General features: G+C 33.4%; 2 protein-coding genes across 7 annotated transcripts; both read left to right on the plus strand.

The window, feature by feature from the left end:
• The first annotated feature begins 12,806 nt into the window (after positions 1–12,806).
• On the plus strand, positions 12,807–31,976 carry LOC143222134 (ELAV-like protein 1). Of its 4 annotated transcripts, none has more exons than XM_076448153.1 (2): positions 12,807–12,956; positions 30,254–31,976. In XM_076448153.1, exon 2 carries the CDS (start codon positions 30,368–30,370, stop codon positions 31,310–31,312), a length of 945 nt encoding a protein of 314 aa, XP_076304268.1. In that variant the 5' UTR covers positions 12,807–12,956; positions 30,254–30,367; the 3' UTR covers positions 31,313–31,976. The 4 variants fall into 4 exon arrangements, with proteins under 4 accessions (XP_076304268.1, XP_076304269.1, XP_076304266.1 ...); XM_076448154.1 differs by having other exon boundaries at positions 12,810–12,956; positions 30,310–31,976; XM_076448151.1 differs by lacking the exon at positions 12,807–12,956 and adding an exon at positions 17,700–17,827 and having other exon boundaries at positions 30,310–31,976.
• An 18,690-nt stretch (positions 31,977–50,666) lies between these two features.
• Positions 50,667–117,176, plus strand: LOC143222136 (helicase ARIP4-like). 3 transcript variants are annotated; one of them, XM_076448157.1, is made up of 22 exons: positions 50,667–50,790; positions 56,361–56,500; positions 62,312–62,999; positions 64,524–64,915; positions 66,126–66,391; positions 67,408–67,524; positions 68,778–69,006; positions 71,533–71,685; positions 73,769–73,883; positions 80,579–80,806; positions 82,755–82,920; positions 85,695–85,824; positions 86,297–86,442; positions 92,088–92,310; positions 93,456–93,634; positions 95,490–95,610; positions 96,748–96,923; positions 97,549–97,727; positions 99,616–99,803; positions 102,922–103,131; positions 105,089–105,150; positions 110,365–117,176. In XM_076448157.1, the coding sequence occupies exons 2-22, from the start codon at positions 56,398–56,400 to the stop codon at positions 112,285–112,287; spliced, it is 5,994 nt and encodes a 1,997-aa protein (XP_076304272.1). In that variant the 5' UTR covers positions 50,667–50,790; positions 56,361–56,397; the 3' UTR covers positions 112,288–117,176. The 3 variants fall into 3 exon arrangements, with proteins under 3 accessions (XP_076304272.1, XP_076304270.1, XP_076304273.1); XM_076448155.1 differs by lacking the exon at positions 50,667–50,790 and adding an exon at positions 50,802–51,161; XM_076448158.1 differs by lacking the exon at positions 50,667–50,790 and adding an exon at positions 50,802–51,161 and having other exon boundaries at positions 86,297–86,433.
• The last annotated feature ends 2,994 nt before the right edge of the window (positions 117,177–120,170 follow it).

Below are 120,170 nucleotides of genomic sequence, written 5' to 3' on the forward strand. Positions count from 1 at the left end.
ATTTTGTAACTGAACAAACTGTTGCTTGTTTTTGAGTAACATCACAGTAATAATTATCATTAGATTAAATTCTGTATCCCCATGTTAAGCTGTATCTTTGCATTTTATTCAGCAAAAACATTTCTTAAACGATATGAAGATGGTCTCTGGTGGATCAGCGGTACATTTAGAGACTCACCGCACCACAATAATCAAAGCGTTGGAAGATATTTTAATATGTTTGTTTGTTGTTAAGCGTAAAGCTACAGAACGTACTATTTGTACTCTGCTCATCATGATTATGTAACCCCACGTTTTAGCGTTATAAGTTTACAGACTTACCGATATATATCGGGAAATAGAATGAAATCAAATGTAAAGTATCAGTAGTTTTAATTTTTAAATCATCCTTAAATATTAGCCTCCTAGTGGGACAGTTGTAAGTGTACGATTTACAATGATAACATCCGTGGTAAACACAGCAGGTAGTCCAAAGTGGATTTTTATAAAAACAAACAAACAATTTATTATAACAAAGAAAAGTTTAGAATCTTAAAAAGATCTTGATGCCGTACAACGAGATAATACGAGACTTAACAAATGTATGTTGTACGTATCTCGCTCACTAACGGACCGCAAATAAATTACAACTACATTGAAATGGATTCCTGAAGAGAAGTAAAACATTTCACTGGAAAAAAAAAAAATCTTGTCAAAGAGAATAGTTGCACCTGATGGAAAGGGTTTTTAAGTATAACTGGTGTCAAAAAATGTTTGGCAGAACAATAATAATATCACTATCATTGGTTAGATATATGAAATATTGTATTTAGTTTCACAAACATGTTATCGTGCTTGTCAGGAAATGGACGGTGACTAAGTGAGATAGAAAGTCAATAAATTCGATTGCAAAGTAACTTGAAGCTGTGAACTCATATGTATGATATGAGCATTTCGAATTGGAAGGATTTTACCAATCTAAATAAATAGTTCTCGCATCTCTCTATACGTATACATATACAGAGAATGAATTAATTAAATTAGTGTTCCTGTAAAGGCTACTAATAATTATATATTAAATGCTGTAACTAATTAATAGTCTGAATTTTTACAATGTTTTGAACAAGATGCAGAAAAAAAAAACGTATATATACATACATATATATAAGTCCTCTACTTCACTTTCATACGTCGTTGTTCATGTTTAGAGTTCAAAATATATTTATTTTTGGGCCCGGCATGGCCAAGCGTGTTAAGGCGTGCGACTCGTAATCAGAGGGTCGCGGGTTCGCATCCCTGTCGCGCCAAACATGCTTGCCCTTTCAGCCGTTGGGGGCGTTATAATTGTACGGTCAATCCCACTATTCTGTTGGTAAATGAGCCCAAGAGTTGGTGGTGGGTGGTGATGACTAGCTGCCTTCCCTCTAGTCTTACACTGCTAAATTAGGGACGGCTAGCACAGATAGTCCTCGAGTAGATTTGTGCGAAATTCAAAAACAAACAAAATATTTATTTGTTTAAAAGATAAACTTCACGCTACCACAGTTTAAGAATTATGAATCCATAGTTTGCAATGCCACCCTTGTATTGTATCGCTCTCTGGTGGCGATATTTTTATTTCATAGTTTGATTAAATTTGTATGTTATAACATAAAAGATTATTGAAGAATTCATTTCATAATATTACTAAATAATTTGAAAACAACTGCATGTGAGCAATAAAAACAACACAGGTCGTTGATAAAAATGTGCTGAGCGATATATTTTGTAAAGTTATACAAAAAATAATAACTTATAAGGCTAAAATGCAGTCAGTCAATGTAAACAGATATAATGTAATTAGACTTGTACCTACGTTCATTAAATTAAGAACTTTCACGTGTTTATATTAGGATCACACATTAAGATAAGCAGTATAGTTAGTTAGATTATCTTTTCAGAAGAGAATGGAGGTAAATAACCAAGTAACTGAATGTAAAGTTTAATCGAGGATTTTATTTACTATTTAAGTAATATTATTACCATGCAGTAGTAATCGGTTGTTGTTGTTTTTTAAACAGAGACAGCCAGTAATCCATGTTAGAACTTAAAACGGTTAACATTCTGATTTAAATGATCGTTATGTGAACAATATAACCTAAGCCAGTGGAACGTGTTTTTCTTTAAATCAGGTTTTATTTATATATAATTGTCTAAATATTGGCAGTACCCTAGAAGGTCAACGGCAAGACTAGAGGGTTATAACAATAAAAACCGAGTTTAACACTCCTGATAAGCACAATTCTGGTGGTCCATCACGAAGCTTCGAGCTTAATAACAATATAAAGGAAAAACAGTGGTAACACAGTGTTACTATTTTTTCATCGAAAAGAAATTACCGTTGAACGAGTTGGTTCTGTTCATCATTGAGCCTTGAACTTTAACAATTATCGTTTTGTTTGCGTTCTTGTGTACAAAGTAATACGTCGGTCAAATTAGGTTTAAGTGAAATCTGTCAAACCAAAATCTACCTCTGCTATTGATCAGAAAAAAGTGGTGAGCTATGTGGTCGTATATTCAACTTCTTCGGTAATTCATAACAGCACTGCTTCAGTGTTATATATATCTCTGTTTCAGACGTTCATAAAATTAAAATAAAATTTAGTCTTTAATTAGAAAGTCTGAATACAGTTAACTTCTTACGATTGTTTGTTTGTTGTATAGTAAAGGTAAATCTGCTATGTCCACCACGATAATCGAACTTAAAGCAGTTCCAACTGTGCTGTCAAGTAACCAGCTAAAGTAATTACTTTAGCTACACGAGGGCTATCTGCGCTATTCGTCCTTAATTTAGCAGTGTAAGACTAGAGGGAAGGCAGCAAGTCATTACCACCCACCACCAACTCTTGAGATACTCTTTTACCAACGAATAGAGAGATTGACCATAAAACTGTAACGTCCCCAAGGTTGAAAGGACGAGCATGTTCGGTGCAACGGGGATTCGAACCCGCGCCCCTCACATTACGAGTAGAACGCCTTAACTACCAGGTTATGCCGAGCCCTGATTAAAATAGCTTTGTAATTTTAAGAAAATGAAATTTTAAAACCGAATATGTTCAAATTATTTTCTGACACAACTCAATCAATAACAAAAGAGTAAAACTATACTGCTGTTACATTTTCATCCATTAAAACAAAAATATTAACTAGTAAGTCGTTTGCAATAACAATAAAAATAAGTTTATGTGTGAGATACAGTTCTATACAATTGCTTCTTTTTATTAGATTTCACACAAAGCTTCACGAGAGCTATCTACGCTAGCCGTTCCAAATCTTGAAGTGATAGATTAAAATGTAGGAAGCCAGTAAGCACCACCTACTGCTAACCTTGAGTTACTCTTTTACCAACGAATAATGGTATTGACCGTCACATTATTATTCCACCACTGCTGAAAAAGCGAGCATGTTGGTTGAAGAGATTGCTAGTTGAATGCCCCAATTACTTTCTTCGCAAATGTAACCTATCATGCACCTGTGGTTACCAATTAAACTCCTTTAGTTTGGGCTAAGCATTCCCTAATAATTAGCACACCAAACTGTGAACCCGGAGGTCCAAAGTTCGCGCCCCGTTATTGCAAAACCTCACTCTGGTGTCCTGAGAGCATTATAGGAGTAACGGTCAAATCGCACACTATGATTGTAGTAGCTTAGAAGTTTGGCAGTGGGTGCTGTTGACATGTTGCCTTTCACTTAGTCTATTTGAAAATTATAAGCAGTTGGTTTGAATAGCACTTTTGTGGCTTTGTACAGGTATTTGTTTGTTTGTTTTTAATTTCGCGCAAAGCTACATGAGAGCTATCTACGCTAGCCGTTCCTCCTTTAGCAGTGTAGAAGTGTTCTCTATGTTATGTTTAACTGATTAGTTAGTTTTATTTTTTTCCCCCAATGGGACAGAAGTATTTGTTGCTTCCCACTGCTAGAAACCGGGTTTCGATACCAATGGTGAGCAGAGTACGGATAGCTCATTGTATAGCGTTGTGCTTAATTTCAAATAATCAATCAATCAGTTTTATATTAGTTATTAAGGGTAATTTGTTATGGCTGTATTGTTTTATATACATTTAGTGCATTCTGTATGATTTTATGGCGTTAGTTTTCAGTTTTATCCAGAATTCCAATTTTCGTTTAATTTACAAGGATCATGTTATAAACAGAACTTTGTTTAAAAATAATACTTAAGTTGAATGGAAGGCCATCGGTGTAGAAAACTGAAGTCTCGCGTTACAGCAACTTTTCCTGATAAATTTTCTAATATATCTGTAGATGTATAGTGTCTGAAGTGATAGACCAGAAGGAAGGCAACTAGTCAACACCACCCACCACCAACTCTTTGGATACTCTTTTACCAACGAATAGCGGGATTGACCATAACTTATAACGCCCTCACGGCTGAAAGAGCGAACATGTTTGGTGTGACGAAGATTCAAACCCGCGACTCACAAATTACGAGTCGAGTGCCTTAACCACCTGGCCATGCCAGGCCATTAAAAGATTGTAGGTCAGGAATTGAGAAATGGGCAGAGAAGCCAGTGTACGTGATCGTTCCAAAAGAGTAACTCATTGGTAAGTGCTATCAAAGATGTAGACGTATTTTATTCCTTCAGTCTTAAGAAAATTAGCACCAAAAGACTGTTTAAGTTTAAAAAGACCTCTACAAATAACTTTAACTGTTCTTGCAAGAACTTACTCAAAATCAAAATCTTATTACAATCGTCCTCCACTGTGACAGCATTAAGTGTTCGGATTTACAACGCTAAAATCAGACGTTCGATTCCTTTCAGTAGACACAGTAGATAGCCCTATGTGGCTTTGCTGTGAGAAAAACACTTATTACAATCACTTCTTGCTGCATCTCCAAAGTCATGGTCAATTACTAATAGACCATCCCTAATTTGATTTTTCATATCTAAGATCTAGAAATGTGGAAGTATTTAGTTCTTTAGTTTTGTAGATTATATTCGTCTTGTCTTGACCAAATTCCTGTAGTTTACACGACCGCTCTTTACTTAGGTTTGCCATAGTGACCCGAGGAACACTTTCTCTTGAATCACGTAACGTTCCTATGTATCATCTTAACTCGGCATAGCCTATTTCATATAAGGGTACTTCTCTATTATTTCATAGAATCTGTTAGTTTGTTACGCATTTTTATACAGCTTTACAAAACAGATAATGTAGTACTGCATATCAATGCGTTCATATTTCCATCTGGTGGTTTTGGTATTAAATGTGAATTACGGAGGTCAGTTGCACATGTACTTCAAAATGACCACCAATGCTGTCGCAGATAGTACAAAATCTTTCATTTTAGTTTCCTTGTGTCTTACACTTACTTTTCTGTTTTTAACAGGACTAGTTTTCTTTAATTTATATATTTTTTGTGAGTCTTTAGTAGACTATGGTTGTTAATTTTGTTCGCATATGATTTGCTCCCTGTAGCATCGTTTTTACTTTGTACGGATTCAGTTCCAGATATTTCACCCAACTGGTCTATATTAACATTAAGAGGCATTTCTTTAAGCTAATGGAACAGGAAGATATTTTCCTTTATATTTTTGTATCCAGCACCTATGTCCTTTCTTTTACATGTTCATGGCATTTTAAAGGTCGTGTTCTATTTTCACAAGCAACACAAAATGTTCCTGTGGTGTTCTTAAAGGATTCTGTCTGAGGACAACCTATCAATTGTAATCCGTAAACATATCTAACAACTAGTTCTGTCCCCACACATTCAGATAAATACTAGTATAACTTTTGAGTATAAATCAGTTTTTATGCTTGGATATTTACTTCTTCAATGATGATCTACTATTTGTTTGTTTTTGAATTTCGCGCAAAGCTACACGAGGACTATCTGTGCTAGCCGTACCTAATTTAGCAGTGTAAAACATGAAGGAAGACAGCTAATTATCACCGTCAACTCTTGAGCTACTCCTTTACCAACAATTACTGAGATTGACAGTCGCATTATAACGCTCCCGCGGCTGAAAGGGTGAGAATGTTTTGGTGTTACAGGGATTCGAACCTACGACCCTTTAAATTACGAGTCGTGTGCCTTAACCACCTGGCCATGCTGTGACTGAGAAAGTAAGACCAACTGAAAGAATAAACAAAAGCAGTGATTAATGATAATTATATGAAATTTAGTTTTGTTGAAGATCTATGAACGAAAACTTTCAAATCTATGTTAACGTATATATATAAGTAAAATGTGCCACAGAAGGAAAAATAAGCTCATTACATCATCTGAGTGTTCAAGAAAATTTTGAATAACTGATAAGAGATATGCGGTCCAAATTTAGTTCTTAATGGGATTAAAAACAAAAGGAATGTCTTCTAATTTGACACGCACATTTAATTTCTGGCATCTTTATTCTGCATTTTAGTAGTGAAATAGTGTTATAAGGCACTTAGTATCAGATGCATTTATCCCCATGTTAATAATGGTTTAACATCATTCTATACTTTGCTTAGAAATGTTTAGTTAATTCTAAAAAGCTGTATCTGTAATTAGACAAGCTAATTTTGTAATATTGAAGTCAAAAGCACATTAGTTCCCCTCATAATAAACAAGTGTCACTATGAGAGTTCACTGTCTAAAAATATTTGTATACTCAGTGAGCATCAATATCAAGTTTAGTACTATTAACTCAAGGTGCAAGGGTTTTGTTTTTTTCTTTATTGTTTCACTAAGATGGGATACCACCAACTTATTATAATTCAACATGTATTTGATTGGCTTCAGAACAAATTTAAACTTATAAGGCAGTACTGTACAGTGGCGTATTTAAGATTGTGTGGGCCTAGGGGCTGATAATTTTTGTGGGCCCTACATTCCATGTGAGTTTACATATAATAAAATTATCGATGAGCCATGGGGCTTAGTCCCCTCTAGTCCTTACCAAAATATGCCACTGGTTTTGTAGCATTCAGAAAAAATTGCTTTAACTTTGAAAAAATTGGAAACTTGCTTCTAAAGTCCTATTTTCTTTTTGAGTTTTTTATTCTTTCTAGCAACCATCACTGTAGTATTTTAATAGTAGGTTGGTGGTAAGTTTACAGTGTTGGATTCTTTAAGATCAACGGATCGCATTGCTCGTTGTACAGTCTGGTTATTTGTTTATTTTTATATTTCAGTTTAAGTTAATACGTCTTCATTCAATTTGATGTATTTCTTTTTGTTTAAAATTAATTTAATGTTGCCTTTTCATTAATTTATCTTACAGTAAAATTATCTATTCGGGTTTTTATGCAATTTTATTTCTTTTAAGTACTTTTATTCGTTAAATTTTACTTTTTGCATCTATATTTATCTTTCGTTAAAGTGTATATTTGTTTGAACTATACTTTCCTCCTGTGGATTAGGTCCTAAAATATCTTGTTATAGTGGAGATCAGGTAACTATCTGCTTCACATTCAACCCAGTATATCGGACTCGTTTGAATACTGATCCAAAATCAAACTTTGTAGCGCTAATATTTCAAAAAAAATTTGCTTTTGTCCTAATGTATGTCATTCCTAAAGACTAAGAAAGTTCCTTAGTGTTGTTGTGACACAATTCTTTCTGTGTATGTTCTTTTAAATTACGAAGTGATAATAATTCAATGACTATTCCACGTAATGAGATAAACTTAATTTATATTCTTCTTTATACGTTTAAATAACCTAAACCACTTTCAAACTGTTCTAAATTGTTTAGGCCTTATTTACAAATTATGTTATACCTCTCTAACAGCGCTAACAAGAATAATGTACAATCAAATATATATGCAAAAACGGCTCGTTTGGGTTGAGAAAATATTTTACATAGAAGAGCGAACAACGTTTCGACCTTCTTCGGTCATCGTCACAATCAACCTACTTGTACAAAGTATCACGATGCCATTGTTTTATCTCAACTAACTATATGTTGTATACTTATGATTTACTCTCGTTTCAGATATTTCTATGACTAACTTAAGCTTAACGTCATAATAAATCAGAAGTTTATCACTTATTTGAAAAAAGAAGTTAACTGGGATTTATCTCATTTCAAGTACTCGGACAGGGAAAAGTGCACCGGCAAAACAGACATTCAGAAGCAGCTCCGTCCTGCTCGAGTCCGGAAACGCTGCTACCTCTCGCTCTACCGGCTGAATACCCCTGCCATCGGCTTTCGAGGGCCCACCGGTTTTGCTCTAAGCGGTTTCAGCTTTCAAAGATCATCTTCAAAATACTTTTAAAACTCACACTGATCCAGATATGGATACATATTTCTACAATAAAGTCACTAATCACATATTAAACAATAAACATCAATTTGAACAAATTTTTCCAATAAACATAACTGATACAAATACAAGTTCCGACACAGATTATGCAAGCACGTTACTAACAAATGAAATATCCCTTCAAGAACTACTCGAAGCAATAAAAAACAAAGCTCCAGGTGAAGATGAAATACAAGCTATCCTTTTAAAAAAAGGGCACTCCGAAATTGTTTGACCACCTAAATTCACTTTTTAACCTATCTCTATCCTCAGGATACATCCCAGTTTCTTGGAAGCTTGCAAATATATTAATGTTACATAAGGAAGGAAAGCCAGCAAACAAACCTAATAGCTACCGACCAATCAGCCTGACCAGCTGTGTAGGCAAAATTCTTGAAAGAATAATCAGTAATAGGCTCTCTACATTCCTGGAGATAACATCAAAATTACCAAAAGAACAAAACGGATTCAGGAAATTTAGACAAACGACAGACCACCTAATCAGATTAACCGAAAACATAATGGATAGCTTCAATAAAAAAGAATGTACTGTCGCTTGCTTCCTTGATATCGAGAAAGCATTCGACACTGTATGGCACGATGGTCTAAGGTTCCGAATGAATGAAATGGAACTACCGTGAGGAATTATTCGCTGGTTATCTAACTTTTTGGAAAATAGAAAATGTAGAATAAATGTTGCAGGAACATTTTCTGAATACTTTACTCCTGAAGCTGGTGTCCCTCAGGGAGGGGTGGTTAGCCCTATACTCTTCATCATGTATATAAACAATATGCCACTGAGGGATCCGAATCATGGATTCTCTTCACAGTTCGCAGATGATGTGGCAGTCTGGAAAAGTGCCGCAACACCCACGATAGCAGCCGCAACTAAATAGAATAAGTGAATACTGTCAAAAATATATAATAAAAATAAACACAGCAAAAACACAACTCGTAGTCTTTACGAAATTGACAAAACACAAAACAAAACAGCCAGAATTATATATGAATTGCACACTACTCCAGATTGCCCCATCGGCAAAATTTTTAGGTCTGACCTATTATTCAAAACTAACTTGGATCAATCATGTGAACGAAATTGAAAATAAAGTCTGGCGAAGAACTAACTATACTAGGAGTCTAACTGGTAAACACAGTGGAGCATCTACAGATAACATACTAAAAATCTATAAAACATATATTAGACCTGTAATAGATTATGCAGCTCCAGCATGGATAACTGTAAGCAATAAAATAATTAAAACCAAACTACAAACAGTCCAAAACACGCTCCTCACAACTGCATACAGAGTTCCAGGAACTATATCATCTCAATTTATTCACAAATACTCGAACATACCAACCATACCAGATAGACTCCTACATAATACAATAATGTACTTTAATAAGAATTGGATGAAAAACGAATTACTATGCGAACTAGACAGGTACTTCATACATAATGAAGCTAGTCCTAAATATCTCTCCCCAGTTAACTCATATTTTAAATATAAAAATAAACAAAATATATATATATTAAATAATAAAATAATAATAATAAAAAATAATAAAAATATACATACATATATATATATGTATTAAACAATTAAAAAAAATGCCACCAACAAACTTGACATTCTGTTGATAGAATAAAATAATCACTATATATGAGCCACAATACATGGACATTGCCCTGAAAAGGATCAAAATAATATTCAGTTCTACAAATATAAATACCAATCCGTCAAGAACATAAGTACGGCGAGGAGGAAGAGGTCATAGAGAACCTGACCCTCCAGGGTATGAACTTTTCTTACCCAAACACCGACAGACATTCACATCTCATTTCAACTTCAAAAATTAGACACATATTTGAGATCAATATCTTGCTAGGAAAAAAATCACGATGATCGCCAAAGCAATAAAAAATAATTCAATACAGGAAAGAATCTGAAACATTGTTTACATTAATCAAGAATTTAAACACTAGAAATATATTTTACAGCAAATTATAGTGCTTGCTTTACCAAAGCAGCAGACCCCCGCTAGTATAGCGATATGTCTCCGGATTTACAACGCTAAAATCAGGGGTTCGATTCCCCTCAGTGGGCTCAGCGGATAGCCCGATGTGGCTTTGCTATATGAAAACACACACACACACACACACACACACCAAAGCAGCTTCATTATTCTGTACGAAGATTTTAACACACACATTTCAAACCGTTAATTGACTTCCATTTCACTTGGATATCCTGTTTTACAGTTTAGCTATTAGAAAGGAATCAGAGTGCTTGTATATTTGAAAACAGCTTGATACTTTTGTTCGTTTGTTTGTTTTTTTAATTTAGCAGAAAGCGCTACACGAGAACTATCTGCACTAACCATCCATAATTTAGCAGTGTAAGACTAGAAGGAAGGCATCTATTCATCGCCATCCATCACCAACCTTTGGGCTACCCTTTTACCAAAGAATAGTGAGATTAACCGTCACACTATAACGCTCTCACGGGCGAGAGGACGAGCATGTTTAGTGTGAAGGGGATTCGAACCTACGGCCCTAAGGTTACGAGTCGAGTGCCTTAACCACTTGGTCATGCCGGGCTGATTGATACGATTTTGTGAGAAAAGTCCCCAGCCACCTAATTCATTATGTATGGTATTATTAGAGATATAGAAAAATAGCCCAAATCCTTTCTGACACTAAACATTACCATTGACAGAATAGTGGAAGCCATTGTTCCGAACTTTTCTATTTTCGCACATGGCCAGCACGCTAGACATCTCTTCAAGAGTTGCAAAGCGAACTGACTAATGAATAGACCAGGTGCTACGGTTAACTATTACTGATCTTATACCCACAAAGCCGGAGAGATTAGTTTTAGAGGAATTAAGTTTTTTGTACATTCTATTTGTTTGAAACTTTTAACTTTGTAACGAACACTGTAATAAAACTTAAATAATAATAAAAACAAACATTTATGTTCTAAATTACACTTAAAGTTAGTTACAATATCTACATACCAAACGAAATAATACCAAAAATACTAAACTTGCTGTGAGTAACGATTTTAACACCAGGAATGGCTAAAAGTAATGATGCAATTATAAAATTATTATACAGTTTTGTAACATTAGTGAACGATTGTAACATTAAAATTTAAGCTCTTGTTATATTGTATTAATTCATACCCTGTGTTTGTGAATTTTGACTTCATTTGTTGTCCACAATTCCTCTCATTTTGGAGTTAGCAGGACTTAACAAGAGGATTCAAAATGGCCCGTGTTGTCATAATTTCTAATGCGTAATACTATATGAAAGAAGTGCTAAAATGCGCCCGAAAGGTCATCTGGACATGATGCGAACGAAATAGTATGTTTTTAAAGTCGCTGAGACTCGGCATGGCCAGATGTTTAGGCCCTCGACTCACGATCTGAGGGTTGCGTGGTCGAATCTCCGTCACACTAGACATGTTCGCCCTTTCAGCCTTGGGGGCGTTATAAGTAATGGTCAATCCACTATTCGTTGGTAAAAGAGTAGCCCAAGAATTGGCGGTGGGTGGTGGTGATTAGTTGCCTTCTCTCAAGTCTTACACTTCTAAATTATGAACGGCTAGCGCAGATAGCCCTCTTGTAACCTTGCGCGAAATTAAAAAACAAACAGAGTCGCTGATGACGCACATGGCATTGGATTTTGCCTTATAGCCTCCCCTCTTCTCAGGATTCCAGAGTATCATATTTAGGTTTGGCTTGGTTTTTGGAATTTCGCACAAAGCTACTCGAGGACTATCTGTGCTAGCCGTCCCTAATTTTGCAGTGTAAGACTAGAGGGAAGGCAGCTAGTCATCACCACCCACCGCCAACTTTTGGGCTACCCTTTTACCAACGAATAGTGGGATTGAGCGTAAAATTATAACGCCCCCACGGCTGGGAGGGCGAGCATGTTTGGCGCGACGCGGGCGCGAACCCGCGACCCTCGGATTACGAGTCGCACGCCTTACGCGCTTGGCCATGCCAGGCCTATCATATTTAGAACTGCGGCCATACACCCTCTGACAAGACTATTAGATTAAACGAGGAACAAATGTTTGAGTACTATCGGGTAGGCAGGTGTCTTAGCGAGGTGCGTCTTTAGCTAAATAGGAGTAATTAGAAATTTGGACAATACACTGAGGCATCTGTTGATCATAATAGGGTTTTAACCCAGCAGCATAGTATGGATATTTATGTACAAGCTATGAAACCATACTTAAAAAAACACTTTGCCCAATTGAATCATGAATTTCCAAAGATAAAGCGATAACTAAACTATTGTATTATGAGGAACAATATAATTAACATTTGCGAGGCTATCTATTGGTATTATTAGTTCTTATCTATGAGATTTCAAAGTAAAAAGATACTACCCACAAGCTAGTTTGTAGAGAAAAGAAACCATAAGCAATTGCTTATGAAGTTTCTCATCACATTCTGTATATGTGCACATATATACAGATATATACGTATATATATACATATCAATTGTAAATCAAAGTGGTTTCACTTCAAGATTAATATGTGTAAGAAAACATAGAGTAAGAAAGGAATTGAGTTTTCTTGTGTATATATAAACACATATATTTGAATTATATGACGTCATTCCCATTTCACTTTAAGGGTTGCTGAACTTGCAGTCTGGGCTTAGTAATTGTAAGTTCTATTAATTATTACAAATTGTTGTATAATTTGAATTACTCGGTACGACTGAGGTGTTACAGCTTTCTTTGCATAATCACAACTTACGTATATAATGAAGCTTAAACTAAGCGCATATCATTCGTTCATTTAAGAAAGTTGGGCTTAAGTTTAATGTTAACTTAACCCTAACCTATTCTGTTAGTGTTATAACTCGTATTGTATGCAAGTATATAATGACTTATTAAGTCAGTTTTTTGTTAATTTATTCAAAGTTATTGTTTAGTTTAGTAATAAGGATTTATTAAAAAAAAAAGCTAGAAAGAGTGAAATAACGTGTTTGTGTGTTGAAAATGTAAAGCATTTAATGAATTGGACAGGCATGATCGTGATAGACCAAGGACAATGTTCGTCAAAAGTTATGTTAATTTTAACTGAGTTACTGAATTATAATCATTTCATCACATTTTGAAAATAACACATAAAACTTATCAATATGGTCACATTTTACAGTACTGCCTACTGGATTGAACTGTAGAAACTAGAAACACGTGTGTGCTGAGAAACCAATAAATCAACTTTTAAATGGCATGTGATGACAATTAGTCATTTGTTTTTTAATTTTTTTAGGTATAATTAAATGGGAGTCCTATTTGTGTTAATAACTTAGCAACTTAAAGATATTAAATATTTTTAGATTGTTAGTTGTCGGTGTCTAGTAAATTCTAACTAGCTCAGTTGAAAAGAGCGTTGGGCAACCAACATTTTTTTTGAGCAAATAAATAATATTGAATATTAATATGTTGTAAACATTATCAAACTGATCAGGATTTTTTAAAGGACTGAGTTGATTTTGAATCCACAAAAAGAAGACAGATCTCTACAAACATATAAGTATAATTGATTAGAAAATAATGTTATAGATTAAAATCATTTAAGAGTTGTTATATAATACAATGAAGTAATGTTGTTATTTACAGATTTCCCAATATAGTGATTTTATTATGTAACATTTAATTTAGATATATAGATAAATAAAGTATATCATACAGAAAATGTTAATCATAATAACTTGTGACATAGGAGTTCTGGAACAAGAGTTGTGTTTTTCTTTTCTACATTGATGCTAATGATATAAAACAAAAACAAAATCAGTCCTCTGGATATTTGGCTATTGCATACCAGCATATTTTGCTCCAGAATCTTTATTTTGATTCACAATTCCATGAATGGAGTGCATTTGTGTCATTTTAATTTTTTTCAAGCAGTTTATAAAAGTTAAAAATGAAATAATAGATTTAGTTTTGAGTCTTAATAATTACTCTATTCTGTCACATTTGTATAAAATATTACCTTCCAGGTGCAGTTTCAAAATTAAGATAAATTTTTGATTTCATATATTATTAACTTTAGGCTCCTTATAGCCACTCCCTCCCTTCTCAGGTTTTCAGAGCAATGTGGATAGAATTGTGGCCATACACTCTCTAGTAAATAATTTGTTACAGTTATTTTTAACTTTCATAGCAATCAAGTATTCCAATCCCACAAGAAGCTTACAATGCTGATGTGAGTTATAGGTCATTAAGCATTAAATCTTTAACTAAATGCACATTTAGGAATTTTCTGCAACATTTAAACAAAGTATAGAGAGTGCTGAAATAATGTTATGCAAAAAAATTCAAAACAGTTTACCTCACAATGAAATAAAAAATCTTGAGAAATATATTAAAATCAACTGCTTGTTGCTGTTTCCTTTTGCTGAGTTACAAAGTGTTTAATTTGTAACAAGGCACACAATGGGTAAAAAGTGTACAGATAATGCTGAGGAATAGAGCAATTTCTACAAAAGGATTTTCAGCATGTAAAACTATCTAATAAAATCAAAACACTTTTATTCTGTTGGTTATAAACATGTCTATCAAATAAAGACACATGGTTTAGTGAACTGCTTTCAAAAGTATGGAGAGAAGGAAAGAGCTTCTTTGGTGGGTTTAACAAAAATTATTAATATTTCAACAAATTAAGAAGATAGAAGGTTTGAATTTTATATTTTTGCTTGTCGTCATGTGTAGTTTGTGTTACTAATTGGTTGGACACTGAAAGATATGTTATCAAAGATATTAGATCTGCAACAGTACAATTCTGAATGAAGATGCACAATGTGGCACAGAGAAGTAAATAATTTTTTTAAATACAGTGGAACACCTCTAAAGCAGCCACCTTTGGGACTGAGACAAACTGGCCTGATTAGAGGGGTTCCACTGTACATAATTAGGGATTGTGTAAACAAAAAAAGGAACTGTGATTGAATGACTGCATTCAAGGGGTGACTGAATCTGAGGGGTGGCTGCTTAGAGGGTTCCACTGTATTTCCTTTTGAAATTAACATGTTGAAAGTTAGATAACATAAAAAATTTGACTTGCAAGGTGTTTTGATACAAAGTTGCATTTATAATAGCATTGTTCATTAAATTTTAAATGTAATTCTGTAAAACATTATGACTCATGCTTTTTTAACCCAAGTGAATTTTGTTGGGTTAGACTGAATTTGAAAATTTGTTGCATTGTTACTGTTCATATTGACATGTCTGGTCATACTCTGTCTTATGACCATGCATCTTTATAGGCCTGCAGTGAGTTTCTGTTTTCCAGTGCCATTAAGTATGAGAATTGTTTCTATCTTTGAAATTCAAAATCCCTGGTCTTAACACATTTTCAAGATCTATATGTATTTACAGTTTTATATTTAATTTTGAAATAACCAAATGTCATTAAATATAGTATCAATATTGTAGAGTTACACTATAATTTACAAAACTTAGTTACTAAGCTGTATTTGGGTTTATGTTAAAAATATGAAATTTTGAGTTCGCTGAAGCTCCAACTTACCTTTTCAACTCCAAGCTTTAAAAAAATGAGTTTTGTGCCTGAATAATTCCATCACACTGAGAAAGCCACCAGGGGAACATTCTGAGGTTTTTTGGTTATTCATGTGTTGTCAACAAAAGTAAATGCATGTAAGCATATCTTTCCAAAAATTGAAAGAGGTGAATGGGGACCACCGAGTTTGATTCAGTACACAAAGCAGTATCTCAGCAAATAGAAAAGATAAGGGGTTCTTATCTTGTTGACTACTTTGTCAAGCTTAGCAATTTGAGTTTCTGATTTGTGAGAAGCTATATACTTAGTTTTTTGACATCACAAACATCGAATTTTAAACAGTGCTGCTTTTGACATTCCATGTGACTCATTGAAATTTATATTTAGATGTGTTATTTTAATAGTTATTTTTAAACTAAGAAATTAACTCGTATATAATGTTGAAGTTTGAATTATAATTACAATTTGATACCAAACTTAGTAGCATTAATTCATGAATTAGTGATTTGATAAATTTTGAATGAGAGTTAACAAATGGGATGATATATCCCATTGACCCATGTGGATGGGATTAAAATGTATTAATTCTTGAGTATGGTTTCCTTGCATTGTAAATATTTGATGGAGAGTAAACATTACATATATAAAGTAGTATATACTTTACAATTTCATTATGATTTTGTGTTTGATCTGTGTATGAAATACAATATGCTCGAACATTTTCAATGATAATAGTTTGTCAATCAATTCAGTAAGATAGGAACAAATTATAGTAGCATGTTATTATCTTTCAAACATTTATCAAAATACTCATGGGTTTACAGTACAATTCTCATGTAAGTGGTATATTTAATAACTTCAGAAAACTTTGTAATAAATAAAGTAATTAGCCTTAATTTTTAATAGCAAACTGGAAACTGCTGTCCTTCACGTTAGCCTTGATTTCTTTTAAAAATTGATCTTAATACAATCTACCATATGATTATAAATCATCTCTGAGTTCCAAAGGTCTTTAAGAAACTCATTTATACCATGCTAATTATCTTAATAATACTATTAAAACATTTATTTGTTACTTTTATTGTTTGGTAAAGTTTATTTCATTTAGAAGAATTGTGTATGAATTTATATGTTTTCAGGTTTTACTTTAGGAATAAAATGTCTAGGAAGATGTTTGTCTCTTACCTGTTGCAACCAGTAAAAGATATCTTTTCACTCTGTATGTGTACTGCTCCTAACATTTGTAAGTTCATATGATGAGCAGTACAACCAAATATTATAAATACCAGTTTAAAGAGTCCAATGGTTAAAGAAATCATCCTAGCTTTAGTAATAATTCATTTTGAGTTAAATCTTGTTTTAATTCTTTCTCATTAGCTATACAGATAATTATTTAGTGTAGGTCTGTATTTAAACTCATTTATTGGTGTTTGCAATCTTCCTCCTACTTGGATATTAATATCACCTTTGTAAATGTTTATCCTGGTACATAAACATCTGTTTAATGTTCAGGTTATTATCTGTAATTATTATGTTGTATTTATTCTATTAATTTGCAGAAGAAAGAATGTGTGATTCTCAAGGCTCATTTGATACCTTATTGTTCACCATTTCTCTGGTTGTATTGTTTGCCATTGAATTACATTTTCTGTGTAATGAATCTGTTTTCAAGTCATTCAGTAGAACACTGGGTAACTAAATATATGAAATTAGTTTAATTAGTATTTTGTCTAGTTCTGAATGTTGTTAAGTAGTGGAGCTTGTGTATTTTGGTTATGTTTAACAACTAAGTAATCGTCAATATTCCCAATAAATCATATGATATTTACCATGCAGATCATTTGCCAGCAATAGGACAGAGATTAAATTATGAAATACATTAAGTTGTTCAATATGAGTTTCTCAAAATTTCCAGAACATTCTCAGGATGGATCTCTACAACAGTGGTCCTTAAACTTTTATGGATCAGGACCCATTTGTAAACATTCATGGACAGTTGCAACCCAGTAAGTAGCTTTAGTGCAAAAATACCTGGCTTACTGAATAAGTAAATAAACTGTTGTCTGTTTTCAGTCTGTTTCGAATGCTTTCTTATGCAGTATCTTACTTCCTCTCATTTAAATAGCTATTCTTTGTCAATGCTAGCCTCTGTATCTTATATAAAGTTTTTGCATGCCCAAACTTTGAGCTGTCACAAATCTTATGATCAACATGGTTCAACTGCATCTTGCATGTAAATCATCATGCAACACCCTCTGACACACGACTCCCTCTATTTCTACTGGACTAGCAATTTTAATTTGGATGTTTTTATTGTATTCTTCAGTTGTATTGCTTTATTTAAACTTAGTGTATTTTTTAAAGTAATTCTGAAGTGGAATTGTTCTTTCAATTTTTACACACAAGTTCTCAAACTTCAAGAAGACTTATTTTTTCCAAGTTTTTATATATATATTTTTATTCTCACACTGTAGTGTTTGATCATTCATTGTTAATAATGAATTCTGAAGACCAAGTTATTACTTTGGAGGTAATACCTTCTACCCACATACTTACACGGGCAGGAGTAACTTGGCTATGGAATTATCAGCTCTAATCCACCGTGAGATTGATTGTTATATGAGTCAACCTGCTTCTTCTGATGTTGCCCATATTCTTCCTTAACATGCCAAACCTGTCATGTCAATGAGCAATTTGACAGTCTTTTTTTCCCTCCACCTGATTTTGCCACGTCTTCTTATGCCATTACTGCATAATGAGCTAGGTCTAATATGGCTTTTTTAAATATGATTTCTCAGTTGTGTTCTGTTTTATCTATTTTCCTGATGTCTTATAATTCCACTCCTTTGTTACATTATACCTCTTTTAATATGTTGTGTCCCTCCCCTTCCTCAGATATTAAGTTCATGCAGTGTGTTTTGTTTCACATATGGTTGAGGTTGCTAGCATGTCATATCAGTTTGCTTCAGTCTACTAACAGGTTGAATTTTTGTTTCTTGATTCTCAACAGTTGGAAATGGTTTTGCCCATTGTTTCAGGTAAACACATCCTTTCCATTGCCTCAGGATTCTGCCACCAGTTAAAATCTGTTCAAGGTAGTATAAAATCTTCCCTCTCAACAACCTATCAAACCTGCAACTCATCCTTCTCCAGGTTTTTATTCCAGGCTGTTTATGGTGCCAAAGAAACACAAAAAAGACCTAAAAGCTGGTGGCCTGTGATTGATTGCTTCTGCATCAATCAATTTTTGGATCTCCCCTTATTTACCATAGAGTCTGTTCTCACCCTCAGATGACTTTTTCTTCAGGTTTATTGATGAACAAGGTAAATGTCAGATATGCTTATCTGCATATTCCAATACCTTGTCTGTTGAGGTGTAATTTTCAGTTTGTTCATCACAGGGTAGTTTATCAGTTTCAGTCTTTCTTCAACCCCATATATCTTTTGTTGAGTGGTCAAGGTGTTTGTCGTCCAACCTATGCATGCTTAGGGGCTGCTCTTGCTCCATTACATGGATGACTGGCTTCTGTTAGCCTGTTTCAAATGGGAGTTTGCTCATGTAACTCATCTGATGCTCCTTGAGGTAGCTTGCATGGTTTTGTTAAGTTGGATAAGCCATTGCTCATACCTATCCAATATCATGTCCACTTAGGTATCTTTTTTTCAACACTCATCTCAGTCAAGCCCAAATTTCTCCTCTTTAATTTTGTGTGATGGAACTTTCAGTTCTCCATCCCCTTACTGCACTTTCTATAACTGATTGTGAAGTTGTTATTTTTTTGGATGGGGTCTTCAGTGGAAGCCTATATTCCCTTTGGTCTTTTCAGTGGGTTCTGCACAACCTGTGAAACTTTGCGCAGGATCCGGTATAAGCTTCAATTTCCCTTCCTCCTTCCCTTGTTGATGATATACATTGGTGATTGAACAGTGCTCGTACTTTGGTGAGTGTTCTACTTCCTACTCGTATTCCAGATTTGAATATCTTCCTTCTGAAGCTGGGGGTGCTTGTGTCAGTCAGAGGAAACTTCAGGTCTATGGTCTCCATCCAGGTGACCTTACCATATCAACATCCTCAAGCTTCTGGCTATACATTATGCTTTGGATAGTTTCCTTTGTCTTGTCAGAAATTGTCTGTTTATGGTATAATCCAACAATTCTATGAATGTGGCTTATATCAGTCACCAAGTGGCAACTGTTCTCTTTACTTTTGTTGTCAAACATTGATCTCCTTTTTTGGGGGCCCACATGCTCAGTATTCATCTCCTTGTACCATTCAGTCTTATCCCAGATTGTCTTTCCCATTCTGACAAAGTTTATTTGGTGGAGTGGCCTGTCAGTCTATCATTTTACACTGGCTCTACATTCAGTAGAGTACTCTTCACCCGTATGCATTTGCCACATCCTTCAGTACCAAGCTACCTCATCTGCTTGCATTGGCTATCAATGTGTTTAGTCAGTACAGTACCAACATATACCTTTGTATATATTTTCTTATCTCTCTTCTTTCCAGGGTAATTACAATCATCCACACCACTCTAAGTCAAGTTTTTCTGTTCCACACTGGCCAGCACAACTGCTATAGTTTTTGAAGCTGCTTCAAATACAACCTGCCCCATCATTACCTCTTCCTTTTACTCTAGCTCTTCACATGCTCCATCTTCAGTTCCTCTCGGTGTGGATTCCTGTACTTGGTTAGGGGACCTCCTAGGGAAGATTCTGTTCTTTCAGTTTATCTCATCTGGGATCTAAACATCCACCCATATGTTTATCATGTGTGACAACCCATGAAGGGGAGGAGAGGATCCTGGTGGTTGAGGGGTCCAATCCTAACATACCACTTTGGCCTTGAATTCCTGTAGACGGGCAGCCTTGGGGTGGTCCCCCTTGGGTCAGTCGGCTGGCCTTCTCGGGCTAGGGTTAACCAAGTACCAGTATTGGATGTTCTCATCAGGTATTGTGGGCATTGTATCTGATGCTGTTGTTTGGGTATAGTGCTTATGAAACCCTGGCATTGCTGCAGTGTCCTTGTTTGACATTGTAGTGCATCCTCTCATAGGGCTCTATGGTGGGTGGGGTCAATGGGCACCAAAATTTCTTTTTCTTTATTATGGATACTCTAATTAAAAATCTTAATAAAATAGTGAGAAAACAGTCTATAGATAAATGACCACATCTTCAAGATTCTGAGCAGTAATACTTATCACCTGTACCACCTGTTGTACCTCATTTTCTTATATTGCATTTACTTTCAGACAAATCTTTAGGGCAGATGTCTCCCTTTTTCATTCAGAAGGGACTAGAGGGACTTGCTGGCTCTCCAAAGTCAGTAAAGAAGCTTTGATCTGGTGATATATTGGTAGAAACATCCACATCTCAACACAGTTAATTCTTCTTGCATTCAAAGGCAATTGGGGGTACACCTATTGAGGTTACACCTCATGCTACTTTGAATTAATTATGAGGAGTTATTGTTGAGAGGGATTTGAAGAACATCCCAGAGTCAGAGATTCTCATTGGTTTTTCCACCAAAGGAGTTTCTGCAATGAGGCATATATCCACTCACAAAGATGGAATTATGGTACCAACCAATGTCCTCATTCTCACATTTACATCATCACGTCTACCTGCCACCATCAAAGCAGGTTATCTTAATTGCAAGGTATGGTCATACACTCCAAACCCTTTCAGATGTGTCAGTGGTTTGATCACTCAAAGAAGCCGTGTCATGGTTCCTTGGCGTGTGCTCGTTGTGGTGGCAAGGACCATGATGCCTACAAATGTGAAACAGACCCTCATTGCATCAATTGCAATGGCTCTCACCTGCCCTACTTTTGTTCTTGCCCTAAATTGTTGGAAGAAAAAGAGGTGCAGCATTTGAAAGCGCAGCATAACATTACTTATCCTGAGGCTCGAAAATTGCTTTCCACCACCTCATCTTCGATGTGTGCTACTGCACTTCGTTTCACAATACCTATTTCTGTTCCTTACATACATTCCAACAAACCTCAAGATCCACATCCTTTGGTTCCAGGTACAGCCATTTCCTTGGATACATCTTCTCCCACCCCAAGATGCAAAACAATAATTTGTTTACATCCTTAGTCTGTGGAATCCCCTTCCAACAGCAAAGGCTTGCCCAATCGACCCAGGAAACACTTCTGAAACCTACTGATACAGTCACCTTTCAGCACTTTTCTTTGTACAAAAATGACAGACTGTGTGATGAGCGAGTGCATGGAGGGGTGGCACTGTTGATTGATCAGCATGTGCCCACTCTATCTTTGCCACTTGACACACCCTTGGAGGCCATAGCCATCTGTGTTTCCTTGTGTCATACCATCACTGTTTGTTCTCTCTACCTGTTCCCTGGAGAGACATATGATCAATCAGACCTTGATGCTCTTGTTGAACAGTTGCCACCTCCCTTTTTCATCCTGGGGGACTTTAATGGACATCATTCCCTCTGGGGATGTGCTGATATTGATAGGAGGGGTTGCTCTGTGGAACATATGCTCTCTGATCACAACCTTTTCCTTTTCATTATTGGCTCTTCTACTTATTTCCATGCACTAGTCAGTCCTTTACTGCTATTGATCATTCAATTTGCTCCCCTTCATTATTCTCCCATTTTTCATGGAGGGTTGACAATAATCTATGAGGCAGTGATACTTTTCCTGTATTCTTGAGAGAGACTGGCCATGGTCAATGCCACCCGACCCGCATGCCCCAGTGGAAGCTGGATCAGGCAAACTGGCCGTCTTTCACTGCTCTTACAGAACTTGATCTTGCCATCATCTGTAAGCCATCAATAGATGACTGTGTGGCAGCAGTAACTGACTGTATTATACAAGCAGCTGCTCAATGTATTTCTGAAACCTCAACATGTTTTACACTGTATCCTTGTCCATGGTGAAATCCTGCCTGCCACATGGCATGGAAAGCTAAAAACAGGCCTGGGATACTTTCTGTAGATATCCCATACTCTCGAACTGCATCGCTTTCCAGCAGACCCGTGCACATGCTCGGTGGATAAGATATCAAAGCCAGAAAGAATCTTGGATTAAGTTCACAACTGGCAATTCTTCTACCATCAGTTCCAAAGTTATATGGGACAAGATTCAAAAGGTCAGTGGCCAATATAATTCTGTCCCTGTCTCAATCTTGCTCTCTGATGACCAGGAAGAAGCTGATACCTGGAGCATTGCCAATACTGTAGTTGAAAGCTTTTGCTGGGAATCTAGCACTACTGCTTCTTCTTTCACCTTCTTAGCCATTAGGACTCAGGCAGAGCAATCAGAGCTGATTGTCTCTATGATTATAATCATCCCTTTACAATGGTAGAACTCAAACTGGCCCTTCATCAGTTGGACCTGATGATATACACTATGACATGCTGTACCATCTATCTCCTGCTTCTCTTGCTATTCTTCTGATTGTTTTTAACCAGATCTGGCAGGAGAATGTTTTTACTTCTGCCTGGCACCAGGCTATTGTCCTACCTTTCTCTAAGCCTGGGAAGGATCCCAAGATTACTTCAAACTACCGTCCAATTGCTTTGAGGAGCTGTCTGTGTAAGACATTACAGAGGATGGTTAATTCTGATCTTGTTTGGTCCTTCAAATCAAACAACCTTCTCTTTCCCACCCAGTGTGAGTTCAGATGACAGCGCTACACCATGGACCACCTGGTTGAACTTGAAATGTCAATCAGAGAAGCCTTTCTCAAACAACAACATCTTGTTTCAATATTCTTTGTCATTGAGAAGGCTTATGATACAACATTGGAGGTATGGCATTTTGTGAGACCTCCATATATATGAGTTATGTGGCCATTTGCCCATTTTTATTAAAAAATTTTTCATGGACAGGAGATTCCAAGTTTGTGTGTGTTTGACACTTTCCCGTTCTTTTCTACAGGAACTTGGGGTCCCTCAGGGCTGTGTTTTAAGTGTCACACTTTTTAGTATAAAGATTAATGCCATCACTGAATAACTCCCTCTCACTGTTCCAAATGGGCTATATGTCAACGACTTTCACATCTCGTGTCAGTCGTCGAACATGAGATACATTGAGCGGCAACTACAAACTGCCCTTGATCGTGTACTGAAGTGGACCACAGCGAACAGCTTTAATTTCTCTCTCTCTAAAACTGTTTGCATGTACTTTTGCCACCAATGGGGTATTCACCCTGATCCTGAAATCCCTATCGATGAAGGTTCATTGCTTGTGGTTCCTGAGACCAAGTTCTTAGGGCTTATCTTTGACCATAAGCTGACCTTTAAACTATACTTAAAGCAGCTACGGGTCAAATGCACAGGAGCACTGAACATCCTCTGTGTCCTCTCTACCACCAGTTGGGGAGCGGATAAATGTTCTATGTTAAAGATACATCATGCTCTTATTTGATCAAAACTCGACTATGGAATAATGGTCTATGGCTCTGCCAGACCCTCGGCCTTAAAGATGCTGGACTCCATTCATCATCAAGGACTACGACTCTGCACTGGGGCTTTCTGCACCTCCCCAGTTGTTCAGAGGTTATACGTAGAATCTCATAAACCTTCTTTGCACCTTTGCCGTTTGCAACTGTCTTTACTTTATTCTTCAAAACTTTGTTTCTTACCAAAGCATCCCACCTGGGGTTGTGTTTTCCTTTCTCGGTGAGCCATATTGTTTCAGAACAGATGATCTGCCATTGCTCCTTTTGGCCTTCATGTTGAGGCGCAATTGGATGAATTGGGTCTTTCCTTGAATAACATTGCTATATCCACTGGTCAGCCCATCCCACCATGGCTTCTTACAGTCCCCAATTGTGACCAATCTTTAAATCATCTGAGAAAAGTAGACACTCCTCATTAGAAATACTGTCTGCTATTTGCTGAACATCTTTCCAACCATCCTTCCATTCCTATTTATACAGATGGTTCAAAATCAGGTGACTGTGTGGGTTCCGCCATAGTTTGTTGTGGTTCGGTGGCTGTGCACAGAAACCCCTCTACAGTTTCTGTGTTCACTGCTTAATTGTACACCATTTCTCTTGCCCTGGATCACATAGAAGGTAAGCAGTATTCAAACTGCAATATTTGTATGGAGTCACTTAGTTCTTTACTAACCCTGGAATCGCTTCACATTGTTTCACACCTTGTTCTTGCCGATATTCAAAACCGACTGGCCCATTTCTCTTTAACATCTACTTCTATCCAGTCTTTCTGGATACCGGGGCTATGTTGGTATTCGTGGGAATGAGCTCGCCAACACTGCAGCTATGTCTATCTGCTCTGGCACTATCACCACTGTGTCTGTCCCATGCATGGACTTAGGGTACTGTATTCAAGACTCAGCTCCATGCCAGTTGGCAGTCGACTTGGAGTGAGCAACATGGAATCAAGCTTTTCCAAATAAAACCCTATATTGGACTTTGGCTGTCTTGCTTCCATAAGGATCAGAAAGAGGAAGTTGTTCCAGCTAGACTATGCATTGGTCACAGTTTTTTAACTCATCATTTTTTTTTCTCTGGAACTGATGCACCAGAGTGTAGTCTGTATAACACTCAGATCACAATAAGCCACGTTTTACTTTCTTGCCATCGTTACAATTCTGAATGATGGCACCATTTTAAACATGTTCTGTCCCAAGGTTTGTCCATAACATTAGACAGTGTTATTGGTGATGGTGACACTGTCCATCTTGGAAATGGTTTTAGTTTTTTAAAGGCAATTAATTTTTTAATGCTATTTAAGTTTTTTAATTTATACATTACACCTTTTTAATGTGGCTCCCTTTTAAAAACCACAATTCATCTAGTTTGATTTGAGATTAGAAACTGGCTGTAACATTAAATAACTCGGAAACCAGGACTTGAAAGGGCAACTTCAGGTGACTAACGCTGCTGTTTGAACTATCCGTTAGTCATCCTGGCAAGTTATTATTATAATTTTGCTACACGTCTTTTAAAACCTTTTTGTTACTTTCTTTTTCAAAATGGCCACAATGTCAAATAACTCGGAACCAGGACTGGAAAGGCCGAATTCAGGTGACTGACAGTGGTTTTAGTACTTACCTGTTAGTCTTCTTGGCAAGTTATGATAATTACAGTTATGCTACAAAAAGTCCTTTACAACTTGAATTACTGTAGTTTTTTTTTTTAACGTTGTAGACTAGATGTAAACATTGGTTTTATGCAACTTGTGTGTTGTTTTTTTAACTTTGTTTTGTTTTACCTTAATTTCCTTTTATGAATTTTACTAAATTTACATTTTACTGGATGTTTGATGCAGATAGACCAGCTGCTTTGTGCCATAAAACACTAAATCAACCAACCAACCATCTTTAGTTCTGGTTTTTATCCAGTCCGTGGCAAGGAGATCCAGATTGTCCCTTTGAGTCACCTTGTTTTTAGCTTGTTTTATTCTCCCTTTCTTTTTGAAGGTTTAAAATGCAAGTAGAACATTTTTCATTGTGGGTTTTTGGGTTGGGGGTTTTCTTCTGCTTGAACCATTGTTCCTCTTCTTATGGATTTTCTCACTTAAGTGTATTTTGCTGTATTATACAACTCTTTTTGTTTTTACTGGTACCAAAACATTTTTACCTCTTTTGTCCTCTCCTCATTCATTTCAGATTCCTTGTTTTCTTCAGCATGCTGCTCTTTGCATTACTTTGCTTCCATTTGAACCTTCTTCCTCATGTTTAATTTTTCACTTATTCTTGAAGACTTATTTTCTTCTCCTATTGGATTATAGATGTCATTCATTGGATTTATTTGCCATTGACATTTCACATAGCATCTATCATTTTACATGTGTTATCCTTTATCCAGATCAATGTTTTCATTCCAACTTTGGTGGTTCATTAGGAAAATTCCTGATTTCCCTTCACTTCCCATGTATATCCTTGGTTTGATTAGGATCGACTATTATGTCTCATACATGCTCTTTGTTGTTATATTGCTCACATGGTTTTCTTCCATAATGGCTGTTCCCATCTCTCCATTCCATAGTAGAAGTTCTCTGTTCATGGTCTTTCTTCTTTTGCTCTTAATCAGGTTCAGCTTATAATTCATTTGACTCATACTTCCTTGTGTTTTTCCATAATTTGTTGCAGGTTTCTTCTTGTCAGATTAGGCACCTTATCATTTTCCTGATGTCTCATTTTTGTTGTCTCTGGAAGAAGTTTTTCAGTTGAGCATGTGAAACACACCACACATGTTCATCTCTCATTATCTGCATTGGATTGCTGTTATTCATCACCAGATTATTGTCTTCTGCATGGCTATCCTTCCAACTTCCGTGAGACTGTAACTGTCTAACTTATTTTTTAATATACATATTTATTATTTTTCAGGGGCCCTCTCCACATTTTAATGTACAGATCCTGCCCTATCAGTAGTGATGCCTGACTAGCTATCCTTTAGATAGTCAAATGACTTTATAAATGTAATGACCAGGAAAAGCTCACTCATAAGATGGGATGTTCCACAAGATCAGTTGTAGGCTTTTCCTGGCAATACTGAATTTCCCTATACTTCTGCTTGTTCTGGACCTACTCACCCATTGACTTCATGGGTAAAGCAGATGGGGATAACTATTGGTATAAAGGTCAGATTGAATCAATCAGGTGTGGTCTTCCTTTCAGAATAGGGTTTTTATGGTCACCCACAACACTATCTTCTGAGATCATATTCTTCTGGGTTTTTCCATCACGTTTTATCCTTTTTTTTTTTTCCATTGAAGTAAGGGCGCCCTTACCACTTTCCAGTTCCAAACTGCTGGGGTGTTGGATCACAAGGCATCCGCTTGATTGCGATATTTGATACAAAATGAAGCCATTCAATTTAGAATAGAGCAGTGGTGTTTTGTTGGTGTAGATGATATGTCCTTCAATCTGACCCTCCGACATGGTTACTCACGTATGGATTACTGGTGTTTTTTCCTTCACTCACATGGTCTCTACTACTACTGTGTTATGGTTCTTCCTCTTGTATTATCCTTGGAAGATTTCAGTATAACATGGGTGTTAATGCATTGATGATGATTCCTGTTTGACTGGTTTGAGTGGTCTATTTCACTACAGGGAAACCTTAATTTTTTTCACTTTGCTATCATTTGTCATGTTCACAGGTAGGTAGGTGTGATATATTCTTAAATTCTGCTGAACTTGAGGTGAAAATGGTATGACCCTCTTTCCTACCCTCCCACCTGATGGTTGGGTTTTGGATTGCAGTTGATCTGCTAATGTTGCGATCTTGTCTTACCATCTCAATATGGATATCAGTTCCTTGTGACATGGTTTTGGTTTGTAGTTAACTTGTCAACAGTATGATCCTCATCCTGCACTCACACGGACATTGGTTCCTGTTGGCTGATATTTGGTTGCAATTCACTTGTTGTTTATAGTCCACTGTGCAATAGCCACTGTATACATCCTCTTCCCTCATTCACATTACGGTCATTTAAGAGATTGAGATTCAATAATAGGTAACTCAGATCCCTATTCAACCACACTTCTCTTTCCTTTGGTTTTGTTCCTCTTATTTCCTGTCCATGTCTATTTCACCTCTTTCCACATTGAATGAAAAGTAAACATGGTACAGAAGTGGCACTTATATGGATCTCTTATGTTAGAGAGTTCTTTGGTCATTTTTCAAGAATACTATTTCATTCCCTTATACTTGTCTTTCTACCTGTTCAATACATAATTCTAGTTTTCGATGTGAGAAGAGATAATGTACCCTATTAGAAGTCATAATTTTCTTCTACTGAAAATATATTTGTTATAGGTACTTATCTGTTGTCATGCTTCCTACACTCCCCCTCATTGAAAACTGGTGCTTTCATTTTTTGCCATAACTTGAAGTGATGGGTCATTGGAATTGAATAGAGGGAGTCACATGCATCAGAAGGGCATGTCACACTCCTATAAGCAGAGGGTTGTCACATAATTATTTATGAGAGAGTCAGTTGGATCATGATGACTGTGGAGTATGTGCAAGCTCAAGGCTTGTAGAATGTGAAAAATGTTTTGTATATAGAGGGTGGCACTGAACAAGAATAGCTATTTATGTGAGGGAGGTAAGCATCTATCAGAAATGCATTTTCAGTGTAAGAAAATTATAACTTCCTATATTCAGATTATCAGATTGTGGGTCATGACTCTTGGGGTAAGAAATGCTGCTTTAGAATGTTCTGGAAATGGAGACATACAATATTCTTCTTTTGTAGAAAATGTTGCATCACAGATCTGAAACAAGATGGGGTATATATTTCATTCAAGATGGTATGAACTAAATATAATCAAAAATCAAAACATTATACTGCAACATACATTGAGTTGGAATGATACAAATTTTTGGGTGAAGGGGATTATAATAGTGAGTGAAGGTGCTGTAGTCACAGCTGTTCTACCTCAATCTGTCCAGATTATAATTAGGTTGCAAATTTGTTAAGTTTTAAACTACACTTATACTTATGACCAAAATGAAGAGATATTTATAATAAATAAAGTGTCTAGTCTCTTAATTCCATGCTGGGATAAATACAAAATTTCTTCCAAATTTTAGATTATAAAACAATCCCCTGGTTTGGGTTCCATTGATGGAAGTCCTTATTCAAAAGTCATGGAATACCAAGTGCATAGCTTTTAGATTGAAAAACCCTTCTCGTCATAATACATACATTGAAAGAATGCTTTTGAATTGAATATGTCAATAAAAAAAAAGAAATCCAGTGATGATTTATTATAAAGTATATTTTATATAAATGTAAAATTGTGTATACAGATATTTTTGTTTATTTCATGTTAAATGTGTCACATGTTGTAATATGAAGTCTGTTTTTTGTTGTATCAGTTAGTTATTGTGTTTACTAATAATTTCTCTGTTTAAAATGTGTCAATATTTAGCTTAGAGCAAAGAGTAATATTGTAACAGATTAACCACCACAGAAGTTTTTTGATGTTATGTTAAGAAAGTAAATAATGGTTCTAAAAGCAAGAACCCATCAATATGCTATTAAGCCATTGGTTATTAATTCAATTTTAGAATATAACATAACTTATCCATTTAACACTGCTATCAATAGGCTATAGAGCTAAAGGTGAACATATCTGAGGACATATTATCAGCACTGGTACATTTTCCTTTTTTTAAGTTTTCTTACTGTGCAAAGTAGATATTATACTCAGTTCAAAAGAAGTTAATTTTAAGGTATTGAAATCTGTGTAAGTTAAGATTTTACTAATATACCAGTTATGCAACAGTATATGAAATAATTATTTATTCAGTTTTTGTCATAACTTAATGTTTCAGTTATTGGTTGTAAACCATTGTTTTATGTAATCAGTTACATTATCATTATTAATTATTATTGCACACTGTATAGTTTGACCTCCGCTAAATGCTTATATTATTAAAATATTTTTTCTTTGACTCTTTTGCAGCAAGTAAGGCATCTTTATGTTTTTTTTATTTTTTTTTTTATTTTTTCCTCTGCAAGTGTGTCTCCAAGAGAGAATCAACCTTGTGGAGTTTTACTCACTCAAAAGAGATCAACCATGGAAGGAGATAACCAGGAAACAAGAACCAATCTCATTATTAACTACCTACCACAAACACTGACAGATGATGAATTTCGTAGTCTTTTTCAGACCATAGGATCAATCAAAACTTGCAAAATTGTTCGTCACAAAAGTACAGGCTATAGTTATGGTTTTGGATTTGTTGACTATAACACTCCTGTAGATGCAGCAAGGGCTATCCAGACCTTGAATGGTTTTCAAATGCAGAATAAGAAAATCAAAGTTGCTTATGCTCGACCCAGTGGTGATGAAATAAAGAATGCTAATTTGTATGTTCGAGGAATTCCAGCCACTGCTACTCAAGAAGATATAGAACTAATTTTTGGTAAATATGGACAAATTATTCAGTGTCGGATCCTGAAAGATGATGTAACAAAGAAAAGTAAAGGAATTGCTTTTGTTTTGTATGATCTTCGAGAAGAAGCAGAAGAAGCAATAAATAATCTTAATGGCCAAGTTCTGCCTGGAGGAAGTATGCCACTAAACATAAAGTTTGCAGAGGACAATGCCAAAAAGGTACAAGCTACGGGCCCCACAATGATGTTGCAGCGTTTTGCATCTCCATTTCGAGGTGCATATGGAGGTGGAGGGCCCATGAGGCAAGGTGGTTTTCAAAACCGCTATCGTTACAATCCCATGATGTATGGAATGGCTTCAACAACTATTGGTGAACCAGGGTACATTCTTTTCGTTTATAACATTGGCACAGAAACAGATGAGAAGTCCTTGTGGCAACTGTTTTCAACATATGGCACTGTTCAGAAAGTAAATGTTATCAGAGAAGCAGCTACAGGTATCAGTAAAGGCTATGGCTTTGTAACAATGTTAAACTATGAAGATGCTGTTTTGGCTATTGAATCATTAAATGGGTTTCTTTATGCAGGAAAGCCATTGCAAGTATCTTTCAAAACTCAAAAGTAATAATGACTTGACAAAAAAGAATATTTTTTGCTTTCATTGTGGAAGTGCACATACACATTAAGAATGGTTTCTGGACATTTAACATGTCATTATGCAGATGTTATCTGACTTATAGACTTTAGTGTTAACAATTCAACTCATTTGTTTCAAAATGCTGTATTTAAACTATCATTGTATGGTAACAAGTTTTTCTTTTATGGAGAATTAAATTTTTTTTCTCATATTTGTTTTTCTTTTTTTTTCTGATCCTGTGAACAAATTTTTGATATCAAAAATTCAGATAACTATTTGTTAGAGCTGTAATATTTATAACTATTTTTTGTTAAGTTTGCATTTGAAATGCAACATTGCATTTTCAGTTAAAAGTTACAAAGCAAAACACTGAAACTTGTTTAATTTTTTAAATATTTCATTTGCAGAATAGATAATAATTCATGTAGTTATAACACTTAAACAGATTTTTGTTTTGTGTTATAATGTTATTATTCTGTCCAGCAGACAGAAAAATGAATAATCTGGTTGTTAATGAAACTGAATATTTTGCCAACCATGTTGAATTAGAAGATGAATTTTGTAATTGAATTTATGAAGTTGTATTTTAGGTTGAACTTTGTAATGTGTAGGAAACATTTGTTGTAAATAAATATCATGTATTATCATTCAGATACAATTTTGAAAACTAAGTGCTATACTAGAAATATTTTAAGAATTTTCTCTTGTGTTGTACAAATACAGCAGAATTTATTCAGTAAAAAGATATGTAGGGGAAATAAATAACAACCCTTAAATGGACAATGTTATGTAATGAATTTTTCTGCTACTTTTTGAGAATTTGTTCAGGATTACTGTGAGCTAAAACATCATGATTTATTAGAAATTCAGATAATTAAAAATTACATACATTTTGTAATCACACAAAGTATCTTCTTGAAGTTTTATAACTTTCAAATATTGAAATACAAAACATCTCCAGGTAATCATAATTGTGCTGTAATTAGGCTTAGAATATAGTTATATACAAAAATTTCACATGGTCAAATTAAAGATCTCAATATTTATATTGGATTACTTGAACACTAAGTCTGTATAACATCTGGAGTTTTAAATGTAAATATCCACTTACATAGTTTAAGATGAAGGCTTATTGATAAGTTTCTTCTATCAAACAGCATTGGTTGAACTTATCTTCTGTAGCATTTTCTATGTCATTTTTGATTGGAGTAGGTGAACATTTTTCATGTTTATTTAGAAACTGTATATATGTATGTATACAGTTGTATATAGATTTGTGTGTATATATATATATATATATATATATATATATATACACACACACAAAAAAAAATAATAAAGATTATAAACTTTTAAAGAATCACTACTACCTTAGGACGACAACATTGTTTCAAACATAGTATTGTTATTTTGAGATAGGCATGTATTGAATCCAGGGGTGAAAGTTTCCCAGTATTTACTAATACTGATTACTGGGAATTAATTGAGTTGTTTTTTTTGTTTTTCGTGTTTACACGTGGACTTTTGTTTTCTATATTTTTTTTAAAAACAGGTCTAATTCACCCAGCTAAGTACCTCTATATTTGTTTTGAGAATTATACCCTTGTTTGGATCCATATTTACCACCTTCCTTTGGAGGATCATTTTATGTCATTCATTAACAAACTCACAGTTCCAGAGTCTCTATCCACTGGACAGCATCACCTTTCTTCTGTTTTATGTATTCAAGTGTTGTACCTTCCAATAAGTGTTATGTGTAAATGTAAATTATATTTTCAAGATGTATTTATACTTCATTGTTGTATAATGCTTTTTTTTGTTGTTCTATATGTATCTTTTATAATTTTTTTTGCATTGTAGAGTTATAACAGTGTTTCTAAGGCTTTCATTGTTCAGTTTGTTCATTTGCATGTATGAAATTGTATTTCAGTTATGCATATTTGGACCTTTTTCTATAGCTTTTTCTTATGCAGCTTCTCAGGTAATCCTTCTGTAATACATTCCTAAAGACTTGGATGCTAACAATGGATTTTACTTATGGTAGCAAGTAAGCTAAAAAGGCGGTGAGGTGTTTCTAATATAAGAAAAGTGGTTAAAATAATGCTTGACTGTAAATATTCTGTTTACAATAATTCACTTAATTATTCTGTTATAAATTTTGAAACAGAGAGAGGTAAAAACAGCTCTTCACACATTTCATTTAAAGTTTATAGATAGCTTTGATAGGTACTGAAAGATCTTTTATTTTAAACGTACATTTCAACAAGCAATTTTCATAATTGGTTACCTAGTGGTGACAAAAGATTGTTGAAAGTTGTACATTTTCAATAAATCTTCTTCACTATCTGTTCATACCATTTCCGAACTTTTATTTTTTTAGAATGTGGATTCCTCATCATCAGATTTGAAGGTATCATTTGTTCACTACTAGTCAATTCATAGGGGGGCTTTTGTTTAGTACCAGAATAGATTATTAATTTGAGTAGCAAAGCAGACAAAAACATAAATCTCTAAATTAAAAACACTTGATACAAAAAAAATGGCATGAAAATTGTTGGAAAATTAACTTGTAAACAAGCAGGATTTTAGACGTTTTTGTTAGGCCTAAAAATTATGATTATTTTTTCAACTTGGATTTTTAACACCAGTGTAATATATTTCTGATACTAATTATAAATGATATTTTAAATGTACTAGTTTCTGACTTAGGTTCAACCTAGTTGACAAGTTCTGATGTTGAATAAAAGATCTCTTGAGCAGTGGTTTGTGACAGAAAAAGGTTAGGTCTAAAATGCTATTTTTTTACACATCTTTGTTTTGAAACCTGTAATGAATTAATCAGGAGAATATTGGGAATAAAACAGGTGCCTATAAACTAATCCATGGTCTTGATTTATTGGAAATTAAATAGTTAATTTCAAAGCTTTATCTACCATTTTCATTGATTTGATTTATTTTTTCACTTCTGCATCACCCTTTATATCATCTTGGTTCACCCAACTTGTGGATATCCAACTCCTTTTTGTTGTTATTGTTATTTTATTACTTACTTTCACATTCCTTTACCAATTGATCAATTTTATGCAGTTACATGCCATTGAATTTGTCTTCCATTACAAGAAAATTATTAAATTACAACTTAAGATCTGATATTTTGTTTTTACTTGGTATTTGAGTATCTCCTTTGGATTTTTATAAAGTACCTTGAGGTCATGACCATAACTTCTAATTGAAAAGAGTTAACCTTTTGTGACCTCATACTGCTCACCTTCCCCTGTATCTCTAAAGTTAGACCCTTTACTACTTCCACTATTTCATTTTATTTTGAAATAGAACTGGGCATTTAGTGGAATTAACCTAATCCATTAATTGAGTGTTCTAACCTGAAACTAATCTTTGTATTTTCAGCTGATTTGAGATTTGTTTTGACATTTTTTGATATGTAACTTTGGTCCTGTCACATAAATAATTGTTTTTCAGTGCTGCCCTCTATATGCAAAAAATGTTTTTTGCATGCCACGACCCCTGAACTCCCACATACTCCAAGATAATTGTGGTTCAACTGTTTCTTGCATGTAAATCATCATGCAACAACTCTCCACCACTTGGAATGTATGTGAATCCTTCTATTCAGTTCTTCTAAACTAGAACTTCTGGTTTCCATAAAAAGTCACCTTCACACGTTTTCGAACACTGCAAGTCAAATAAACACAACATAACCATAGAAAACACTCAAATACTAAATAAAGAAACAAACATAAACAAACGCAAAATTAAAGAAGCCTTACTTATACAACAACTTAAACCCAAAATAAACCAATATAAAGGAACGCCTTTATACCTATATTAATAAAATAAATAAAATTATATATTCAAACATCTAATACCGCCCTCTACATTTCGACACACAGTTACACAACCCCTTTCAAACATGTGGTCAGCTTCCGGTCAGTTACCTCTTTCTTTGTGAACCTGACGATGACCGAAGAAGGTCGAAACGTTGTTCGCTCTTCTATGTAAAAGTGTTTTCTCAGCCCAAACGAGCTGTTTTTGCATATAAAAAATAGGTCAAACTTAACAAGTGTCTCTGTTGTTTTAAGCTTACCTGTCATTCATTTTGCTGATGAGTCACAAATTAGGTTAATTATATTGTTGTTTTTTTACAAAAATACCTTCTAATATTATTTTTATTGCCAGTATATGTAGACTCAGTAATTTTACAATATAAAGACTAGTTCATTTTTGTAATTATTTATATTTTCTACTTCCCACAATTAACTTACTAACACCATAACTTTTTCACCTGGCTTTTATTTGCTCATTTCATACAGGAGTTGTCATAACATACTCATCTGTTTCTTATCCATGCAGCTTGGGTGGTTTGATTTTCTAGTTAGAGAAGTCCTTTCCATTACCTGCCTAACATTCTTGTCTTTTTCAACACCTTACTTCATCAGGCCCATTTTTCTTTTCTTTGACTGCTTCTAAGAAAACTATTAGTTATCCATGCCATTACTATTAACTATCTTACTGCTAGTGAGATTCTGTCTTTTTGGGGTATGGAAGTACTTATCTTCTTGGTTTGGCATGTAGGTTATCTCTTTGGGGGATGCTGAAACATGGAATCTTGATGTGTGTTTTTTTTTATTCACCTCTTAACTTTCTTCCTTCCCTCTCTGACAGTATGTGTTGATGATTGAACAAAGCTCACACATCATTGAGACTGATTTATCACCATTGTGTGGATTGGTTTCTCCTCCCTGATGTTTACATCCAAAGTAGGGGGCATTAGTTGTTCAGTATGAGTCTTTGGACAATGGTATACAGCCGACAGATTTCACTATGTTCATGCCATGGAACTTCCAGCAGCTCAATGTGTTTTGGTTCATTTTCTTCCACTGTCATGATTTTATTAATCATGATCCATTCCAACATTTCAGTGGGGGCACTCATTCTGATGTTTTTATGGTCTACCTTGGATCTCCCTTTTTAAACCCACACACTTGACATGTTTCCTTGTGTGTCATGTTCTGGATACTTTCAGTCTTGTTGTGGGTAGCCTTTCTTGTCCCAACACAGTTTTCCTACAGAGTGGTCTCTCAATCCTCATTAAATTTCTGTTGGTTCTTACTCAGTGGAGTACTCCTTACTGGGATGCATTTGCCTCCCTCCTTGATTCCAAATTACCTCTTTTGTTTCCAGTTTGTTATCCACTTGTCCTGTTTGTGCACTTAGGATTTGAACAAGTTTATACCTTTACTTTATTATCCTGTCCATTACCTTGCTTGGATGATTTTGTTCATCCATACCACTCTGTGTCAGGTTTTCTTATTGCTCATTCCTCTCCAGCACAGATTTTGCTTTTTCAGCTGATTCAGCTCAATTCATTCTCTATGTTCTGGATCAGTTTTCCTAACCTACATTTTGGTGACTTGCGTAGCATGTTCTCTCTTTTTATTTCCTTCCATCTCCCACTTTTTTACTCCATTGGATCCAGATGGCCTAGGTCCCACACATGCTTGTAGTTGCTTAATTGCCTTTAAAGCTTCCTTCTTTTGGTTTCCTTTCTCATAGTTTTCTTCCTAGCACAACTCCTTTGTTTGTGACTTTTCCTTCCTTCCCACCATTTGGATTTGGCTTTTGATTCAATTGCATTTTTTTCTTCCTTGTTCCACTTTCTCTGTAATTCCTGATGTCTTCACTCTGATCAGGATCCTGATCTTTTACCTGCATCTCACTCGCATTGTAAGTTGGGTTTAGTTTTTCCATTGGATACTGTGGCTACACTTTATACGTTTATCTCTCATTACCTGCCCTGGGTAGTTGTTTCTTCCTCATCAGGGTACTGTTTTCCACTTGTCGTCACTATTCACCTTTTAATGAGACCACAACTGGTTAAGTTAGTTTTTTTTTTTCAGGGCATGCCCCTTTTTTTCTTTAAGAATATCACTTATTAATGAGTGCTGCCTATTTAGGTATTCTTAAACTAGTCAAATCTTTACAGTAAGGCCATGATTTCAGTTATAACTTCCAAGCATGAAACAAAACATGTTAAGATGGGATGTTCCACAAGATTTGTTTGTACATTTTCCTCGTGATGTATATCTGCTTGTTCCGGACTGTACTAACCAATGGACTTCATAAGTTAAGCAGAAGGGAATAGCTCCCCAATCCTGCTTTTAGATTGAATAAACCAGGAGTGGTCTGCTTCTCAAAATAAGGTTTTCATTGTCACCTGTTACACTATCTCAGGTGTTCACATTCCTCTGGTCTTTCAACTGTTTTTGTCTCCATTCTTTTTTTCCAGTGTAATACATAGATTCTTATCACTTTCAAGCTGTTAGGGTGGTATATCATGAAAATATTCTCCTGAATGTGATAGTGAAATATAAAAAGTAATGAATCTATTCGATTGAGAGTAGTCCAATGGTCTTCTGGTGGTGTAGATGGCAAGATGGCTTCCAATCTGATGCTCCATCTCTTAATGGGTCCATCCAAGGGGATGTTGGAGCTTTGGAGTGAGTCATCAGAATTGTAGTTCACCTTTTTGATTGGGATCCCTTATTCTCGCTCCATATGGATGTCAGTTCCCAATGACTGGTTTTTGGATTAAGAGCATTACTAATCAACATGTATTACTGGCATCTCTGTTCACTCATTTAATTGGCCTCATGTTCTTTGCTAACATATTGTATTTTATGGTTGATGAACACACAGGTTGCTATGATTATTCCTCTTGCACTACCCCTTAAAGATTTACATATACCAAGGATGATATTGCACTGGAGGTAGTTCTTGTCTTATTGTTTTTCAGTGGGTTGTTGTACAATACAGGCATGCCTTAAGTATTCCAATCATTTATATGTCAGGTTCCTGTGTCAATAATTTATTGTCATTTTGTTTATATTTACTTTGTTCACAGATTAGCAAACATGTCTTCCTCAAGACTGCTGAACTTGAGATGAAGATAGTATAATCCTCTTTCCTACCCCTACCCAATGGCTGGGTACTGGATAGCTGTTAACTTGCCACTGGTATGATCCTCTTTCCCAACTTCACATAAATGTTAATTCCCAGTAGCTGGGTTTTGGATTCTAGTTGATTTTCTGGTGGTGTGATCCTATTTCCTATCTCCTCAAGGATGTTGGTTCCTAATAGTTGGGTCTTGGGTTGCAGTTGACTTGATACTGGTATCATCCTCCATTTATCCCCACATGAATATTGGTTCCCAATGGATGGGTTTTGGATTGCAATTGACTCACTTTGCTCAGTCTGTTGTGCCCTAGCCATTCTGAACATAGGAGCACACTCTTTTACTCTCTCTCATATTCCAAATGACTGAGATTTTGATATAACATAATTCAGATCCCTATTTAAATATTGTTCTCTCCCTTTTGGGTGTGCCCCTTTCTTTTTCTCCCCATGTTTGTAACATCTCTTTCCACACTGGATGAAGACTATATCTGGTACAGGTGTGGTGTGGTTTTCCACATAGGATCCTCTGCTACAAGGATTTCCACATTTCAGGTGCTCTTTGAACACCTTTGAAGGGTGCTTTTTCCCCTCACATTGGTCCCTTCATGTATTCAATGTGGGATTCTACCTGTATTAGTGAAAAGAGGTAATGTACTATATTGGAAGTTATGATTTTCCTTCACTGAAAATGTATTTCCTGTATGTACTTCCACTCACACTTCCTACTTTTTACTCCCCATTTAAAATTGGTGCTTCCATTTTCTACCAAAATTCAAAGTAATAGTTCAGTAGAACTGAATAAAAATAGACTGTGCATCAGGAAGGCGTGTTTCACTCCTGTTGGTGGAAGGGTGTCACATAATAATTTACATGAGAGACTCAGTTGAACCTCATTGAACATGAAGTATGAAGGAGCTCAATGCTTGTGGCATTTGAAAATTTTTGTGTATAGGTGGCAGCACTGTTTAAATATTTGAACTTTTTAATTATTTAAACATGTTTAAATGTTTATTAGGAGAATTGGATTAGCTCTTACTATATGATTCAGGTGAAAATAAAAGTATGACATTTCCTGTTGCATAATATTATGCTAAACCTTTTACGTATACTGAAGTTTGTAGTGATGGATAATTTATGAGAAGAGCCTAATTGATCTTATTTTTTTACATCAATACACACTACATGGCCAAAAATATATGGATACCCGACCATCACACCCACATGTGTTTGTTGAACATCTCATTCCAAAACCATGGGCATTAATATGGAACTGGTCCTCTCTCTGTTGCTATAATAGCCTCCACTCTTCAGGGAAGGCTTTTCACTAGATTTTGGAACATGGCTGCAAGGATTTGCTATTATTCAGCTACAAGAGTATTAGTGAGGTTGAGCGAGAAGACCTGGCTCATAATCAGCATTACATTTCATCCCAAAGGTATTCAATAGGGTTGAGGTCAGGGCTCTGTGCAGGCCAGTCAAGTTCTTCTATACCAACCTCAGTAAACCATGTCTCTGTGGACCTTGCTTTATGCACAGGGGCATTATCATGCTCAAACAAAAAAGGACCTTCCCCAAACTGTTGCCACAAAGTTGGAAACACAATTCTCTAGAATGTCATTGTATGCTGTAGCATTAAGATTTTCCTTCACTGTAACTAAAAAGCCTAGCCCAAACCATGAAAAAGAGCCCCAGACCATTATTCTTCCTCCACAAAACTTTACAGTCAGCACTATGCATTTAGGCAGGTAGCATTCTCCTGGCATCTGCCAAATTCAGATTCGTCTGTCAGACTGCCAGATAGTGAAGCATGATTCATCACTCCAGAGAATGCATTTCCACTGCTCCAGAGTACAATGGCAGTGTGCTTTACACCACTCCAGCCAATGCTTGGCATTGCACATGGTGAAGCTTCTGATGAACAGTTCATGTGCTGACATTGCTTACAGAGGCAGTTTGGAACTTGATAGTGAGTGTTGCAACTATGGTAAGATGATTTTACATGTTTCAGTACTCGGCGATCCCGTTCTGTGAATTTGCATGGCCTACTGCTTCGTAGCTGAACTGTTGTTGCTCCTAGACATTTCCACTTCACAATAACAGCACTTACAGTTGACTAGGGCAGCTCTAGCAGGGCAGAACTTTGATGAACTGACTTGTTGGAGAGGTGGCATCCTATGACAGTACCACTTTGAAAGTTGCTGAACTCTTCAGTATGATCTGTTCTACTGCCAGTGTTTGTCTATGGAGGTTACATGGCTGTATGCTCAATTTTATGCACCTGTTAGCAATTGGTGTGGCTGAAATATCCGAACCCACTAATTGGGAGTATCCACATACTTTTGGCCATGTAGTGTATTTCATAATAGTGTTACTTGTAGTTACTTCTCGAGTTCATACTCTCAAAACAGTTTATATGCCTAATATTATGGCTTTTAAAGATGTAACTGGATCCACTTTTTAAAAATCTCTTAAGTATAGATTAACTGAGTCTAATTTTAAAGAAAAAGTTTTTTGGGAAAAAGTAGTGAATCACCATATCTTCCTGACCCACTGTTTTCTTTTAAAAAGTCAACTAAAGCTCGTGTATTTTAGTACAATTTAAAACTTTGAGATGTTTCATAAAACAGACATGTTATTTGATAAAATGTGGAAATATGTTGTGAGAGTATAAGCATTTGAAATATAAAATTTTTTCATCTTTGAATTGGTGTTTTGTACATGTGTTATTCACCATGATAAGTTCTGATTTGATTTGTCTAAAATTATGAATCTTGACTCTGTATTTGATTTGCACTAATGAAGTTTTGAATTTCAGTGCATCGTATCTCATATTTGGAATTGGTAAGTGAAAATTGCACGGGGGTGGGTATCATGCACATGCTGCAGTTGTCACCATAGGTGCCAATTTGTCCTAATTGTTTTATCAGAGAAACTATTCAATATGTTCTCTTCCAGCATCCAGAATGCATTGTATCTGTGTGGTGATGGACACTATAGAAACAATGCACATCTGGTATTAGGTCCAGTGAATGAGGTGAGGAATTACAAGGAAAGTGATGTGAAATGATTCTTTTCTGAACAACATGTTTCACCAGGTTACCAGTGTGTGGAGGGTCATCATCCTGCTTGAATACCATGGTGTATGTCACATTTTTAGTTGCAACATTAGGATACCTTTGGTTGTGAACATTGCATGGCACCATGCATCATTGACTATTCAGGTCTTCAGCTCATGTATTGAAGGTTTTTCATAAAAATAGTCTTATAATGAAGTCAACCATGAAACCACACCACACTGTCACCTTAGTGTCATTGGGGTGTGTGTGAAGTGTTGCATATGATGTAACTTGGTTATGCATGTTGTCAGTTCCAGAAAGAGCAAATTAGGCTTATTAAGTACATAAGATATTGGTAGGCCACTGGCATCAACTTTCAATGTTGCTAAGAGCTACACTGCAAAGATAACATATTGCAAGGAAACATTTGAAAGGTTAACCATTCATATGGCTCTTTAGTTAACTTTTCATGTGTTTCCTTGCAAATCTAGTTATCTGGTGAAATAACTTCACTGATATGCTGTGGGCAAGGCTGATCTCAGTCATAGTTTCAGAACTATACTTTGACCAACGTAATGTAGTTAAAATGCACAAAACGTTTTTACATTTTAATTTAAATAAGGATAAAAACAGTATGCCTGCATACCTACTAACGCTGTATGAAACACATAAGTAAAACTGTAAATGCTACTTCAAAGTTTGATACATGAGATCAAACACAATGCAATACGTTGACAGAATAAATATGAAATTCCATTACATAAATTTAAAATTAAAAAGCAAAACAAAAAGTTCGATGTCAAATTACAAAACTCCCGTAAAACTATTAAATTTCATGAGTAAAACACATGAAAAACAAAAAACATGCAAGAGGTAACATTACAATTTTTAAAAACCTATCGTATTAAAATTTCTAAAGCACGAAAAACCATTCAATAAATCAGAATAAATAGCAATTTAATATACTCTTTAAATAAAAGTTGCAAACTAAAACAAATCTCTCAACATAATATTAAAAAAAGCTTCAATACTATCATACAAGACAAACTATTTTCATATCCAGTATACAATTGCAGCATAAACAACCCTTATATTAAATAGAAAGTACAGAAACAAAATAACCTATTTATTCATTGAGAAACTAAAACTCTTAAGACGAATATTTAAAAAAAAATGTTTGTTTCTTAGATGACTAGTGACTACACACATAACGGCACAGCCTTCACCAATTTTGCAACTTGTGATCAGGATTGTTTAAAGAAAGTCGCTACCATTATTATAGCAGGCCTGGCATGGCCAAGCGCGTAACGACTCGTAATCCGAGGGTCGCGGGTTCAAGCCCGCGTCGCGCTAAACATGCTCGCCCTCCCAGCCGTGGGGGTGTATAATGTGACGGTCAATCCCACTATTCGTTGGTAAAAGAGTAGCCCAAGAGTTAGCGGTGGGTGGTGATGACTAGTTGCCTTCCCTCTAGTCTTACACTGCTAAATTAGGGACGGCTAGCACAGATAGCCCTCAAGTAGCTTTGTGCGAAATTCCAAAACAAACAAGCAATTATTATAGCAAGTTTCAAGACTCTCGTGCCATATTTATTATGATTTTTAGGCTTCGGAGAAGCTCCGCAGCGGTAAATCTACGGAATTACAGAAAACTTAAAACAGGATTTCGATACAGTAGTTGGCAGAGCATAGATAGCCCATTGTGTCGCGTTCTACTTAAGATAAAAAAAACAAACAAGCAATAATGGTACAAGTGCGCTTAGACGCCAGTAAACCCTCGAAAAACGTTTCATTAAAAATTTAAACACCAAAGCGAAAGACTCTTCCTTGGGATATAAACAGTCGGGGTAATTAATTATATATTTATTTTATTCCGTTATGAATCATTTCAGTCATCAAATGCATGGGCTTAAGCCCATGGTGTCTTACTTCTAATTTAACAATTCATTATATTCTCTCAGTTACCAGATGATTTATAAAAACAAGAAGTATAAATACAAAAGTATTTTCCATTTCTATACCATGTGTATGTACAATTCACAAAAAGATAGCCCATTGTGTAACTTTGTGTTTAACTTCAAACACACTTCAGTGAAACACTTTGGAAACCTTTGAAAAAATTTGGACAAGAGAGGTTTCTGTTATCTGGAGATTAGGCTCGGCATGGCCAGGTGGGTTAAGGTGTTCGACTCGTAATCTTAGGGTCGCGGGTTCGAATCCAAGTCGCACCAAACATGCTCGCCCTTTCAGCCGTGGGAGTGTTATAATGTGACGTTCAATACCACTATTCGTTGGTAAAAGAGTAGCCCAAGAGTTGGCGATGGGTGGTGATGACTATACACCTTCCCTCTAATCTTACACTGCTAAATTAGGGACGGCTAGCGCAGATAGTTCTCATGTAGCTTTGCGCGAAATTCGAAACAAACCCAAACTAAATACGCTCCTTCTTCTAATTACCAAAATACAAAAAAAGGTAGTATCCGTAACTTCAAAGAAAATGATGACCTTCCTATAGATTATAAAAAAAGATTTTAGATCAACTCACTATAAACGAATTTTAAGTCATCATGTTAAAACTTGATCAACATTTTAAAGCGTATTCTCAATATAAAAACTTTTTTGTTTTGCTTGTTGTTTATTTTGACGTTTACAAGCAATGAACGTCCTTGTTTCTCAAGGTTGTTCAAACAGGAAAAATTTTAAGTTTAATTTTAAAATCTCATGATGATGATAAAGATTGTAAAGAAAATTTAATGAAATAGCTAAACTTTAACACAATTGACAAACATATACAGATTCAAATGAACCAAAATAAACAACTGTGGGGAAATATTTTAGAAAGATATTGCAATCAGGCAGTTTTTGGCATCTCATAACTTAGACTTACGTGGTAAAATAAAATCTTATATTCATTAGCCTGTAAACAAACTGTGGCCGTTTAGTTGGATTAGCTAAATTTGATCAATTCGTGCAATAAAATTTAAATTGTTTAACGAGGAATGTAATATACACTCAATACTACAGAAAGACTATCAGAAATGGATCAAAAATATGAAAGGCAGATGAAAAAAGTAAGTGAGAGAGGCGAAGTTCACGCATTTAATTCGTACTGTACAAAAGATGTGAGCCATTCTGAGTAAATAAGAATGATATTTCTCTATGTCGAATACAATACTTTTAAAACTGATGAGCATTTTATTGGTTTCCATCTGGTGCTGGAAACAACAGTTATCGATCTAAATACAATTTTGGCAGAAATAGAAAGCCTTGGCTTGTACATCCAAAACTATCATGGACAAGGCTATGATAATGATGCAAGTGTAAATAGTAGTGTAAAAGCAAGGATAAACTTCTGCTGGTACCGAGTACCAAAAATTATTTGAACTGCTTTCTCTTCTTTTTCAAACACAGGCCAACTTCACCCAGTTGAATACTTACCAACATTTTTTTTTTTGGATTGGTTTGTTTTGAATTTCGCCCAAAGCTACTTGAGGGCTACCTGTGCTAGCCATCCCTAATTTAGCAGTGTAAGACTAGAGGGAAGGCAGCTAATCATCACCACCCACTGCTAACTCTTGGGATACCTTTTTACCAACGACAAGTGAAATTGACCGTCACATTATAACGCCCCAACGGCTGAAAGGGCGAGTATGTTTGGTGTAACAGGAATTCGAACCCGCGACTCTCAGACGAGTCGACTGCCCTAGCCAGCTGGCCATGCTGGGCCAAGGAACTAGTGATCTTTGTTGTGGCTATAAATATTCTGTTGTTTTTGTCCGCCTTAACCACCAGGCCCCCTTTTTTAAATAATTTCACCAATGCATAAAGGTAATAACGTTTTGAATCATTCCTCAAGTTTTCTTCTGTCCCTATGGTTACTATAGTTAGAACCTGACTTTAGGAGGTGCTGCTTCATCATGTGTAAATACTTTTTTAGTTTACTTCAAAAGCCTTATACTCTTCCACTTTATTTTTAGCAGATGGTGTGTATTAAAGGGAAAAGAAAATATTACTCTAAAATAACTTTTAGAAATTAGGTAGAAGTCCCTATATATATTTTTAGAACACACTCGACGAGATCTGTTCTCAAATCCTAATTTATACTGGATTTTGTAAATACCTGAACTTTTCATGATTTTAGTTACATTTTATTATAAACAGTGTTGTGCACGTGCTCTTGTTTCTTAGATCTTTTTCCAGTTAGTCTACAATGTGATCAAACAAGTTTCTCTGCAAAAATCAAACGTTACAATGAAACTGAAAGTCCTAACAGCTATCAGTATTGATAGCTACTTTATTCAACAGATATGCAGTGACACACCAGACTAAAGTATTCAGAGCGAAATTCCGGAACAGCACATGAAGGAAAGAAAAAACCTTAGCTAAATTTGCAGAAGATTTTGAAACGTCCGATTATCTTGACCGGAAACCCAACGTGACATTATTAATTCGTTGGTACCTGACCAATTTATAGATGCCGTAACTCACCAAATAACTGAATAACAGAACAAATTAGATGAGTCACACTCTACAAACTGAGCTCAATGCGTCGCTGATTTTAATATTTATATCTAAAGTACACATCTAGATTTTAGCCGAATTTACTGTATCTTAACCTTCTTTTCTTTCTTATTAACATCTAAGTCCATTATTATTACAACACTAAGATCAGGGGTTCGATTCCCTTCTTGAACTCAGCAGATAGCCCGATGTGGCTTTGCTATAAAAAAAACACACACTAACATCTAAATTAAAATATTGAAAATATTGCTTATAACAATATATTTAGAAAGGTGGTCTCTTTTATAGGCGACAACTAAAATTGTCTTTGCCATCACATAAGTCAGTCCTATGTTAGTAGCTTGCAATTTCTAGTCAAGATTTGCTGTCAAATGGAGAGATGGGAGAAAGTGTTTCCAATTCACAGGGCTGTCATTGGCTAACCTATAGAGATGCAATTGCTTCATAACGAGTATAGTTCGGAAGCTAAACGCTGGCTCCAGAAACAGTTAAGAATTTTACTTTATTCATTGTTAAACAATTGACCATTGAATTACTTCTTAAGCATTTTCGGTTAAGTTTTAGTTGGCTTTCATTTAAATTAAAGCCCTTCCTTTATTTAAATTTTTTCAAGTTTATTTCATTCACAACTTGTAAAATTTTGCATTCTCTTTTGTCCAGTAAATTTTTATTTTTACTTTTGAATACTTTGCTGTTTCATTTCTTCAACCCATTTCAATCTACAAAGCCTTAGAAACACCTCAGTGTTCTCTGTAAGACCTGTCTATCTGCGTATTTAATAATTAGTTAATTAGTATCTAGGTTACCACAAACTGGCAAATGATAAGTATCACAGAAAACTCTTATGCAACAATAATATTTAAACAAACAATGTATGACTCATAACTCTAATTTATGTAAATATGTTCTATTTTTATCTTATACATACTATGTCTGATCAACGGTCATTTAAAACTCAAACCAAGAAGGAAGAGATTGCCGCATGTGATTAAGGTTACAAATGTGGAAATCTATATAACATTACTGTAATAGAGTATCTAGTCAGTCTAAACTAAAGCTTATAATACATTATTATTTGCAGGGGTGTAGATCCTGGGGAATGGGGGATACATCCCTCCCTTCATTTTAGGTGGGGGTATGGTGCATACAATTATCCCCCTACAGTTTGGTCTGTTGAATTGTTTATTGCATCACAGGCCTACAAATTGTGTGTTTGTTCTTGTGATTCTCGTGTTCTTACCAATTGAATTACATAATTAGGCCTAGATGTAGGTTTTTTCAGTAGCCGAAATGTGCATCTTTAATATAGGCGTGCTTCTAAGCTTTTCGATCTAAGCGATAGTTCGTAAGTATCAGTCAGTAGGCTTAAGTATACATGCAAGGCTTGCGAACACTATTACAGAATCTACCTACGTCTTGTGCGTAGTGTAAGATTAAGTAAAATTTTCATCACAACAGATTGAACAGAACATGAAATTTAAAAATATTACTCCAAAACGTAAACTCCTGTGATCTAGATCTGGCAGGCCATTTGTAACTTGTAGCTGCATCAATTTTACGTGTATATTGTGAAATTTTCCTACGCCATTTGTTCTTATGAATGTTGAGCCGGTTTCATTGTCGAACGCCTTACTCTCCTTAGCTGCCGAAGCGCTGACCATAATGTACGTTTAGTGTACATTTAACGACAGGTTCGGGCCGCTCGAATCCAGACGCGCCCAACACCAACCCCCTCCGCTCCCTTTAGTATGAGCCTCGATTTTACAACAGGGCTCATTAGACATGTGTTTGTGGCCCTCATTAATCCATGAAATTTCAGATTATCACCGCCCTCTAATAAAGTGCTAGTGCTTTATGGTAAAAGAACAATATATTCTCTTATCACAGATAGTAAAAATATTGTATTTTCTTGTATAATTAGAACACAAAAGGAGCGATTTCAACGGCCTGAAGCCTCTACTTGAATTGTATTGCTAGTTTTTGTTTAGGTGCTTTTATTTAATAGACGTGCTTATAGACATTATATCACAACGTGTTTGGCTTTTGATGAGCTTTAACAGGAACATAATATATTTGTGATTGTTTGAGTACTTTTCGAGAAACTTGCAATTACTTGTGTTGTAACAAGCACACATTATTGTCCCAGCGATGTCCAGGCGGTCAGTTGGCTCGGTAGTCACTGTGAGGTCCGCGCGTTCGACTTAAATACATTGTACAGTTCAGTCCTACTTCCATTCTGTTCTATCTCGTTCGTTGTACGTTAGAGTTTTTCAATAAAGACTGTATTTTAGCCTGTTAAGTCATCTGGGAAACACATTCCAATTATGACAAGCAAGCATCTGAAACTTTCCAATATCAGACAGTTCTGCAAGCCAGGTACTAGTACTGCAAGTGACAATGCAGATGCAAATAATCCAACATCTTCAATCAAAGGAACAGAAACTTGCTATACAGAGGAAATACCATGTTCATCAGAGGACGAGTCTGAAAATGCTTGTGCAACTATTGCACATCATGAACCACCAGATAGTTGTGAAACAAGTTTGTGCATTAATGAAAAATCTAACACTCCACAGATACAGTGTGGAAAGACATATCATCCAGACGCACAGCTAATACCACGACAGAAAGCAAAATCTCAAAATATCAACTTCCAGGGCAAGTTGTTTGATGAGTTCCCATGGTTGCACTTCGACAATCAAACTCAAAAAGTCATATGCTTTCATCGTGCCAAGGCGGACAGTAGAGGCCTTTTTACAGGGACATTGGAGAGTCCAGTGGAGTATGCCTTCATATCCACCGGTTTATGCAATTGGAAAAAGGCAAAACAGAAAGTCAACGAACATCAATCCTCCTCTCAGCACAGATTCGCTATATCTCCAGAAGGTTCACTTGATGTAACCCCATTGACTGTCCAGCTACATGATGGAAAAAAGAAGCAGCAGGAAGAATGCAAAAGAAGTCTAGCCAAAATATTCAGAAGTTTACGTTTCTTACTGCGTCAAGGTTTAGCATTACGTGAACATACTGATACGGAGGGGAACTTCTTGCAGTTAATGAAGCTCCTGGAAGAGGAAGATCCTGAGTTGATGGCCTACTTATCAAAGAAAACACATTCACATCACCCCAGGCTCAGAATGAAATAATGGAGATGTTCAGCCATCAAATACTGAGGAACATAGCACACGAAGTGTAGCAAAGTAAAATATTTGCATTAATGGTTGATGGCACTCAAGATGTTATAGGTGCCGAACAGGAAGCAATATGTGTACGATACGTAGATGAGAACCTTGTCGTCCATGAGACATTTCTTGGTTTGTACAGTGTTTCCAATACAACTGGTGAAACAATATCCTCGACTATACTTGATGTACTGACTAGACTCAATTTACTACTGTCAGGATTAAGAGCACAAACTTATGATGGAGCCGCTAACATTAGTGGTGCGTACAGTAGATGTCAAGCAAAAATAAAAGAGAAGCAACCGTCAGCTTTGTTTTTTCACTGCAGAGCACACAACGCTAATTTAATAATAAAACATGCAGTTGAAGCTTATGAATGTGTTCGAGATTCTATCCAGTGGGTACATGAACTTGGTGTCTTGTTTCAGAGGTCAGGCAAATACAAGACAATCTTTGAAAATATTCTATCGTCAGACAGCCACAACGGTCCAGTTACATACATCCGCCCACTGTGTCCAACACGCTGGTTGTGCCGCCTCTCTGCAATTACATGTGCTAATGATTACTACAGTGACATTGTTGATTCTTTGTCTGAATTAGCAAATGAAAAAGTTATTAGTAACCTTGTCAAGTATAATGGTCATCTTTTATACTGTGCAGGAATAAATTCATGTGGCAGTTAATTTGTGACACATTTGTCTTTATTCTATTAACATTTTGAAAACTGTTCACAACACCTTACTTATACAATCTTACATGGAAACCTTGAAGTATCGTGGCAACAAGATTACTCTGTGACTGCATGTTTACAGCTTTCAGGGGTCCGGCATGGCCAAGCGTGTTAAGGCGTGCGACTAGTAATCTGAGGGTCGCGGGTTCGCATCCCCATCGCGCCAAACATGCTCGCCCTTTCAGCCGTGGGGGCATTATAATGTTCGGTCAATTCCACTATTCGTTGATAAAAGAGTAGCCCAAGAGTTGGCGGTGGGTGGTGATGACTAGCTGCCTTCCCTCTAGTCTTACACTGCTAAATTAGGGACGGCTAGCGCAGATAGCTCTCGAGTAGCTTTGTGCGAAATTCCAAAACAAACAAACAGCTTTCAGGTTCACATAATCAGAGATTACCAATTTGCAAATTGAATAGTCCACATAAGTGGTTGCAAAAATCATCCCCCCATCTGGTGTAAAAAATCTATTCCCCTGATTATTTGAACTGACAATAATAAATGCAAATAAAAAGAGAAATCGTAACCTTATATTTATTGTGTTCCGAAGATTGTGTACTTTTATCCACGATTATATAATTTCCTTATTTAAAACATAATCTGTTTTGATCGACATATATATATATATATATGTTTGTATGTACATATACACACATTTATCGCGGAAAAAAAAAAGAAGATAGATTTGTGTGTAGTATTTGTAAAAAGTATGTATTTTTGTGATTAGCTTGTTGTTAATTACAAAGTAACACAATGGACTATGTGTCGTGCTAGAATTTATCTTTATTTGATAATTTATAAGATAAAACTTTTCATGAACTTGATTAAAACTGCTCAAGTTTGATAGCTTTTTATAACTTGGAAATCTATAATATTGTTAATACGCTTCACGACAACTTACGTTACATAAAAAGCAAGTTTAAACATATTTTACAATATGGTAGATTATTATAAAAGAGTCGTAAATTTATAGTTCAGATTATAAATAAATGTTAGAGACGTCTAGTGGTAAGTGAGATATGGACAACTGGGATCCTCCATGTTATTTAATTCTAACGCTTGGTTGATCGTAAATGTTAAGTAGTCTGTGAAGAAAGTTTCAAGTTATTTGACAGCATTGTTAATATTAACATGCCTTTATTTTATTTTATAAAAACGCGAGAATTGTTGCGTTTATAAAAGTACTTTTTCTCGATACTTAATATAATTAACGAAAATTAATGAAACAAATTGTCTTTGAATCTTGGATATCAAGTAATAAGCCTATTTCAACAGTTCAAGAATAACTGGTACTACTAACAAAACTCGCGTAGTGACGTGTAGGCTAAGATACTGGTACTACATTATTACTCTTAGGGTCCTATAGACAATAAAAAATGGTGAGGATATTTGTTGTTTTTTGCTGCAGATTAACCTAATATAGTAAATTGGTAATAATCTTTTTAATCTAAGCTTTAGGTAGAAGAAAAAAACAATGTTGCATGTAATTAGAAGTTAAAACTAAGAAACAACTTTTAGTATTACCCATTAGTTAATTGTGCTCAAACTTCCAAAATTCAGTTTTTAAATGCATTTTTAAGTTTGAGCTCGTTGTTTGGAAGACCATAATGTGATTTCCCCCTTGATTTCTAAATGATAAGCTAAATATTTTTAATGTTAAAGTGTTATTTTTGTGAAACTATGATTCAGAGTACTGTTAACTAATTAAGCAATAAATTAGTCAATTTCTCTGAAGTGCATACATGTAATCATAACTTTAAAATGTATAAAGACCTATTATACTTTGTCACATATTGAATTGTTATTAATTCAGTGCATAATTAATCACAAATTATCAGATGCAAACAGTAAATAGTTGTTACATGTTATAATAACAAGAAGAGTATAACTTCTGTTATTGTTTGCGAGATGTTGGAAACTATTTAGAAGTAACTTTGACATGTATTTGTAAAGTTGGGTTTTATTGTTTCCCAGCATCGTTTTAAAACAAGGTTTGCTTGCTGTACTAGTTTGTTAGAATTTGTCATTCTGGTTTATTACATTTACTGTCTTGAACATTATGTTGGATGCTTGTTAAATTAGTGTAAAAATTTAGAAATAGTTAACCAGTTAAAAGCAAAGCAGTTATAAATAATATTTCTGCCTAAAAAGTATGGCTTATGGTAGGTTTATTTTGTGGTTTTTGAATAATAAAAATAACAAAAATTCACACACCTTCAAGTTTAATTATGTAATTAATAAATAAGGAAGAACAATCTAAAATCATATCTGTAAAGTAACATTTTGTTCCATACTACCTTCCCATTGGAAGTATATCAATAAAGTTTTGGTTATTTATTGTGCTTTACCAGGTAACCTTGTACCATGTGACACCTATGTCAAGGCAAGCTAAAATTTAGTCCCAGTGAAATCTGTCAGTTTAAAACCCATAAATATGTATTCACATTGTATGGATAAATGAAATGAAAATTGTCAATAACCAGATATTAATAATAAGGTATGAGATTACCTGTGTACCTATGAAAGAAGATGAGAGATACTGTAATCACATTGGTTATAAACTTGAAATACTGTGATTGACAGGTGCATATTAGTAATAATATCCATCCATTCTGTGTGTTCTCATGATTTGATGCTTTTGCTTTGGTCATGGGTCAAAGGCCATGTAATGTTTGTTGACCAGCATTCAAAATTTTCTTGAACTACTATTTTATGAATTTATGTAAGTTTTTAATCAAATTGTAGATTATAATTCAAACTTTAATATTATATATGAGTGATTTTCTTAATTTGAAAGTAAATATTAAAATAACACATCAAACTATACATTGTAATGAGTCGCATGGTACGTTGAATGCAGCACTGTTAAAATTTAGATGTTTGTGATGTCAAAATACTAATTCTATTGTTTTGTACAAGTTAAGAACTCAAATTATTAATATTATCAAGCTAGAATATCAAATAAGAACCTCATGTATTTTTATTTTGCTGAGATATGGCATATGTACTGAATCAAACACAGAGCCCCTGCTTACTTCTATTCATTTTTGAAAATGGTTTTGTATGTCCACTTACTTCAGTATGTGGTGTGTGAATATCCAACCAATAGCTTAGAATATCCCCAGAGTAGTTTTCTCAGCCATTTTAACGTGTAAAAAGGCTACCACGTTCTTTCGATCCACAATTTCAAGGAGGTGGGTTGTGTCACAATAATCTGCTTCAAGTTTCATATTTTTTTAAATCTAAATACATCTTGGTTACTAGGATTAATAAATTATTGTGGAATTCTGTGGTATCACTATAATTGTTTATAAGTTTTTAGCTATTCAACTATATAAAACATTAAAAAAAATTGTTTGATATCCTCCATGTGTAAAATTTTAAAAGGCCTGGCAATGTATGTCCGGCAGCAATTAAATACAAAGGTTGTAGTGAAAGTATATAATTTATTGTTCCATACATTAAGAAAAATACATATATATATATATAATGCATAATAATTGAAATGTGATTGTATGTTAGAAAATACTATTCTGCTAAAACGCAACTAAAACAGGAAAGACTAAAAGTTGGTTTTAAATTACTGGATACATAACATGAGTCCTTGTGGGCTCGTGCACCTTGCTTGTGCAAGTTGTATATGCTAGCTAGGCATAACTGGAAGGTCAATGTAATAAAAAATAATAGACGTGTAAATATATAGCATTATCAAACTTAATTATTTCCTAATATCTTTATGATGATTACAAGGTTGGTTGAGTGACAGACCCCACAGTTAGAGTATAGAAAATAACAAAATATAATAGCTTACTGAAAAACAAACATTTGAAATATATTTAGGAGGTTTCAGAGATTATGCAAATAATATTCAGTTTTTGGAATGAAGAATAGTTTTATTCATAGTATGAAATCACTTTGCATTCAGACTGTAAATGAAAGAGACTCTATTTTCTTGAAAAACTCTTTAGCAAAAATGTTTCATTAAAAATCTGATTTTCTGTATTCAAAATATTAGTAATCCTTACTAAAAGTTTACTAAATTTTATTAAGATACACATGCAGTATCAAAAGCTATAGTGCAAGTGTGTATACTGAGCCTTCAGTGAATAATTAACATGCAGCAAGCTTTTGTTAGGACAGTGTAGTCTGTTTATGCCAGATGGTATGAGGTATTGCAACTTGTTGCCAAGCCAATGCATATGCTGTTTACAATCCTCATTCATCATTTTTTGACATGTAACCAGTTTCAAATGGGCAGACATGTATATGTATATTGGTTTATGTGTTATGTGTTTTACACCACAGTTTATTGTATGATCTTGTTTCTAAAACGTAAATGGCTAACAAGAATTTTAAATGGCTTTAAAGTTTTGTATGTGTGTTTTCAAATAGTAAATGTTCCTGGATCTAATAAAACTTGCCAGACCAGAGTGGAACATGAAGAGAGTTATTATTTGATGTATTGCTGATCTTTATTGGTTCAGTCATTTTGAATCAACATGCTGGTTTTGGTTTTAATGTTCACTCTCTCATTGCTTACAAATGGTGGATGATGGCTTTTCCAACAATTGTGATATTTTTAAAGTTTATTTACATCTAGTGAGAAGGCAGTTGCCTTGAAATAAATCTTGCAAATTTAGCATATATTGTACTGTTGATGTTTTCATTTGTTTTTTGTGTATAGAAATTGTAATCACATAGTGTGTTGTTTTGTTCTCTGTAGCACTTCCTTGCTTATCAATACCAATAAGCTTTCAGTTTTGTCTGTATGTTTTCTTGTGTTGTAATACTCTAAAATATTTGCCTGACAGTTAGTTTCATTCTCTCACAAGTCATTACCACGTATTGAATACCATTGATTATTCTCTTCCCACCTACTTAAAATAGCTTTAGTGTTTCAAGCATTTTATGCAGTAATAAAAATGCAAACATGCAGTATTATGTGCACACAGGTTTTACTTATTTTAAGGCCCAACTGTTCCATGTACTTTATTCAGAAGCTAAGCCTAACATGTATATTAACTGAATTAACTGAATATACATGGTGTCAGCCGGTTGGACTGACCTCCATATTATAGAAGTAAATTTGACGAAATTTACTTTGCATTAACCTGTAGAACTATAATGGAAAGTCATGCTTCAACTAAGCATAACTTTAACTTTCATTCAGTGTTGCTGTGATCTATGTCTTGTTTTAAAGCTATTAATGTCGAAATAGGTCTAGGCCTAGTTATAATGGTGTGTGTAGGAGGTGAATTACTTCATTGGATAAGTAAAATGTCAGAAGGGAAGAAAGTTTTCCTGCATCCTGATAACCTTTTCTACAAATTTATAACACTATATTTACCAGTGGTGGAATATATTTTCCAGTTAAAGAGGCAAGCATTTGCAGATGAATTCATGTCTGGTGTGCAATTCTAACATGAAAAAAATTTTACACCAGAAAAACATGAACAGAAAAAAATAGAAAACTATATCACTGCTTGGTACCTGTAAAAAGGTACCTTTGCACCAATTCCTATGTAAATTTGTTGTCATACATGTGAATAGTTTATGAAAACCACAAATTGTGTTTTTTTGCTGAAAATTGAACATATGACAAACATCCAATATTGTGTAAAATGACTAAAACTCGACAAAGAACTTGTTAAAAAAAACAACTAAAATTATGACCCAACATTTGTGTCAGTTGTGTTGTCTGTAGAAAAATATCTTTGTACCAAAGTGCAGGTAAATTTGTTAATGTAGGGCTAAATAATTGACTAAAGCCCCCAAAATTATGGTTTTATTTAACCCTTTGACCCTTCCTTCCAAATTATCAAAAATTAGCATACCCAATATTTTTGTATGTATATATATGGGACTTGAAGAAAGGTATGTTTGTGCTAACTCCCATGTACAGTGACTGAAATACAGTCGAGTAATTATAAAAATAACCTAAAATTGTTTGTCATCTTGACCCCTTCCTATAATTACAAAAATTGCCAGTCCACCACTTTTGTTAAATATTGGGTACATGTGCCAATATTAATCTTAGTTGCTGTAAGTATGATTGGTCAGGATATAACTTTGAATTTTGACCTTCAACTACATGAAAGCCTTAAAAAAGGCCTAAATCAAAAAAGTGAAAATATTTTCTGGGCATATTGGACAAAGGTGTAACCCTAACAGGTTTCAAACCAATCCATGAATAAATGAAAGAATGACAGTTGATTGAGAAATGTTTGGAAGAAGAAGAAACAATAAAAAAAAAACACTGTCTCTGTATAGAGACAAAGATATATTAACATTATTAAATTAATTGTGAATCAAACCAGTATTCTCACATAAGCCATTTTTTAAACAAGTTCAGACAAACTACCATTTTCATTATCATTTATATAAATTTTGAAAAGAAAATCTGAACGATTCCTGCAAAACAAGTAAATAGTTGACTGCTGTATCAAGGTCATTCATTCATGTTTTCTCAATGAACTCATCTTTTCTGAACTTAAACCCTTATATTAATAAAACTTCTATTTGATAAGGTTAGCAGAATTGCTTTCATAGAATTTTGATACAACTTTTTTGCTTTTTAGTCATAAAGAAAAAGCAGGTGTCAAATTAAGAAAGAAAATGGATTCAGATGATTTCTCGTCAGGAAGTCTTCTTGGTGGCCACACCAAAGCACATCATGATCGTCTTAAAGCATGGGATGAAGGGTTTACAGAACTGGAAAGTGAGTAGCTCATTTTGAGTAAACATAAATTATGTTAATATCAATAATTTTTTTCTTATTTTGTTACAAAGACAGTTACTAAGATTGATCTTCTGTTCACATTTTTCTAATTTTTCATCATTTTGTATTAAAAAAAATTAGTTTATGTTCAAAGCTACAAGTTTTATAAGGCATAATATAAATTTAACAAAAGATCGTTGGATCCATTGTGGTTGTCCTAGTAAATTCACCTTAATTTTTTTCAGGAAATCTTTGATTCTTCTCTGAAACTCTAATAAAATGCTTGTCTTTATTAATGCTGACATCAAATTATTCCATAAGCCAATCACTCTGATAGAAAACTAAAATTCTTAATTTATGTGTATCCTACTTTTTAAAATGTTTTAAACATGTACTCTATCATCCTCAGAATACTATTAGCAACATAACCATGAATATAAATTGTTCACTTTCTTCAATCATGATTCTGAGTAGTTTCCTATCTATATTGAACAAATGTTCCATTTAAATGTTATTGCTAAATGTTTGTCCAGTTAATGAATTGATTAAACTCATTTTGAAATAGCAGACGTTACTAGTTTATTACACCCTTTCTGATTATCACTATTTAACGTAATATAGAAAATACGTCCAAACAATGACCCTGAAACTATCAGCTGGTAAAGAGGGCCAAGTTTTACCTCTGTTAATAACATTTTATTTTCTTTCATCCAATCACCATGTTGGATTTCCCGAAATAACTGTATAAAGCTTCTTTTATTATGCACTAGAACTTCCAACCTGAAAAGCAAGACTAACTTACCTGTAATTTGGAGGTCAACTTTATCATTCTATTTAAACGTATGAGTGATGTAGGCATCTCAACAATCTTCAGACACATTTCTACTAAGAATGAAAAATAGAGAAAAGTTTACATATATGACTTATTTCATTTTACCTTCCTCAGAACCTTGATTGATTGTATTGCCTCATTTATTATTGATCTCAATTGATTTACTTGTTGAATAAGTACGGGGTCAGCCCATGTTCCAGCTTATATGTCTGCACAACTCTGTCTCGCCTGCAAACAACATGCAGTGTGTGTGTGTGTGTAGTATAATTTTTCTATTCATCCCAAAGCATAGTTTTTAAATAGCTAAAAAACTATCCATTCTTGATAATATAACTAAACATATCTTTTTTTTTTTTTTTCCTATATCAGTTTTCTTCTTGGTCTAATGGTTTATAGTATTACATGCCCCAATTCACATTACGGGAACAACTGCTAATGAAGAATTTCTTTGAAATTGGCTATGAACAAAGTATAAAAACCACTGGGTGGGGTAGATTATAAATTATTTACAATAATTTAAAGTGAATAAAGTAGTGTGAAAAGTAATTTGTGATTTTGCAGCTAAAAACAATGGAATTTATTAAGAAATTTAGAAGATTGAGAGACAAACCACAAATATGGAAATTTGTTTTGTTTCTTTATACACTTTTTGTTCCCCAAATGTTTTCATATTAAGTTCTATCTGTTTAAAAATTCTAGTACTCTTTGTATTTCATAGAACACATGAATGAAAGCAAAGAAGAAAATGTTTTTCTGGTACCTATGAATCCTTTTGCCTAATGTCAGGGTTCATCAAGCTGGCTAGGATGCAACAGACATAGTAGTGGCCTAGCCACTATATATATATATATATATATATATCAATTTTTATGAACAATAATTATGAAGCAGATTCTGCAAGTTATCTATATTTTATTTTATTTTATTTTATTTTATTTAAGTCATTTACAAATCATACTTTTAGGTGAAGAATTAATAAAACAACATTATGTACTTTATAATTTATAACTAAATATTAATTCATTTTGTATTTAATTTCATTATGATTGTTTTTTGGATGTTTTTCTAAATGAATTAACCAATTAGCAGTAGATAAGGTAAGCTTTATTAAGAAAAATGTTCCAGTTATGTGAATCTTTATTGAATATTCAATAAATTTATCATGCTCAAACAATACACATAAACAAAATAACTTTTAACTCTTAAATGGCAACCATCATCAATTGATGCTGCTACCTACAATATTCCCAGTGTTTAAGGGTTAACATGCTTTCAAGTGTCAGTGGATCCAAAAATGTCAATTTTTGTATTTCTGGCCTGAAAATAAAAACAAGGGAATTTAATTTTTACAGACAAAAACTTGGAAAAATCAATGAATTTCATGAGATTCAGAGATGTCTTGAGGATATGGTTGGTAAAACAAATTGTCATTAGCATCTAAGAATCACATACAGTTTAATTATGGTGCACATAGTGGGTCAATAAGTCTATTTTAAGCAACACTTGCAGCATTTTATCATGCTATAAATTTTTACATTTCAAAAGTATCACTGAAATATATTCTTAAATGTTGGCAGCTATCATGTTTGTTAGGCAATAGATGATATCTGAGGGATGATAAACAATAAACAATTTATAGTTTTGTAATACTGTTTTTAAAATAATTTCTTTCCAACAGTGCTTTTGATATTGACATGACTATTATAAATATTGTGTAGTTCTAGTATGTTTTAGTATCAGTGATGTGTTTTTTTCATTGTGTCTAACCCTAAGGACCATACCAGCATAAATAGTGTGAACACTTTAAGTAAAATTTTACTTAGTAGTTTGTGTTTAATGTAATAGTGTTACAAAAGAACAAAAACTTGATGCTTGAGTAGTGTAATATCGTTATGTAAACATGTTACATGCTAATATGTTTGTAAATCACCTAAAAGAAATTTATGAGCATAATGGAAATTATTTTATTTAGAAAATATGCTACATATTTTAACAGAATGTTGATCTGTTCTCAAATACTTTTGCTATGAGCTCGGTATAACATACCCGAGTTTGTCTACGTGCTTGCACATGTTAATTATTTGTGCTATAACTTTTGACACAGTATGTGTATCTTCACAAAATTTAGTAGCCTTTTAGTAAAAATTGTAAAACAAAACAGGTTTTTTAGTGAAATATTTTTACTAAAGATTTGTTTGTGAAAATTATCTGTTTTGTTACTTTTCTGATTGCAAAATGACTTCATGTTTAAAAAAAACTGATCTTTCTCCCAAAAATCACAAATATTATTTGTGTAATCTCTAAACTAGTGTTTTGTAATGTACGGTCACTTTTCAATTATTACATGTATATATATATATATAGATTATTACTCTGTAGAAATAAATTTATTAAATGTAATTTTCTTAAAATATATAACAATAAATTGAGAAGTGAAGCATGACCTTTATACTTGGTTGTTGGTAGGCATAGGTTTCTAAGCCTTTTAGAATTTTGCATATGGAGGATATCAAAATTTTTTTTAGGTTTTATGTGTGCAGTCAAATAACCAAAAATCATAAATAATTACACTGATACCATAGAATTCTACTAATTTATTAAGTTTAGTAACTAAGATTTATTTAAATTATAAATAATATGAAACTTCAAGCAAACTAAAAACACAACCTACCTCTTTAAAAACATGGATCGAAAAACATGGTAGTCTTTTCACAGATTAAAATGGCTGAGAGAAACCACTGGGGACATTCTGTGTTGTTTATTGGTTATACACAAGTCATACTATAGTAAGAGTATATTAGGAAGCATTTTCAAAATTGGAAAGAGTTAAATGAGGCAGCTATGTTTGATTTAGTACATAAGTCGTATCTCAGCAAAATAAAGAGTTGAGGTTCTTATTTTATATTCTTGCTTGATAATATTAGTAATTTGAGTTCCAAATGTATACAAAAATATAATTTTGTATTTTGACATCATGAGCATCTAATTGTAAACAGTGCTGCATTCAATATACCACGTGACTTGCTAAAGTCTATATTTATGTGTTCTTTTAATATTTACTGTTATATTAAGAAATTATCTCCTATATAATATTAATGTTTAAATTATAATCTACAATTTGATTAAAAATTTGCATAAATTCATAAAATAGTAGTTCCATAAAACTTTGAAGGCAAGTTATGAAACTTGATGACATGACCTTCGACTCGTGACTTCTTGTGAAAGGATTAAAGCAACATCAGCTATTCAGTCTGTTAGCTGTGGAATTGTACAAGTTTATTTGTAAGTTAAGCATAGGCACCATTCACAAGAATTTCTGTTGAAACATTATCTCTAAACTTAGACCAACAACTTGTGTAGAAATCTTTTAAAAGTAACATATATTATTATATGGATTAAGCGTTGTAGTATTTTTCTTACATTACTCAATAAAACCTGCTTAATTATAGAAAATGTAATAATAATACTACAAATAAGGGGATGGTGCAGCTGGGAAGTATTTTTTATTGTTCAAACTTGACAAATGATCATAGTATTCTATTATATTTATCTGAGTACAAAACTATAACACGAGTTATCTGTGCTGTGCCATTCAGGTTATCAAAATCCAATTTTAGGTTTGTAAGATTTTTCTTTAATTTTGATCTGGTGATTTGGGCGAATAGAGGTGGGTGCCTCATGATGTGATGGTCTCAGGTTTGGTTTCCTTTGCAAACAATCTTCAGTTATTGAAAAGCCAGAATATAAAGTAAGAATCTTTCATCTTTTTTATTTTCTGAGATATATTCAACAAATCATCAAGGTGGCCCTGCCTACCTTGACCATTTTTAGAAATTCGTAAATACACCTTCTTTGCTGTATGACATTTGTATAACCAAAATCAAAATTGTTTTGCATATTGGATAGTTAGTATGAGGAAAGAAAAAGTCATTAGCAAATCTTGAAATATATTTTGTGTTCAAAACCTTATAATGTTTACTGATCTGTAAAATTTCATGAATATTTGGACATTGTATGAAAGTTACAGTATGAAAACTATAACAAACACAAAATGGTTACAAGATCTGTCCTTGAGATCAAGCCTGTAGTGAGGGAATTAAGTGATAAAGTCTAAATTTATTGTTTTCTCACATTGTGTAAATCAGTGGTTAATGTGTTGATTACCATAAAACTTTTGAAGTTTTTCAGAAATAAGTGTGGCTGGAGTTTGCAGCACTCTGCACAAAGCCTCAGCCACTAATTGATTATTTCTAAGCTAGTACAACAATGTGAGCATCAATTTAATGTTGCCATATTATTAATTTGCACCTTATTTTTTTCAGACACAATGTATCTAGACTTTAGAGTTTAGAGCTTTGTCTTCTTTATCCATATTACTGTTTAGAAGTTTGAATTCTCCTGAGAAAGACTTATTTTTATATTTCTGAGAGGAAATGTGAGATGTATGATTACATAATTACAATTCCTTTTTTTAAACAGGGTTTCTGTTTATGAATAAATATTACATATATATAAATACACACACACTTTTTTTTCGTATTCCATTATGATTGTAAATAATTTGCTTAAAACTAAAGGATGAGCATGAATTTTTATTTTTTTTCTAGCATGTGTGTGAGAGAACTTCCTTGAAAAACAGAGTTGTATCTTGTTACCCTCATTAAGTATTTTAAAATGAAAAGTAAACTGACATAATAGATACCTAACTTATAAAACTCTTAATATGTAGTTATTACCAGTTGTGTATGCTGTTAAGGTATGCAGAAAACAAAATTGAAATTTATTCAAAAATTGTTCACATGATGCTACATTTCTATTTTACATTCATCATTGCAATTTGTTTCTAAACTGTTTTCTCTTAATACTTTGAAACAACAGCAACAAAAAGTAAAAAAAACAGTTTATACTTATCTTTTCAGGAACACAAGCAAGAGAATCATATGATTAAGGTTACCTAATGTTATTTTAACTTTATTTAGAAATATTAGAAGCAGCTGAAAATCATCAAACTGGCCAGTCTCAGACACCCTGTGTGGAAAGAGAGGTAATGCTAGGACCCCATTCACTGTCTGTTTCGCCTATTTCAGCAGATGCGCCAGTACCATGCAGTGAAAAAACGAAAGGGTTGGGGGACAGGAAAATGTGCTTGGAGAAGAAAAAGGTTGTGGATGCAGAAGAACTACCTGATGAAACTAGGGAAGAATATTCATCAATAAAAGCTGACATTTCAGAAACTCCAGTAAAAAAAAGAAAACTGTCATCATCAAATGAAACTATCATGGAGAAAAACTTGTCTGCCTTAAGTGGAGATGGTCATAATAGTGAAAAGAATGAAAAAACTAACACTGATGAAAAGTTAACAGATAAATGTTCAGATGGTGACATCCTGATATCAGGCACTGACATTAGTCATCTTTCTGAAGAGAAAAATAACGAAAATGGTTATGGTAGTGAAAAAGAAGAAAATGTAAACAATGAAAAGTTAACAGATAAATGTTCAGATAGTGATGTCCTGATATCAGGCACTGACAATGATCAGTTTTCTGAACATAAAAGTAATGAAAACAGTGATAGTTTTGACAGTGAATCTGATTATAGTGAAGAAGAAGATAAAAAGAAGAAACCAACCAAGAAAAAGAAAAACCTTTTTCAAAGGAGAGAAATCAGGTACTGTTTACTTTGACACATATGTGGCACATGATAGGTGCATCTAAATTGTTTGTGGTGTTAAAATTTTATTTTAAAATAACATATATTTCACTATAATTGTTTTGTGGTTACATTTAACATTCTTATTTCAGAAATAGCTATATATGCATGTAAAGGTTTCCAATTAGACTTGTGTAATTTAATAAATGTCGCTTGAAAAAAAAAAATGTGGTATTGAAATATTGACAAGAGTTGGTCTTAAGAGTTTGTGTGAAGATACTTTTAAACTTAAAAGTGTTAAAATGTCTATCACAAGTAACTGTTTTTAAATAGTGTTTTTATTAAGTGTAAAATACTTATTAAATAGTAACTAACTCAGAGTTGACTGAAACTTTGGCTTAAAACAGTTTTAAAGAAATACATGTAAGATACTAAAAACTTGAGGACATTTGAAAAAATATTTTTGGAAAATATGCTGTATAAGACTGACAATTTCCTCAGGTAAAGAACACACTTATGGTACTGGAATGACCTATTGGTAAATGTTTTTTTTTTTTAACTTGTGACCTTACAGTGTTACAAATGAAGAAAATTAGTAATACCTAAATATACATGAGAAAAAAAGATTTGTAATCTACACTGTTGAAAAACAGTTAAATCTATTTTGGAAATTGCAGTTGTGAAAAAGTGTTTAAATGATCAGTAGTTTTGTTAGTAAATTGCATTATTTATATATCTTGCTGCAATACATAGGAAAAACTCAGATTTTTGTACTCTTGCTTTTGTATGATGTTAATAAAAGCAAGTGTAATTATTTAAAAATTAGGCAGGTAAATAATTGGTTGTGACAATTTGTTTTAGAATGCTAGCCAATTTCATTATGCTTCTAAGAAAAGACCAGTACATATCTTGCACATTGTCTTGTATATCCTAAAAGGCATTGTGTGATATCACTCAAACTAAATTTGCTTGTCTAGTGTTATTTTTTGCAGCAGTAATTCAAAACTGTTGGGCTAAGAAGTTCAAAATTATTGGCTGGAGACACCTTTGCTCTATGAACTAGTGAGCCATCAGCTACACATTTGGGCCTTTATTATAATCATGAAGGCTTTGAGGTGCAAAACACTGTGAAACTATGATGAAGATGATCAGTTTCAAGTTGGTTGTCACATGCAGAGCACCAGCAAGGCAGTTGTCACATGTACTGGAACACTATGTTTTGACATCATGTTAGCAAATTTATTGACATTTATTTGTGAAGATATTGAAACTCGTGTCGGTGCTGCAGTGGTAATTAATATAAATTATGTGAAAATATCTTTGTAAGATCCAGCACAAAATAATGCTGTACAAAGAAATCCTGTGCATGCAGAATTATTAAATATATAAATTTGTGTGAAAAAAACATTTCATCTTTAGGTTAATTAGTATAATTCAAGAGCTAATAGTTTGTGTTAAATTTTTACTTGAGGTGGCAAGTTGGGAAGATAAGTTTGTTTTTTTTGTACTATGTGTTTTAAGGCTTTTGAATTACATTAACAGGAATATTATGTCAGAAAATGAATTGGATGCTAAAACTATACAAGCTCAAAAAGAAGAACAAGAAAGAAAAAAATTTCTTCAAGAAACCCAACTTCGAGCTCTTCAGGAAAGACTTCTTCTTATGAAAAGATTAGAAGAAAACCCAGAAATACAATTAACTTGTATTTCTACACCCCCAGCAGCTTCTGTTCAACCACAGCAAAGTACAGAGACCCTACCAGCAGCTGTTAATAACTCTGTAACAATAAAAAAGGAACTTACGGCTGGTAAAAGAAAAGCATCTGATAAAGATGTAATTCTGGTTGGCAGTAGTGATGAAGAAAGCAACAAAACTTGTGTAGACCAGTCAAAAAAACTTGTTCGGACTCTAGAAGTTGTTGCTAACTCCAAAGGTAAAGTTAGTTGTTTTAGGTTGATGGTAATATTAATTGGTCATAAAAGGAAATACACACACCAAAAAATGATGTATACAAATACAAAACTGATTGTGTTTGTTGCAGCACCAAACAGTACAAGACCTATATTTTGATTTTAAAATATTTTTATAAAGAATAAAATATCTTGTCCATTATTGCAATTTATCAACATCAAATGTATTTGGTAAAGTATGTTTGTCATTTGTACACTTGACCTCTGCTTCTGTCCTTTCACTTGCTGACACCACTTTCATGACATTTAATGCACATTTTTTGTCTTTTAAATGATATATAGGCCTATATTGCTTAGTAAAGAACAAACCTGAAGTAGACAGACCAATGGTTTAAAACATTTGTTTCACCATCAATAAAAGTATTCTATATTACCAGAAGTATAGATTAACTTGTGCTGAAAGGGAAACAAACTAAATCTAATGAGATACAATTGCTTTGCATTTGTCTTTACTGTTTATTTGTTGTTGCAGAAGAACATTTGCTCAGTATAGGTGGTGCAAAGTAGATTTCAACTCAGTTAACAAGTATAAGAATGTAAGAGTATTTGTTTCCTGACAGAGAACCCTCTAGTGGCACAGCATATGTCTGTGGGCTCACACTGCTAAAAACCAGGTTTAGGTACCCGTGGTGAGTAGATCACAGATAGCCCACTGTGTAGCTTTGTGCTTAATTCTAAACAAACACAAACCTGACAGAGAAATTCATTTTTAAAAAAAAAGCTGTTAAATAATGATTTTGATGTGTTCGTAAATAGTTTTTTTCTTCCAAATGTTTATTTGCTTTTAAGAATAATTGCAGAAAATCTGGAAGGTTTTTTGTTTTGTTTTTTGATTGGAAGATTTATTAAGTTTTGCTAAATTGTGAAATCTTTGAAGTTACAGCTGTTAAAACATTATACATTATATGTACTTTATTTTTCAACATTCAATTATATTTGGAATAAAATTGTTGTACTTGCAAAATAAATAAATGTACATTTGAAGTTAAAATAATATTAGTAATGTGTGAACTATATGTGCTCTTTATGTACAAGTAAAATAACAGAATTAGTTAACAAAATCAGTTTTGATATGTTTTTGTCAACTTGTCCAAAAAACATCATGTTGTAAAGTACTCTTGCATGGTAGTTTTGTAAAATGCATCATATCGTTTCTGTCATGATTGTTTTCAGACATCTTAAAGATTTCTTCAGAAAATTATACCAAAACAGAGAAAAATGAAAAATCCAATGAAGAGGTGGAAGATGATGATGTTGTCATGGTGAGTGATGACGATGATAATGGCACCTTAGATGAAGATAATAGTGGTACCCACACTAATGATACTTTGAACCAACCAAACGAAGATGGATTAGTTCTAGTGAATATTGGCCATCCACCAGAAGAACCAGATATTTTTCTGGCTCCTCAACTTAGCAGAGCAATCAAACCGCATCAGGTAATATTTTTTATTTTTCTTTAAAGAGATTGTTGTAGGTTTCTGTTATTTTAAAATTCAAAATGCACCATTAGCCCTTTCACACTGGCTGGAATGTATGCTTTTCTGTGCTCCATCCTCTTTATACTTCAGCTTGGACAAATGCTTTCCATTGTGGTTCGAAATTCCTCGTGTGATGATGTGAAAGTAAAATGATTTGGAAAGTATTTATTGCCATCCCACCTAATGTTGATATATGGTTTCCTTCAATGTTTGCCTCTTAGTCTTTCAGCAACCAACAAGATGCCTAAGTGGAATATATGACAACGTGTCAATGACTGCATTGCTAGAAGAGAGAGTAGTAATGCAACTATTATGTAAGTATGGTTGATTACTTGACTCGGATAGTTTAGAGGACAGTGAAAGTGACTCAAGTGGTATTTAAGTGCATGGTGATGAAGAGGCATCTAGCTTTCCACCTAGTGATGATAGTCAAGATGATAGACCTGGACCCAGCAAAGGAAGGTGTAAACATGATTGACAGTGGCAAACATTTATACCAGTCATAGTGATGGGGTAAGAGCACTAGGAAATGTGTCCCAGTTGCAGTAAAGGGGTTAACCATTTCTAATTATTTTAATTAAAGTTTTTTATAGTAAGCTAGTAAGTAATCCTGAATGGTTAACTAGTGACAGGTGATTGTAGAAAGGTATGATTCATGAGTGAATAATGTTTAATAACTCATGCATAATTCATTTATAGGTTATTGTTATGGTAAGTTTTATTTTAGGAAAAATATTCTTAATGGTTATTTTTATTTTATCCTAGTTTTCAAGTTTAGAAGTTTATTATTCTTTATTGTAACTTTGTTATTTAAATACCACTGTTATTAATAACAAGTTTGATTTGCATACGTATGTATTGATATTGTTGTAAGTTGCTACTCTTATGTATAGTGTAAAAGTTAGAGTGTTTTTAAGCCAACAGTTAATTAAGAGCTAAAGTCAGTATGTACTTAATTGATCTTATCTATACAGATTGGTGGAGTAAGATTTCTCTATGATAATGTGGTAGAAAGTTTGGAGAGGTTTAAAACATCTGGTGGCTTTGGCTGTATTCTTGCTCACAGTATGGGCTTAGGAAAAACTCTCCAAGTAGGTGACAAGTGTTTTGAAGTTTTAAAATTTATTACACTAAATTTAGTGTTTGAGAAGTAATTGTTTGTTAGTATGGTATCCAATTGAGACATTCTTCTTAAATTTAATAGTATTAAGATAATTGTTCAAATGGTGTATAGTGTTAATTATTTATTAATGTAATGAAGAAAAGAAAATTGAAGAAAAACATTACTGATAAAGTAATATATCTTAATTTTTTTGGTATATCTGTTTTGTTTTTAATAGTGTTACATCAAAACTTAAAATTACAGAAAAATACTATGTAACCCAGGAATTTAAGATGGCATTGCTAGGTTGTGAAATTAAGTATGGAGGGGAGTGATGGCTTAATTACTCTGTTATATTAATATGAACCTTTGTTATGCATGAGAATGAAATTAAATCAAACATTAGTAAATACTTAGATTTTGAATTATAACAATCAATGTCAATATTTTTCTAACTCTTTAAACAAAGAATAGGGGTTTGTAGCTACACTTGCAGTTTAAAAGTAAGTGAAGGTTTAAGTTAAAACATAGATAATGGAAAATAATAAAGTTAATGAGCTTATGAAAATGTCTTAGCAGAATTAAAAAAAAAAGAGAATAAAGAAATTGACTTGGTAGTTATCAACAATAACTAAGAAGTTAACTGGAAACAGTTGTGAGCATTGAGATGAGTAGGAAAAAAATGTATACTGAATCTATTACTAATAAATGTCTTTTCTGCATGTATGGATCATTACAGCTGCTCAAAAATGAGTGTTGGGAAATACTTTTTTAGCAATATGTAAAGTACATTATTTTATAGTAAATTATCAATTGTAATATATATTTAAGTGAAAATATTTGAGATTACATATGCAGGTATTGTACCACACACCTGAAATGCCTGTGCCAAGGATAAGATTAAAATTAGTTGATTTATATGTTACATATGATAAAAGTTAGAGTACAAATATATCTAACATATAAAAAAGATACACATTGATGTTTAGTTGTAAGATGGTTGAACGTTACCTGTAGTTCACTGTTGTTTTTTTTCAAGTTTTACCTTGTAAGCTATTTTTCATATTACAGAATTTGTTAATGGTGTGGGTACCCACAAGCTCACATCTGTCCAAACTTGGTTACTGACCTGAAATGATTGGATTAGACCAAGATTAATATGTATACGTTGTTTTAACTGTTTTAAAATAGTAAAATAGTTTACAGGAGAGTAATAAAGTTTTTGTATTTCTTGCTATTTAGATAATCTCTTTCACAGAGGTCTTTCTTCGACACACTTCAGCCCGCACTGTGCTGTGTATAGTGCCTATTAATACTTTGCAAAATTGGATGGCAGAGTTTAATATGTGGTTGCCACATGAAAAGTCACCATATCCATCATTTCCTCCTGAAGAGTTCACAAAAAGAAACTTTGATGTGTTTATTCTTAATGAAAACTACAAGACACTAGCTGCTAGAGCTGATTTGATATGTAAGCTGTAAATTTGTTTTTTTTTCAGTTGTATTCATTTTGCTAGTAATCAATTTGACATGAAATAACATTAAGATTAATAGCTAATAAATTACTGTATTTTATAAAAAAAATGATTAAACCATTTAATACATAATGAAGTATTTGTATAATTCAGTTGTTTTGTTTTAGTTACCTTGTGAGTATTAGTTGCACTTGTGAAGGAAAAACATTAACTGTTGTATTTCCTGTTACAAGACAAGGTGAAACGGCTGGGCTTATATATAAGTGGCAAGATACACTGATGCTTACATAATTAAGCCCTTATGAATATCAAAAGTTGTCAGAAGTTAAAAACTTAGTATTAATTGTATCTGTCTATAAAACTTCTTTGGGTAATACCACAGAGTAGAAACATTCACTTCTGCTTCCTTGTTCACTTTAACAAAATGTAGTTCATTTATTCATCTGATACAAGTAGCATGATGTGACTTTGCTGTGAGATCTTAGCTTTCATTTATAATTTTGTAAAGTTGCTAGAACTTTATAAATACATATAAAATGTTTAATAGAGTTTTGAATTAAAAAAGAAACTTTGGACTCCACTAATGAGGAGTGAAATACATAATGAAAAAGAGATTGAAGAATTATACATACAAATGTAGAACTACTGCATGTTGCAGTAATAGGGTTAGGTTTGGTCTGTATTGTTTCAGCGATGTAATTCCAATAATATTTTAAAGGTTTGAATCAGCTCAGGAAATTTAGGTAACAATACAAAATAGTCATAAGTGTAAAGACCAGTAATAACAATATATTTAAGTGTTTTAGCCAGTATTACCAATGAAACAATGTGAAACACTTTGCTACAGCAAAAAACAACAACAAAATAGATCATGCTCAGAAATCATATGTGGTTTAAATAATTAATCACAAAATTAGGAACATGATAACCATTTCAGAATGTTGAGGCAGGTTTTCAGTAGGAATGTAGTGAGTATGACTGATGTCCAGTGCATGAAAATGCGGGAATAGGGTGGAAAAGGGGGTAAGTGTGAGGAATGTTAGTCAGTGTGAGCGTGTGAAAGGAAATTAGAAAATATAATATAAAAAAATCAATTTCAAAAGTAATATGGAAAATAAATGGACTACAAATAACATAAGATAAAATAGAATATGAATATAAAGTGTAAACGATGCTGTTAATTATGAAGAAATAAGCTCAGAAATATATTTTAATGCAAAATAATGAAATGGTACAGAGTATTAAATTAAAAATTAAAACATAATAGTCACGTACTGGTGCAGCGGTAAGTCTACAGATTTACAATGCTAAAATCAAGGGTTTGATTCTCTTCGGTGAACTCAACAGATATCCAATGCGGCTTTGCTATATGAATACACACACATAAAACAATTAAATAGAAATAAAAATCAAACAGGCATTTTTCTCCTAGAAATGAGTAAATAGAATAAAACAAATATATCTTGCCAGAAACTGATTAAAGGTTGGAATAGTAATGATTCTAGAATCAGGGTTAAACTTACAGTAATGAAGATATTCAAAGTAGTAATCATACATTAACTTCTGTCTGTTTCATGTCTAAATCCCTTTTTTTTTTCCATGAGAACCATGTGATTGATAGAATGGTGGGATTGGTTTAAATGTTGGACAACAAGAAAGTTTTTATGTTCAGCACTGGTGGATGATTTATTGTTGAAGAAATTAATCATTTGGGTCTGTTCAGCATACCGATGGTTAAATACTTTACACTGTTTAAGATAGATGCTATTGTTTGTTTTGTTGTAAGTATTTTTGTTTTGTTTTTTGTAGTTTAAAGAAAAGTTTTGATCATGTTTGTTTGAAAAATTGTGATTGAGAAAATGAAAGGGTGACAGGAGGCCAGTTGACAAATTGATTTTACAAATCAGTCTTTTAAAACATGTCACAAGCACGTAATGATTTACTGGAGCAAACATTAAATTAATAAATCAAAAACAATTTATTGTTTACATCAAATGATGTTTTACAAGTAATAAAGCTAAACTTAAGACATTGCAAAGAGTAAATTAGGCTGACTGTTTTTATTAACAAACCACTATAGTTTTTATATTGCCATGGATAGGACTACATTAATTATTAGTTATGAATGTACAATTTCTTGACTTGTATTACTCTCAGGTAGTTTTATGCAAATGACTCTGAATGAGAAATTATTTTAAAACATATCTTTTATTATGAGAAATTATATAAATAAATCCATAGTAAAAGCAGTGGGTTATACAAAAATGCATTGACATCAAAATCATACAGGTTAACCCTTTGTGAAAGGAGCTTATGAATTTACATATAGTATGTTTGTTTTTGTAAATTGTTACCAGTATTAAAATGTAAAGTCATTACATTTAATGAGAAGATTAGTATTGTGACAGTCCATATAGGCAAATGGGTGTGTTAAACCTCTACATTTCTGTACTAGCAGTTGTTCAGCAAGCTATTATCTATGATAGCTAATTGATTCAGTTCAACTGTTCTTTCTAAAACAGTAGAGTGGAGAAAAAATGGAGGTGTGCTTCTTATGGGCTACGAAATGTTTCGAACATTTGCTTTGAAAAAAATGCCATATAATAAGAAGAGAAGAGATGCAAAAAAGGAACTTGATCTTAAAGATGTGGAGAGAAACAGTCAGCTACTGGAAGGTGAATTTTGGGATTGTGTTGTGCAGATGTTTCTGTAATGTGTATATCTTTCTTAAATTATGCAAAATTACTGAAATTCCATATTTATTTGTTGTGTATTTAAGATGTTGGTTTTACTGTTTTAAGTGTAGAAAGAACATTTCTTTCAGTTTAAATATTGTGAAGAGTTTCTTTGTACTGGCGAGACACTGGAAACATACTCAAGTTCAATCAACAGGAAAATTACCATCACTGAACTAAAAATTAATATTAAAAACTTGAAAAACACTTCCTCCGGACATGACCAAATACCAAACATTATTCTGAAAAAAAGCTCTACTCTTCTATTACAACACCTCACAAACATCATGAACATTTCACTAACAACTGGATATTACCCTGACACTTGGAAAAAAGCCATCGTAACCACGATTCCAAAGAAACAAACTAACAGGACCAATCCAGATAATTTTCGTCCCATCAGTCTGTTAAGTTACCTTGGCAAACTGATGGAGAGGGTTATCTCCAACCATCTTCTTCATTTTTCTGAAATAAATAATATTCTTCCAGAATCCCAAAATGCCTCCAGAAAAAACAGGCAAACAACAGATCACCTCACACGACTCACCGAATCAGTCTACAAAGCTTTTAATAACAACTAAGTAACCATTGGCATATTTCTAGATGTTAAAAAAGCATTTGACAGTGTATAGCACAATGCCATCAAGTACAAACTAACTCATCTAAAAATAAACCCTACTATAGTTAAATGAATATCAAACTTCCTGACAGATAGAACAGCACAAGTAAAAGTCAATAAAACTATATCTAAATCATTCAATATAACTGCAGGAGTGCCCCAAGGATCAGTCCTTTCTCCACTACTATATATTATTTTCGTCAGCGACATACCTTTTCCCAACTTAACATGCACGCGTAATTCACAATACGCAGACGACATCGCTATCTGGAGCACCTCCAGAAACCCAGTAATGGCCATGTCAGCGTGCAAGAATCACTTAACAACGTCTCGACCTGGAGTAACAAGTGAAGAGTAGTTTTAAATCCAACCAAAACACAAGCAATCACCTTCTACGGGAAACTAAAAAGACAAAGAAAAAATCTAGAAAAAGTAAAATTATCACTCTGAAATATGCCCATTAACATGAGCAAAAACATCACCTTCCTTGGCATCACTTTCGACACAAAACTAACATGGAAAAAACATGTTAACAGCATACACTCATCAATCAGATAAAACTCATCATGAGTTGTTTTTTTTTCAGTATGTGCACTTTTTGTTATATATATATACCATACATGTCAAAATAACTATTTTTTAATTTTAAGTATTTGGTTAAACTTGTAAGAATTTCACTTCAATCTTTTTTCAGTTTTGACTGTTTGTAGCTATTTAGTATTACTGAAGTTTAGGCTGTAAAGAATCAACAAGTTTTAATGAGAACGTTTTATCTTTTTGGATGTTACCTTTTTAACACTTTTATCAAGTTGAATATGAACTGTAACTTTGTTTTTAACTTTCCTTTTCACTCTGTGGAAACATTTTAAGATGATTAACAAAGGGAGAAAGGAGAAGACCTGTTTTGAGATTACTTGAGGGGTCTTATCAGTCTGGAAATGTATTTTAAATCAAATAGTACTTTATACTTATTTTTATCTTGGCATGAGGAATTTGTATTTATCGTTTAATTCATTTTTGTAAATTGGTAAGGTTTTCTGTAACATATGAGGTTAGTGTAGCGTGTTCTAAGATAGGAGTGTTCATCTGTGTGTCTTTAAGTAGTGTATTACAATACCATGATATTTTGATACTTGACAGTGAAAGTTATTTAAATACAAGTTATTGTATTGAATAATGTAGGATTTGTTTTGAATCTTGTAGAAGTTTACCTAGCTGTTGTCAACCCTGGACAACATATGTAACATATGAGGTTAGTGTAGCGTGTTCTAAGATAGGAGTGTTCATCTGTGTGTCTTTAAGTAGTGTATTACAATACCATAATATTTTGATACTTGACAGTGAAAGTTATTTAAATACAAGTTATTGTATTGAATAATGTAGGATTTGTTTTGAATCTTGTAGAAGTTTACCTAGCTGTTGTCAACCCTGGACCAGATTTAGTGATATGTGATGAAGGCCATAGAATTAAAAATAGCCATGCCAGTACTTCTGTTGCACTGAAAAGTATACGGACCAAGTGAGTATTTATAAATACAGGAGAAATCATTTTTTACTTCTTCAGTAAAGAAAATGGTGTTTGTGTGTCTGTGTCTATATATAACTAGTTTTATTTTGTTACAACACTATATCTAAAAACAGTTTGTAATGTTTAAGTTTATACAAGTAGAAAATCCACTTAGCCCTAAAGAAAATTATTATTGAAAATTTGGTTTCCTAATTTTAATTAAACAATTATTCAAGCCCATTATTCCTGGTATTTAACTAAAATTTTGCAAGTAGAGCTAAAACCACTAAATGCAGCCATTTCTTTGCATGTGTTATTAGTTGCTGTTTAATATACTACTTACTGATAAGTCTTTACATTAACTAAAATCCGACAACAACACTCCACCATGGACCACCTGATTAGACTTGAAACGTTAGTCAGTGAAACTTTTCTCAAACGACAACATCTTGTATCAATATTCTTTGACATTGAGAAGGTTTATGACACAACATGGAGGTATGGCATTTTGTGAGATCTCCATATATATGGGTTACATGGCCATTTACCCATTTTTGTTAGAAAATTTTTAATGGACAGGAAATTCTAAGTTCGTGTCAGTTCGACACTTTCCTGTACTTTTCTACAGGAACTTGGGGTTCCTCAGGGCTGTGTTTTGAGTGTCACACTTTTCAGTATAAACATTAATGCCATCACTGAACAACTCCCTCTCACTGTTGCAAACGGGCTCTATGTCGACAACTTTCACATCTCATTTCAGTCGTTGAACATGAGATATATTGAGTGGCAACTACAAACTGCCCTCAATCGTGTACTAAAGTGGATCATGGCAAACAGCTTTACTTTCTCTCTCTCTAAAACCATTTGCATGCAATTTTGCCACCAACGGGGTATTCACCCTGATCCTGAGCTCCCTATCGGTGAAGTTTTGCTGCCTGTGGTACCTGAGACCAAGTTCTTGGGGCTTATTTTTTACCATAAGCTGATCTTTATACCATACATCACGCAGCTGTGGGTCAAATGTACGAGAGCACTGAACATTCTCTGTGTCCTCCCTTCCACCAGATGGGGAGCAGATAAATGTTCTATGTTAAAGATATATCATGCTCTTATTCGATCAAAACTCATCTATGGCTCTGCCAGATCATTGGCCTTAAAGATGCTGGACCCCATTCATAATCAAGGACTTTGGCTCTGCACTGGGGCTTTATGCACTTCTCCAGTTCAGAGGTTATACGTAGAATCTCATGAACCTTCTTTGCACCTTTGCCGTTTGCAACTCTCTTTACTATACTATATGTTTCAAAACTTTGTTTCTTACCAAAGCATCCCACCTGGGGTTTTCCTTCCTTGTTGGGCCATACATTTTCAGAATAGATGATCTACCATTGCTCCTTTTGGCCTTCATATCCAAGCACAGTTGGATGAATTGGGTCAGTCCTTGGATAACATTGCTGTATTCACTGACTAGCCCATCCCACCATAGCTTCTTACAGTCCCCAAATGTGACCTATCTTTAAGTCATTTGAGAAAAGCAGACTCTTCTCATTGGAAATACTGTCTGTTATTTGCTGATCATCTTTTTATACAGATGGTTTGAAATCAGGTGACTGTATGTTCTCTGCCATGGTTTGTTGTAGTTCGGTGGTCGCGCACAAAATCCCCTCTACAGCTTCTGTGTTCATTTCTGAACTGCATGCCATTTTCCTTGCCCTGGATCACATAGAAGCTAAGCAGTACTCAAACTGCACTATTTGCACTGACTCGCTTAGTTTTCTACTGGCCCTGGAATCACTTCACACTAATTCATAACCTGTTCTCTCTGATATTCAAAACCGACTGGCCTATTTCTCTTTAACATCTACTTCTATCCAGTTTTTTTGGATACCAGGCCACGTTGTTCTGGCACTATCACTGTTCTGTCTGTTCCATTTGTGGACTGTGGTCCTGTATTCAAGGCTCGGCTTTGTGCCAGCTAGCAGTTGGTTTGGAGTGAGAAACATGAAAACAAGCTTTTCCATATAAAACCCTATATTGGGCTTTGGCCGTCTTGCTTCTCTAAGTATCGGAAAGAGAAAGTTGTTCTAACTAGACGACATATTGGTTACAGTTTTTAACTCATCGTTTTCTTTTATCTGAAACTTGTGCACCAATGTGTAGTCTGTCTAAAACTCAGGTCACAATAACCCACATTTTACTTTCTTGCTGTTGTTACGACTCTCAACAACAGCACTATTTTAAACCTGTTCTGTCCCAAGGTTTGTCCGTAATGTTAGACAGTGTTATTGGTGATGATGACACTGTCCACCTTGGAAATGGTTTTAGTTTTTTAAAGGCCATTATTTTTTTTAAAGCCATTTTACGTTTTTTTAATTTATACATTAAACCTTTTTTAATGTGATTCCCTTTTAAAAATCACAGTCCATCTAGTTTGATTTGAAATTAGACTGGGAAGGCGAACTTCAAGGTGGTTTTTTTTACTTGCCTGTTAGTCTTCCTGGTGAGTTATGATAATTACAGTGATGCTACAGAAAGTCCTTTACAATTTGTATTACTTTAGTTTTTCTCTTAACATTGTAGACTTGATGTAAACATTGGTTTTATGCTATTTGTTTTTTTTTAAACTTGGTTTTGTCTTACCTTAATTTCCTTTTTTGAATTTTACTAATTTTACTTTAATTTTAACAAGATGTTTGGCACAGATAACCTTGCTGCTTTGTGCCATAAAACACAAAATCAACCAACCAACCGACGAATCTTTCCTAAGACTTATGCTGCCCATGAATGAGGTTGGGTTTTCCCACCCATTTCTGTACCTACCATTCTGATCCTAATTGGCCTCTGTGTTGAGCTTGCTCCATGAGGTGTTATGTGGCATTTACTGCTTTCTTTCATGGTTCACATTTCCAACATTTTATTCCTTCGAACTTTCCCACGTCCTATTATCTGTCACCTGTCATGTTTACTGGTTTGGTTCATCACCTCATTCAGTTGGCGTATGTGGTGTTACCTTGGAAGGTTGCCATCTTCACAATTTTTACAATGTTCTTGGTTGCTCCCTTTCTTCATTTTTTGGAGGAATCTGTTGAGACTGGAATGTGGACTACTCCCAATACTTTTGATGTCTTCCTTTAGTGGATGTTGTTTCCCTCCTGGCACCTCTGTCTAGGATAGGTCTTATTGCTTTTCATTTATGTTTTTTATTTCAGTCATCTCAGTTTTAACCCTTTATAATGGGCTCACAGTTTGTGACAGGTGTTGCCTGGTCAGGTATACTTCACCTCAAACCTGCACTATTTACTGATTGCACAGTAATGCTCAGTATAAAGATGGAGTATTCTGCCATATGACTGGTGACTTATCTAGTGATATGAATATACACTACTCACCAAAATCTGAAGGCCAATGAACATAAAGAAAAAATATGCATTTTGCATTGTTAGGCTCAACCACTTACTTGAGTAGAGCTTCAAAAGATGAAAATAGGAAAAGGGAAAATAAAAATAAAAAACTTGTTTAGCATTTTATAGGGAAAATATGAACACTATGAAATTAGCCTAAATACTAGCTGGTCAAAAGTTTAAGACCGTGCCAAAAAAAAGTCTTAAACAGGGTAGGAAATACCCCAAAAGAGGTCTCAGTAGTGAGTTGTACAGCCGTCATTGCAAATAACTGCAAACATTTGCTTTGGCATGGTTGATATAAGTGTTTGCAGTAGGCTGGCTGGAACCTTATTTCAAGTGGTGAAAATGGCTTCACGAAGATCATGCACTGTTTGGAATTGATGTTTATTTCTATAGACTTCCCTTGCCATCCACCCCCAAACATTTTCAATGGGGTTCAGTTTGGGTGAACATGCTGGATGGTCCAAAAGAATCACACTATTTGCCATGAAAAAGTCCTTTGTCCTGCAGGTATTGTGGATTGCAGCATTGTGCTGCTGAAAGATCCAGTCATTTTCACACAAGCAATGGCCTTCAGTCAATAAGGATGCTCTCTCCAACATGCCAGCTTAGCCAGCTGCTGTTTGACGCCCCTGTATAACCTGAAGTTCCATTGTTCTATGGAAGGAGAAAGCACCCCAGATCATGATGGAACCTCCTCCACTGTGTTGTGTAGAAAATGTCTCTGGTAGGATATCCTTATTGTGCCAGTAATGTTGGAAGCCATCTGGACCATCCAGGTTAAATTTTTTCTCATCAGAGAACAAAACCTTTATCCATTTTTCTATGTCCCATGTTTGGTGCTTCTCAGCAAAGTTTAACCAAGCTGTTTCGTGGTGTGGGAGAAGGTGTGGCCTTTGAAGACGTTTACGGTTTTTAAAGCCTTTCTCTTGTAGATGCCGTCTTATTGTTCTTTAGCTGCATTCTGCATCAGTAATAGCCTTAATTTGGTTCGATGATCAGCTTGTGTCTTGCCGGACAACCCGTTGCATCCTCCTGCTCAACGCTGGCGAAATTTTCATGTGTCGACCACTTGAAATTCTTATTCCGTATCTCTCGGGGTCTTGTAAGACATTTGCAACAGCAGTTTTACTATGCCCAATCTCACCAGCAATGGCACATTGAGAGAAACCTTGCTTTTGCAGATCAACAATTCTGCCACATTTAAACTCTGTCAACTTTTTAGCCTTTGCCATGTTTTTACCCAATGTAACACAGGAGATATCAGTGGGAGATGTTAACACCACTGATGCTTGAACACAAATGATTAAGTTTGTTACGTGTTTATAGAATAACGCTTCATTTCAGTATGGTCTTAAACTTTTCACCAGTTAGTATTTAGGCTAATTTCATAGTGTTCATATTTTCCCTATTAAATGCTAAAAAAGTATTCTATTTTTATTTTCCCTTTTCTTATTTTCATCTTTTGAAGCTCTACTCAAATAAGTGGTTGAGTCTAACAATGCAATATGCATATTTTTTCTTTATGTTCATTGGCCTTAAGATTTTGGCCAGCAGTGTATATCTATATAAATTTGTAAATGTCAGTGAGTTTTACTCAGTGGTAGATCTTCATTTGTGGACCTCATGAATAAAGCAGTAGGGAATTTCTGCCTATTCTTGTGGACTCTTTGATTCAATAAATAATCAAAAATTGTGAATACTTGTTGCATTTTCTCTGCTGTGACATTCGTCTGGATTCCTTGCCATGTTTAAACCCCTTCCCCCTTTTTTTCCTTCCAGTGTGGTTGACCATGCAGATTTAGAAATTTACTTTTCCATACATATGATTATCCACTGAGTGAGAAGAGGGCAGAACGGGTTTTTCTCTTCTTCCATTTCTCTGGATCCTTTTTTCCCAAATGGACAGCTGTCAAAGGAAATAAGATTGGAGCAGGTTCAGCCTACATGACATCCTCCTTGTAATACTGGGCTTGAAATGACTCTGCCTTGTTCCTCCAGTTGTGTGCAGAGGGAGGCCCTTCTTGTTAATATCAGTTATAGGAGGCTCTTTACTTTACCTGTTCCTGTTGTTGAAATATGGAGGCTTAGTCTGTTTCGTTGCCAGCTACAGGATGTACGTACACTGTTCCTACAGTTGAGTGAATGTTTCATGTCTGCTGTGTAATTGTGAGAGCTGTATGTCTCTTCCCTGTGTTTGCACTTGATTTATAATTTTATTTGGTGATATTGGTAATAGATATTACCTTTTTCTTAAGGTTCAGTTGAAGCCACACCATGACTGTAATGTTGTGTTCAGTTTGTTGTACTTGATCCAGTGGTGATTTTGGAAGTTTGTCCAGTTTTTTGGCTGAAAGGTTCTCTGGCATACAATACACTGTTTACTTATGGTTGGGGTTGTTGATTATATATAACATAGTCCACATGTCCAAGCCACTATATTTATGTTACAGTATATTACAATATATTAATAGTTTTTTGTTGTTTTTTTATCCTCACCCCCCTAATGTCAAGGATGAGTTATGGAATCTTCTCTGTCCAGAGATTGTGTATATATGTAGCTCATTCTGTTTATATTTTACTGTGGGTTGCATCCCTCAGAACAAATTGCATTTGTGCACATCCTTTTTTTTCTGTGCATATGAGATTAATTTCCTACTTCAAGAGTAAAGAACACTTGTTCCAGAAGTAGTGCAGTACCCCATAAGTGTGCTTTATCTTGGACCACACCCACTTATTCTGAACAGTTGCTTTTCAGTTAATTTCTGGGTTACTTGTCTAACCCAACACTTCGACTCTTTCAGCGTTGGATTCTAGCTTTACCTGAGAGGAGATAAAACTGTATTGGAATTTAAAATTTTTCTCACACCAAAATATAATTCAGATTGGTACTTACCTTTCCTCACATGCATCCCCCTCTTGCTCCCCACAGCCAGTGTTGTTCTTTTAGTCTACCAATTCTTGAAAGTGAGTACTGAGTAGATTTAGCAGAGAGAACTATCTGCACCAATATAAATGGTGCAAAGTTGATTTGATATACAGACTGGTGCACTGATTACAAAAATGTTTTAGCAATGCTTAATGAGGAGGAGAAGATCCCTGAAAAGAGCTTTGTGTGAAAAGTGGTAAGTACCTATCTAAAATAACTTTTTATTGTAAGAAAAACGTTAACTTCTTGAAAAACTGTTGAAATATAGATATAAAAAAACAGTTATTAAAGTATAAATGAGATTGTGTAGGTAGATCTAAATATGAAATGAAGAGCCAAAGTGTACTTTTGAAATGTAATAACATTTTCTTTAGACGGAGAGTGGTGCTAACAGGATACCCTTTACAAAATAATTTGCTGGAGTACTGGTGTATGGTTGACTTTGTACGACCGAACTATCTTGGCACTCGTAACGAGTTTTGCAACATGTTTGAGCGTCCCATTCAGAATGGCCAATGTCTAGATAGCACTCCAAGAGACAGGAAACAAATGAGGTACCGAGCACATGTTCTTCACAGCTTATTGGAAGGATTTGTACAGAGGTTAGAAAAATTAACAATTTTTTGTATTTCATTAACATATTTCTGTTGAATTTAAAGTAACAGTGCTAAATGTTTTGATGAGTATCTCTTCTGGTTGATGAATTGTGGCTGAGAAGCTCATTAGTGTTATTGGAGACAAAATGTTGAATGTTTAAAACCTGATTTCTTGAAAACTATCTAACAGTATGCAAGGTTGATATGTTGTTCATCTGGTGTTCAGCTTAAATTTTGTGAATAGGTGTTAGTTGTTTTGGGCATTTGCTAGAAAATCACAATAAAATTTTTAAATTAATATCTGTTAAGTTCTTTCATTACTAGTTACTGTGAAATTCAAATTATAAAGTCTAAATGCATTGGTGTGTTTGTTTTACAAGTTGTCATTGGAAATTATGAAAAGATAAATGATGTATTTTGTGCTATTTTGCATTAGGGAATGTGTAAGAGTAATAGCTTATCTGTTAAACTGCACTACAAAAAAAAAACAAAACTGAATGAAGTTGTTTAAATCATGATGTGAACTTTCTAAAGGTTATTTACCTTTTCTAATACAGAACACTTTTTACTTGTGACACTTGTGTGAATTTATAGTTGTGAGTTATAGAAAATATTTCTTTGTAATGTTGTTTTTGTTTATGAAACTTAATGTTTACCTTTGTCTTTTTACTTTTTTTTTTGTAAAACTTTCTAATAAAGTTTTGTTGTATCTTCAGTTAGGTTCAAAATCATTGGTCATAGTTTGAATGTTTATGATCACTGGTGTAAAAAACATTGCCCATAGTTTCAGTGTTTACGATTACTGGTGTTTAATAAAAATTAAGCATATCTCAATTATGAGCAAGCTAACTTTGTTGTTGTTAATCAGAATGTGTCATTTAGTATATGTAATGAGTCTTAAAACCAATTTTTCATGTGTATAATTTTGTACCTTTTTCATTTCGTTCCAACTTGAAGCAATTACTTAGGCCAGTAAGGCCAAACATGGACAATGCTTAACAAACAGGGGTTTTGTCATTAAGAGACAACTTAATTCACTTGCAAAAGGATCTCTCTAAGCCTAACAGTGCTCCAACTTATTTTGTTCCAAGAAAATTCTTCTTTTATATCACACTACACTATCATTATTCAGATGTACTATAAAATAATGAAGACTTCTTTAAAGAAGTGAAAGAAATTGTTTCTAAACATCTTTTCTTCTAGCTGACAAGTGAAGCTTTTCATCTTTGTTTTGATCTCAGCATAAGTCTCTGCTGACTGGAAGCCATATTAGATTATATAGTTGAAACAACCGTTACTACTTTAACTGAGTAGTTTATGACTTGTCATGAGAACCGAGGGTGAGAAACAGTAATTATCTAGAACCAGTAGAACTACATTTCTATTGGCAACACCAGGATAAAATTGATGCTGTATTGTTTGAAACTTTTTATTTTCGTCCTGAGGTCTTATAAAGTGTTATAAAGAGAAAAATTTATTCATAACATTGAATAAAACTTTCACATTGAGTAATCTTCAACTCTGAAATAGTGTATTTTATATATGTTAAAGAATGACTACACGTTTATTTTCTGTAATTTTTAAATTCATTATTAATGCAATTTTGCCGTTGGGGTAGGGTTTACCCAGCCAGATACCAGAGAGTTTGACTAACTCAAAGCATATTAGCTGAAGACAGTTTATGTGTGTGTGTGTGTTTTTTTTTTTTGTGTGTGTGTGTGTATATATATATATATATATAAAAATCAACAAGAACATGTGAGATATTTTATTGGTAAAGATAGATGGACATGTGAATGTGTAGCAAACTGCACCATCTGTAGTGGTTATTGTAAATGAAAAATTCACATTTAAAGAAATAGAAGAAAATATTTCTGAATAATAATAATAATAAGTGTATTGTATTTAAACTTGTTTTCTACATTTTTAAGTTTGTTTTTTGCACTTTTGATAGACGTGGACATTTGGTTCTGAAGTCAATTCTTCCACCTAAGGAGGAACATGTGTTGCTAGTTAGAATGACACCAATACAACGAAAATTGTATAACACGCTAGTAAGACATTTGAGACTAGGGAACAATGTCTGTAATCCTCTGAAGTTTTTTGCAATTTGTTGCAAAGTAAGTTTTCATGTAACTTAATTTTTATTGTTATTGAAATTCTTTCAATATCTCTTAATTCTTTCATCATTTTTAAGGTTATGTAAACATTCTGATGTAGATTTTACATCAGAAAAATTAAGCATACATTACATCAAAATAATTTTTCATGTATGGAATTGGCTTGATCTGTATCGTGTGTTTGTTTCTTCCTGGCATTGATTTCAATGTAAATTATCAGACAATGATGTTACTTTTAGGCTAAAAATATTAGTTTCTCAATGTTTTTAACTCCCCCTTCAATATTATGACCTTAAGTTGTATCAAATGAAAAAAATAAATTTTTAAGTATAGCATAGTGTTTTTTATTCTGTTTTTGTCTGTCTTTAATAGTTTGTAACATCTGTGATTCTCTAGGCAATCATGACCATGCACCATCAGGTTTCAGTTCCTTGATAAAAGTTGCTTGTACAAATTCTACACACTTGACATATTTATTAGCAAAACAATAGCCCACAGCTTGATACATTACTCACACTCTTTTGTTGTTGGGGTCACAGAAATTGTAATTTTATATCCAAAAATTGATTGTAAAATCAGCTTAACCAATAAATACCGATAAGACATGCTGATCCCTAAAAATAAAATTAATCTAAGTTTTTACAATGAACACCAGAAATGGTTATTCAGCTGATTGCATATATAAAGTGTAACTACCTTTATGATAATATTTCTGTGGAATATCACTCTGAAGGAAAAGGAGCATGTTTCATTTATTTTATTGGTGGTGAGTTTGTTTTTATAATTTTGCATGAAACATTTACTGATCTTATAAAGCTTCAACATAAATAGAACTACAATTTTTTCAATTTTTACTTCCATAAGAGAAATTATTGTGCACAAAATATGAAATAGAATACTTTTTATAGTATCAAAAGTGAAAAATCAGAAAAATGCCAATATTGGGATGTCTGTGTAAAATCTCTAAAACAGAAACCCTGCAAATATCATTAATAACATAAATCATTAAGTACTAATTTATTAGTTATTTTAACAGTTATGTTCTCTGTTTTACAATACATATGAAAATATTTTAAAGAATAAATGTTTTATTAGGAAAATACCCTTTTTGTCACCAGAGGTAGCTAACTACCTTTAAATAATTGAAATAAAAACTTATTTTGTATAACTGCTACTGAAAAGGTTAAGTAGCTGAGCTTGTCTCAGCTATCCTGTAATATACTTGAATAATTTTACTAAAAAAGGGGGAGAATTTTTGTATTACAAAAAAAGTTTGAGGAAAGGTTTTATTCATTTTAAGATCATTTGAAATAAAATTGTATGAATTTTATGGCTTCTTTTTATAAGAGGGTAAAGACCAGGTGTAAAATATAGTAGAGTTATTAGTGTAGGTTTATTGTGTATCATTTCTGTCACTATAAATAACTATTAGAATTTTTAAGGGTAAAGACTGGGAGGAATGTATAGTCGAAATATTTTTAGTGTAGTTTCATTTTACTTGTACTTTTGATGTTATCTGAACTTTTAAGGATATCTGTCTTCCCACAGCTGGCTGCAGACAGTGAGAGGCAGTAGGAGTTGAGTTTTTGGGGGTATAAGTATTCAACTCTGCACACTTAATTGAGTTTTCATGATTAACTAGTTTACATCTGCGTTTGGATTTTGTCTGATAGATGGGATGTCCCCAGTGCATTTGGGCGCTATCACTACAGACAGTTTCCATTACGGCTTCAAGGATATGACTGAAAATGACAGTGGACTTCTTAATATAATTTGAAAACTTGGATAAAGCACAAAACTGTTTTTTTGTTTGTTGTTGTTGTTTATTATTTAACTCTTCCTAGGTTACTTGACCAATCTCAGCCAAATTTTGTGGAATGATGGTTTTAAACAAGGGTTGTATTAATGAGGAATTCACCCTCATCCCCATTATTGAGCATTTATTATATTTTAAAGATGGTGATGTATTCTAACACAAAAAAAAGCTTTATTAAATTATCTATCAGAAAATATAAACTCAGTTTGGATGGAGGGTATATAAATCTCTTTTATATCTCAGTGTGTGCTAGCACTCTCTGTGGAGAAATGCAATGAAAAAATGGCCACCACTATTAATAACAACACACAAACTCAAAGTTTCTACTTCGTTAGGCACCGTAAGGCTGATATGACGAACCATTTATCGAAGTATACGAACTTCATACTTTTACCCATGACCTTGCAACTTCAGTCCATAAGACACTTCTGTGGCAAGTGACTCTCAGTTAATTAATAACGTGAAACATTGTGGAAGGATATTAAGAGCTGGGTGTTGAAAGTGGGTAACAGAAAGTACCCCTAATACTACTACTTTATTCACTACCTCTTCCTATAAAATTATCCTGATCAATGCATCGTACATACCATGTTTAAGTATATACATAGTGGGTTCTTAAAGCTTATTTGAAACTTTGAGTGGGGTAATAATAAATACTGTAATAATGTTATAAATAAATTGTTAGGATTTATCATAGCAATCCAGTTTTTTTGTTTTTTTAAGTTCAGAACCTTGACAAAGGATGGGTATCTGAACTTGTTGATAATAAAATAGATTAATTAAATCTTGAATGTAACTCTAAAAAATCATGACATGCACTTTAATCTCCACAAGAGTATGAAAGGCTTTACTATTTTGAAGATATATTGTTTTTCAATAAGTGCAGTTATTCTGTGAATTCACTCTTATCATTTTCAATTGTATAATTTTATAAAGTTATAAATAACTACTGTTACAGATATGGAACCATCCAGATGTTCTGTACAAAGTTTTAGAAGATCAAAAGAACCAAGGAAATTATGACATAGATCTTGATTTTGAATTTGGACTGCCTGGAACAAGACAAAGCAATAAACCAGGAGAAACAAGTATGTCAAATTGAATTTGTTTTTACTGATATTTGTAACTTTGTTTTTTGGTGTGTATCTTTTAGCAATCATTTCAGATTAGTTGGTCATAAGTTTAATTTTTGGTGTTAATATGCCGAAAAGTTTGTTTCGTGAAATGTATCATATAATGTTTTTCTTTTCCACAAGTAAAGAACTGTTTGACCCATACTGAAAGTACTTGCCTTATTGATGTTGTGTGCTTGTACTTGGTACTTGGAGAATATCATATATTTATTCATCTCTAATTAAAAAAAAACAAAAAAACTGTATATTTTTAGAAAATAATAATAATGGCAATCATTTTTTTATTTGCTCCATCTCAAAATGGTATCAACAAAATGTGGCATATTTTGACAATCTTTCTGTATTTGATGACTATTATTAACGAGTAACCAGTATGTGATAGTAAAGTACTTTTCTGTATGTAATATTTTTTTAATTTGACTTTCAGACTCTGTTAGAGGGAAATATGGCAAAACTCCTGCTGTACAGGGAACAGGAATGAACAAGACATCTAGAAATAATTATATTCAAGAAGTTGGTTTTGCCCCTTTTAGAGATAGAAATGACAAGATCACGTATGAATGGGTATGTGAGGTCAGTTCCAAGGAGTAGGTTTATAGTGAACCATATGGAGCTTCTCTATTTTTTTATGCTTAAACAAGTTTCTAAGAACCAGCAACTCTCATGTGATTTTAAATTGAATTATTACATATTGTAGTTAAATAATAATACATTGAGGTATTCTTACATGCAAGGAATACATAAATATTTCTAGAAAAAATGTGGATATTTCTCATGTAGTGTTTATCTAAGAATTGTTAGTACTGGCTGTAACTGTAGTAGCCCTGCTGTTATTTCAATTAGTTTTATTTCAGTGATAGTTGCTATAACAAATATTTCAGTTGGGTAAGATTTGAAAGTTTTAAGTTATAAGTCAATTGATATTGCATTATTTTATTTTGTCCTATTCTTGCTTGTTTGTTGTGGTTTCTCAATCAATGAAAGGAGCCATTGCACAGAAATTTGTATTCAGGAACATATATGTAATGTTAAACTTAAAAATGATGAATATACACTGTTGCTTTCACAAAGACCATTATCAAAACTGTTTCACTGTGTTTGTTCTACAGTATAATTTTTGTGATTCAGTTAATGCACAGAATTTTTAGTGTTAGAGAAATGTTGGGCTCGAGTACTTAGTTCTCCATGAAAACATGACTGTGGGTCATGATACAATGACGTGGAATTAATCTAGGGTTGGAGAATTCTAATTTTTGTAACTAATATGACAATAAGCCTTATTATTAATATGAAAAAATAATTTTTATGATTATTATGCAGTTGTTAGTTTTAGTCCAAACTAAAATGGATAAATTTGTAAATAGGACATTTATTTATGGATAGAGAAATGACAAATATTAAACAGTTGATTGTGCTTGGGAATACCAAGACATTTATATTATCATCAGTATAAATATTTTTTACCAAGCATGGAATTTCATTCTTGTTTGTCAAAAATTAATTATTTGAAGCATAATCCCAATTTTCAAAATTTAACAAAAAAAATTTTCAATTTTAACAAATTGAAACTTTCCAGGGCTGGGTAATGATCTCCTTTCATGGGTTGAAAATGTGTTTAGAAACCAACAATACACTTAGTCTGACAATCCTGCTGTTGAAGTATTTTTACTTTAAAAAAACACTAAAATTGTTTTTATTATTATTATTATTATTATCCAGTAATCAGTGAAAGAAATGTATTGGCCAGCTACTGCATCTATTATATGAGTGAAATAATTCACTTAGTTAAGGCAGTGATTTTTGAAAATAATTTATTTATATGTATTGTTAAACTCATAGAAAACTTACAAAAAGTCAGGGAATTTATTTTCTAAGGTTGAGTATAAACCCTGTGTGTGGCCTTTTCTAAACGTTTTATGTGTGTTACTTCTCTGGCATGCCCTCTGTCGACATGGTGAAACATTTCACAACACGCTCCCATAAGTTGAAGTTTGTTAAATACAAATAGTACCAGACAGGAGTAATGATGGGGTTGGTATCTGCAATATCTCAAAACTCACACTTTACACCTCGCACCTCCAGATCCAATAGATACAAGATGAAAACTTTTAGGATGCTATTGAGTATTGTACTGGTTTCATGGAATGTTATGTGGATTCATAGCAAATCAAAAGCATGTATCTGGACTTGGTTCAAACCTAATAGGAAGTATCATTAGTTAGAACTAGTCTTGTGGTTTCATGAAGAATAATTTATACCAAATTCCAACTCCCTGAAGCATTTTTCAGTGGTGATTTATGTCTGTGACACTTGAAGATTTATTCATCTGCCTGGAAGCACAGGTCCACTGCTTCTCCCTAGAGTATAGCAACTTATAATGGGGTAGGAACGTATTGGCATGGTATGCCTGTATTTTATTTGGATCTGTAACATCGTATTCCCATTATATTAAATGAATCCCACCTTACACAATTGTATGTTTGCAGCAATTTGTTTAACAGTACATCACTGTTTCAACCAAAGCCAATGAATTACCTTATGATGTAAAATTAGTCCTTTTTCCAAACCTTGAAGCATGCCTATTTGATGATGCACTGCAGATGCTGTTCAGTTATTATGTTGATGCAAAATCTGCTGTGCCTTTCCTGAAGACTGCTAATCACTTTATCCTCACTAAAATGTTCTTCATATCCCATAACAGGGCAGAGTATGATGCTGTATTACTAGAGTTTTGGGATTTACTGAAATTTAAGTTGCAGCTGCACCTCCCATCACTTTGCCCCGAATACTCTATAAACATGGAGATAGACCTGCATAACTCTGGGGTAGCTGCAGCTAATTCAGCGAATGCTGGAGAAAGCTTCAGTCCTCACAATTTTGTAATGAACAATAAACACCAGGGGTTTTCTTCTAAAAACTATCATGGCATTTGTTTTATACATTTTATTGAGAAAACAAGACTTCAAACACCTTTTCACAGCACTGAGGAATCTGACTTTTTTAAATTCAAGCCAACGTTATGTAGAATTAACACCATTTAAAGGAATTCAACATTTGAAGGAGTTCAGTGTTAATAATTTTAGAAGTACTTGCTAATTTTCATTTTTTTTTTCTCTTTCATCAGTAAATACTTAATTTCATAAAGACTAGTGTTAACTTGTCTATGTTACTAAATATATTTCTGCTGACAGCGACGTGATAACGTTGTAGAATTAATAAAATTAAGTAAAGTTTCAGTAAATTTTGAAATATTTATCATGGTATGTTTCAGCACAGTTTATCTGTTATCATCCTGTCTCTTCGGTGTATTTTTGTATGGACTTCTGACAATTATGCACTGTATACAAATGTAATTTTTTTAACTTTTTACACAGTGTAAAACTTGAACTTAACATGTTCTTTTAATTTCCTTTCCTTGAGAAAGTTCATGTGTATAAAGATAAGATTTTGTTCTGTATTTTTGCTTAGTTTTGTTTGTTTATTTCTGACTTATTACCTTTAATAATATTTTATTTTTTTTTATATATATATATATATATAATTTATTTGTAACATGATAAAAATAAATATTTTGCATTATTATGCAGGGTATGGCACATTTATATGCCCAATTTAAATAATTGTGAACTTTTCTTCATCAAAGTATCTCAATGAAAAAGAGAAAATTTGTGAATGAAATAAAAGCCTAGTCTATTTTTCTTTACTATTCTCTCTACAGTAGACTGATTTCACCAAACTTGAGGCTTGGGAAAGTGAAGTAAACAGTTACATTATACTTTGTATTGTAGTGATATTTAAACACCTAGTAGGCTTTGATGCTGATGCATATTACAATTTCAGATAGCCTGAAATTGAGTTAACTTCTAAATTTAAGTTATTTAAATAAATATATACATATCCAATTTATAATACTTGCCAGTAAGATCAATACACAATTTTCTTTTTTATATTACACAGCTATAGCAAACCAATAATATATACTGTCTCTTAATGCATCTTGTTGGTTGTATTTATAGGCATGATGAGAGTTTCTCAAAATTTCAGTTTACAAAACAGTATAGACAATAAACCATTGTTTATGTACACTAACATATATTGTTGATTCTTGACACTCAAGAATTTTTTACAATTTTAGTGGATAGGTGAGAATTTCAAGTACAGATTTAACAGTACAAGTTATGTACATTTCTAAGTGCAAATTTAACTTTAAAAAAATATTTACTGAAGTATATATACAATTGTAAATTAATCACAGTATATATATTCTTTTAATCAACACTAAATACTGTCTAGTTAGAAACAGGTTTGCTTCGCTAATGAAACCCATCATTCCCAGGTAAGCACTGTTCGTCCAGGGATGCATTTCCTGAATGTAGACTTTGCCCTAATGAAAGAATTATTTACATTTACTCTGTTAACAACGATCCCATTTTGTAGTGTCAGCCTATTAAATTCAGATGTGTACTACCTATAAAACATAAGATCTGAAAGGGCTTGCCCAGAACTTAAATTTTATATGCCTGTAGAATAATGTAATTCTATCTCATCAGTTCCATGTAACACTTATATACAGAATTAAGTTCTAATGCTCATTTACTTTTGTAGTAAATTTTCTTTCAAAATTGTTTAATGAGTTTGTTTATGGCATATTGGAAAATTTGGCTAGATATTTGTTGTACATTACTGTTAAAATACATGTCTTTGTATGAGTTACTTAATTTTCTGTTATATTAAGCTGTTTAATAAATGAACTTTATTTTTTTAAATTGTTATTTGCTTCATAGCAATATTCAACCAGATGTTGACTTTACCAAGGCTGTAAAATTTGGGAAGTATGTTTTTGTGTGTTGAACATTTAAGTCTTATGGTGGTTAAACTTTTTAGTCATGTCTCATAAAATAACTCTGGATTTTTTTGTTATCAAGTACAAACTTACAGCTCAATTCCATCATTTCTTGACCCATTTTTAGTACAAATTAGTTTTACTTGGGTGGTCAGATCCTTTTGATTGATGTATTTGACGATGTGCAAGATCTCGTAGATTAATTTATTCTAATCATGCCTAAAAGAATTTCAATTTGAGGGTAGGCTGGTAAAGATTCTAGTAAGTAATAAATTGATTTGGGTGTATGCGAGCCCCATGCTTGTTGTTGATGCACTAAAATAGAGTTATTAGGGGGGGGGCAGTTCTAATAAATTAATTTACTCTAATTCTGCATAAAAGAATTTCAAGTGCTGCAGTTATTGAGGATTACCTCTTGATACTTGAAGTTACTTTTAGGCTTAGCCTTTTGGATCCATTCATCAGAATCTGTTATATCAGTATGAATAACTTGGATGTTATCTATTTATAACATAAAGTCTATTGAAAGCTAATAAACTTTCAAGTGTTTTATTTAAAATCTCCATTGCTTGGTTACTGACCAGGAAAAGCTTTCAGTAAGTTTGTGTACAAATTGTGTTTGATCTGCCCATAAACATTTAATACAACATTGAACATATTCTTACTTTACACCATGACTCTAAATCTAACTTTCCTCTTCTTTTTTTTTTATTGTTCTTAAAAGCTAGAATAAAAATTTATATCAATAACAATATGGGCTAAAGAACTTTAGTTTTTCTACTTGGTGTCAAACTGTGACATAATTGTAGATGTTTTCACTTGTGTAGATTTAATATCATGTAAGTTGGCATTGTAACAATTTTGTTTATATTGGTTTGTTAAGTGTTTGCTTTTTTAGTGATGATGGAAGCTTCATATTTGCACATGTGTAGTAGTCTTAAGTTTATCCTTTTTGTTAGTAATGAAATATGTTTGTTTCAATTAAATTATGTGTAAACTAAATATCAGATAGGAGGAACATAGTTGTACAAATACTTATAAGCTATCCAGTTTATGTTATGGCTAACTGAACATGTTTCGTAGTAATTCATTTTTCATTTTCCATTTTTAATCATTGTCATAATTAATAGCTTGTACAGTTTATAATTAGGTACTGAGTGCCAGTAATGCTTGAATAATTCTACAGGCTATGATAACAATATTACCAGTTAGACTTGAGTAATTGTATGGACAACTGACTATGGCAGTATCACCAGTTTAACACAAGTAATTGTATTGACTACTATATATTACATTGATTGGTATCTGGGCACCACAACTTTATGGTAAGCACTTTCTTTTCTACATTCAAGACTTTTGTTGTTTATGTTTTAAGGCTAGTCCCCTCATGGTTGACTATCAGCCGAGGATTCTGGAAAACAGCTATAAGATGGAGGTTTTGTTTGCCATCATAGAACAAACAATTTGTGCTGGAGATAAACTATTGGTTTTCAGCCAGAGTCTGTTTACACTGAACCTTCTTGAAGATTTTCTGGCCGTGAGAGCTGTTCCGTTAAGGTCAAATTTAGAAAAGTGGTGTCGTAATGTGAACTATTTCCGTAAGTAAACATTTCCAATTATGTATTTAAACATAGGAGTACACTAAGACAGTAAATTGTGAATAATTTCAGTTTTATTGTGGTAGTGTGCTTAACATTAATGTGTGTGTGAGTGTGAGTTGCTGATATGTACTAAGAGTATTAGTTTATATGAGAGTTTTCAAAACGTATGTGTTATACTTTAGAAAGAAATTATATTGAAATGAATTACAAATGGAAATATAATATTGTGATTTACACTGTGTTTGTGACATATTGTTTTGGGGTTAAATCATCCAAATTTACCTAAAATGTCATTTAGTTAAGTAGATTAATGGCTTGAATTTAATACACTTAGTTTTAAAGATTTGTTTATCAGCATTTTCAAACTCATGGCTGTACTCATTCACCTATGAGGAACTTGTAAAGAACAAATTTATTTTTCTGTACAAAACCTGCAAGCTAATTTAATAAAGTAATTACAAATAATAGCAAGTGTTTCAAAAATTACTGATACTGTTTAAACCACTGTGACCCAGAAATTAATAGTTACATTGTTGTGAAAGTGTATATAGACCAGTTTGACCATGAGAAAGACAATGTACACAGATATTGTGTGATATAATATTGTCACACTATATGGTATCAAAAGAGATGTCATCATATAAAATCATATTCAAGTGCTATTGAATAAGCCACCAAATGTATATGTTCTCTTCCACTTGATTGTCTTGGACTATACATCAAGTTTCACAACATTATATATTTTAACAGGTTTAGTAAAATATTTTCTGTTTTTAAACCAAACACAAGAAAAAATCTGATGGGTCATGAACCTTAGGATAGATTATATTAGTTTAATTGTAGTAAAGTGAAGTTTTACACTTTGCAACTATCTATGCAGTATTGACACGACTTCCCATATTAAAAGGCTGTTGATTGTTGTAGCATTGTGAATATTTTGTGAAAAATCGATATATTAATTACACAACTACTTCTTTAAGTATGTGCTGTGAAATAATTTTCATTGTCAGCAGCACCAGATGACATGGTGTTATTGGGTATTGAATGACATTTATCATAGGCTTTTGTGTTTTTGAGCAGTTGGAGCATTATATTTGTTTTCTTTAAAAATTTCTGAGTTTCTAATATTTCCAACTATTTAGGGCTTGATGGGAGCACTAATGGTTTGGACCGAGAAAAACTAATCAATGATTTCAACAGTAATCCTTCTGTAAATCTCTTTCTTCTGTCAACGAGAGCTGGGTGTTTAGGAATTAATCTTATTGGAGCTAATAGGATTGTTGTGTGTGATGCATCCTGGAATCCTTGTCATGATGCTCAGGTTTGTTATGTTGTTTTTTTACAGATTAAAAAGATGGGAACAATATTGGTGCTATTACAATTTAGATATAGTTGTATGTGATTGTGTCCTGTTCCAATAACATCAAGTTAAAATTTTTTTCAATAATATTTATAATCATCATGACAATACTCTTAACATACTATACTAAACTCCATTATGGTCTAAAACATTTTTTATAACTAAATGCTTCATTCATATACTTAAAATCGACAGAAATAATTTTGTCTTCACTTACTAAAAGAATAATTTCTTTCATGTAACAAATAGTTAGAATGAGAGAATCACCAAATTACAAATAGTTTTTATTTAAAACTTGTATATGCAATCAGTGGTAACACCACACAGATCAATTAGTAGTTTATATAAGAAAGAAAGCAGCATCTTTTAATGATGAAGTAATATTGGTTCTGTTACATAAATGATTACTTAAATAACTTGTCTTTTGTTAGCTTTATAATGGTTACTCCAGTGATCTGTATGCTTCAAAATATTAAATTTACACAAATATTAATAAATTTAAGAAGCTTCATCTGTTATAATTTTATCAGGGCTGCCTACATTGTCTCAAAACTGAGTTTAATGTCAGTTTAAACTTTTATTCTATATGAAGTGTGTGAATTTGAAGTGAATGTAACTGATTAGTTAATCATGATTATTTTTTTTATATAGTAAGTTTGAAACCCCATCACACCAAACATGCTCACTCTTTCATCCATGAGGGCATTTATAAAGTGACAGTCAATCCACTATTCATTGGGAAAAGAGTAGCCCAAGAGTTGACAGCAGGTGGTGATGACTAGCTGCCTTCCCTCTAGTCTTACAGTGCCAAATTAGGAACTGCTAGCACAGATAGTCCTTGTGTAGCTTTGTGCAAAATTAATAAAAAACAAACCAATTTTTATCGTAAGGACAGGACCTCTTTCTTCTAGAGGGTGTAGGCATTTTCTTAAACAATTTAAGATGTTATGTCATTTGATGTTATTTCCACTGAAAATAGCACTTAAAAACAACACTTTACCCATGTCCTCAATAGATTGCATACAAAACTTAAGCCATATACCTAATGTCTTTTCAACTTTTTTACTCATACTAGAAACAATCTATTTTTGTACCACACCTATTTAATTATTTAATTAAATGTTTGAATTCCATAACCTTGAATTGCTACACGATACAGTATAGTTGAAAATGGTGGCTTCAAGTGAAATTTTATTTGTATTGACTAGAATATTTGTTTATGTTGGTGCCATTTTGTGAAGGTTTTGTATGTCCTTACATCATACTGATGCAAAATTTAATTTTCTAGTGATATATATATTCTTATGTAAGATATGTTGCATGTGTCCTGACCATTTTGTGTACTTGACCTTTATTCATGTACTCACTGTATGTTTATTTTTTTTTTTAAATATACAATACAAATATTGTTACATTCTCTACTTGTAATCATTGTTATTTGATGTATAACTTTAGCATGTATTTCATGTAAATATTCGAGTCAGTCTATTTTATTCTAGTTTATATAATTAAGATAATCTTTTCTGTGTAATCAGATTTGTTTGTGTACTTTAAAAATGGTCAGTATTTAGTGATATAAGCAGTTGTATTTTAAATGTTTACAATATCTATGTTAGCCATACTAACTTACATTGTTAATTTTTCACTGTGGTGGCACACACAAAATGCACTGAATACATCTTTATGGTTAGATTAATTATTAACTAATGGTGAAAATATTTAATGGTTTATAACTTATTGAAGCAAGCTGATGCATTGAAACATGTAACTTTAAGTACAAGCCTTTTGTATGATATCCTTTTATTTGTGATTATAGGCAGTTTGTCGAATCTACCGCTATGGGCAGTCTAAACCTTGCCACATCTACCGACTTGTTACTGATAACAGCTTGGAAAACAAAATATATGAACGACAGGTTAATAAGCAGGGAATGTCAGGTATGCTGCTGCTGCTATGTTATTTTGATTTGAACTAGGTGAAAAGTGGAGCCTTTTTAGATTAATACATAGATCATATGTATTATCATTATGAAGCAACATGTATCACAGGTGTATCCTACTTATAAGCGAGCTATTATTTAAAAATAATATTATGGTTTGAATATTTACATGTATGTATATCTCATTTATCTTTCATATAGTTTTTAACCACACAGTTTTATTTTATATTGATATTTTCAGTTGCCAAGCATCTGTGTGTGTGTGTGTGTGTGTGTGTGTAATAGAAGCTTTATATAAGATGTAGGTAAGTATTGTTCAACTTAAATTATGACAGAGAAAATGCACTAATATATGTCAATAAAATAAGGTAAATAGATTATTCTTTTGTAAGGAACAGGTTAAAAATATTTTCTCATTTACGAGGCGACTTTTATCGCTTAGACATTTCTAATGTGTAAGCCTTGTAGACATTTCATATAATGCCATCCATTCACAACAACTGTGTATTTGAAACATTCAACAATGTAATGGCAAGCAAACAAAGCTGACATAAGTTGATAAGAGTTATAATTTTGTATCTGCAAAATCAAGCAGAAAAGTAATGGGGTTGATATCTTTGAGGTTTCATCAACTCTGTTATGATGTTAGAAAAAATATACTTTAAAATATATTATAGGCTTCCTTGTGTCAGTTTTTGACAAGACAAATCTGTCCTTATTTGTGCGACTTTTTTAATAAATATTTAGAAAAAATTACTTATCCTAGGCAACAGTAATAAAGGTAAATGGTGGTGAGCAATGCTTTGTTTTGTTCTTTTATGTTTATTTTAAATTATGTTCTTAAATTTTTTTGTTTTAATGATTGGTTCACTGTAAATCTAGTTTTAATAAGCAATAGTTTAGTCTAAAATGTTATGCCTATCTCACTGTTAGTGGGAATTATTCTTTTAAACATGACTTCTCACTGGAAATCCATTGAGAAAACATTGTGAACTTTACTGACAGTGGTAATCACTTTACAAGTTAATATTTAAACATTTTTTTTATTCCTTTGAAAGTGTAGCAGCAACAGATATATATTTTTGTTACCTGGTTTTTATTTTTGGTGTCCTCTGGTTTTACTCTCTCTCCTAAGATCGTGTTGTGGATGAGTTAAACCCAAGTACCAACTTCACTTGGAGTCAAGTCACTAACCTTGTTAACTATCAGGAAGAAGAAAACCCTGTTCCAGACCTTTCTGACTCTGCTGCAAAAGCAACAGACCCAGTGATTCGTTATTTGTGTCAGAATATGAACTACTGCCTTAGTAAAGTAAATATAAAGAACTAAACTAATAGTTTATAGAAGGATAACCATAGAGCTTCATTTTTCTTTTACAAACTGTGGAAGAGCTAACATGCATTATTAATAAAATTAAAATTTGTTTAGTAAATGAATTCACATTTTGATGGTAAAGATGGAAGAAAAAAACCTTTACCCTCAGGTTGAAACTTAAAAAAAAAATTATTTTTTAGCCAGTATTTTATGTTGGCTAAAATAGTTTGTTGTTGTTATTATCAGGGAGATAACTGTGCTTTTTTTTTTTCTCTCTCTCTTTATCTTACTGTATTCTTTGAAGCTTACTTACAGAAAGTTAATAACAGTGATTGGATATTTTTAATGAAAGAAAGTATCAAAGTTATATTAAAATGTTAGTTTGTGAACAACATGAAATTTTTAGCTGCCGACTAAGACTTGTCGGTCTTTCTAGTTGAAATTTTAATTTTTATTTTATTTTGTTGTTGTTGCTATTACTCTGATGGCTTTGATAAAGCATTTATGTAATGTACATTTTGTATGGAATTACATTTTTTGTTTTCATGAGAAGTTGTGGTTTTATATATATATATATATATATGTGTGCAAGTCAAGCATTTTCTTTGTGATTCATAAACAGGAACCTTTTGAACATGAATCTCTGTTGATTGACCGAAAAGAGCTCAAACTTACCAAATTTGAAAAACGTATTGCCAAACAAACCTATGAACTAGAAAAAAGAGCCAGTATGTGTGGAAGTGGTTTTATGAAACCTGTTTATTTTAACAATGGCCAATTTCCTGTAAACCCTTTGGGAAGGTAAAGTTTTGTAATTTCAAGATAACTTTATTTTCAAATTCCATAAGTAAATTTTGAGAATTTAAATCAGTTAAAGATAAAAATAAAAGTCAAATTTCATATTCTGATACCACAATTACAAAGATTGGGTATGTTATGTTAAAATGATTTTAGTCCTGCCACATTTTAAAGTCCATATTGCAAGTCCATTTATACTTTTATTTGATCACTGTATCTTGCCAATTCTCTTGCAGCATAGTTTTCTTTGCAAAAGCCCCCAAGGCTCAGTGAGAAATCTCAGGTTTTCTAACACTAAGAATTGGAATTTGCTCTTACAACAGGCAGAACTCACAAAACATGTTGTGTATCTCTGTGCTTAACAAAAAATAAACCCTAACAAAAGACTGTCATAAGATTTTGATGTTGAAAACAAATCACTACTCCTTAAATGCTTTTCATAATTTAATTGGTATGACAATATCTTGTTGCATGTTTCAATATTCTACTTACACAGAAATATGTATGTTCTGCATCTGGTGATTTGACTGGTGTATCTTTATATGGGGTTCCATGAACACCCACTTCATTCTACAGCTACTTGAAATGTGCAGTAGTTGAACAAAAAGTTTGTCTGGAGATCTTATTTAGGAGAACTGTTGTCCTTTGGGTCTCATTTACAGACTCAAGTTCCTTCTTAATTGCCTGAATATAAGGTGCATTTTAATTTTGAAAGATTCAGTGGAATAAAATTTGTTTTTACACATCAGTTGTACAAACTGTATTGCTAAATACAGTAAACAACTTTTGATGTATAAAAAATTATAGGAAATCTTTCATTGAAATTATTTGTATGTGTCAATTTTATGAAAATTGTTAAGTTTATATGTGGTTATACACTAAACTAATACATTCACCTTCACATAAATTTTTATCACTGCTTGAAGTGTTACTAGCATTCATCAGACTTGCTTTCTTGAACTTTTGTGCAGTAAATGTTGTGGTAGGTATTTTTTGGGAGAAAAGTGCTCATTATATTTGAGCAAATACAGTATGTTGTATACTGTTGTTTGAGGCACATGGGGGTATTTTAACGCTGGCCTTTATTCATGGATTTTCATCTCTCACAGATCACACACTGCTTACTATGATTGAGGGTACAACTTGGTTAAGGTCTCTTTCTTGGTGGTCTTAGTGTCTTAATTTAATCCATATACCTTTTTTTCCCAGTGTCATTAAGCACAAGGGATATCCTTATCTTGGAAATTCTGAATCTTTGATCTGAACACGTTTGTGATACGAGTTTATGAATGTTTTACAATGGAAAGGGCTGTTACATATCCTTCACAAAAGCAACCACTTTTTTGTGACATCACACAACCTATGGAATGTAGAAATTTAGTTTTGATACACATAATTTCATCTTAACCTAATATCAACTGGGAGGTGTCATGTGATTTGCTGATTTGCATGAACAAAATCATGTTAATATAATGTACTCAGCCCTTTGTAATGAACAGAATTTGTAAAAATTTGAACAATCTTATGGATATAATCTCTTAGTTAATCACACTATAATAAGAACTTGCTAATACAGTATCATTACAGTTGTAAAATGTGATACCATGAATTCCATGTTTAACTCTTTCTATACAGGCATCATTTTGTGGGTACATCACAAGGTTTAACTGAGTTAAATTAAAAGTGAAGTGTAACTAAAGTAACTTATTATTAATGTATACAAATAAACTTTGGAATAAAACAACTAAATATCCATATTTTGGTATTGTACAAGCCATATCTTAAGGAAGCTGTTTATTCACTGAGATAATTTATAAATTATAAGCATAATGTTTCTCAAATGCATGATTCATAATTGTCAATGTTTCTTTTTAATTGTCTGTTTTGTTAGACCTCCACTTCATGGACCACCTCGTGGTTATCCTGGTACATGGTATGCTCGATCCCAGCCATCTACTTCAGTCCCTGTGCAGCCCATGAGTAATATGGTGGGAGGCCGTCAAGTTTCACCATATGTGCCTCTTATCCAATTCCTTATGAAGCAAGGTGTTAATGTTCAGAGAGTGACAGTTCCAACTAGTGAGTTGATCTTAATTTGTTTAAGCATCAGAGGTATAATTAAATATATATTTTTCTTTCCTTGTATACTTTCAGAGGCTCAAATCCCATCATCAAACATGTCTGCCCTTTTAGCTATGAGAGCATTACAATGTAATGACCAATCCCACTCTTCATTGGTAAAAGAGTTGGCAGTGGGTAGTGTTGACTAACTGCCCTCCCTCTAGTCTATTACTGCTAAATTAGAGATCACTAGCATATATAGCCCTCCTGTACCTTTTCACATAATTGAAAAGAAACCATGTATTATAATTAACAAATTGCATTGTGATATCGAAATATTGTTTAAACAGGATAAAATTACCTAAAATGTTTATTTAAGGAATGACATTATTTTAACTTTCTTGTAACTTGCTCTTCCAATAAATTCATAGCAAAATAAATGACTGAAAATAAGATTCAGGATGTAGATGTTATATATGTTGTTTAGCCATGGATGGATGTTAGTGATACTATGTGGTTCCTTCTCTCTTTCTCTTGCTTGTATGTGATTTGAAATCTGCTGTGTTATTAAAATATCTTCTAATTTAAGTGATTTTGTGGTTTGATCCATGCTTTTATCATCTTTTTTTTTTCCTGTGTTCTTATTTGAAATTTTCTTTTGATCACAACTGAGGAAAACTTGACTTTTGAAAGCAATAATCAGGTACTGCTGTTGCTTTTAGTTGTAAATGAATGCAATTTTAAAAACCTTTGATAATGGTTTTAACCCTACTAACATGGGTCAAAGGATGTAATCTTGTTTATTGACTCATTCAAAAGTGTAATGAACTACTATTTTATAAATATGTCAATAAGTTTGGTTTCAAAATTGTAGAGTATAATTTAAATTATAGTATTATGTATTAGACAATTTATTTTAAAGTAAATATTAAAATCCTAAACATCAATTTTTTTCTATGTCACGTGGAATACTGAGTACAAAGTCTGCAGTTTCTTACAAATTAGATTTTGAAATTACTGATATTGATAAGCTAGAATACAACATAAAAACCTCCCTATTTTTTCTATTTTCTGATATACTGATGTACTTATTAAATCAATGAAGGTGGCCTTGCCTACCTCTCCAGTTTTGGAAAATAGTTGATCACATACACCTACTTCACCCAATCATGTATGCGTAACTAACTGAAAGCTCAGAATGCCCCCTTGTGGTTTTCCAAGCCTCTGAAGTTTTTGCATGGCAAACATTTCTTTTCATGCAAGATTTCAAGCAGTGAGATAAGACATTACAATAAATAGTGACCTCAAACTTTCATATTTTTTTTAGACCCAACTACACCTTAGTTACTAAGATTGATAAATTATAGTGGAATTCTGTGCTATTTACACAGTAATTTATGATTTTGCATTATTTCAAGATGTGTGTGTGTGTGTATATATTTAACAAAAAAAATTTTACATCCTCCTTGTACTAAATTTGAGGCTTAGCAACCTATGACAAGCAACAGCTTGAGTACAAAGCTCATAATTAGAAGAGATGACTGTTTGCTGCACTTCTTTATTTACTGTTTTGTATTTTAATAAAAATAGATTTAGGAAATTATTTGTAAGTAGTAAATACATATGTATTATGACTGAAATGTGACTGTATTGTACAAAATACTAGTTTGCTAAAACACATCCAGGACAAGTCACTTTTTAAGGGCCAGCTATATATTCTTGGATACAGTAACATGTGTTCTGCATTGTTGCAACTTCTGTAATGTTAGATGGGCACTGCTGAAAGGTCAGTATAATGAAAAATAATAAATATGTATAAATGCATAACGTTATGAAATTTAAGCCACTTAGACTAAACATTTATGGCTTTGTATTATTTCTAGTCATTCTAGAATGAAAAAGCATAATTTATATTCATTTTCTTTTCTTTCTTTTTTTTATGGTGGTTACAAGGTTGGTCAAATCAACCAAACCTGTACAAATAAAATATAAAGATTTCACTTGTGAAATTTGAAAATATTCTAATGCATGAGAGTATTTTCAATCTTCAAACATTCAAAAATAAAAAAGGCATGAGAAAAGCATTACTTAAAAATTCTTAAAACTTTAATTTTAAAAAAATTTGATATTTTGCATACAAAAACCTTGTAATGTCTATTGATAATCTGTCAAATTTCATGAAGATATTTTTACTAATTTAAAAGTTATAGCATTAAAACTATAAAGAAATGAAAAAGCTATACCATTAAAACTTTAATGAGCACAAAAGTATTAGAACATTGTTTGTTTGTTTTTTCAGCACACTGAGCCTGTGCTGAAAGAGTTAGCTGCCTGAATTGCATCTTTTTGTCTTAGTTAAATGCTTTTAAAATATTTAATTTAGTGAACTTTTTGAGTGATAGCTTTGCTTGTTAAAAATGATTATGGCCACCTGTTGTTGATACTTGTTCATTTTTTATAATTTTAATTGGCAAATAGTTTTTTATATTTAATTGCAATAAGTAAAACATTTTTGCTAACCCTTTACTAGCATATCCATGAGGATCAGCCGTGGTTATATGCTGTAAAGTGGTATTGGTGTAGCTGTGGAAAAGTAAACTCCTGATCATGTCAGGTTCACTTTTCAGTAATTTCTTTACCATATTCTGTGAAGTGTGTCTCTTAATTTCAACACCTTTATACATTTCTCCCAATTTGTGTACCGTCAATGTATCTGTTTTATGTTTCAAGTTCCTTTTTTTGGTGTATTTCCATTGGCTTTTTCATTATTACAAGCAAATCAGCCATATCTTGTCTACTAATCTTAAATATTAGAATCTGAGAATTGGTCATAGCTGAGAATTGGTGTGATTAATGTCTCTGTCTGTACATTATTATTTATATATGATGTTAAGAAATTTTTGAATAATTCAGGTTTAGAAGAAAAAAGTTGGCTGTCGTTGTCCATTATGTCCTGTGCAAACATTTTTGTTTTCTTTAAGCTGCTGTGGAGCAAAACTTAAACTTAGATTTTTAATACAGATTATTTCTTAAATGCTATGCAATTTCAATGAATGACTTGCCAAATATTTCATCTGTATGTTTATATACATTAGCAGTTTTGGTTTGACATTTTTTTTCTTTTTTCCAATGGCAGCTGTCAGTATCCCATCCAATTCAGTACCAGGTCAATCTATAGTCCTTCCTGCTGGTCAAGAAATCCTTGTACTAAGGACTCCCAAAGGAGTTTACTTGCGACTTCCTGATGGTCGACTAGTTGCAGTGAGACTCCCACCTGAGCTGGCTGAGAACTTTCGTCGTCAGGGGCAAGTCTTAAATGGACAGTTTGCTGAGATAGCAAATGCAGGTAAAAATCTTATGTTTTGAATTTATGTAATATTTTATTTAAATGTATTAATGCATGATTAGAAATGAATATTGATTTAAAAAGAAAATTACTAGTAAAATAAAGATTATTTATAAGAAATGTGGTGTTAAGTTGACTTGAATAAAAATTGTATCAGGATTTATATGCACCTGGGAAAGTGCTTGAAAGGTAACCTCTTTTGTTAATGTTTTGGAATAGTACTTTCATATGTTCTTAATAAGTTACAAATATAAAATCTAATATACAGAGATTATACTAGGGCCTAAGTAAAATTTAATATAACACCAATCTCTTGCTTTGTCTCTTTTATATTGACACCATATAACACCACTTTTCTGCATTCTCTTTTGTATTGACACCATATAACACCAACTTTCTGCTTTGTCCCTTGTGTGTTGACATAAAATAACACCAGTCTCTTTCTTTGTCTCTTTAGTTTAGTTAACGTGGCAACCTTCTTTCATTCTTTTTTTTTTTGTCATGGATATACCAAAGTACATTCGGTTTTATATATGGTTTAAAATTAGATATATACCAGTATTGATATTTTATAGTTGTTATCAGGTAGTATTTGACCATGTTGGTAATACCAAATTCCAAAATTTCACTTAATCAAATGCTGCATTAAAATATAGAAGGAGACTGAAGTTTCAGAAAAAAAACATACATTGCTAAATGCTTTAAGATTCTTTGGACCAGAGTATTGTCATTGGTCAGACCACTGATTTTTTTACAGTGGAAGTATTTAACCAAGTTGCATTAATCTCAGTTTGACCTTGTATTATTGAGTAACAACTTGATAAAATTGTACAATTCAATTTACATTTTCCTTTATTTTTTACGTTGTGAAATTTCCAGAATTCTTAATGAGAGATCCTGTTTGGAAAAAAAGTTAAATACATATTTGTATCATAAAATTTTTAATTGTTTAATTCTCTTTTCAAAAGGTTAATTTTATATACATAATAAGTTTCAACTTCATTAGTGTTTATTAACATTTCCTTTGATTCATAATTTTGCAGACAGCAGTAGCTGTCACTTCCAATTATAAAACAAAAAACATGATTAAAATGAACATCTGTATCACAGTGGCATCAAATCTGGTTAGGTAACAGCATTCTTGGTCTGGATCAGTTTTTCTCTTGTAAATATATTCATTTTCTTAAAGTATTTTCTACTCATCTGTATTGTTGAAATGTGATAAATCATCAATAAAATAAAAGAGACAAGAACTTGAGCCATCAAAAATTTTTTCTCTTCACTATTCTCTAAGCCTAACTAGGATGTCAAGAACAAAAAGAATGTCTAAAGAAAATACAAAAGAATTGTTAGATCTTTAATTTATTCCCAGTAAATTCTGTTTTAGTGCTCTGCAGAAATTTGCATCTAATCACTTTCTTCTAAAACGGTGAGGTTTCTTCTCAGCCAGCCGTTATTAATTCTCCATTGACTTGTATAATCTATAATCTGTTCTAGCCAGTGTATTTAAACTTTGTCTATGGATACTTTCAAAGCTAATTTATAACATGTGCCATGAGGGTGTAAAAGTATGAGAGGAGTATGGTGACAAAATTGGAGAAGCAATAAATAAAAACCAAATCAGAAGCAAAATCTTAGGAGATATTGATGCTTTTTTGCAAATAATAACCTGTGCTGTGAGACAGGCAAAAAAGTTATAAAAATATGAATAAGCTCATTGTTTACAGGCAAAAATCCTCAGAACTGTTTCAGAAAAGTAAGCTTTTATCATTTTTCTGTGCAAATTAAATAAGTTCACAAAAAAAGATATTAATTTGAAATAAATCTTGAGCAAAACATTGAGGTGAGAATTAGAAGTATTATATTTATATAAATTTTAAAACTTCAAAGGTGCTGTCTTCAGATATGTTTTAACTGTTTTTTTTAGTTGACTTGTTTTTGTTTTGTTTTTTTCCAGCTCATCAAAATCAGTCACCAGTCCCAACTTCGGGAAACAGACAGAATCAACGTTCTTATGGGGTATGTAGAGGGTTTAAAAAAGAAAAAATAATAAATACTAACTACTTAATTAAATTAACACTTTTTACCAGCTAATGTAACAAGTAGTTATAAATATTCCCTTGTTGTCCAGTAAGTTATGTTATTGCTAATTGCGCTTGGTTTTAGCAGTAGTAGTAGCAGTTGTTTATTTATATACAATTTTATGAATGTATTGTATTTAAAATATTCTAAACATCTTTATCTAGCTGAAGATAATAGCATCAATATTTAAAACTTTATATTGAAAATAATATTTTATCTTTTACTGTAAGTAGATGAAAACTATTACATTAAATTTGAATTAACCTTATGTTGATTTCACAAGTTCTGTTCATTGATAGATTGTTTAGACAAAGTACTCATGATGAGTACACTGAAGTGGCTGGTAACTGTGTTATATAAAAAACACAAGTGTATAGGACCACATTTCAGAAGTCTTCCGTCTTCAGGTCATTCTCCCCTCATTGCTTATTCCTGTACGTGGTAGGGGTCTCCTGGGAAAGGTACTCTTCTTTAGTTTACCTCCTCTGGGATCTAAACATCCACCCACATGTTTGCTGTGCATGGCAACCCATGAAGGGGAGGAGAGGATCCTGGTGGTTGAGGGGTCCAACCCTAACATACCACTTTGGCCTTGAATACCTGTAGACGGGCTACCTTGGGGTGGTCCTCCTTGGGCCAGTCGGCTGGTGCACTTGGGCTATGGTCAACCAAGTACCAGTGTTGGATGTTCTCAACAGGTGTTGTGGACATTGTATCTGATGCTAGTGTTTGGGTATAGTGCTCACGAAACCCTGATGTTGCTGCAGTGTCCTTGTTTGACATTGTAGTGTGTCCCCAAATAGGGCTCCATGATGGGTGGGGTCAGTGGGCACTGAAATATTCCTTATTTTTTTATTATGGATCCTCCAAATAACAACTTAAATAAAAGAGTGAAAAAACAGTCCATAGGTAAATGACTATCTTGAAGATTCTGAGCAGCAGTCTTTAACATCTGTAACACCTGTTGTACCTCACTTTCTTATCCTACATTCTCTTTCAGACAAACCTTTAGGAAAAATGTCTCCCTTTTTCATTCAGAAGGGACTAGAGGGACTTGCTGGCTCTCCAAAGTCAGTAAAGAAGCTTCGATCTGGTGACATATTGGTGGAAACATCCACATTTCAACACATTTCTTGCATTCAAAGGCGATTGGGGAAGTACCTGTTGAGGTTACACCTCATGTTACTTTGAATTCATCATGAGGAGTTATTGTTGAGAGGGATTTCAAGAACATCCCCGAGTCAGAGATTCTTGCTGGTTTCTCCACTCAAGGAGTTTCTGCAGTGATGTGTATCTCTACTAACAAAGATGGAATTACAATGCCAACCAATGTCCTCATTCTAACATTTACATCACCACGTCTACCTGCTACCATCAAGGCAGGTTATCTTAATTGCAAGGTATGGCCATACACTCCCAACCCTCTCGGATGTTTCCAGTGTCAGCAGTTCGATCACTCAAAGACGTCATGTCGTGGTGCCTTGACGTGTGCTCGTTGTGGTGGCAAAGACCATGATGCCTATGAGTGTGAAACAGAGCCTCATTACATCAGTTGTGATGGCTCTCACCTGCACTACTTTTGTTCTTGCCCTAAATGGTTGGAAGAAAGAGGTGCAGAGTTTCATAATATTACTTATCCTGAGGCTCAAAAGTTGCTGTCCACTACTTCATCTTGGACTATACTGCTGCACTTTGTCCCACTACTACTGCAATTAATGGGAGTGCAGGTTCCGTGGATGTTGATATACCTCTCTTGAATAAAGACAGTAAAGAAAAAAGACGTGGCCATGAAAAAAAGGGTTCTCCACCCAATTCGCCTACACATAAAAATGGCCACGTTGATACAATGTATCTTTGAGGTTTATGTTCTAATCTGGATGACATCAAAACAATCATGCTTCCTACCATCCTGTATGTCTTTCCTTACAGGAAACATTTCTGGATCCTGCTGATTCAGTCACCTTTCGGCAGTTTTCTTTGTACAAAAATGACAGGTTGTGTGATGGACGAGAGCATGGAGGATTGGCACTGTTGATTGATCAGCATGTGCCCACCCTGTCTTTGGCACTTGACACACCCTTGGAGGCCATAGCCATCCGTGTTTCCTTGGGTCATACCATCACTGCTTGTTCTCAATACCTGTTGCCCAGAGAAACCTATGATCAACCAGACCTTGATGCTGTCATTGAACAGTTGTCGTCTCCCTTTTTAATCCTAGGGGACTTTAATGGGCATCATCCTCTCTGGGGAAGTGCTGATATTCATAGGAGAGGTTGCTCTGTAGAGCATGTTCTCTCTGATCACAACCTTTCTCTTTTCAATACTGGTTCTTCTACTTATTTGCATGCACCTAGTGAGTCCTTTACTGCTATTGATCTCACAATTTGCTTCCCTTCACTATTCTCCCATTTTTCTTGGAGGGTTGACAATAATGCATGAGGCAGTGATCATTTTCCTATAATTTGAGAGAGACTGGCCGTGGCCAGTGCCACTTGACCCCCATGCCCCCAGTGGAAGCTGGATCACGCAAACTGGCCCTTTTCACTGCTCTTGCAGAACTTAAGCCTGCCATTAATAGACAACTATGTGGCAGCAGTAACTGACTGTATTATACGAGCAGCTGCTCAATGTATTCCTAAAACCTTGACACGTTTTCCATTATATCCTTGTCCGTGGTGGAATCCTGTATGCCACATGGCACAGAAGGCTCAAAAACAGGCCTGGGATACTTTTCGTAGGTATCCCACACTCTCGTGCTGCATTGCTTTCCAGCAGACTTATGCATGTGCTCGGTGGGTAAGAAGTCAAAGCCAGAAGGAATCTTGGATTAAGTTCACAACCAGCATATCTTCTTCCACCAGTTCCAAAATAGTATGGGACAAGATTTGAAAGGTCATTGGCCAATATAATTCTGTCTCCCTCTCGATTTTGTTCTCTGATGGCCAGGAAGTATCTGATACCTAGAGCATCACTGACACTCAAGCAGAAAGCTTTTGTAGGATATCTAGCACTTCTGCTTTCTCTGCTACCTTCTTAGCCATCAAGACTCAGGCAGAGCGATCATCTCTTTCCTTTCAAGCTGATTGTCTCTACAAGTATAATTGTCCCTGTACAGTGATGGAACTCAAACTGGCCCTTCATCAGTCTAGCAGTGCATTTTGGTTGGACCTGATGATGTACACTGTGAAATGCTACGCCATCTATCTCCTACTTTTCTTGTTATTCTTCGTATTGTTTTTAACTGGATCTGGCAGGAGAATATTTTTCCTGACGCATGGTGCCAGGCTATTTTTCTTCCTTTCTCTAAGCCTGGGAAGGATCCTAAGATTCCTTCGAACTACTGTCTAGTTGCTCTAAATAGACTACGTGTTGGTCACAGTTTTTTAACTCATCGTTTTCTTTTATCTGGATCTGATGCACCAATATGTTGTCTGTGTAACACTCAGATCACAGTAAGCCACATTTTACTGTTTTGCCGTCATTATGACTCCCAACAACAGCACCATTTTAAACGTGTTATTTCCCAAGGTCTGTTCATAACATTAGACAGTGTAAATGGTGATGGTGACACTATCTATCTTCGAAATGGTTTTAGTTTTTTTAAGGCCATTAATCTTTTTAATGCCATTTATTTTTTAATTTATAGATTAGACCTTTTTAAATGTTATTCCCTTTGAAGCATCACAGTCCATCTAGTTCAATTTAAAATTAGAAAATGACCATAACATTAAATAACTTGAAACCAGGACTGGAAAGGCCATCTTCAGGTGACTAACGCTGCTCTTTGAACTACCTGTTAGTCTTCCTGGTGAGTTATTATTAAAATTATGCTACAGTTTTTTTGAAACTAGTTTGTTTTGAAAATGGCCATAACATCAAATAACTTGGAACCAGGACTTGAAAGGCCAACTTCAGGTGACTGATGGTAGTTTTTGTACTTACCTGTTAGTCTTCCTGGTGAGTTACAATAATTACAGTTATGCTACAGAAAGTCCTCTACAACTTATATTACTGAAGTTTTTCTCTTAATGCTGTAGACTAGATGTAAACGTTGGTTTTAAACTTTGTTTTATTTTAACTTTTTACTGGATGTTTGGCACAGATAGCCTAGCTGTTTTGTGCCATAAAACACCGAATCAACCAACTAACCAATCAGGTCATTCTATCTAAGTTGTTGACCTTTTATATTATCAAGATCAACAGCTTAGATACAATGACCTGATGATGGAATACTTTTGAAATGTGGTCCTCTACATTTGTATTTGTTTTACATCAGGCAGGTACCAACCACTCCAGTGCACTCAGTTTTTTTTTAATATTTTTCTTGAATATATGTGTATATATTGTGTTATAGTAAAGCCACATCAAGCTATCTGCTGTGTCTTCTAAGATAATTGAACACCTAATTTTAGTGTTGCAAGTCTGTAGACTTACCACTGGCTTAGTGGGGGAAATTTTCTAGAGAAATTTTGAGTAATGTACGTAAAGAAGATAATTTGGGAAAAAACTTTTAAATTACCTTTCTTCATGGCCAATGGTTGTGTACTTGAAAGAATTAGGTGTCAGAACAGGGAAGGATTGGGGATTAAATGTGGCCAAGACCAGTGAGAAAGGAATTTCAAAAGAAAAAAAAAGGTTGGGATGAGGGGAAGGGGTTCTTGAGAAGACAGTTATTTTAACTGTAATACTGCAGTGGTTATAAAATGTGCTAATACTAATTATGCAGCTCACAAATTAATTGCAGATAAATTGTGCAAAATGTTTTACTTACAGTCTGGTTAATAATCAACTTCTTGTAAAAAAAAAATATGGAAATATATGACTAAGACAGTTAAATGAACTTTTACAAAGTAATTCACATTAATATAATTATAAGAAAGTAATCTAGTCAACCATTTATCACCTTTCTGTACTATACACTTGTAGTGGGAAGTTGGGAGTGCTTGAAAAAAAACCTTTTATTCGATGGATTACCAAATCTCCTGGAATTTGTCTAGTGAACTCAATTCACCCATGTATTAATTAGAGGATTTTCTTTAGCTGTTTTTTTACTGTGATTTGCTTGACATATGTCAAATGACAAGATTAGCAAGTTGCTTCAAGAGCATTAATTTTTCTTTTTTTCCGTATCTGTGTTACTTGTTATCTCAGATTGTTCAACCTACACTGCAGTGTGGAGGTACAGTTCAATTTTCATCATCTTCCTTGAGAAAGACTGCACAGACTTCACCCCCAGAAGTGATTGATCTAAGTGATGATGATGATGAAGTAGAGAACAACAGCAAACCCACTAAGAAAGATCTTCCAACTGATTCAAGTTCAAGTAGCACAAGTTGTTCAGAAACTAGTTCAGAAGAAGATAATTTGAAAAAACCATCCAGCTCAAGGAGTTGGACCTCTCAGTCCACTGCATCTTATAGAAATGTAATAAACACCAGTTCTAAAGAATTACCTGCTGTTCCTATTGCTGGATATTTACCTTCTTTTCCAAACAAGCAATTTTCAGCTTCTGCACCAAATGCAGTTTCGTTTCCATCTAGGTTTCCAAATAGAAATATTTTCCATCAGATGGTTTCTGATGGGCACCTTTCTGTCTCTAAAAGTTCCAAAAACCAACTTGATGGTCATATCAGACAGAATCCTAAATCATTTGTTGAGGGTCATTCTACTGAAACTAAAAAATCTTCCCACTTAGAACAACATACTGATCAACGTTCCACACATGTAAGTATGTCATATGATTCGGGTAATGCCACCTTTGGTGGCACCAATGGAATAAAGCCATCTTGGATACTTCAGGATAATTCTGTACATAAAGAAAATCTTAATACCAATTTGGACAGATTCAATAAAAATTTACCAAACCAGTATTCCAGTACTCCGGACATTACTGCTTATGGTGAACACAATAGGCTTTTGAATGGTCAGACAGCCTTGGGTAGTAATTATGACAAACAAAATCAATCTATGTTTATTTCTGATAGCCTAATTACAACATCAGGACCTTCTTTGCCAGTGTATACGAACTTAGTGTCTAAAGGTCAGGACTTTGAACATTGTACAACAGTCAGTTCAGAAAAAAGTGCAAACAATGGCCATCTGGGTAAGGATAATTTGGATTTCACTTTTGTCAATGAAATGAGGGATTTATCTTCAGACAGAAATAATTTTCATGAACGAGAAAGAAACAATTTCAATAATGAACAACATCCTGGTCCTTTTAAACAGCATCAGGGAGACAGTACCCAAAGATTAAATCCAAGAGTTCAAGAAGTTCCTGTTTTCAGATCTAAAGGTCAAAGAACTCAGTATTATCAGAATACTTTTTCTGATACAAGACAGGGTGGTTTTATCCCAAATTTTGTGGGTTCTCAAAGACCATACCCTCAGAATGTTGGTAATTTCCAACAATTTAAATCAGAATCAGAAATCACATTACCTAGCAAAGAAATGAAAACACAGAATTCTTTTTGTGAACAAAGATTGATGAACCAAGATGTCCTTCCACCATCTGTTTTGAAACCTTATCAAGGAAATGCACCTAAAGGAGACCAATTAGTATGTTCTCTTGCGCAAGAATCACCTATTAGCATGCAGAACAGTTCTCAGCCGGTATTCACTGAAAGTTCACGGCCAGGTAAGGTCAGTATGCCAGTTGAAAGGAACCAAATGTTAAAGCATAAACTGCACGAACGGAGCTTTTTCTCTCCATCCCTTGGTGCAAGATCATTGTCCTCCCATAATAATTTATCCAGACTGCCTTCCTTTAGCAGTGAAAGTTATATAGGAACAGTTAGCAATCAAGGCCGTGTGCTTCAATCAACACAGAGCTTTCTTGTGCCAGACTCACATGCAAAGCCTAACAGAACAAGCACCAGTAACAGCTGTGTATCTGCCCCTGTAGACACTGCACAAGACAGTTTTTCAGCATCTGCTTCAACTTTTTTGTCACAGAAGATAGATAATGACTTTACACAATTGGATTCTGTCACAGATTGGGAAGGAACACAAAATTTGAGTGCAGTGGAAAAAATTTCACATAAAGACTCCAATCCCAGTCACTATTCTACATGAAATTAGAAGTATGTGACTGTAATCTCAAAAACATTTAATTAATAATGTATATTCAGGGTAAATAAAACATAAGCAAAAATTCAGTGTAGACATGCATAAGTTTCAGTGTATGTTTTGCCATGTGACTGACAAAAACTAAGTCTGCGCTATTCGATTTAATTTTTTTTCTTCTTTGCATGAAAAAATATATACATTGTACAGAGTTTACACACAAAATAGAAATTGAGTGTGTACCATACATTTATTTGCTGCTAGCTGTTCAGTAAAGAATAGTACAGGACATATTGAAATAGTCAAATGAATAACATCAGTTTTTAAAATCTTAGCATAGACACACAAGAAAATGAAATTAAGTCAGTATACCTGTTATACTATGTAGAGTAACATTAGACCAGGTATTTAGAATGTTCTGAAAGTGTTTTAAATCTTATTAGAACAGTTCTTTCTTTCATAGTTACTAAATGCAAGAAGCATAATTATTGCATTTTACCATTCATTGTAGTGTTTTTAATTCAAGTACCTGGTTTGATGAAACATTGAATCATGTCAGTAACTGAAATAGTTATTGGTGTAGTTCAGCAGTATGAATAATTTTTATTTTGTTGATGATATTGGAGAAAAATGTTCTTCTGAAAGGCATGCCTTTATTTGATTTCCTTGTGTATGTGTGAAATGCTTAAAGATCTTTGTCTATTATGGTATTTAGTAAATTTTTCCAAATGCTTAATTGTACTTATTCATTATTCATTAGATTTAAAAAGTTGTCATTCAACTCATATATATTTTATTTGAGTTTGTATTAAATTTACAGGATGATAATTTAAGATCCAAAGTACACTCATCTGTCAGTATTTGTTATTTTACCACTTCCTGTTTGTTATGTGTAATTCTGTGTAAGCATGCTGTAGATCTTAATGTGTAGGTTGCATTGTACAGACATTCATCAACTAGGATTTATATTTAAAAGCAAATTTGAGTTACGTAAAAATGTAAGCCTAATTGCATCTGTGTATAAGTGTGCGAATGAAAATCTTTATCATTTGTTAATTTATAAGTTATGAGTATATAATAATTAATTCAAAATTAAACTAGTTTTCATAATGAAACTCTAGTGAAGGGTTAGGCTGTAAAGTTGTAAAGTCATTTGCATGGGACCTCACCCTTTTTGGTTCAGTGATCATTGGTCTCTTATCCTCAATGTTGATATGACTTCTTTTGATGGTCAGTATTTGTTGAGGTTAGGTTATTTAACAGGATTGACTGTTTACACTATGCAAATTTTTTTCATTGAAAAGTAACAAAATTAACATGCTAATGTTTTATGTTGAATCTTTTCTTTTATGGCACAATCACATTATTACTGCCAATTATTTTTAGCATAATTAAATTATGTTTAATATATACAAAGTTTCAGAATGCACTTACATAGTTTTTATTTAAAATATGATGTGAGTGTAACCTATGGAGATAACTTTGTGGTACTGATTGTGGTACTTGGATGATTGAGAAAAGAAAGGGTTAAAGTAAAATCATATAATACTTGTTTTTCCATTTTATAATAAAAGAAAATGTAAGTGAAAGTTAGGAATTTTGTGGAAAATAAATTAGTCACATTATGTTTTACTGATTTATGTAGTTATGTTTTTCATGTTTTGTATTTATTTTGTAAGGTAAGCAAGGTAGCTCCTAAATAGAACACAAAATATTATTACTGTTATAGCTTTTAGTACACTAGATATTGACATCAGTGTTTATAGAGATGGTTATATCATTGTTGATATAGCACTTAAAAATTCTCCATTACTTCAGAAATAAGTGTCTTGCTTGAATTTAATATCTATTTACCCTGATGTAAACATTTTATCTATGCTTCCTGAAACAAAAAATAAAGCATTCTAATACTTTCCTTGACGTTACTAAGGCTTTTTTCAAAATATAATTAAAAATGTGATGCTACAAATGGGTTTTTAAGAAACTTACCTATTTCTAAAACTACTGGTCTATAAATTAATGGACAGGGGAAAGGTGGCAGTGGATTGTAAGTACATACAGAAACTAGTGTTTGGTTAATCTTAAACATTTTTCTTAATTAATTTTTGTATTTGGGTAAATATTAAAATTCAAGATCAAATGCAAAATGTATTGTTTGTGGTAATCTTTGCTAAAATTTGTTGATAAATATATAAAAAAATCAATTTTGTACATATGTCAGTCTTTTGTTGTATAAAATCTAGTTTTATCATTATTCACAGATATTGTAGGTATATAATTTGTGCTTATAACGCTTTTAATGAATAATTTAAAACAATTTTAATGTGACAGTAATCTGGTTACAAACGTAATCACTCTAAGTGGTCTAATAATTTTTATGTTTTGCTATATAATAAAACAATTTAATATAATTAGTTTCAATTTTGGAGAGATTGCATGCCCTTGTCCCACTGATGCTTCTAGGGGTTGCATCTTTTTATATTGGACAACATACAATTTTTGCCTTAGAAAAACTCAGAAAAATCCTTCTCCAATCCAGAATGATCAGCTATCCAGTTCACTTTTTGTAATGTGAGGAGTAGTTTCACCCTTAATGTGCCAGTGACATTTAGGTACAAATCTGATCACACTTCAGTTATTAACCCAAGATCCAGAATCTGGATTTGGATCTGGGCCAAATTTAGGGAGGACTGTCCCATACTGTCTTCCCATCTTGTATAAAATGTTTGTGTACATCAGTTTTTTAGTTTTCAAGATATGTGCGAGGAAACACGCTTGCAGACCTGATTGCGATACCCTTACAGGGTGACCATAGTTAATTTTATTCTAGAACTACATGGCATTGTAATTTATATAATTAACCATGTTATTTTTAGAAAACTCTGTTTTATATAATTATTACTAATTAATGTTGAAATGGTCCAACTGTTCAGGCTAACAAGGCAGCTCGATTTGCTAATATATACCACTTTTAGGTCATGATTGTTAACAGTTAACGGGTTATGTAAATTTCTGAATTATAGGAATAAAAGTAAAGGCCAAAAATTGCTTTTGAAAGTAAATGTCTGAACTAGGTGGTAAGTCCTAAAAGATATGAATCTTCAGTCTTGCAATTTTTTCATGTGTAGCAGTTAGGTTATAATCATGTTTATGTAAATAAACAGACTTGTAAAATTAGTCACTATGGTAAATATAAGTTAAATAGATTAGTAATCAGTACATGGCTTTCTACTGTGTACATTTATTGTAAAAGTAGTAGTAGTACTTTTTTTCAAAGTAACAAAAGTAAAAATGGGGAAAAGTATGTACTCAGTTGATAAAATAACTTGTTTTCAAACTTAGAAAATTTTTTTCAATGACATTTATTAACTCCTTAAACCCGAGCAGAGCTGATGCTGTAAGCGTTGAGTCAGAAATCCTGATTTATCCCTCGGTCTATGACTGCATCCACTAGTATTTATCTCTGGCTGAAAACTATTCCAAACCTTTTATAAATCGACTGGAAGTTTTATAACTTAGTGATAATTAGTAGGGCATCATTAAAATAATTACTGCAGAACACAAAAAAATTGTAGGTTTAAGGAGTTAATAGATTAGGCATAAACATGGTTTCACTTAGTTGTGGTAAATACTGCTTCATGAATTTTAACAATATAGACTTGCTGTGTTTATGGTTGTAATAATCTTATTGTTAACTACTCTTCTGATTTGTTTTGGACCTTTGTAGTTTTAAAATGATTGGACGAGGGATGTAATTTAGACTTGCAAATATTCCCTCATAGGTATTGTGAATAAATGAGGATTTTTTATTATTATTGCAAGATGAATGTTGCCTCATTGTTGAAGTGAAACTGTCTTGTAAGTAAATTTAATGTGTTTTTTTTGTTTACTTCTGTTGCTGTGTCAAAACACAAAATAGTTGTTTTGATATAGTAGTGACTATTAGAAGTAGCCATTGCATTTACTAATCAAGAAATGTGTCTGTGTGTATATTTCTACAGAAAATTTTAATTGTTGTATAAAATTAAAAACTGTCATTGGTTGTTTACTATTTATGTTCTAGAGTAACTGCTCACGAGTTAACCCTAACGTTGACAAAGAATGAATGTAATTTCATTCCACACCTCTGATAAGTAAATGGTTGTAAGAACACAACAGCTTTCTGTAGTTTATTATCACATCTATATAAGGCAGTATTTAGAACTTAAGCAATTAAATTCACGTTGTTAAGCCCAATTTGATGAAAACATTTAATATTTCCTCTAACTTAGCTCCACAGCCAATGTTTAGTGCGTTTTTTTAAAGGTGAAAGAATGTCATATTTCATACAGTTTTTGTTTATATTAAGTATTAATTTGAATATTCTGTGTGTATTATACCTTAGCAGCATTAGATAATACAAAGATTTGTTAAAGCATAAAATGGGTGGTTTAGTGCAACAATAATTTCTTTCCGAGCTAACATCAATGGAATATACCCTCCCATTCCCAGGTTTCTGTTATGATTAATCATTTTATTGTAACTGTTCTATAGATTTTGAAACATAATTGTTTGTTTATCTTTGTAAGTATTTCCAAAATTCATCTGTTCCGAAACAATTTCATAAATTTGTAACGCATCTACCGCGAAAGGTGAAGGAAAACTGGTTTATACTTGAAATTCTATATGCATCTCCTACTGGTCAGTTTTTACTCTTGCGTATGTCTCAGTTTTTCTTATTTTGTTTGTATATATTATTGGAGACAAAAACTCCTAATTTATGTTTGTTTACTCTTTTTTTTTTTTGTCAGTAGCTTAAAATTTGATAACTGAATTAGTTAAGGAATACAATGTTTTATTATACTTAATATTTCTTTTTTATGTTTTAAAAATGTCTTAATAAATGTATATTTATTAAAGTGTTGTCCTTTTGACATCTTATGTTATTTCACTTTAATCGTGGGAAGTGTTTGAAATTGTACAATATTGTACTTGAAGTATCCATGGTATCATTATGTGAACAAACAGAGACGCTGGTTGTGCTGCAGTAAAAATGTTTACATGGGTTTTTAATCGATAAGGTTAATTTGAACTCTTTCATGTATCGGAATTTGCTGTACATTGTATAAAACTTTAAGACTCATTGTACCTGTAATTAAACATTACTTTTTCTCATGAAAATGTGTGGCTTCTAAACTACTATAATTACCTATAAAGAAAGTAGTTTATATTCCAAAATACATATTGTGGTAGTTTATTTAAGTCATACGAGTTGAAAAGTATTAGATTTTGGAAAGCAGGCTAAAGGAATGGAGGCGCTGTTAATATCCAGACCGGTAAAATATATTTAATTTATCTAAATGTGGTTCTGCCTTTTTGATCCAGTTGAAAAATAAAAGTTACGTAAGGGTTCAAAATTATAGAAATGTAGAACTTTGTTTTTCTGTTATTACCAAGAAAGAACTGAAATATTAACCCATTACTGTGTTGGAATTGATAAATGTTCTAATGATAAGAGGCCCGGCATGGCCAAGCGTGTTAAGGCGTGCGACTCGTAATCTGAGAGTCGCTGGTTCGCATCCCCGTCGCGCCAAACATGCTCGCCCTTTCAGCCGTGAGAGCGTTATAGTGTGCGGTCAATCTCACTATTCGTTGGTACAAGAATAGTACAAGAGTTTTTGGTGGTTGGTGATAACTGCCTTTTCTCTAGTCTTACACTGCAAAATTAGGGACGGCTAGCACAGATAGCCCTCGAGTAGCTTTCTGCGAAATTCAAAAACAAACAATTCTAATGATTAGTGTTATTTCTCCATTTGTATTAACTAGCGTATGCTTTCAATAATAGTTATCAGTTTTGAAATAATCTTTACTGAACGTGCTACGTAGCACAACATTGAGTGGGATTGATCGATAAAAAATGTCTTGAGAAATTGCCAATAGTTTCTAAAAGTAATGATAAAATATAAATGTCCAAAAATTATGAAAATAGTGTAATAAAATAGCAAGATAAATTAATGTAAATGTTATGAACATGAGTATGACGAGAACAAAAACAATACAATCGTAACAGAACAGAAGCATGAGAAAATCAGTGTTGTAAATTTGCTGAGGATTTGTGTATTCTAAAATAAGGATTTAAAGGAGTTGCATTCAAAAGGAAAAGCGCGTGTGACCTTGGATTTATTGACAAATAACCAGTTCACTAGTGTATTTCGGTATGAAGACGAGCTCATCCAAAGCTTCAGCCATGATAAAATAGGCTAATTAATGTATAGGACAAGGCCGAATTTAATTGTTTTATTGGCCCTAGGGTTTTCAACTTAGAGAGGCCCCGTAATTAGAAGGTGACGGAGATTGGAACCTGCGACACTCAGATTATGAGTCGAGTGCCTTAACCACATGAGTGTCAAATGAAGCCTATATTATTTCTCTATTAGGATACGGTCCGATAATTCACACAGTCACAATCTACACGTAACAATAGTTGATCTGCAAACGCGAGAGAGATTTTTTATGCCACGTCCATAAATATACAACATCGAGTTTTTTACATGAAAGTCTCCTTTTCTTTTTTTGTTCGTTGTCGGTGTAAAGTTTTATTTACATAAACAGTTTTATGAATATCACTTAAAAACATATAGCACTAATTATATTTTGACATAAATAAAACCTTTTCAAATAAAATTAATACTGCATCTAGCTTCCAGTCTGCTAAGGTGCAGGTGTCCATAGATTATGGCCCGGTATGGCCAAGTGGTTAGGGCGCTCGACTCGTAATCTGAAGGTCGCGGGTTCAAATCCCCTTCACACCAAATATGCTCGTTCTTTCAGCCGTGAGAGCGTTATAGTGTGCGGTCAATCTCACTATTCGTTGGTAAAAGAATAGTACAAGAGTTTTTGGTGGTTGGTGATAACTGCCTTTTCTCTAGTCTTACACTGCTAAGTTTGGGATAGCTAGCGCAGATAGCTCTCGTGTAGCTTTGCGCGAAATTAAAAAACAAACAAACAGTAAACGCTTTCCAATTCATTTTATTTCCATATGTTATGGGGGCATTTTGTAATGACAATTGAAAACATATTTCCCAGTCACAGTAAGAATAGGTGGGAACACTAAAATAAACGTCCCAGCCACAGTGAAAGAGTTAAAACTTACTTGGAATGTTAGTGTTGTGTGGACTGTTACTCTATACCAGGGGTTTACAAACTGTTAGACCTGCGGAGCTTCACGTCAGAAAGAAGAAACATTCCGGAGCCTTAATAAAACAAAAAATAGAAACGTTAGGTAGAATAAAGTAATAAAAGGCCCAATGCGCGATAAACGTGTTATATTAAAGATATATTTTTGCTTTTTGTACAGCGTATTCTGATTCAATTTTATAGTTTTAGGAAAAAAAGTATTAACGTTCTAAAATTTTCTCGCAGAGCCCGGATAACTAGGGAGAAACATAATTTGAAAAACCATGATTTATAGTAGGGGTTCCCAAACTTTCTAGACCTGCTGAGCTTTACATCAGAAAGAAAATGTTTTTTTTTAATTTTGCGCAAAGCTACTCGAGGGCTATCTACGCTAGCCGTCCCTAATTTAGCAGTGTGAGACTAAAGGAAAGGTAGCTAGTCATCACTACCCAGTGCTAATTCTTGGGCTACTCGTTTACCAACGAATAGTGGGATTGCCTGTAACATTTATAACGCCCCCACGGCTGAAAGGGCGAGCATGTTTGGTGCGACATAGATTCGAACCCGCGACCCTCAGATTACGAGTTGAACGCCTCAACCCACCTGGCCATAGCTTTTAGAATATAAATTTATTAAAAATATCAATATTTAAAGAAAAAATTTTACTTCAAAATTTTCTCCTTGCAAAATTTATATCAGTAAAAGTACAGTGTACTTATTTATTTATTAAGGGCTCG

The sequence above is a fragment of the Tachypleus tridentatus genome, chromosome 8 (assembly GCF_004210375.1).
Source record: "Tachypleus tridentatus isolate NWPU-2018 chromosome 8, ASM421037v1, whole genome shotgun sequence".
NCBI classification, from domain to species: Eukaryota; Metazoa; Arthropoda; class Merostomata; order Xiphosura; family Limulidae; genus Tachypleus; species Tachypleus tridentatus.

Bases quoted from the DNA above. Each gene is read 5' to 3' on its own strand.
- LOC143222134 (XM_076448151.1), top strand. From the start codon at position 17,715: ATGAGTTTCTCAAAATTTCCAGAACATTCTCAGGATGGATCTCTACAA. The intron at 17,828-30,309 runs GTAAGTAGCTTT...TTCCTCTGCAAG, and splicing joins TCATGGACAGTTGCAACCCA to TGTGTCTCCAAGAGAGAATC.
- LOC143222136 (XM_076448157.1), top strand. From the start codon at position 56,398: ATGGATTCAGATGATTTCTCGTCAGGAAGTCTTCTTGGTGGCCACACC. The intron at 67,525-68,777 runs GTAGGTGACAAG...CTTGCTATTTAG, and splicing joins GCTTAGGAAAAACTCTCCAA to ATAATCTCTTTCACAGAGGT. The intron at 93,635-95,489 runs GTTTGTTATGTT...TTGTGATTATAG, and splicing joins ATCCTTGTCATGATGCTCAG to GCAGTTTGTCGAATCTACCG.